Source organism: Coregonus lavaretus, assembly GCF_964263955.1.
Source record: "Coregonus lavaretus genome assembly, chromosome: 6".
Classification (NCBI taxonomy): Eukaryota; Metazoa; Chordata; class Actinopteri; order Salmoniformes; family Salmonidae; genus Coregonus; species Coregonus lavaretus.
Window position 1 is genome coordinate 12475389 of NC_139993.1, and position 144179 is coordinate 12619567.

At 45.2% G+C, this 144179-nt stretch overlaps 3 protein-coding genes across 3 annotated transcripts; 2 read left to right on the forward strand and 1 right to left on the reverse strand.

Moving 5' to 3' along the window:
- Positions 1 to 3394: 3394 nt before the first annotated feature.
- On the reverse strand, positions 3395 to 17478 carry LOC311130913 (acylphosphatase-2-like). The gene is made up of 4 exons (XM_084163725.1): positions 17297 to 17478; positions 16453 to 16469; positions 15976 to 16085; positions 3395 to 3891 (listed from the first exon to the last, which is right to left on the reverse strand). The coding sequence occupies exons 1-4, from the start codon at positions 17427 to 17429 to the stop codon at positions 3777 to 3779; spliced, it is 375 nt and encodes a 124-aa protein (XP_084019851.1). The 5' UTR covers positions 17430 to 17478; the 3' UTR covers positions 3395 to 3776.
- Positions 17479 to 30771: 13293 nt separating this feature from the next.
- Positions 30772 to 83999, forward strand: LOC311131308 (dehydrogenase/reductase SDR family member 6). Its single transcript, XM_084164205.1, has 10 exons — positions 30772 to 31179; positions 53464 to 53566; positions 54572 to 54650; positions 74274 to 74370; positions 75223 to 75331; positions 81958 to 82018; positions 82346 to 82459; positions 82881 to 82939; positions 83209 to 83301; positions 83546 to 83999. Exons 2-10 carry the CDS (start codon positions 53495 to 53497, stop codon positions 83597 to 83599), a joined length of 738 nt encoding a protein of 245 aa, XP_084020331.1. The 5' UTR covers positions 30772 to 31179; positions 53464 to 53494; the 3' UTR covers positions 83600 to 83999.
- Positions 84000 to 107900: 23901 nt separating this feature from the next.
- On the forward strand, positions 107901 to 140190 carry LOC311130367 (cilia- and flagella-associated protein 58-like; the record flags this gene model as incomplete). Its single annotated transcript, XM_084163091.1, has 18 exons — positions 107901 to 107906; positions 108863 to 109144; positions 109402 to 109550; positions 111675 to 111831; positions 112324 to 112518; positions 112727 to 112864; positions 113439 to 113598; positions 118347 to 118429; positions 118820 to 119011; positions 121041 to 121202; positions 121348 to 121494; positions 121883 to 122023; positions 122505 to 122728; positions 124202 to 124313; positions 124528 to 124632; positions 127424 to 127543; positions 127830 to 127963; positions 140070 to 140190. The coding sequence occupies 18 exons, from the start codon at positions 107901 to 107903 to the stop codon at positions 140188 to 140190; spliced, it is 2628 nt and encodes an 875-aa protein (XP_084019217.1).
- Positions 140191 to 144179: the final 3989 nt, after the last annotated feature.

Sequence of the window (144179 nt, forward strand, 5' to 3'; positions counted from 1 at the left end):
AGCTACATTGCCTGGTTGTAAGCAAACCACAATATCCAGAATTCATAGCGATTTCAGGACGCGGAGGACCGCCCCATGGAGGTATGAGAAATATCATAATGTCTGTTTGTAGCCATCTCTTTCAACCAGAAGATTTTGAAACGAAACTGAAGTCTCAACTAATGGGGTTGCCATGTCTACCGCAGAGGCTAACGTGACTGTGTTCTATTTAGAGTCCGATCCCCTCAAAATCTGCAGAGGCATCAGTGTCAAGCTCAGCACTAGGAACTAGTGTTAATTATCTTCTAAAATCTTACTAAAATCAACTCAATCTTTCCATGACTCCATGATGAGCAAAATACTGGAGCTAGGCATAAACATGGTCCGTGTCTTCTTGTCATAGTTGGTGTGTTTACAAGTATGCTACAACTTCTACTGTAACTTTCTCTGTATTCTAGAGGCTGAGTTGATTGTACATGCAAGACTTGAAGTCTAAATTGGAGAAAAGGAGGTATTAGTAAGGAGGGGATGGTGTGGCTGACTGACTGGTGTCTGTTGGTGGTGGGTATTGTGTGTGAAGGTTAGTATGCATGATCTATTGACATGAGGGGGGTGGGTGAATATAGTACATTGTTTGAGTGTGTATTGATGGGGACAAAGTAGTAAAATGTTGGCTAATCACAGACTGTGTGTCCTACAGACTAATCCCGCTGCTGATAACGATGACCTTGACACCAGTTTAAGTAGTACAGAGCCTGTAGATCCATTGGATGAAAGCTTTCAGCCTGGAATAAGCTCAAGCTCAACATGATCTGACTTTGAAACAAGCCGACAGCCAAAGGTATTTATGAAAGCACAATACCCTCTTGAGAAAACAAAATCACCAATACACCAAGTTAACCTGTAAATAAGTACCGCCCCCGTTTTGAAAAGCCTGCCTTCGAGGGTGGGAACAAGGAAATATGGCTCCTGTCAGGCTATAGTCTTTACAAAGCCATGGAAAATGAGACAACCTAGATATCCTGCAATGTCCTGGCAGATAGGAGACAAGTCCAATGAACGTTGAAAGGACAAGGACAACCATATCTACTAACGTGATCGTGCAATCGGCGAAACAAAAAGGCCACAATAATTGCTAAAAAACATGACTGCATTCATTTTTAAATCAGACAGCAGGCTCAATCAACCAATGAAATCATTGGTTGAACTCTCCCGGCGCAAAAATAAAAAAAATACAACTATAATGCATAATTATGTCTGAAAAATCACAAAGCGGTGAAAAAGTTTCCCTTTAATGGATGTTTACAGAGGCCGGCTATCCTTGCCTAGGAAACAGAGTTGTGAGGAGGGCAAAGCACTGCTACGATTGGTTGATTTCTCCCACAGGTGGAGCCCTATGTCTCGCTCAAATAGGCAGGCTTTCAGCTTGTGATGACTGTACAGGCTCACAGCTTGTGATGATTTTACTCTACTGTAACCTACATCCCAAAACAATAACATTAATGTTGTTATTTGGATCATGGACATTGGTGTGGTGAACTTGTATGAAGGGCACTCTATAATGATCAAATTCAATTATACACTCACTGGCCAGTTTATTAGGTAACACCCGTTCATGAAAATGGATCGCTCCATTTTCCGTGGCTTGCTATAGTGCCTTCAGAAAGTATTCATACTCCTTGACTTACTCCACATTTTGTTGTGTTACAGCCTGAATTCAAAATTGATTAAATTGTGAAATCCCTGAGCGGTTGCCTTCCTCTCCGGCAACTGAGTTAGGAAGGACACCTGTATCTTTGTGGTTGAATCTGTGTTTGAAATTCACTGCTTGACTGAGGGAGCTTACAGATAATTGTATGTGTGGGGTACAGAGATAAGGTAGTCATTCAAACTTATTTAGGCTTGCCATAACAAAGGGGTTGAAAAAAATTCCACTTTGACATTATGGGGTATTGTGTGTAGGCCAGTGACCAAAAAATCTCAATTTAATCCATAAAAAATTCAGGCTGTAATACAACAACATTTGGAAAAAGTGAAGGGGTGTTAATAGTTTCTGAAGGCACTGTACAAAAAGCAGGCAGACAGGCATCTAGGCATTCAGTTACTGTTCGATTGAACGTTAGAATTTGCAAAACAGCCTCCCGAGTGGCGCAGCGGTCTAAGGCACTGCATCGCAGTGCTTAAGGCGTCACTACAGACCAGGGTTCGATCCCAGGCTGTGTCGCAGCCGGCCGCGACCGGGAGACCCATGAAGCGGCGCACAATTGGCCCAGCGTCGTCCTGGTTAGGGGGATTTGGCCGGCCGGGATGTCCTTGTCCCATTGCGCTCTAGCGACTCCTTGTGGCGGGCCGGGTGCATGCACGCTGACTTCGGTCGCCAGTTGTACGGTGTTTCCTCCGACACATTGGTGCGGCTGGCTTCCTGGTTAAGCTAGCAGTGTGTCAAGAAGCAGTGGGCTTGGTAGGGTCGTGTTTCGGAGGACGCATGGCTCTCGACCTTCGCCTCTCCCGAGTCCGTACTGGAGTTGCAGCGATGGGACAAGACTGTAACTGCCAATTTGATATCACGAAAAAAGGGTAAAAAGTACAAAATAAAATAAAATAAAATAAAGAATGGGCAAAACAAGTGACCAAAGCGACTTTGAGTGTGGTATAATCGTCAGTGCCAGGCGTGCCGGATCCAATATCTCAGAAACTGCCGCCATCCTGGGCTTTTCACACACGACAGTGTTCACCGAGAATGGTGCGACAAACAACATCCAGTCAGTGACAGTCCTGTGGGCAAAAACTGCTCATTGACGAGAGAGGTCGAAGGATAATGGCAAGAATCGTGCAAGCTAACAGGCGCGACACAAACAGACAAATAACGGTGCAGTACAACAGTGGTGTGCAGAACGGTATCTCGGAACACAGAACTCGTTGATCCTTGTCACGGATGGGCTATTGCTCCGATGACCACACCGGTTTCCACTCCTATCAGCTAAAAACAAGAAGAAGCGGCTCCAATGGGCACGCGATGACCAACACTGGAAAATTGAGGAGTGGAAAACATCGCCTGGAACATGACAGCAAGTTCATACTTGAGAGGCGTGCGCAGTCCCCAGACCTCAACCCAATAGAGCATCTTTGGGATGAGATGGAACGGGCTGTTCGCAGCATGAATGTACTGCCGTCCAATCTGCAGCAACTGATTGATGCCATCGCGTCAGCTTGGACCAACATCCCTGTGGAACGTTTCCGACACCTTGTAGAATGCCCTGAAGAATTCAGGCTGTTCTGGAGGCAAAGGGGTGTCCGACCCAGTACTAGATGTGTGTACCTAATAAACTGTCCGGTGAGTATATGTTGAGAAAAATAACTGCAGAACCTCATCAAAACATCTTAAATATTTAAAACTACTGAACATGTTCACACAGTGGTTTCACTAAATTATTTTATTTCTGTCTTTGTGATGGGATGAACTCAACATTTTAAAGGTTGACTATTATTGACATACATGGCATTTAAGTGCAATTTAAAAGTTGCATTTAGCAAACTACTCATGTTGAACTTCTTCTGTGGGTTACATGATAACATATTATAATACAACTATAACATTTCTGGGTATCATTCAAATGACTATTCTTCAAACAATAAATAAATGGCATAACAGGCTTTAGAATGACATTTTAAACTGTGAAGATGTGAATATTACAGGACAAATCAACCACCTTAGAAGTTGAAATGCTACTAATTCCTTTGGGGCAGGCCTCGGGGTGGATACTTGCTGCTGCTGTGCTTTGTCGCTGCTCTGGCGCTCAGTAGTGAGTGCCAAAGCCATGGATTTCCAGTTTGGGGATGTCCCTCTCGTTAGAGAACTCGGCGTGGTCAATGCGTGAGCTGGGACTCCCCACCTTCCTCAGCCACATCTTCCTACAGAGAGAGAAAAGGCCCACAATTCCAAGTCAAAACAACACCTAACAAACTGTCATGGGCTTGATTAAGCCTCCTCCATGTATAACTCACTAGGTCAGGGTTTTTCAGCCTCCATATACAGTGAGGGAAAAAGGTATTTGATCCCCTGCTGATTTTGTACGTTTGCCCACTGACAAAGACATGATCAGTCTATAATTTTAATGGTAGGTTTATTTGAACAGTGAGAGACAGAATAAAAACAAAAAATTCCAGAAAAATGCATGTCAAAAATGTTATAAATTGATTTGCATTTTAATGAGGGAAATAAGTATTTGACCCCTCTGCAAAACATGACTTAGTACTTGGTGGCAAAACCCTTGTTGGCAATCACAGAGGTCAGACGTTTCTTGTAGTTGGCCACCAGGTTTGCACACATCTCAGGAGGGATTTTGTCCCACTCCTCTTTGCAGATCTTCTCCAAGTCATTAAGGTTTCAAGCCTGACGTTTGGCAACTCAAACCTTCAGCTCCACAGATTGTCTATGGGATTAAGGTCTGGAGACTGCCTAGGCCACTCCAGGACCTTAATGTGCTTCTTCTTGAGCCACTCCTTTGTTGCCTTGGCTGTGTGTTTTGGATCATTGTCATGCTGGAATACCCATCCACAACCCATTTTTCAATGCCCTGGCTGAGGGAAGGAGGTTCTCACCCAAGATTTGACGGTACATGGCCCCGTCCATCGTCCCTTTGATGCGGTGAAGTTGTCCTGTCCCCTTAGCAGAAAAACACCCCCAAAGCATAATGTTTCCCCCTCCATGTTTGACGGTGGGGATGGTGTTCTTGGGGTCATAGGCAGCATTCCTCCTCCTCCAAACACAGCGAGTTGAGTTGATGCCAAAGAGCTTGATTTTGGTCTCATCTGACCACAACACTTTCACCCATTTCTCCTCTGAATCATTCAGATGTTCATTGGCAAACTTCAGACGGGCCTGTATACAGTGGAGAAAAAAAAGTATTTAGTCAGCCACCAATTGTGCAAGTTCTCCCACTTAAAAAGATGAGGCCTGTAATTTTCATCATAGGTACACGTCAACTATGACAGACAAATGGAGATTTTTTTCCCCAGAAAATCACATTGTAGGATTTTTTATGAATTTATTTGCAAATTATGGTGGAAAATAAGTATTTGGTCACCTACAAACAAGCAAGATTTCTGGCTCTCACACCTGTCCACAACCTCAAACAGTCACACTCCAAACTCCACTATGGCCAAGACCAAAGAGCTGTCAATGGACACCAGAAACAAAATTGTAGACCTGCACCAGGCTGGGAAGACTGAATCTGCAATAGGTAAGCAGCTTGGTTTGAAGAAATCAACTGTGGGAGCAATTATTAGGAAATGGAAGACATACATTGATAATCTCCCTCGATCTGGGGCTCCACGCAAGATCTCACCCCGTGGGGTCAAAATGATCACAAGAACGGTGAGCAAAAATCCCAGAACCACACGGGGGGACCTAGTGAATGACCTGCAGAGAGCTGGGACCAAAGTAACAAAGCCTACCATCAGTAACACACTATGCCGGCAGGGACTCAAATCCTGCAGTGCAAGACGTGTCCCCCTGCTTAAGCCAGTACATGTCCAGGCCCGTCTGAAGTTTGCTAGAGTGCATTTGGATGATCCAGAAGAGGATTGGGAGAATGTCATATGGTCAGATGAAACCAAAATATAACTTTTTGGTAAAAACTCAACTCGTCGTGTTTGGAGGACAAAGAATGCTGAGTTGCATCCAAAGAACACCATACCTACTGTGAAGCATGGGGGTGGAAACATCATGCTTTGGGGCTGTTTTTCTGCAAAGGGACCAGGACGACTGATCCGTGTAAAGGAAAGAATGAATGGGGCCATGTATCGTGAGATTTTGAGTGAAAACCTTGTAAGAAGCATTTCAAGGTCCTGGAGTGGCCTAGCCAGTCTCCAGATCTCAACCCCATAGAAAATATTTGGAGGCAGTTGAAAGTCTGTGTTGCCCAGTGACAGCCCCAAAACATCACTGTTCTAGAGGAGATCTGCATGGAGGAATGGGCCAAAATACCAGCAACAGTGTGTGAAAACCTTGTGAAGACTTACAGAAAACGTTTGACCTGTGTCATTGCCAACAAAGGGTATATAACAAAGTATTGAGAAACTTTTGTTATTGACCAAATACTTATTTTCCACCATAATTTGCAAATAAATTCATTAAAAATCCTACAATGTGATTTTCTGGATTTTTTTTCCTCATTTTGTCTGTCATAGTTGACGTGTACCTATGATGAAAATTACAGGCCTCTCTCATCTTTTTAAGTGGGAGAACTTGCACAATTGGTGGCTGACTAAATACTTTTTTCCCCCACTGTATCTGCAATATTAAAGCTGATCTATCCCCCAAAAATAAAATATGAACAATAAAAAAATATATATATAAAAAAAAAAAAAAAAGGGCAGGCAATGTATAAAACAATCTATTTGACCCAAGTCTGGTGTCAATGCATTGACAGACATGGCAATATGTATTGCCATCTACAGACAAGATTTGTCTGTAATAGGCCACATGTTTTGCGTCCCCAGCATAACGCAAACACAATGGGATCAATTAATGTTGGTTGTAATCGTCTCATGGATGCAAGCAATGAGCTAACACCAGAGGCCCTATTTTGCCCTTCCTCTCAGTCTGTACGTTAAATCCCTCATGCTGTATTCTAGTGAATCAAGAGGTCACTAAATGCATTATGGTCCACTGAGGGCCCATCACTCCATTCTTACTGGATGAGTGTGAGCAGGAAGGCGCACCGGCTGGCAGTCGGAAGCTTTTTTCAAGGAGCGTCTGTGTTGAGACTGCCGGGAAAACATATTGCGTTGGAGGCTAGGATGGAGGAAATTGACTAACAACAAAAGAGAGATGTATCTATCGTTGCCATGGAAGAGATGTCTCATTCTCTCTTACAAGGGTGCATTGATATTTCCCTACTGTTTTCCCTTTCAATTAAATACAAGTAATTCTACTGGCGGCAGGTAGCTTAGTGGGTAAGAGCGTTGCGCCAGTAACCGAAAGGTCGCTGGTTCTAATCCCCGAGCCGACTAGGTGAAAAATCTGTCGACGTGCCCTTAAGCAAGGCACTTAACCCTAATTGCTCCTGTAAGTCGCTCTGGATAAGAGCGTCTGCTAAATGACTAATAATGGTACACTAGGCTATGCATTATCAAGTTGAGCACAGAGTGTCTGAGCTTTGGGAATACAGGATAAAAAAGCCTAGAAAATACAGACCACCCACTAATAAATAAAAAATTGCTGTCTAGTTAACTCTGACACTGTTACACCTCAGTGCTGTCGAATATGTTGATTATTGTGCATTGTCCCTGACAAATAAACTATATAAATAACTAAAATGTTATCAATACTGACATTGTAAATATAGGATACACACCAAGGTGTATAAAACAGAAAAAACACTGAAAATTACAAATCTACTAAATAAAGTGTTGGTCCCATGTTTCATGATCTGAAATAAAAGATCCCAGAAATGTTCCATACGCACAAAAATAATATTTCCCTCAGATGTTGTGCACAAATTTGTTAGTGAGTATTTCTCCTTTGCCAAGACAATCCATCCACCTGACAGGTGTGGCATATCAAGAAGCTGATTAAACAGCATGATCAATACACAGGTGCAGCTTGTGCTGGGGACAATAAAAAGGCCACTGTAAAATGTGCAGTTTTGTCACACAACACAATGCCACAGATGTCTCAACTTTTGAGGAAGCGCGCAATTGGCATGCTGACTGCAGGAATGTCCACCAGAGCTGTTGCCAGAGAATTGATTGTTCATTTCTCTACCATAAGCCGACTACAACATCATTTTAGAGACTTTGGCAGTACTTCCAACCGGCCTCACAACCGTAGACCACGTGTAACCACGCACGCCCAGGACCTCCACATCCGGCTTCTTCACCTGCGGGATCATCTGCGACCAGCCACCCGGACAGCTGATGAAACTGAGGAGTATTTCTGTCTGTAATAATGCCCTTTTGTGGGGAAAAATGAATTCTGATTGGCTGGGCCTGGCTCCCCAGCAGGTGGACCTGGCTCCCAAGTGGGTGGGCCTATGCCCTCCCAGCCCACCCATGGCTGCGCCCCTGCCCAGTCTTGTGAAATCCATAGATTAGGGCCTAATGAATGTATTTAAATTGACTGATTTCCTTATATGAACTCTGTAACTCAGTAAAATATTTGAAATTGTTTCATGTTGCGTTACATTTTTGACAAACTACTACAGCACATTTCTGAATCACAGTCCACACAGATACACAAACAGAGCATTTTAAATAGGTACTACATTCGGACACAGGCTATTATAGTATTATAAACAATGTATTAAGTGCATAGATCTACCCAGTTTTCAGGAAACCCAACCCTAACAAAAGAAAACAGGGAAATTGGAAAATTATTGCACTGCTAGCTGCCAAGGGAGGGAGGTATTTAGCCAAATGAATCCTTTAAGAACACCCACCCTTGCTTGTTTACATTTCCCTATCTCACATCTCTGAGTAATTGGCAGAGGATGACCTTTATTGGATGTCTATGACCTCTCTTTCCCCTTTGCGTTTTCTATAGCGGTGAGAGTAAGAGCTTTGAAAACATACTCATTCTCTCTCACTCTACCACATCCACTGGTCAATGACCCCCCCCCCCACCCCCCCCCCCCCCACCCCATGTACAAAGTTGAGCCCATCTATGTGCTCAAGTCTATGCTGCTGCTCATTGTGTTTTCAAGGGAAGAACTGGGAGGCTCCAACCCTCTCACTGGTTTGGTCCTGATACACATTGTGGATGAGTCAGTAAAGTGCCTTCATCGTAAGGTGGTACCATTACTTTATGTACTGCTTGACAAGAGCCCTTTGAGACATAGAGAGATCTTTAACATTCCAACAACACCTTGCATTAGTTCAAATTAAGCTAGCCTTATCTCCACACTAATGAAACGGATAATTCAGGTAAAAGGCCCAGAAAAATAAAGATAAAGTGATGAAAAGGAGATAAGTCAGCAGACTCTAGCAATTCCAACCCTGGATAGTAGGACAGGGGAAAGATATATTGCTAGTGAGAGAGAAAAAAAGAGGGGGGAAGGCAGGCAGACTCCAGCAGATTCCAACCACGCATGCTCTGTCAGTTTCAATATTTAATGACCAAACACATTTCTGTTCTCGCATTTCGTGTTCGCAGGCCGGAATGAAAAGGAACGCTTTTTTGTGCAGCAAAAGCTCAACACTCAAATGGCAATATCAGGCACAGTTGAATGACTACAAACACTGCAGTGTGTACATTAAAAAATACACATACTTCAAGAGGCCCCCTCCCCCCAAATGTTGGAGCTAGATAAATACTCTATAGCCAATGGGTGGAGGAGCTCCCCGGAGAGATTAATGTTAAGGTAGTTTAGGGTAGTTTCTATAATCTACCATTTTTCATCACATACCTCATTTACTATTATGCAAGTCACAATACAATAGAAATGAGAAACAAGCCCAAGGATTTGGACGATCCATTGCAATCAATCACACACACACACACACACGAGGTCAGGCTTTGTGAAAGGCAATACTCCCCTGCTGGCCCCTGGTTGGACCCTCCTCCACCTCTCCAGCACGTCTTGTTCCCATTTCCCAGTTCGTAGAGAACCTGGTGATGTAATCCACAGCTCGACCCAGGCTGACTTAATCTCCCATGTGCCTCGGTTTTAGGAACTCCAGGCTGAGCCACACCCGCCAAGCAGGTCAGGGAAGTAGTAAGATGAAGTTGCCCCTCAACACTGATCTGAAGTCAGTTTAGCATCCTTCAGTTTTGCATCCCTCCCTGCTAATATAGGATTTAAGGAGGGTACGCTGATCCTAGATCTGTGCCTAAGGGAAACTTGTACCCATACCCAGGGCAGGGTGGAGGAAGGGCACGCATACTGGCAGAACATATCAAAAGTGGCATATTGCTTACAACTAGCTTGTTTACCTTGTAAAATAGAGAAGAGACAAGGAGAGAAAGCCATCTTAATCTATTCAGATATACCCTGTAGCTCTGTACACAAAGTGGGAGATTCTATGTTGTGTCTCTCTAGCCTTTCCCCTGAAGTGTGCACTCATCCACTCCCTCTCAAGGTTTTAAAAGCATTGGATTGGTGCAAGCATGGGCAAAGGGGAGTTCCCTGAGATAAACGAATGAGAGGCCAGCCACAGAATATTTCTGCTCCCTAGTGCTTATTTTTGCACCCAAATACACAATAAATTTGGGTGCAGGAATAACGCACTGGGGAGCAGCCATATTCTGTGTGCGGGCATCTCATTCCTTTATCTCAGTAATATTATTTAGTCCAGCACCGGTATTCGCAGGTTTATGATATGCATATCACCCTCCTTTTCTTCAAGAGGGAGTTTCTACCATACACCAGTCCATTCCTTTTAAATCCATGAGGGGGAGTTTGTGAGCACACACTTTGGGGATAGAGAATCAGGCCACAGCCTGTGACTAGGCATGGGGAGCTCTACTCTAGAGTATTCCATGGGCAAGGATCATCAACTAGATTTAGACACGTGCCAACTCCTTCTTGAGCGGATGGTCAGGGGGCCCGATCATAATAAAAAATAATTTTTAGACTGCAAATTGACCGCAAGAAGCACAAACACATAATAATTTCAAACCTTGCACACCTTCAAACTTTGTATACGATCACATATATTTTGGGGTTGGATCTATTATGTGTGGGAATACTTTGGAACAGATTTTCTAAATAAAATCACTTAGAGCTGATTTGCTGTTTTTTTTCCAGTATTTTATATCCAACCCCAAAATATTTTTATGTAAAAATACATTGGCTAAAAAAAAAGCCACCAGTTGGGGAACCCTGCCATTTGGTAATAGTCTGGGTGGATGATATAATGACACCTACTGGCAAAGTAGTATATTGTCTCAATATACAGCGGTATTATCTCTATTAAATACAGAAAATAAGTAAAATTAATGCCCTCTGTTAAGCTCTCCCAAGTGTGATGACATTAAAGTAGCTGCATGGTGTCAACCAAAGTAACTGTTCTGAGGTATGACTACATTTTATTACTATTTTTTTGCACTGACTTGCACAGGCTCCATGTACACTCACTGTACTCTACCCACACACTCACACATACTACACTGACACTCCAAGACACACGGACATACATACATTCACACTGTTCACATACGCTGCTGCTACTCTCTGTTTATTATCTAGTCAATTTACCCCAACCTACATGTACATACAGTGAGGGAAATAATCCCTCTGCTGATTTTGTACGTTTGCCCACTGACAAAGAAATAATCAGTCTATAATTTTAATGGTAGGTTTATTTGAACAATGAGAGACAGAATAACAACAACAAAAATCCAGAAAAAAAATTTTATGAATTGATTTGCATTTTAAGGAGGGAAATAAGTATTTGACCCCTCTGCAAAACATGACTTAGTACTTGGTGGCAAAACCCTTGTTGGCAATCACAGAGGTCAGACGTTTCTTGTAGTTGGCCACCAGGTTTGCACACATCTCAGGAGGGATTTTGTCCCACTCCTCTTTGCAGATCTTCTCCAAGTCATTAAGGTTTAGAGGCTGATGTTCGGCAACTCGAACCTTCAGCTCCCTCCACAGATTTTCTATGGGATTAAGGTCTGGAGACTGGGTAGGCCACTCCAGGACCTTAATGTGCTTCTTCTTGAGCCACTCCTTTGTTGCCTTGGCCATGTGTTTTGGGTCATTGTCATGCTGGAATACCCATCCACGACCCATTTTCAATGCCCTGGCTGAGGGAAGGAGTTTCTCACCCAAGATTTGACGGTGCATGGCCCCGTCCATCGTCCCTTTGATGCGGTGAAGTTGTACTGTCCCCTTAGCAGAAAAACACCCCCAAAGCATAATGTTTCCACCTCCATGTTTGACGGTGGGGATGGTGTTCTTGGGGTCATAGGCAGCATTCCTCCTCCTCCAAACACGGCGAGTTGAGTTGATGCCGAAGAGCTCCATTTTGGTCTCATATGACCACAACACATTCACCCAGTTCTCCTCTGAATCATTCAGATGTTCATTGGCAAACTTCAGACGGGCATGTATATGTGCTTTCTTGAGCAGGGGGACCATGCAGGCGCTGCAGGATTTCAGTCCTTCGCGGCATAGTGTGTTACCAATTGTTTTCTTGGTGACTATGGTCCCAGCTGCCTTGAGATCATTGACAAGATCCTTCTGTGTAGTTCTGGGCTGATTCCTCACCGTTCTCATGATCATTGCAACTCCACGAGGTGAGATCTTGCATGGAGCCCCAGGCCAAGGGAGATTGACAGGTCTTTTGTGTTTCTTCCATTTGCGAATAATCGCACCAACAGTTGTCACCTTCTCACCAAGCTGCTTGGCGATGGTCTTGTAGCCCATTCCAGCCTTAAGTAGGTCTACAATCTTGTCCCTGACATCCTTGGAGAGCTCTTTGGTCTTGGCCATGGTGGAGAGTTTGGAATCTGATTGATTGATTGCTTCTGTGGACAGGTGTCTTTTATACAGGTAACAAACTGAGATTAGGAGCACTCCCTTTAAGAGTGTGCTCCTAATCTCAGCTCGTTACCTGTATAAAAGACACCTCGGAGCCAGAAATCCTTCTGATTGAGAGGGGGTCAAATACTTATTTCCCTCATTAAAATGCAAATCAATTTATAACATTTTTGACATTCGTTTTTCTGGATTTTGTTGTTGTTATTCTACCTCTCACTGTTCAAATAAACCTACCATTAAAATTATAGACTGATCATTTCTTTGTCAGTGGGCAAACGTACAAAATCAGCAGGGGATCAAATACTATTTTCCCTCACTGTATTACCTAAATACCTCAACTAACCCCGTACCCCTGCACAGACTCAGTACCGGTACCCCTTGTGTATAGCCTCGTAATTGTTATTTTATTGTGTTACTATTTTTCCTTTAGTTTATTTAGCTAATGTTTCTTACTTAGTTTTAAAAAACTCTGCATTGTTGGCTAAGGGTTTGTAAGTAAGCATTTAAAATAAAATAAAATACAATTGTATTTGCCGCATGCGCCGAATTCAACAGGTGTAGACCATACTGTGAAATGGTTACTTACAGCTCTTAATCAACAATGCAGTTTTAAGAAAAATAAGTGTTAAGTAAAAAAGTCTGTGTAGCCATGATTAGCTGTTCAGGAGTCTTATTGCTTGGGGGTAGAAGCTGTTAAGAAGCCTTTTGGACCTAGACTTGGCGCTCCGGTACCGCGTGCCATGCGGTAGCAGAGAGAACAGTATGACTACGGTGGCTGGAGTCTTTCAGAATTTTTAGGGCCTTCCTCTGACCGCCTGGTATAGAGGTCCTGGATGGCAGGAAGCTTGGCCCCAGTGATGTATTGGGTCATACGCACTACTGTCTGTAGTACCTTGCGGTCGGAGGCCGAGCAGTTGCCATACCAGGCAGTGATGCAACCAGTCAGGATGCTCTCGATGGTGCAGCTGTAGAACTTTTTCAGGATCTGAGGACCCATGACAAATCTTTTCAGTCTCCTGAAGGGGAATAGGCTTTGTCGTGCCCTCTTCACGACTGTCTTGGTGTGTTTGGACCATGATAGTTTGTTGGTGATGTGGACACCAAGGAACTTGAAGCTCTCAACCTGTTCCACTACAGCCCTGTCGATGAGAATGGGGTGTGCTCAGTCCTCTTTTTTTTTTTTCCTGTAGTCCACAATCATCTCCTTTGTCTTGATCACATTGAGGGAGAGGTTGTTATCCTGGCACCACATGGCCAGGTCTCTGACCTCCTCCCTATAGGCTGTCTCATCGTTGTAGGTCATCAGGCCTACCACTGTTGTGTCGTTGGCAAACTTAATGATGGTGTTGGAGTCGTGCCTGGCCATGCAGTCATGGGTGAACAGGGAGTACAGGAGGGGACTGAGCACGCACCCCTGAGGGGCCCCCGTGTTGAGGATCACCGTGGCAGATGTGTTGTTACCTACCCTTACCACCTGGGGGCGGCCCGTTAGGAAGTCCAGGATCCAGTTGCAGAGGGAGGTGTTTAGTCCCAGGGTCCTTAGCTTAGTGATGAGTTTTGAGGGCACTATGGTGTTGAACGGTGAGCTGTAGTCAATGAATAGCATTCTCACATAGGTGTTCCTCTTGTCCAGGTGGGAAAGGGCAGTGTGGAGTGCAATAGAGATTGCATAATCTGTGGATCTGTTGGGGCGGTATGCAAATTGGAGTGGGTCTAGGGTTTCTGGGATAATGGTGTTGATGTGAGCCATGACCAGCCTTTCAAAGCACTTCATGGCTACAGACGTGAGTGCTACGGGTCGGTAGTCATTTAGGCAGGTTATCTTAGTGTTCTTGGGCACAGGGACTATAGTGGTCTGCTTGAAACCTGTTGGTATTACAGACTTAGTCAGGGACATATTGAAAATGTCACTGAAGACACTTGCAAATTAGTCAGCGCATGCTCAGAGTACGCGTCCTGGTAATCCGTCTTAAAAGTCTTACATCGGCTACGGAGAGCGTGATCACATAGTCATCTGGAACAGCTGATGCTCTCATGCATGCTTCAGTGTTGCTTGCCTCGAAGCGAGCATAGAAGTGATTTAGCTTGTCTGGTAGGCTCGTGTCACTGGGCAGCTCGCGGCTGTGCTTCCCTTTGTAGCCCTGCCACATCCGACAAGCGTCGGAGCCGGTGTAGTACGATTCAATCTTAGTCCTGTACTGACTCTTTGCCTGTTTGATGGTTCTACCCTTTAGCTCAGTGTGGATGTTGCCTGTAATCCATGGCTTCTGGTTGGGGTACGTACGGTCACTGTCGGGACGACTTCATCGATGCACTTATTGATGAAGCCAGTGACTGATGTGGTGTACTCCTCAATGCCATCGGAAGAATCCCGGAACATATTCCAGGCTGTGCTAGCAAAACAGTCCTATAGCATAGCATCTGCATCATCTGACAACTTCCTTATTAACCAAGTCACTGGTGCTTCCTGCTTTAGTTTTTGCTTATAAGCAGGAATCAGGAGGATAAAATTATCGTCAGATTTGCCAAATGGAGAGCGGAGAGCTTTGTATGTGTCTCTGTGTGTGGAGTAAAGGTGGTCTAGAGTTTTTTTTCCTCTGGTTGCACATTTAACATGCTGGTAGAAATTAGGTTGAACGGATTTAAGTTTCCCTGCATTAAAGTCCCCGGCCACTAGGAGCGCTGCCTCTGGATGAGCGTTTTCCTGTTTGCCTATGGCCTTGTACAGCTCATTGAGTGCAGTCTTAGTGCCAGAATCGGTTAGTGGTGGTAAATAGACAGCTACGAAAAATATAGATGAAAACTCTCTTGGTAAATAGTGTGGTCTACAGCTTATCATGAGATACTCTACCTCAGGCGAGCAAAACCTTGAGACTTCCTTAATATTAGATTTCGTGCACCAGCTGTTGTTTACAAATATACACAGACCGCCACCGCTTGTCTTACCGGAGTCAGCCGGTCTTCACCTGTGTAAGGTCTACACCTGTTGTATTCGGAGCTTGTGACAAATACAATTTGATTTGATACATGTAGTATAGGCATCATTAAACACTTTACTTACAAGTATGAAGTGGTATTACTTGTTAAAAGCATGTATGAGCCTTTATGATTAGAATAAGGTTTATAATATGTTATGTCTCTCTGTGGCGCAAAATTTCTTTAAATGGTAATGGAAAATAAAACATATTGGTTGAGTGTTGTGATGCTGATGGCTAAATTCCTTTGAACCAGCATTGCAGTATTTACACAGTATCATGTAAAAACACCCACAACAGATTGGGGTGCTGTAAAAAATAAAATAAAGTAAATAAACAGGTAGACCCGCCCCTCGGGTGTCTGATTCCAGACATTACAATGAGCCCGTCCTCCTATAGCTCCTCCCACTAGCCTCTTCTGGTATGCAGTAGTTTGTAAATAAAGACATTGCCTATACATTGCAATGGAGTGGTTCATTGAATCGTGTCCTGTCTAATGAATTGTATTGTATATCTCAGAGTGGACTTACATTTCATTGACCTTGTCATGGGGCCCCTGTACCTGGCCAACGACTGTTCCTTCTCTTGTATTCTTCACCCAGCCATTAACACCCAGCTTCTTCCCCTGGTCTTCTGTGTACTGGAAAACACAGAACCAAAGGAAAAACAGCACAAGGGGTGTAATATTAGTGCACTAACTGGGGTTATCTTCTTATAAAGATAACACTGTACAATGTATCTTAGAAACTGAACCAATTCTCTACACAGTATGTAGGCTACATGAAAATACTAACACACTTCACTTGATCAATATGTATGGAACACAGAACACAAGAAGAATAAAGGTTGATGAAAGACTGGAAAATACTAACACACATTGCAAATCAAAATGGAATGTGATGGGTTTTAAAATATATATTTTGTTCTACTTTTATTTTCAATTAGTATTATAAAAAAAATGCAATAGCCTTTTGCATGTTGAGGAAAATGTAAGTTAAGTTGCTCACCATTCTGAAGCAAACACCTGTAAGAACAAAATAAACAAAATAAATAAGGGTAAATCATATTGAAATATTCCAGACTAGTTATATCTTGCTTTATTGACTTGATCCACTGGTCTTGTCTGCTTTCAGAGACTAGAAGCTGTCGAGAATCCAAGGGGCCATACCCAGCCCTCTTTGGTTATCATTCAAGCCATTGACCACAGCACGGCCACTGTGTACAACAGTCCTGACGCGTGCAATAGAGTTTTGGAAACATCCGAAATTCTTTCATATCACCCCAAAATAATTTTACAAATACAAAAGATACACTTACTGTGCACTGTTTTAACAGATTCTAATGGAGGTGTTTTGCGTTGCACATGTACCTGAACTATGACACTTCCTGAGCTAATGGAATCTCGGAAGGCAAAAAAAAAAAAAAAACATTGTCTCGAAGCTGTGTTACACACAAAAAGACCAGGAGAAGAAGTGTATTTTTTGTATTTGTAAAGTTATTTTTGGATGAGAATTAAGTTTGCAATGGATCAATTGTCTTTAGATACAGCATTTCATGCCTTGATCAATTCCCCTCAGCAATATTCAATAACTCCAACGCAATGTAATGTAATGCATTGGAGTCAAAAGGTCTAACTTGCACCATGCCATAGAGGAAAACAATTGCATTTGAAAATATGGATAGCAGCATGCTATGTTTCGGTTGCACAGTGAAAATTGTAACAAAACTTGCCTACTCAGTGAATCTACTTCAGGCAGTGTGCATTGTGTGAGTTGACGTTTTTACATACAGGCTCAGATCCCCAAGGCAGCCAGCTGAACATGCGCTGGGTAGCCTAGTATTCCTACCTACCCTGGACATTCCCGAATATCTCGAAATCTACAGACGCAAGCTTTTCACCTCCACAATCAACGTTGGTAGACATGGCAAGTATAAGAACCACTGAGAATAAAATTAAACTACATAGGCTTTCCACACTCCCCATGCAATAAACCCAGGCCCTCTCCCGGCTAACAGACGTAGTTGCTTTCTCAAAGATGAGCTATGCCCTGCACACTGCCACCATTTTTTTTTCTTCTTCTGCTCCTGCCTCTTCTTCTATTTTAAACAACTTTAATGGTGAATTACTACCACCTACTGGACAGACAGAGAAGGCCTAAAACCTGCCTAATCTCGGAAACCCAGATCTGAAATCTTGCGTAATTGCGTCAGATCCTCCATACCATTTATGTTATGTAGTTTGTCCACGAGAGATTAAACCCTGTGATAATCATTATTTGGGGGGTGCTTATATTTGTCCTGTTACACACAAGTGCATCATGGAAATGTGTTGTTTTGCATATCCCAACTCCCCCTGAGACACCCACAGGGAGTTGGGCCACAATCGTACAGGACCCCTGGGGCAATTAGGGCTAAGGGCCTTGCTCAAGGGTACAGCGAAATATCTATATTATTTTTTTACTTTGTCAACTCCAGTATTCAAACCAGCAACCTTTACAGTTACTGGCCCAACGCTCTAACCTCAAGGCTACCTGCCATCCCTTATTCTGATGTTTAGATGTTTAGCAGATGTTTAGCTGATGTTTAGCTGACACTGATTTTGTGCTCAAGTGCTCAAATTTTAATGTAAGTGGTCCCCCAAGGAGGAAGCACCCCAGCTGCCGGTCCATGGTAGAAAAAAGTTTGAGAAACATTGATTGATTTGCCAAAAGTAAAAAGAAAGTATCTGATCAACAATCTATTCCCGCCACCATTCCCGCCACAATTATGACTTCAAGTTATGAGGAACAATCTCAAATATTTAGAGATTTTTCAAAATATTAAAATACGAACAAAACATGTGATGCCTAATATCTCGTAACTTGAAGTCATTAAAAACATTTGTTGACAAGGGAATGGCCTTCCATACAAAACAATCAAATAAGAATAAGACCATTTTCAGTTTAAATGCCCAATGCAGCCGTTTTTATATCGTAAGGTGTTCGATGGTGTTGAGGTCAGGGCTCTGTGCAGGCCAGTCAAGTTCTTCCACACCGATCTCGACAAACCATTTCTGTATGGACCTCGCTTTGTGCAAAGGGGCATTGTCATGCTGAAACAGGAAAGGGCCTTCCCCAAACTGTTGCCACAGAGTTGGAAGCACAGAATCGTCTAGAATGTCATTGAATGCTGTAGCGTTAAGATTTCCCTTCACTGGAATTAAAGGGCCTAGCCCGAACCATGAAAAACAGCCCCAGACCATTATTCCTCCTCCACCAAACTTTACAGTTGGCATTATGCATTCGGGCAGGTAGCGTTTTCCTGGCATCCGCCAAACCCAGATTAGTCCGTCGGACTGCCAGATGGTGAGGCGTGGTTCGTCACTCCAGAGAACGCGTTTCCACTGCTCCAGAGTCCAATGGCGGCGAGCTTTACACCACTCCAGCTGACACTTGGCATTGCGCATGGTGATCTTAGGCTTGTGTGCGGCTGCGCGGCCATTGAAATCCATTTCATGAAGGTCCCGACGAACAGTTCTTACTTGTGCTGACGTTGCTTCCAGAGGCAGTTTGGAACTCGGTAGTGAGTGTTGCAACCGAGGACAGACGATGTTTACGCGCTTCAGCACTCGGAGGTCCCATTCAGTAAGTTTGTGGGTCTACCGCTTATCGGCTGAGCCGTTGTTGCTTCTAGACATTTCCACTTCACAATAACAGCCCTTACAGTTGACCGAGGCAGCTCTAGCAGGGCAGAAATCTGACTAACTGACTTGTTGGAAAGGTGCCATCCTATGACGGTGCCAAGTTGAAAGTCACTGAGCTCTTCAGTAAGGCCACTGTTTGTCCATAGAGATTGCATGGTTATGCGCTCGATTTTATACACCTGTCAGCAACGGGTGTGGCTGAAATAGCCGAATCCACTAATTTGAAGGGGTGTCCACATACCTTTGTATATATAGTGTATGTCAGGAGAAGTGCAGTATTATCATAAGGAGACGAATACTTGAGGAATGGAGGGAAAAAGAGAGGCAGAGGAGGTCGAAGAGAGGGAGGAAGAGGGTGAGCTTGAATCTGTTAAAAAATGCGGGGAAAAGGGAGATGGTTTGTTAAAGACGAATGGTAGAAAGTGTAAGCAGAGTGAGCTGTACACCAGATCGAAGACAGGAGGAGAAATGGAAGTGAGTGAGGGTGAAGTATCAGAGGGGGTAGGTGTGGTGACGTTCTCACAGCCCGAGGCTTGCACCGAGGGTCAGGATATTCTGTGACGGTAGGAGTGACATTTTTTGAAAAAGTGGACCCTTGCCTTTTGGCTGATACATTTGTGGTTTCAGGGTGGGGGAAAACAGAGTTGGGTGCTGTGGAATTGGTGAAGGTAACCAGAAGTGGTCTGGTGATAATTGTTTGTGTTACTGCTGGTCAGAGGGAGCAGGCGCTCCGCGTTAAACGAATGGGGACAAGAAATGTGAATTGTTTTGCTCTCAAGAAAAGGGTGCCATTGAAAGGAGTGATTACTGGGGTTGGTGATGCTCGTCGTTTGGTGCGACACAGACCGAGTGTCGTGAGTGGTGAAAAAGAAGCGTTGTTGTCTGTTCTTTTAAGTTTTGATGTTGAGTCTTAGCCCGGCAAAGTGATGTTAGGATATACATTTACATTTACATAATTTAGCAGATGCTCTTATCCAGAGCGACTTACAAATTGGTGCATCTAATTTGTTAATTTTTAGAGTATATTTTAAATTTTCATGAGTTTTATATATATATATATATATATATATATATATATATATATATATATATATATATTTTAATATTTATTATAATTAGATAGAAGGAAGGATTAGAAGGATTACTATTATACTATCCCAGGTATTCCTTAAAGGGGTAGGGTTTCAAGTGTCTCCGTAAGATGGTCAGTGACTCCGCTGTCCTGGCGTCTTGAGGTCACTGCTTTGATGTTAGCGGAGAACGACAGGGTGTTGTCCAGGGTCACGCCAAGGTTCTTTGCACTCTGTGAGGAGGACACAATGGAGTTGTTGACGAGTTGATGGCGAGATCATGGAGCGGGCAGTCCTTCCCCGGGAGGAAGAGCAGCTCCGTCTTGCCGAGGTTCAGCTTGAGGTGGTGATCGGACATCCACACTGATATGTCTGTCAGACATGCAGAGATGCGATTCGCCACCTGGTTATCAGAAGGGGGAAAGGAGAAGATTAATTGTGTGTCGTCTGTGTAGCAATGATAGGAGAGACCATGTGAGGATATGACAGAGCCAAGTGACTTGGTATATAGAGAGAATAGGAGAGGGCCTAGAACTGAGCCCTGGGGGACACCAGTGGTGAGAGCACGTGGTGCGGGGACAGATTCTCGCCACGCCACCTGGTAGGAGCGACCTGTCAGGTAGGACACAATCCAAGAGTGAGCCGCGCTGGAGATGCCCAACTCGGAGAGGGTGGAGAGGAGGATCTGATGGTTCACAGTATCAAAGGCAGCAGAGAGGTCTAGAAGGATGAGAGCAGAGGAGAGAGAGTTAGCTTTAGCAGTGCGGAGAGCCTCCGTGACACAGAGAAGAGCAGTCTCAGTTGAATGACCAGTCTTGAAACATGACTGGTTTGGATCAAGAAGGTCATTCTGAGAGAGATAGCAGGAGAGTTGGCTATAGACGGCACGCTCAAGAGTTTGAGAGAAAAGAAAGAAGGGATACTGGTCTGTAGTTGTTGACATTGGAGGGATCGAGTGTAGGTTTTTTGAGGAGGGGAGCAACTCTCGCTTTCTTGAAGATGGAAGGGACATAGCCAGCGGACAAGGATGAGTTGATGAGCGAGGTGAGGTAAGGGAGAAGGTCTCCGGAAATGGTCTGGAGAAGAGAGGAGGGGATAGGGTCAAGCGGGCAGGTTGTTGGGTGGCCGGCCGTCACAAGTCGCAAGATTTCATCTGGAGAGAGAGGGGAGAAAGAAGTCAAAGCATAGGGTAGGGCAGTGAGAGCAGGACCAGTGGTGTCATTTGACTTAATAAATGAGGATCGGATGTCGTCAACCTTCTTTTCAAAATGGTTGACAAAGTCATCCACAGAGAGGGAGGGGGAGGAGGAGGAGGATTCAGCAGGGAGGAGAAGGTGGCAAAGAGCTTCCTAGGGTTAGAGGCAGAGGCTTGAAATTTAGAGTGGTAGAAAGTGGCTTTAGCAGCAGAAACGGAGGAAGAGAATGTAGAGAGGAGGGAGTGGAAAGATGACAGGTCCGCAGGGAGTCTAGTTTTCCTCCATTTCCGCTCGGCTGCCCGGAGCCCTGTTCTGTGAGCTCGCATTGAATCGTCAAGCCACGGAGCAGGAGGGGAGGACCGAGCCGGCCGGGAGGATAGGGGACATAGAGAGTCAAAAGATTCAGAGAGAGAGGAGAGGAGGGTTGAGGAGGCAGAATCGGGAGAATGGAGGGAGAAGGATTTAGCAGAGGGAAGAGATGATAGGATGGAAGAGGAGAGAGTAGCGGGAGAGAGAGAGCGAAGGTTGCGACGGCACATTACCATCTGAGTAGGGGCAGAGTGAGTAGTGTTGGAGGAGAGCGAGAGAGAAAAGGATACGAAGTAGTGGTCGGAGACTTGGAGGTCAAGCGTATTGCCTGCCTTGTGAGTAGGGGGGGACGGTGTGAGGGTGAGGTCAAAAGAGGAAAGGAGTGGAAAGGAGGCAGAAAGAAATGAGTCAAAGGCAGATGTAGGGAGGTTAAACTCACCCAGAGCTGTGAGGGGTGAGCCATCCTCAGGAAAGGAACTTATCAAGGCGTCAAGCTCATTGATGAACTCTCCAAGGGAACCTGGAGGGCGATAAATGACAAGGATGTTAAGCTTGAATGTGCTAGTGACTGTGACAGCATGAAATTCAAATGAGGAGATAGACAGATGGGTCAGGGGGGAAAGAGAGAATGTCCACTTGGGAGAGATGTGGATTCCTGTGCCACCGCCGCGCTGACCAGATGCTCTCGGGGTATGCGAGAACACATCAGACGAGGAAAGAGCAGTAGGAGTAGCAGTGTTTTCTGTGGTAATCCATGTTTCCGTCAGCGCCAAGAAGTCGAGAGACTGGAGGGTGGCATAGGCTGAGATTAACTCTGCCTTGTTGGCTGCAGAACGGCAGTTCCAGAGGCTACCGGAGACCTGGAACTCCACATGGGTCGTGCGCGCAGGGACCACCAGATTAGAATGGCAGCAGCCACGCCGTGTGAAGCGTTTGTATGGCCTGTGCGGAGAGGAGAGAACAGGGCTAGACAGACACATAGTTGGCAGGCTACAGAAAAGGCTACAATAATGCAAAGGAGATCGGAATGAAATTAACTAAGCATCTGGGAAAGCGAGAGAGCGGGGCCTCCCTCACGTTTCACTGAAACACTCAAATATAACTCTCCCAACTTCCACTTTAGATTAATAGACTTTAGTTAGTGTCTGGTCTGTTAGCGATGTTACCAAACAGACTAGTTCTGTCTCTTACCTCTAGTTAGTGTCTGGTCTATTAGCGATGTTACCAAACAGACTAGTTCTATCTCTTACCTCTAGTTAATGTCTGGTCTATTAGCGATGTTACCAAACAGACTAGTTCTGTCTCTTACCTCTAGTTAGTGTCTGGTCTATTAGCGATGTTACCAAACAGACTAGTTCTGTCTCTTGCCTCTAGTTAGTGTATGGTCTATTAGCGATGTTACCAAACAGACTAGTTCTGTCTCTTGCCTCTAGTTAGTGTCTGGTCTATTAGCGATGTTACCAAACAGACTAGTTCTGTCTCTTGCCTCTAGTTAGCGTCTGGTCTATTAGCGATGTTACCAAACAGACCTTTACTCAGTACTTTGTTGAAGCACCTTCGGCAGCGATTACAGCCTCGAGTCTTCTTGGGTATGACGCTACAAGCTTGGCACACCTGTATTTGGGGAGTTTCTCCCATTCTTCTCTGCAGATCCTCTCAAGCTCTGTCAGGTTGGATGGGGAGCGTCGCTGCACAGCTAGTTTCAGGTCTCTCCAGAGATGTTCGATCGGGTTCAAGTCCGGGCTCTGGCTGGCCACTCAAGGACATTCAGAGACTTGTCCCGAAACCACTACTGTGTTGTCTTGGCTGTGTGCTTAGGGTTGTTGTCCTGTTGGAAGGTGAACCTTCGCCCCAGTCGGAGGTCCTGAGTGCTCTGAAGCAGGTTTTCATCAAGGATCTCTCTGTACTTTTCTCCATTCATCTTTCCCAGTCCCTGCCGCTGAAAAATATCCCCACAGCATGAGGCTGCCACCACCATGCTTCACTGTAGGGATGGTGCCAGGTTTCCTCCAGACGTGACACTTGGCATTCAGGCTAAAGAGTTCAATCTTGGTTTCATCAGTCCAGAGAATCTTGTTTCTCATGGTCTAAGAGTCCTTTAGGTGCCTTTTGGCAAACTCCAAGCGGGCTGTCAGGTGCCTTTTACTGAGGAGTGGCTTCTGGCTGGCCACTCTACCATAAAGGCCTGATTGGTGGAGTGCTGCAGAGATTGTTGTCCTTCTGGAAGGTTCTCCCATCTCCACAGAGGAACTCTGGAGCTCTGTCAGAGTGACCATCAGATTCTTGGTCACCTCCCTGACCAAGGCCCTTCTCCCCCGATTGCTCAGTGTGGCCTGGCGGCCAGCTCTAGGAAGAGTCTTGGTGGTTCCAAACTTCGTCCATTTAAGAATGATGGAGGCCACTGTGTTCTTGGGGACCTTCAATGCTGCAGAAATGTTTTGGTACCCTTCCCCAGATCTGTGCCTCGACACAATCCTGTCTCGGAGCTCTACAGACAATTCCTTTGACCTCATGTCTTGGTTTTTGCTCTGACATGCACTTCTTCTTCTTCTATGGTATAATGGCGTTAGCAACAATTTGATGTGCATTCCGCCACCTACTGTGCGGGTGAATAATAAGGATCCCAAAAAAGGAAATAATGTGGGTAACAATAAATGAAATATCATACAAACTATCAAAAAAGTAATTAACTAAACCAAATCAACCTGCTTTTCTGTGAAAAAAGAAATTCTAATCATGTCCCTACACTGGCTCAAAAGACACCTGTGAGGGCGGGACATTTCCTATCGACAATAGTCCCTGCCGTGAAGTCTTGGAGCCCCAAAAGCCCCAGATTCTTGGACTTCTTAGACACTTGTGCTGTACAATTAATCAATGTGGCTATAAATGCCACAAAATCCACTTCCTTCACAATTAGTTTATCCAGATCACTCGACTGACTTAAAACACTAGCAACTGGTTGCATTGCATCCACCGCCATATCTTCAACACTGTTGCCTCTTGACTCTTTGACTCTCTTCACCACCTCCACATAGGAAATCTGCTGCACAGACCTGATCCTTGACACCTCGACCTCCTTCACCCTAACAGGGCACTCAAGGAAGTCCGGAGTATGATCCCCACCACAGTTGCAACATTTTTCATTGACATATTCTTCAATACTATACTTCTCCCGTCTGCAAACATTTGACACGTGACCATATCCTTTACAATTCCCACACTGTAATGTTTTGGACACAAATGCTCTCACCGCATACCTCTCATATCCAAGGTTCACATATACAGGTAGAGTCTCCTCAAACAACAATAATATCAATAGGCTTTTCTCCTTCCTTCCATTTACCATACGGGTCAGGCGACATGCACTGACCACTCCTGGGATTTTCTGACTAAGGTACTCGTCATCTATATCCAACGACACTCCAGCTATAACTCCTTTGGCAGGCGCCCTGCTCCGAAGATCAATACATGTTACTTCTGACGTGGACAATTTTGCCAGATCCAGTGCACGCTTCTTCTGTTCTTCATCAACACAATTAACCAAAACAAGGCCGCTAGTCACCTTGATTGAATCCACCTTTCCCACGGCTTTCTTTACAGTCATTGGTATTACATTTACATTTACAGAGCGACTTACAAATTGGTGCATTCAACTTATGATAGCCAGTGGGACAACCACTTTTTTTTTATGGGGGGATAGAAGGATTACTTTTATACTATTCCAGGTATTCCTTAAAGAGGTAGGGTTTCAAGTGTCTCCGGAAGGTGGTCAGTGACCCTGGCGTCGTGGGGGAGCTTGTTCCACCATTGGGGTGCCAGAGCAGCGAATAGCTTTGACTGGGCTGAGCGTGAACTGTGCTTCCGTAGAGGTAGGGGGAATAGCAGGCCAGAGGTGGATGAATGTAGTGCCCTCGTTTGGGTGTATGGTCTGATCAGAGCCTGAAGGTAAGGAGGTGCCGTTCCCCTCACAGCTCCGTAGGCAAGCACCAGGGTCTTGTAGTAGATGCGAGCCTCAACTGGATGCCAGTGGAGTGTGCGGAGGAGCGGGGTGACATGAGAGAATTTGGGAAGGTTGAACACCAGACGGGCTGCAGTGTTCTGGATAAGTTGTAGGGGTTTAATGGCACAGGCAGGGAGCCCAGCCAACAGCAAGTTGCAGTAATCCAGACGGGAAATGACAAGTGCCTGGATTAGGACCTGTGCCGCTTTCTGTGTAAGGTAAGGGCGTACTCTGCGAATGTTGTAGAGCATGAACCTGCAGGATCGGGTCACCGCTTTGATGTTAGCGGAGAATGACAGGGTGTTGTCCAGGGTCACGCCGAGGTTCTTTGCACTCTGGGAGGAGGACACAATGGAGTTGTCAACCGTGATGGCGAGATCATGGAGCGGGCAGTCCTTCTCCGGGAGGAAGAGCATCTCCGTCTTGCCGAGGTTTAGCTTGAGGTGGTGATCCGATATCCACACTGATATGTCTGCCAGACATGCAGAGATGTGATTCGCCACCTGGTTATCAGAAGGGGGGAAAGGAGAAAATGAATTGTGTGTCGTTTGCGTAGCAATGATAGGAGAGACCATGTGAGGATATGACAGAGCCAAGTGACTTGGTGTATAGAGAGAATAGGAGAGGGCCTAGAACTGAGCCCTGGGGGACACCAGTGGTGAGAGCATGTGGTGCGGAGACAGATTCTCGCCACGCCACCTGGTAGGAGCGACCTGTCACGCAAGAGTGAGCAGCGCCGGAGATGCCCAACTCGGAGAGGGTGGAGAGGAGGATCTGATAGTTCACAGCATCAAAGGCAGCAGATAGGTCTAGAAGGATAAGAGCAGAGGAGAGAGAGTTAGCTTTAGCAGTGCGGAGAGCCTCCGTGACACAGAGAAGAGCAGTCTCAGTTGAATGACCAGTCTTGAAACCTGACTGGTTTGGATCAAGAAGGTCATTCTGAGAGAGATATCAGGAGAGTTGGCTATAGACGGCACGCTCAAGAGTTTGAGAGAAAAGAAAGAAGGGATACTGGTCTGTAGTTGTTGACATTGGAGGGATCGAGTGTAGGTTTTTTGAGGAGGGGAGCAACTCTCGCTTTCTTGAAGATGGAAGGGACATAGCCAGCGGACAAGGATGAGTTGATGAGCGAGGTGAGGTAAGGGAGAAGGTCTCCGGAAATGGTCTGGAGAAGAGAGGAGGGGATAGGGTCAAGCGGGCAGGTTGTTGGGCGGCCGGCCGTCACAAGTCGCAAGATTTCATCTGGAGAGAGAGGGGAGAAATAAGTCAAAGCATAGGGTAGGGCAGTGAGAGCAGGACCAACGGTGTCATTTGACTTAAAAAATTAGGATCGGATGTCGTCAACCTTCGTTTCAAAATGGTTGACAAAGTCATCCACAGAGAGGGAGGAGGGAGGGGGAGGAGGAGGAGAATTCAGCAGGGAGGAGAAGGTGGCAAAGAGCTTCCTAGGGTTAGAGGCAGAGGCTTGACATTTAGAGTGGTAGAAAGTGGCTTTAGCAGCAGAAACAGAGGAAGAGAATGTAGAGAGGAGGGAGTGAAAAGATGACAGGTCCGCAGGGAGTCTAGTTTTCCTCCATTTCTGCTCGGCTGCCCGGAGCCCTGTTCTGTGAGCTCGCAATGAGTCGTCAAGCCACGGAGCAGGAGGGGAGGACCGAGCCAGCCGGGAGGATAGGGGACATAGAGAGTCAAAAGATTCAGAAAAGGAGGAGAGGAGGGTTGAGGAGGCAGAATCAGGAGAATGGAGGGAGAAGGATTTAGCAGAGGGAAAAGATGATAGGATGGAAGAGGAGAGAGTAGCGGGAGAGAGAGAGCGAAGGTTGCGACGGCACATTACCATCTGAGTAGGGGCATAGTGAGTAATGTTGGAGGAGAGCGAGAGAGAAAAGGATACAAAGTAGTGGTCGGAGACTTGGAGGGGAGTTGCAGTGAGATTAGTAGAAGAACAGCATCTAGTAAAGATGAGGTCAAGCGTATTGCCTGCCTTGTGAGTAGGGGGGGACGGTGAGAGGGTGAGGTCAAAAGAGGAAAGGAGTGGAAAGAAGGAGGCAGAGAGAAATTAGTCAAAGGCAGACGTAGGGAGGTTAAAGTCACCCAGAACTGTGAGGGGTGATCCATCCTCAGGAAAGGAACTTATCATGGCGTCAAGCTCATTAATGAACTCTCCAAGGGAACCTGGAGGGCGATAAATGATAAGTATGTTAAGCTTGAATGGGCTAGTGACTGTGACAGCATGGAATTCAAATGAGGAGATAGACAGATGGTCAGGGGGGAAAGAGAGAATGTCCACTTGGGAGAGATGAGGATTCCTGTGCTACTGCCGCGCTGACCAGATGCTCTCGGGGTATGCGAGAACACATGATCAGACGAGGAAAGAGCAGTAGGAGTAGCAGTGTTTTCTGTGGTAATCCATGTTTCCGTCAGCTCCAAGAAGTCGAGGGACTGGAGGGTAGCATAGGCTGAGATTAACTCTGCCTTGTTGGCCGCAGAACGGCAGTTCCAGAGGCTGCCGGAGACCTGGAACTCCACGTGGGTCGTGCGAGCAGGGACCACCAGATTAGAGTGGTAGCAGCCACGTGGTGTGAAGCGTTTTTATGGCCTGTGCAGAGAGTAGAGAACAGGGATAGACAGACACATAGTTGACAGGCTACAGAAAAGGCTACAATAATGCAAAGGAGATCAGAATGAAATTAACTAAACATCTGGGAAAGCGAGAGAGCGGGGCCTCCCTCACTTACGTTTCACTGAAACACTCAAATATAACCCTCCCAACTTCCACTTTAGAAATTATAATTGTTGTAAACTACAGCGGTTCAATGTTTTCTAGGAATAGACTCTAACTTAGTTTATTCAGCTAGCTAACTTGGTACAGTATTCTTCCGTGAAAACCGTCCAGGGCACCGTGTTCTATGACGCCATAGCTAACTAGCATGCTAGCTTCCAATAACACGGTTTAGCACCAATACTCGGTTACAACAAACTACCAATAGTGTGTTAACACGCTAAACAGATCATTTGTGTCCATGTCTAACGTTGTGTAAAGTTTTGGGGTTAGTTTTGACAGTTTGAGTGAGTACGTTGTCAACTTATTCAGCCAGTTAGTTAGCTAGCTAGAATAGTTAGCATATTAGCTAGCCATTGCTCTCTGTCAACGAACCAACCCCTCCTCCCATGGTATGAAACACACAGAGAGAGCCAAGCTAACATTAACTAGTCACCCATGTCTTGAATTCCTTTTGAACGACTCTGGTTACCAGTATGTAAATAAATGTAGGTTATAACTTACCCTGAGTAGCTACTGTTAGCTAGTTAAGTGTAAAGCTAGCTACTGAAGCGATTTAGCCAGTTCGCATCTGTCCCAACGGAGAGAAAGCGTCTCCAAACATTACAGCTAGGTCGTTCCAGCTATTGTTTAGTTAGCTATCCAGGTAGCAACAAACTAGCTACATTTCGAGTACAGTAGCTACTAACTACCTAACGTTAACGCTTCAGATAATGAGGTTAGAAAAACAGCTGAATGGTAGGTAGCTAGCTGGCATAATTACAGGTACTCTTAAGCGTGAAATAACATTGGAAACAACTATCCACAGTTGCTAATAGTTACCAGTAGCTACCCGCTAGCTAGCTAGCTTTATTGGTCCAGGTAGTGGGTTAGCTAGCCTTGTGCTTCACCGGGCTCAGCCGAATACAATACTTACCTACAATAACTACCTAGATAAACTACCTACAATACCTACCTACAATACCTACCTACAATCTAAATACATGGTTTAAGCTTTACTCGACACCATATAAAGAAGAAGCCAAGCTTACCTCCCGCTTAGAGAAACACAACCTCACCCCATCACCACCTGTTGCCACTGTATTACAAATGGATTTCCCAAATGAATCTCCTTGTCCAAAAAACTCAGTCCAATAAGAAATGCATTATTGGACCGATCCTTGCCTTCTACTACAAGTTTTGCTCGTTTTGTTCCATTCTTTGATTTCACTATTTTCCATTCATAATCACACACTTCACTTGCCGCACTTTCAGATTCAAGCACAGTCGCAATTTCCTCTCTCGACACGATGTCCAACTCCCTCCTCTGACATACACTGTCAACTGTGGGACCTTATATAGATAGGTGTGTGCCTTTCCAAATCATGTCCAATCAATTGAATTTACCACAGGTGGACTCCAATCAAGTTGTAGAAACATCTCAAGGATGATAAATGGAAACAGGATGCACCTGAGCTCTATTTCGAGTTTCATAGCAAAGGGTCTGAATACTTATGTAAATAAGGTATTTCTGTTTTTTATTTTTAACTCATTTGCAAAAATGTCTAACCTGATTTCACTTTGTCATTATGGGGTATTGTGTGTAGACTGATTAGGATTGCTTTTATTTAATGAATTTTAGAATAAGGCTGTAATGTAAAAACATTTGGAAAAAGTCAAGTGGTCAGAATACTTTCCGAATGCACTGTATAAGTTATCCTGTATGAGCTTTTGTGCCGAATACATTACGTTGTTACAGGTGTCAAGCTTAGGGGCATGTGGCAGCAGTGTGTAGGAGGGTGGTTCCTAGGTGTGAGAAGTGTGCAGAAGGGCATGAGACAAATGAATGTGTAGCATTGGGGAAAGTAGTGGAATGTGTTAATTGTAGGGGTGCCCATGGGGCTGGGGATCAGAAATGTCCGGTACGAGAGAGGCAGGTTGAGGTTTCCAGGGTTAGAGTAGTGCTGAGGCAGTGAAGAAAGTAGAGGAAGATTGGTCAAGGGGAGGGCTCCTGAGAGGATTGGTGGGAGTAGTATATGTATATATATATATATATATATATATATATGTATATATATATATATATATATATATATATATATATATATATATATATATATATATGTAGTAGTATATGTTCCAGTACAAAGGGATAGGCCAACAAGTGATATATGCTTCAGTAAGATTGGATTTTTTGTGTTTTATGGCAATGGTTATTAACAGTACTGCAGGGATGGAATGTAAGTCGCAGAAAATTGAGGGTGTGGTGGCAGCTGCTGAGAGGTATTTTGGGTGTACGAGATTTGACATCAGAAGAGTTACAGGATGTGTTGAGTGGTGGTGTGCCATCCTTTCAGGCTGTTGGCCTGAGGTAGGACTAGATATATTTAAATAGTGGTGGGTTTTTTGTGAGTGTAGGGTGAGATGGTTGGGTATTTGTTGATGTATTTCTTCTTTTCAAGCTAAGTATAAGTATAAATACAGGGTTAAGTAACATAATATAGTGATAGAGAGGTCGTGACCGGCCTCACATTCCAGTTCGTTGTAGTGTATGCACCGTTCAGTTGGTTACGATCCACTAGTACAAATCTAAAGAAGAAGAATCAGCTCGCGAGCTACTTCCTCATACAGAAGCCAATAGGAACTTAGTAAATGGGCACGAGGCAACTCCTGACTGACGTTCAACGTGTGGTTCACTGTCTGTTGTTGCAGAACGCAAGTAAGTTGTTTCAAGTTCTAAATGGTCCTACAAAGTAATTTTTACCCTTTCAAAACAGCATGTATCACGCATGTGAATGTGGATAGTTTGATATTTAATTGCAATTGTAACGTTATGTAATGCATCTCCGTTACACACGTTTGCTGTAGATCAAAATAGTATTTGCTTGTAACAATTTTGCACGCTGAATAGCTCAAACAAAACAGTATGATCCTAGCTATTGGATTAACTTGCAAATGAATAACAAAGTAGAATAGGAAAGTATGTTTTAAACAGCGAGGAAATGTCATTGTAAAAAAGAGATGAGGTTGACATGCCTTCAATTCTTGTCAAACCTAGCACAATATTGGACTAAAGGAGCCTAACGTTACTCCTTAGTCCAAGGACCTTACCTCTGTTTAAAGATGCACTATGCAGATATCGCTCAGCCATTTCCTGGTTGCTAAAATCTAATCGTTCGCCTAATTTCAGTTTATGTAACAAAACAAGCAAGTTCATTGTACCATCTAAACCGCTGTAAAATATCGTTTTCATCACCAAAAATATTGTATTTTCAGCTGTTTGAAGAATGTAAGAACGGGATGCAGAGAAATGGCTCACATAGAACAGATCTACTGCTTCTTAGACTTACTTTCATTGATAATGACAGATCTATAACAAACATTTCTTTGGGAATTTGGTCGGGTCACCCAAAAGGTTACATATTACAGCTGTAATAGTAGAACCGCCATAGCCTTTCGGCCACTGATGTTGTAAATCAAACAAATCTGCCCAACAAAAGCTATGTACGGCTCCTTCCCGCACTTTCCTAAATGTATTTTACGCTGCTCGTTTGTACGAATTTTGAAATCACAAGTATTTAGTCCCTTTTTTACCAGTTTTGTATTTTTTTCACCTGTTCCCAACTTAACCCGCCAATACCATGTGCTTTAGGACGTTGGTACCCAGCCAGGCGCTAACGCGTCTCGCTCTCTTCACCGAATGAATGAAACATTGATGAATGGGCGATAATTGTGCACCTTACTTCACAATTACATTTTAATTAGGCCTAACTGAATGATAAGGAGGGTGAAGAGGTTGATTTAATTTAGAAAGACAATAGTGTAATGATGAGTTTGTGTTATGCCTATTTATCAGCAGCAAATAATTTGATCGCGCTCCTTGGGGGTTGATACCATTCTCTTTTACGTTTTACTTTGTAAAAATAAACTGTTACAGGACTGTTTCATTTACTGTAACTATATTACTAATCAAATGTATTGTAAGGGAAACAAAAACATGCTATGTGTTGCAGTAGGCCTTTAGAATACTGCAAAACATATCCTTGACTCTATCCAAGTTGAAACAAACGATGCCAGTCAGCCTGCACAGCCAGCCCATCGAAACTATACCGAAACTAATTTCACACATAATAAGAGTTAGCCTATAGACAAGATTAAATTGACAATAATCTGATGAGTGACATTATTAGGCTATCAGTTATCAAATTCTACATGAGATGGGCGCATCTTGTTATTAACAGATGCAGGAAAAGGAACATAATTTTATCAAATCCTCCTTCAGTCACATGCAGGTAAAACATTTTGATTTCTCTATAGTATCAGAAAGAGCATATTCTGCAGAGGAGCTCTGCTCCTATTGGTTTACCCCGCTGCCTAGGCAGCGAACAGCCTGAGACAAAATTATGCACACACCTGCAGCCAATAGGAGTACAGGTGTCCCTATAAGAGGGGACGCTTCCCCTCAATCAGCCTCCCGAGATATTTATCTTCAGCTAGACTAGAGAGGGTCGGCAGGGCCTTAAGTCCTATGGGGCTCCGCTCCACTCATAGAACTGGAGTTACACTCCGGTAACTATCGTTCTATATCGTGGAGCTCCGCCCCATAGGGGAGCTCTGCTCCTATTGGTTTAAGGCGGAGCGCAACGCTCCAAAATGTACTCCCTGCCGAGCCCAACACTTCCCATCGAAATGAAAAGGTCAGGCCTAGCAATGGCTGCAACCAAGTCCCGCAGTACTGTAACACACTGTGTCACAATATACTGCGTCATCGGTTCAAATCCGCCCTACCTAGTCCAATGGCATCACCAATGTCTAGTGGGCAGATCAACAGAATACGGGCCATACTAATATGTACTAGCAGATAGATGGTACCTCAATATCCTGTTACAACAATACCGACCACTAATGGAATGACACGTGTCGCTCTACATTGTGTACACCGTAGCCCGCCCCACTAAATCAATGAAACCCCAAAGATTAGTGAGCAGATCCCAGAACATGATTCATACTAATCTGAACAAGCAGATAGATGACGTCACATTCCGTCAAAATTGCCATGACCGGTCTAATAGTACCGTAACCAAGGTTACTACTATTATCCCTCATCATTCCGCCTCAACACAGTTATTCACTGGTGGGCAGATCAATACATGCCTTCTACTGTACTGAACATGTCAGTCAGGAGTCATGCTAGGATATGTCCTTCTATCAGAAGCGGACCTGAAAGAGACCTGTTTCCTCGGTCCTGCATTCCTCTCTCTTAGCTCAAGTCCTCCCCTCAGCCACGCTGAGTACAGACTGAACCAAAGAGTTAGAAGACATATCCAAGAGATAGAAACGGATAAATGGAGACGGTGACGACCATGACGCCGCTGCACAGATATCCTCTACCCCTGTTCCTCTGAAAAGGGCAGTAGAAGCCGCTACTCCACGAGTGGAGTGGGCTCTTATACCCTGAGGTAATTGTCGCCCCGCTGCCTCATAAGCTGTCTCAATGCCTTCGCAAAGCCAATGAGACAAACGCTGTTTCAAAAGTGGTCTACCTAGTGCAGCCGCACCGTGACACACAAACAGCTGAGGCGATGACCTAATCGCTGCTGTGCGCTCAACGTAACACGCCAAAGCGCGCACTGGGCACAGGCGATGGAGCCTTTCCTCTCTCCTCTCCCCATGGGGAGGGGGAGAAAAAGCCCACAGCTCCACGGTCTGTGATCTATATGAGCTCTTAATTACCTTCGGCACAAATGCCGAGTTAGGACGTAACACCGCTCTGCTCAAATCGCCATTAATGGCCAGGCAGTCGGGTCTCGTCGAAAGAGCACACAAATCACTAACACGCTTAGCCGTAGTCAAAGCGAGCAACAGCGCTGTCTTCAAAGACAGCATCTTGAGGGGTATTTGATTCAATGGCTCGAACGGCGACTTACATAGCGCTTCGAGTACCAAAGCCAAATCCCACTGAGGAAGCGTGGCTCTAGGTGTTGGCCTAAGCCGCCGCGTTCCTTGTAAGAAACGTTTCACTAGATGGTGGCTGAAGACAGTGTCTCTGCCAAACCCCTTGTGACAAGCTGAAATCGCCGCTGCAAACACCTTAATGGTGGCGGGCGATCGCTGCTTATCAAACAAACTGCAGGAACGAGAGTACATTCTCAACCTGACAGTTCATGGGGTCTACATTCTCTGTGACACACCACTGTGAAAATACGTTCCATTTACACCCCTGGAAGTGGAACCGGCACGTGAACCCTGTATGGTCCTGATTACTGAATAAGATAACCCACGGCGCTCTAGCCTGTCCCTCTCAGGAGCCTTCAGTGGTTGGCCGATTATGGGCAATCGCCCTATCGAGCCCTCCGCCTGAGACAACGCATCCCGTCGATGTGGAATTGGCCAAGGTGCCGCAATCAACATCTGACTCATCTCCGCAAACCATGGAGCCCCTGGGCGATCGGGGGCCACCAATATTATTGACAGCCCGCCTGATCTCACCCTGGCTAACAGTGGGAGAATGCAGGACAGCGGTGGGAATGCATACAGGAGAACTCTCGGCTACGGTCGGTGCGCAAACGCATCCCTTCCCAGTGGCAGTTCGTCCTGTTCCCTCAGAGAGAACCATAGAGGACAATGCGCGTTCACGCGTGACGCGAATAAGTCCACCTCGGCTCTCCCGAACTGTTCCCAAATTTGGAGAACAATGTCCGGGTGCAGACGTCACTCGTCATCTCGAGGACCCCCTCGAGACATGAGGTCTGCCCCCACATTCAAGTAGTCCGGAATGTGTGCTGCTCTCAACGAGCGAAGGTGCTCGTGAGCCCACAGCCACAATTCCTCCACCGACCGGTGGAGTGCAGGAGACCTGACTCCTCCCTGGCGATTTATGTAGGCTACTGTGGTCCGGTTGTCTGACCAGACCAACACATCGCGACCCCGAAGGGTAGACGCGAAGTGGGTCAGAACCAGTCGAACCGTTTCCAACTCCAAGAGGTTGATGTGGCGACTCGAAAGAGGCCACACCCCTCCTATCGCTTGGGTCTGACATGTCCCTCCCCATCCAGTCAGAGAGGCATCTGTAAACACTGGAATGTAGGAGGACACTTTGCCTATCGGGACTCCGTGTGTGAGAACGCGCGGGTCTCTCCAATAGTTCAGATCTGCACTGAGCGAGAGGGGAACCACCACCAACCGATGACGTTGACGCACTGGGTCTAGTCTTAGTTGGGCGAACCATCGCTGCATCCTGCGCATGCGCAGGAGTCCCAGCTGGACCACGAAATGGGCTGACGACATGTCGACCTCGTCGCAGCGCCATCTCCTATTTTCTCCCCCACGTCCCGTCATGGTCGTCGTCTCTTCTGGCTACCCTTGGGTTGCCAGGTCGACGTTCTGACGACTTCCCTCGACGGCGGTATCACAGGGGGCTCAGGTGCTGCTGGGGGGGGCGGGGCCCTGCTCTCCCTGCTAATGGCAGGTGTCTGGCCTGCTGTTTCCTCTCCTCATCTAGTTTGAAGAAACGCTCCGTTGCTTCCTTAACGGCTACTCCGAAGAGTCCGTCATTAGAGAAGGGGGCATTCAAGAGCGACGCTCTATCGGCTTCCTTCATAGTCGTCAATGACAACCATAGGTGTCGTTCCACAGCCACCGAAGTGGCCGTGGACCTCCCCGCACAGACAGCCAGCGCTTGCGTCAGGTGGAGAATAGCGGCAGAAATCCTGGCCGCCTCTTCCACTTCCTCCCTGCCGAGCTCAGTCTTACCCGTCGTTAGACCGGACAGAGAGGCCGCTAGGAGGGCAATGTTATTGGCTGCTTCTACAGCCTGGGCTCCCAACGTAAAGGACTTCTCTACCAGCCGTGCTGTGAGTCGGTCCTTTTGGGTTGGCAGAGTGGCCTTCTTGGAAGAGGGCCAGGGACTCGAACCCGGCACGAGATACGCCGCTAGGGCGCTCTCCAGCCTGGGGATTCCCTCCGTAAGCCTTGTTGCCTTCCCTCCACTCTGGTAAATGGGAGATACGCCTTGGCCGGCGAACGCGCCGCCATAGGCGCCTCCCATGAGCCCTCCCCGTATTTAGCCAATGAGGGCATTGCTGGAGCCAGAGGCTCTGCCGCCCTTCTTGGTCTGGAATATGGGCCGCCCTCCATCATATCCACTTCCGGTACGGCAGGAATGGGGGGCAGTGCTATTTCTAGCCGTTTAGCAGCCCTCGCAATGAGCCCAGGGAAGTCTGAGCGCAGAGAGGCTGCTGCGAAGGATAGGGCTTCTGATCTCTCAGAGCCTGTGTCTTCATCGCCCAGGGAAGAGTAAGACCTCTCACTCTCCAAAGGAAAGGGGGTCTTGAAATTCTGGGTCCTGAAACTGGACTGTTCCATAGGAACGTCCATCTCCTCCCCATCATCCCTGTCATCCCCAGAGTCAGCGTCTCCAGATGACACCTCAGAAGCTGAGGCCAAAACTGAGAGCACGTCCTCTAGGGGAATATCCACCCTAAAAAATGCGCGCCGCTGCTTCCTCTCCTTCAAAGCAAGGAGGGCGCAGCTGGCGCATTTAGGGGGAACGCTGACGCCATCCTTGGCGTGCTGTGCACCCAAACACACGAAACATAAGTCGTGGGGGTCCGCAGCCGTCAAGGAGGCACAGCGGCATTGAGCTCTGAAAAGAGCTTATGGGGGTGGAAAATCTCCTGGTGTGCTCATTTAGGACGACGTCGATGAACTGGAAAATCGATGGCGTTTTCTTCGTCCTGAGTCTTCTCTTCGTCTCTTCTTGGCTTCTTCAGTCTAGTCCAGTCGCTGAAGATAAAGGGAGGCTGATTGAGGGGAGGCATCCCCTCTTATAGGGACACCTGTACTCCTATTGGCTGCAGGTGTGTGCATAATTTTGTCTCAGGCTGTTCGCTGCCTAGGCAGCGGGGTAAACCAATAGGAGCAGAGCTCCCCTATGGGGCGGAGCTCCACGATATAGAATATAAACGTACATTTAAAATATGCTACAATGGATGAATGGGCGATAGAAACTAGATATAAACTGATAATGGTGCATGTGACTTCAATGAACTGAATGATGAGGAGGGTGATTGAATTTGATTGATCTGAATGATGAGGGTGAAGAGGATGATTGAATTTAGAACAATAGTGTAATGATGATGATGAATTGTGGGCGGTCTAATTATTTTATTATGAAAGGCTGGAAATTGTGTATAATTTCCCCACGGAAAGTCAAAGCAGACACTGAGTACAACATACAATGTGTGTACAATGGCAAGCCGAACCAAACAAATGGATGCACTGACAGATTTGCAAATGCTGCAGAATTTAGATGAGTCGGATGGAGGATCAGATATTGAGCTTGAAATCATTGCTGATGAAGAGTCTTCCTCTGATTCTGATGTTGACTTCGAGCCTCAGCCTCCGATGCCTGACCCTCGCAGCAAAACCAGAACAGAGCCAACTGAGATGGTGATCCCAACTGCCACGGTGAGACAGGAGTCTGGGAGGGATGGCACAGTTTGGGTAGAAAAGAGTGACGTGTTTAAGTGACATGCAGATGTTGCAGCACATCAGAGATTGTACTGTTGCTCATGCGCACAGAAAAGGAAACAGTACGTGGGACATGTCTATGGATGAACTCTAAGCATTTATTGCACTCTTGTATGTGCTTGGGGCATACGGCGGAAAGAGCATGGATGTGGAGTCATTTTGGTCTGTTAGGTATGGGGTGGACTTTTTCCGGGAGACCATGCCACACAACCGCTTCAGAGAGATTATGCGACACCTGCGGCAGGTACACACGAAACATGGCCCATGAAAACTGTGTGCAGTGCAACCAATTTTATTTGTGGGGCTTGCTCACACAAAGCCCCGAAGCTGTGTTTTGACTGTAGACCCGAAGCGTAAAGAGAACACTAGATTGATTAATGCATAAAGGCACGCAAGGGCACAATAGTGTCCAATACAATCAACAAATGACTTTTTTTTATATCTTGACATGAATATATTTCCACTAATATTTATTTATACAATTCATCCTTTACAATTGTTCATGCACTAGTGCTTTTATTTAGGAATACAGCAAATAATTTAACCTGTGCACCTGGCTGGTTATATTATTATTATTATTATTATTATTATTATTATTATACAGTACCAGTCAAAAGTTTGGACACCTACTCATTCAAGGGTTTTTCTTTATTTTTACTATTTTCTACATTGTAGAATAATAGTGAAGACATCAAAACTATGAAATAACACATATGGAATCATGTAGTAACCAGCTTTGCACACTCTTGGCATTCTCTCAACCAGCATCATGAGGTATGCTTTCCAACAGTCTTGAAAGAGTTCCCACATGCTGAGCACTTGTTGGCTGCTTTTCCTTCACTCTGCGGTCCAACTCATCCCAAACCATCTCAATTGGGTTGAGGTCGGGTGATTGTGGAGGCCAGGTCATCTGATGCAGCACTCCATCACTCTCCTTCTTGGTCAAATAGCCCTTACACAGCCTGGAGGTGTGTTTTGGGTCATTGCCCTGTTGAAAATCAAATGATAGTCCCACTAAGCGCAAACCAGATGGGATGGCGTATCGCTGCAGAATGCTGCGGGAACCATGCTGGTTAAGTGTGCCTTGAATTCTAAATGAATTACTGACCGTGTCACCAGCAAAGCACTATCACACCTCCTCCTCCATGGTTCACGGTGGCAACCACACATGCGTTGCAAGCGCCATGCTCTACCAACTGAGCTACACGGGCCCATATGTGTTATTTCATAGTTTTGATGTCTTCACTATTATTCTACAATGTAGAAAATAGTAAAAATAAAGAAAAACCCTTGAATGAGTAGGTGTGTTCAAACCTTTGACTGGTACTGAGATGTTGCTTCAATACATCCACATAATTTTCCTTCCTCATAATGCCATCTATTTTGTGAAGTGCACCAGTCCCTCCTGCAGCAAAGCACCCCCACAGCATGATGCTGCCACCCCCGTGCTTCACGGTTGTGATGGTGTTCTTCGGCTTGCAAGCCTTCCCATTTTTCCTCCAAACATAACGATTGTCATGGCCAAACGGTTCTATTTTTGTTTCATCAGACCAGAGGACATTTCTCCAAAAAGTACGATTTTTGTCCCCATGTGCAGTTGCAAACCGTAGTCTGGCTTTTTTATGGCAGTTTTGGAGCAGTGGCTTCTTCCTTGCTGAGCGGCCTTTCAGGTTATGGCGATATAGGACTTGTTTTACTGTAGATATAGATACTTTTGTACCTGTTTCCTCCAGCATCTTCACAAGGTCCTTTGCTGTTGTTCTGGGATTGATTTGCACTTTTTCGCACCAAAGTACGTTCATCTCTAGGAGACAGAACGCGTCTCCTTCCTGAGCGGTATGACGGCTGCGTGGTCCCATGGTGTTTGTACTTGCGTACTATTGTTTGTACAGATGTACGTGGTACCTTCAGGCGTTTGGAAATTGCTCCCAAGGATGAACCAGACTTGTGGAGGTCTACAATTTTCTTTCTGAGGTCTTGGCTGATTTCTTTTGATTTTCCCATGATGTCAAGCAAAGAGGCACTGAGTTTGAAGGTAGGCCTTGAAATACATCCACAGGTACACCTCCAATTAACTCAAATTATGTCAATTAGCCTATCAGAAGCTTCTAAAGCCATGACATCATTTTCTGGAATTTTCCAAGCTGTTTAAAGGCACAGTCAACTTAGTGTATGTAAACTTCTGACCCACTGGAATTGTGATACAGTGAATTATAAGTGAAATAATCTGTCTGTAAACAATTGTTGGAAAAATTACTTGTGTCATTCACAAAGTAGATGTCCTAACAGACTTGCCAAAACTATAGGTTGTTAACAAGAAATTTGTGGAGTGGTTAAAAAATGAGTTTTAATGACTCCAACCTAAGTGTATGTAAACTTCCGACTTCAACTGTAGGTGTACCTTTTCTCCAGGTGTGAAAGGGCAGTGTGGAGTGCGATTGATATTGCGTCATCTGTGGATCTGTTGGGGCGGTATGCGAATTGGAGTGGGTCTAGGGTTTCCGGGAAGATGGTGTTGATATGAGCCATGACCAACCTTTCAAAGCAATTAACGGCTACCGGCGTGTGTGCTACGGGGTGGTAGTCATTTAAGCAGGTTACCTTCGCTTTCTTGGGGACAGGGACTATGGTGGTCTGCTTGAAACCTGTTGGTATTACAAACTCAGTCAGTAGCAGGTTGAAAATGTCAGTGAAGACACTTGCCAGTTGGTCAGCGCATGCTCGGAGTACACGTCCTGGTAATCCTTCTGGCCCTGTTGCCTTGTGAATATTGACCTGTTTAAAGGTCTTACTCACTTCGGCTATGGAGAGCGTGATCACACAGTTGTCCAGAACAGCTGGTGCTCTCATGCATGCTTCAGTGTTGCTTGCCTCGAAGCGAGCATAAAAGGCATTTAGCTCGTCTGGTAGGCTTGCGTCACTGGGCAGTTCGCGGCTGGGTTTCCCTTTGTTGTCCGTAATATTTTTCAAGCCCTGCCACATCCGACGAGCGTCAGAGCCGGTGTAGTAGGATTCAATCTTAGTCCTGTATTGATGCTTTGCCTGTTTGATGGTTCGTCTGAGGGCATAGCGGGATTTCTTATAAGCGTACGGATTAGTGTCCCGCTCCTTGAAAGCGGCAGCTCTAGCCTTTAGCTCGGTGCGGATGTTGCCTGTAATCCATGGCTTCTGGTTGGGAAATGTACGTACGGTTACTGTGGGGACGACGTTGTCAATGCACTTATTAATGAAGCCGGTGACTGAGGTGGTATACTCCTCAATGCCATTGGATGAATCCCGGAACATATTCCAGTCTTCCTGCTTTAGTTTTTGCTTGTAAGCAGGAATCAGAAGGATATAATTATGGTCAGATTTGCCAAATGGAGGGCGAGGGAGAGCTCTGTGTGTGGAGTAAAGGTGGTATAGAGTTTTTAAAAAAACATTCTGGTTGCAAATGCAACATACTGGTAGAAATTAGGTCAAACGGATTAAGTTTCCCTGCATTAAAGTCCCTGGCCACTAGGAGCGCCGCTTCTGGATGAGCATTTTCTTGTTTGCTTATGGCCTTATACAGCTCGTTGAGTGCGGTCTTAGTGCCATTATCGGTTTGTGGTGATAAATAGATGTCTACGAATAATATAGATGAGAACTCTCTTGGTAGATAGTGTGGTCTGCTGCTTATCATGAGGTATTCTACCTTAGGCGAGCAATACCTCGAGACTTCTTTAATATTAGACATCGTGCATCAGCAGTTATTGACAAATAGACACACACCCCCGCCCCTCGTCTTACCAGACGTAGCTGCTCTGTCCTGCCGATACACGGAGAAGCCAGCCAGCTCTATATTATCTGTGTCGTCGTTCAACCACGTCTCTGTGAAACAGAGTTGTGGTTTACCTACTTGTCGGCCAAATTCTTACAAGGCACCCTGCCCTCCTCCCCATTTTCCTCCGTCTTTTCTTCACGCTGATGACGGGGATTTGGGCCTTGTCATGACAGAGCAGTTTATCCTTCACGTCGGTCTCATTAAATAAAACATATTTTTTTGTCCAGTTCGAGGTGAGTAATTGCTGTTCTGATGTCCAGAATCTCTTTTTGGTCATAAGAAACGGTAGCAGCAACATTATGTACAAAATTAATTACAAACAATGCGAAAAAACTAACAAAATAGCACCGTTGGTTTGGAGCCCGTAAAACGGCAGCCATCCCCTCCGGCGCCATTTGTATGTCCTCAACAAATATAGAACCCAACATCCGATTTGGACCAAACTTCTTCTTACCATTGAGTAAGACATGAGGAATCCAATAAAATTGTCAAAAGCCACCCACAGGCCCCCCACACCAATCCCACCCCAACAACCAGTAAACAGTATCAGTTCAATTTGCCGTTGAAGCCGCCTCCATTCTTTACCATATATTAGTGTGAAAGTACCATGTTCTGCCCACTAGATGTCGCTGTTCCTGCTACTGCCACCACACTCGTTTATCCATTTTCTTGGTCTCTTGTGTTTATTAAATTGATCACAACATTTTCTTTGCAACTTCGGATAGAAAACCAATAGCTTTTGTTCATGATGAAAACAAGTTGAATTGGTCAATCCAGTCCTCCATGAATGCAATTCAGTTTGACCTCCTCTTAGCTAGTGCTTCAACCCAACTCTCCTTGAATAGTCCAAGAAAATGGCAGCTCTCTGATAAGGCTATCTGCATGGTCAAAACTGATCTATTATATTGACAAGATAGTCGAGTGAGGGCTCTAACAATGGAAATGCATGTCCTCAAAGGCAGGCAGGCGAGAGGAGTCGAGATCAGGTGGAACCATTTTAGCCAATGAGAGGGCAGATGTGCGTGTGAACAACAGGCACAACTCCGCTAACTTTTTTTAAGTTGCCGAAATGCCATGTGCATTCATAACCTAACCATTACAAAACTTCCTGTCGATCAAAAGCCTTTCGTAGCAAATTAGCAATAAAAAATGTTGTTGACCAAATTCGACACACTCATTGACCTCAATACAAAAATTCATTACTTCGTGATTTTATTTTGTTGGACAGATTGTGGCTGGAGTAAAACCCTCTCGCTCAGCCTCTTCCTCTGGTATGGCCCAAAAATTTTATGGAGAAATGGGCTAGTGACTAATATGTTGACAACACTAATAGAATGATAAACCATTGCATGGCAGTCATAATGATATTCAATACAATTATTAGAAAACATCTCTATATAGTGCGATTAGTGAGATTTACCATTAAACCCAACCCAATACCATTCCAAAACACTATACAGTGTGTTTGGATCTTTTCTACCATTGAAGACCATTAGAGACCATAATATTGAAACCATTAACTGCTGTAACCTAATGGTTTGCTTGTTCGCCAGGAATGGTCTAACTCAGCGGTCTCCAACAGGTCGATCGCGAGCTACCAGTAGCTCGCAGCCCACCTATGAGTATCTTGCCAAACAATTCTGAAAGTACATGCAATGTTCACATGTTCCACCAGAAAACTTTCATAAACAAATCTCACAAGTATCAGACAACGCAAGTTCCCAGCCACTATCTAATCAACGCAACAATAACATTATCCTACCCCTGGTTAGCCACTATTGGATTAAAAAGCCAAACCTAACACTATCTGCTAATTAATTTTCAGCAATATTTGCACTGTCTGCCTGTGTGGTGCGCGTGTTTGTCCCATCACTCCATGTGTAGCCAGTTGATGTGATAAGTCTTGTGGGTTGACCGATACTTTCCCCAAAACCTTCTCAATTAAATGTTAACTGCAGAGTAGTCTTACCTGGCAGAAGTATATCATGAGTAAGTATATCATTTGTATCTATTTGTTATTTGCAAACTTTGCCATGAAATGAGCAGCAGCAGTACAGAACCATTGCTAGACCGGCACATTCCTCACTCGCTATATGAGCAATTAAAGGGTCAGATGCCCAGTTAAAGGGGAATTACATTACATTTGTTTGTTTTCTTCCAGACCTAAAATAAATTGTATTCTGATGTGATGTAAGCATTGACATGGACTCAGAACATCCCATTTCGTTTTTTCTCTATGAACAATTGTAATTTTGAGAGTGAAAAACAAAAAAAATCTAAAAAAACAAAAAATTAAACTGAACATTAATTTGGAAAAATATCAAACAGAATTTTATAGGCCCCCTCTTAGTTGTTTATTAACTATTATTTTACCAGGAATATTGACAGACAACATAGTGCACTACTTTCTCTTGTACACTAATGACCCGGGAAGAGTTGCAGGGGAGAGGAGAAGAGAAGAATGTACCTATTTGAAAGCTAGAAAAAATGAGTAGCTCGTGACATTTTTCATTTTTTTAAAGTAGCTCTCATGCTAGAAAAGGTTGTAGACCCCTGGTCTAACTAATCAAGGCATTTTTTTGAAGGGAATAAACCACACACAGAGGGGGCTGTTTCCTGGACACACATTAAGCCTAAGAGAAGGACAAACTGCTTTCATAGAGGACTGGTTTGAATTGGGAGGATGACCAAACGCTATTGGTTTTCTACTCAAAGTTGGAAAGAAAATGTTGTGATCCATTTAATAAACACGAGACCAGCAAAATAGATAAAATGGTGTTGTGGCAGTAGCAGGAACAGCAGCATCTAGAGGGCAAAACATGGTACACTCATTTATGGTCAATAATGCAAGCTAATTTCTCTAAACGGGAAAAGAAACATCATCAGATTCACAGGGAATACTTTACAAAGATGAAGAAGCAGCTCCATACTACTTGTCAGACATAGAGAACTGATACTGTATACTGAGCCTCCTGAGTGGCGCAGTGGTCTAAGGCACTGCATCGCAGTGCTAACTGTGCCACTAGAGATCCTGGTTCGAATCCAGGCTCTGTCGCAGCCGGCCGCGACCGGGAGACTCATGGGCGGCGCACAATTGGCCCAGCGTCGTCCAGGGTAGGGGAGGGAATGGCCGGCAGGGATGTAGCTCGGTTGATAGAGCATGGCGTTTGCAACGCCAGGGTTGTGGGTTCGATTCCCAGGGGGGGGGCCAGTATAAAAAAAAAAAAAAAAAAAAAAAATCTATTCACTAACTGTAAGTCGCTCTGGATAAGAGCGTCTGCTAAATGACTAAAATGTAAATGTAAAATGTAGTTGTTGTGGTGTGGGGGGTCCATGGGTGGCTTTTGATCATTTTAATGGATTAGTCGTCTTACTCATTGTTAGGAAGAATGATGTTCCAAATTGAATGTTGGGTAATATATTTATTGAAAATTATATGAATCCTATAAATTCAAATGGCCAATTTGGGTGCAACCAATTTAGCTTAATTTCTCAGATCAAATTGTATTTCAACAAAATAAGGTCTCAGGAATGCTAATCTTATCTAACTACAGAAACTATTTCTGAACAATCTGAGATGGTCGTGTCAATCCTGTTTTTATAATAATAATGTTAAAAAATTGGTGGAATTTCAATGTAAATGCACATTTCGGCGATGTTACCGGGTAATAGCCCATCGGGAGTTTTGCTTTGACAAAGGCTACTGCCAACATTCTCTTTTGCATGCTGTTCAAAAGATATACAGTTGAAGTCGGAAGTTTACGTACACTTAGGTTGGAGTCATTAAAACTCGTTTTTCAACCACTCCACAAATTTCTTGTTAACAAACTATAGTTTTGGCAAATCGGTTAGGACATCTACTTTGTGCATGACACAAGTAATTTTTCCAACAATTGTTTACAGACAGATTATTTCACTTATAATTCACTGTATCACAATTCCAGTGGGTCAGAAGTTTACATACACTAAGTTGACTGTGCCTTTAAACAGCTCTGACAATTCCAGAAAATTATGTCATGGCTTTAGAAGCTTCTGATAGGCTAATTGACATCATTTGAGTAAATTTGAGGTGTACCTGTGGATGTATTTCAAGGCCTACCTTCAAACTCAGTGCCTCTTTGCATGGGAAAATCAAAATAAATCAGCCAAGACCTCAGAAAAAAAAGTGTAGACCTCCACAAGTCTGGTTCATCATTGGGAGCAATTTCCAAACACCTGAAGGTACCACATTCATCTGTGCAAACAATAGTACGCAAGTATAAACACCATGGGACCACGCAACCGTCATACCGCTCAGGAAGGAGACGCGTTCTGTCTCCTAGAGATGAATGTACTTTGGTGCAAATCAATCCCAGAACAACAGCAAAGGACCTTGTGAAGATGCTGGAGGAAATGGGTACAAAAGTATCTATATTCACAGTAAAATGAGTCCTATATCGACATAACCTGAAAGGCCGCTCAGCAAGGAAGAAGCCACTGCTCCAAAACCACCATAAAAAAGCCAGACTACGGTTTGCAACTGCACATGGGGACAAAAAATCCTACTTCTTGGAGAAATTACCTCTGGTCTGATGAAGCAAAAATAGAACTGTTTGGCCATAATGACCATCGTTATGTTTGGAGGAAAAAGGGGGTACTTGCAAGCCGAAGAACACCATCCCAACCGTGAAGCACGGGGTTGGCAGCATCATGCTGTGGGGGTGCTTTGCTGCAGGAGGGACTGGTGCACTTCACAAAATATATGGCATCATGAGGAAGAAAAATTGTGTGGATATATTAAAGCAACATCTCAAGACATCAGTCAGGAAATTAAAGCTTGGTGGCAAATGGTTCTTCCAAATGGACAATGACCCCAAGCATACTTCCAAAGTTGTAGCAAAATGGCTTAAGGACAACAAAATCAAGGTATTGGAGTGGCCATCACAAAGCCCTGACCTCAATCCTATAGAACATTTGTGGGCAGAACTGAAAAAGCGTGTGCGAGCAAGGAGGCCTACAAACCTGACTCAATTACACCAGCTCTGTCAGGAGAATGGGCCAAAATTCACCCAACTTATTGTGGGAAGCTTGTGGAAGGCTACCTGAAACGTTTGACCCAAGTTAAACAATTTAAAGGCAATGCTACCGAATACTAATTGAGTGTATATAAACTTCTGACCCACTGGGAATATTTTTCTGACATTTCACATTCTGCACTGGTGGTGCCCCGATCCCGCAGCTGAATCAACTTTAGGAGACGGTCCTGGCGCTTGCTGGACTTTCTTGGGTGCCCTGAAGCCTTCTTCACAACAATTGAAACTCTCTCCTTGAAGTTCTTGATGAACCAATAAATGGTTGATTTAGGTGCAATCTTACTAGCAGCAATATCCTTGCCTGTGAAGCCCTTTTTGTGCAAAGCAATGATGACGGCACGTGTTTCCTTGCAGGTAACCATGGTTAACAGAGGAAGAACAATGAATTCAAGCACCACCCTCCTTTTAAAGCTTCCAGTCTGTTATTCTAACTCAATCAGCATGACAGAGTGATCTCCAGCCTTGTCCTCGTCAACACTCTCACCTGTGTTAACGAGAGAATAATTGACATGATGTCAGCTGGTCCTTTTGTGGCAGGGCTGAAATGCAGTGGAAATGTGTTTTTGGGATTAAGTTCATTTTCATGGCAAAGAGGGACTTTGCAATTAATTACAATTCATCTGATCACTCTTCATAACATTCAGGAGTATATGCAAATTGCCATCATAAAAACTGAGGCAGCAGACTTTGTGAAAATGTATATTTGTGTCATTCTCAAAACTTTTGACCACGACTGTAGGTGGGGGCGGGCGGTACATCCTGTATAAACACAAGCTCACTTCCTTGACAACAGCTCTGCACTGCTCCGCGAAGCGCAAGAAGTATGAATTCCCTGACTTCTGCTGAGGCCATATCACCTTAAATGCTGCATGGCCAATGCAGACATCGGATTGACCATGTACCCAGATGCACAATGCACTTCTCTCTCCAGAGAGTCATTGTCTGAGTGGACACATTGTTTGCAGAGTGCACAACCTATGCTACACTTGTGAGAAACAAGTTTTGGTATATTTCATTCCATTTACGAGTTTTGTCAATTTAGTCATTGTCTTTTGTTTGGAGCACTCCTGTCAATGTTGACTCCTCCTTGTCTCTCCCGAGTGGCGCAGTGGTCTAAGGCACTGCATCGCAGTGCTAGCTGTGCCACTAGAGATCCTGGTTCGAATCCAGGCTCTGTCGTAGCCGGCCGCGACCGGGAGACCCATGGGGCGACGCACAATTGGCCCAGCGTCGTCCAGGGTAGGGGAGGGAATGGCCGGCAGGGGATGTAGCTCAGTTGGTAGAGCATGGCGTTTGCAACGCCAGGGTTGTGGGTTCGATCAAATAATGTATGCGCTAACTGTAAGTCGCTCTGGATAAGAGTGTCTGCTAAATGACTTAAATGTAAATGTAATGTTGAGTAAGGACGCGCACGCATAGAAGTAGGCCTATAGGCTACCTGGCCTGCGCGCAAATGTAGGAATATATATATGCCCATTTGGGGATCTGATAGTATTTCTGATTTGGTTTAACGCACCACCACTAATGACCTGTGGAGCTTCTCAAAGTAATGTTTTCTTCACCTCAAACAGTAAGCAAACAAAGTCTGTGTTTACTTCCATTGAGAATTACAATAGTTCCTCAATGTACATTGGGGAAAAAAAGTATTTAGTCAGCCACCAATTGTGCAAGTTCTCCCACTTAAAAAGATGAGAGAGGCCTGTAATTTTCATCATAGGTACACGTCAACTATGACAGACAAAATGAGAAAAATAAATCCAGAAAATCACATTGTAGGATTTTTTTATGAATTTATTTGCAAATTATGGTGGAAAATAAGTATTTGGTCAATAACAAAAGTTTCTCAATACTTTGTTATATACCCTTTGTTGGCAATGACACAGGTCAAACGTTTTCTGTAAGTCTTCACAAGGTTTTCACACACTGTTGCTGGTATTTTGGCCCATTCCTCCATGCAGATCTCCTCTAGAGCAGTGATGTTTTGGGGCTGTCGCTGGGCAACACGGACTTTCAACTCCCTCCAAAGATTTTCTATGGGGTTGAGATCTGGAGACTGGCTAGGCCACTCCAGGACCTTGAAATGCTTCTTACGAAGCCACTCCTTCGTTGCCCGGGCGGTGTGTTTGGGATCATTGTCATGCTGAAAGACCCAGCCACGTTTCATCTTCAATGCCCTTGCTGATGGAAGGAGGTTTTCACTCAAAATCTCACGATACATGGCCCCATTCATTCTTTCCTTTACACGGATCAGTCGTCCTGGTCCCTTTGCAGAAAAACAGCCCCAAAGCATGATGTTCCACCCCCATGCTTCACAGTAGGTATGGTGTTATTTGGATGCAATTCAGCATTCTTTGTCCTCCAAACACGACGAGTTGAGTTTTTACCAAAAAGTTCTATTTTGGTTTCATCTGACCATATGACATTCTCCCAATCCTCTTCTGGATCATCCAAATGCACTCTAGCAAACTTCAGACGGGCCTGGACATGTACTGGCTTAAGCAGGGGGAAACGTCTGGCACTGCAGGATTTGAGTCCCTGGCGGCGTAGTGTGTTACTGATGGTAGGCTTTGTTACTTTGGTCCCAGCTCTCTGCAGGTCATTCACTAGGTCCCCCCGTGTGGTTCTGGGATTTTTGCTCACCGTTCTTGTGATCATTTTGACCCCACGGGGTGAGATCTTGCATGGAGCCCCAGATCGAGGGAGATTATCAGTGGTCTTGTATGACTTCCATTTCCTAATAATTACTCCCACAGTTGATTTCTTCAAACCAAGCTGCTTACCTATTGCAGATTCAGTCTTCCCAGCCTGGTGCAGGTCTACCATTTTGTTTCTGGTGTCCTTTGACAGCTCTTTGGTCTTGGCCATAGTGGAGCTTGGAGTGTGACTGTTTGAGGTTGTGGACAGGTGTCTTTTATACTGATAACAAGTTCAAACAGGTGCCATTAATACAGGTAACGAGTGGAGGACAGAGGAGCCTCTTAAAGAATAAGTTACAGGTCTGTGAGAGCCAGTAATCTTGCTTGTTTGTAGGTGACCAAATACTTATTTTCCACCATAATTTGCAAATAAATTCATTAAAAATCCTACAATGTGATTTACTGGATTTTTTTTCTCAATTTGTCTGTCATAGTTGACGTGTACCTATGATGAAAATTACAGGCCTCTCTCATCTTTTTAAGTGGGAGAACTTGCACAATTGGTGGCTGACTAAATACTTTTTTCCCCCACTGTATTTAAAAAATCTTGCCAGCTCTCTCGGTTTCGATAACCACTCAGCGTGAAAGGGAAAAACGTCATGCTCTGATCCAGTGGAAACGTCATAAAATAGGCCTATCTGATTACTTCTTATCAGTGCTTGACTTGGACTGAAATAGGTTCCGGTACTCATTTTGGGTGCTGGTACTGTTTTATATTTAGGTGCAGGAGCTCCACAATAGTTTTGAGCTAATATTCTATAAGAGGAACAGGAGCTCAAGCAGTAGAACATTTAAGTTGCTGGTATTCAGCTCCTGTGAGCTCCTGCCCAAATCAAGCAATGCTTCTTATCCCTTGCGCAAATAGCCTACAGCTGTGTCTGTCCCGAGCTCACTGGCGCAGAAAGTCTGAGGACCCAGAATATTTTATACAATGTTGCAAGTTTGCTAGCTCAAGCTTCAGGCCAGACCCAAGTTAATAGTTGATACAATGTTTCAAGTTTGTCGCAATGTGTAGCCAATGTGATTTATAAGATATGTATTTTTATCAGGATATTTTCTACCTGCAGGCTACAATGTTTTTATTTGTCTTTATGTAGGCAATTTTTACATACAGTGGGGAAAACAAGTATTTGATACACTGCCGATTTTGCAGGTTTTCCTACTTACAAAGCATGTAGAGGTCTGTAATTTTTATCATAGGTACACTTCAACTGTGAGAGACAGAATCTAAAACAAAAATCCAGAAAATCACATTGTATGATTTTTAAGTAATTAATTTGCATTTTATTGCATTACATAAGTATTTGATCACCTACCAACCAGTAAGAATTCCGTCTCTCACAGACCTGTTAGTTTTTCTTTAAGAAGCCCTCCTGTTCTCCACTCATTACCTGTATTAACTGCACCTGTTTGAACTCATTACCTGTATAAAAGACAACTGTCCACACACTCAATCAAACAGACTCCAACCTATCCACAATGGCCAAGACCAGAGAACTGTGTAAGGACATCAGGGATAGAATTGTAGACCTGCACAAGGCTGGGATGGGCTACAGGACAATAGGCAAGCAGCTTGGTGAGAAGGCAACAACTGTTGGCGCAATTATTAGAAAATGGAAGAAGTTCAAGATGACGGTCAATCACCCTCAGTCTGGGGCTCCATGCAAGATCTCACCTCGTGGGGCATCAATGATCATGAGGAAGGTAAGGGATCAGCCCAGAACCACACGGCAGGACCTGGTCAATGACCTGAAGAGAGCTGGGACCACAGTCTCAAGAAAAACCATTAGTAACACACTACGCCGTCATGGATTAAAATCCTGCAGCGCACGCAAGGTCCCCCTGCTCAAGCCAGCGCATGTCCAGGCCCGTCTGAAGTTTGCCAATGACCATCTGGATGATCCAGAGGAGGAATGGGAGAAGGTCATGTGGTCTGATGAGACAAAAATAGAGCTTTTTGGTCTAAACTCCACTCGCCGTGTTTGGAGGAAGAAGAAGGATGAGTACAACCCCAAGAACACCATCCCAACCGTGAAGCATGGAGGTGGAAACATCATTCTTTGGGGATGCTTTTCTGCAAAGGGGACAGGACGACTGCACCGTATTGAAGGGAGGATGGATGGGGCCATGTATCGCGAGATCTTGGCCAACAACCTCCTTCCCTCAGTAAGAGCATTGAAGATGGGTCGTGGTTGGGTCTTCCAGCATGACAACGACCCGAAACACACAGGAAGGGCAACTAAGGAGTGGCTCCGTAAGAAGCATCTCATGGTCCTGGAGTGACCTAGCCAGTCTCCAGACCTTAACCCAATAGAACATCTTTGGAGGGAGCTGTAAGTCCGTATTGCCCAGCAACAGCCCCGAAACCTGAAGGATCTGGAGAAGGTATGGAGTAGTGGGCCAAAATCCCTGCTGCAGTGTGTGCAAACCTGGTCAAGACCTACAGGAAACATATGATCTCTGTAATTGCAAACAAAGGTTTCTGTACCAAATATTAAGTTCTGCTTTTCTGATGTATCAAATACTTATGTCATACAATAAAATGCAAATTAATTACTTAAAAATCATACAATGTGATTTTCTGGATTTTTGTTTTAGATTCCATCTCTCACAGTTAAAGTGTACCTATGATAACAATTACAGACCTCTACATGCTTTGTAAGTAGGAAAACCTGCAAAATCGGCAGTGTATCAAATACTTGTTCTCCCCACTGTAGTTGGCAATGGCAATAGAAGTTACTTTTTAGGTTTGTATCATTTCATTTAGATTTGGATAGCATTTTCATTAACCACATGAAAATGATTTTGAGATATGAAGACATTATTATAAATTAATTGAAACTGTTTCACGAAAATGTGCATACAAAAACCATAACTGGCACGCATATCGGTAGAAATGGTAAGATAAATTGGCATTCAACATGAGAAAGGTTGTCGACTCCTCGTGTAGCCTATTACCGGCAACTTCAGGAGAGTAATGGCAGAATCTGCGAAAGCCAGCAGGAGCGGCAGGAGAATAGTTGGGTCAGGTATATATATTTTTCTTCTGTTATCTAGATCTCTGGCTCCCTCTTGAGGCAGTTCTTATTTCATCAAAACGTAAGCTTAAAGCATCAGACAAGCTCAATGCATATAGTTTATTTTATTAAAACACAAAGGGTGTGTCTATATATGGAAAAATACACGTTTAAGAATTTCGACCAATCGATTTATTTGGGTGAGGGACAGTCCTAATGCACAAGCTCCTTTTTCTATACTCCTATCGAATAAATAATTGTATTAAGTCATACACAGGTTTTACTGTGCATGAAGTTTCAAATGCATTCTGTCATTACTAAATGTGTAATGTGATAGGTATTTTAACATTACTATTTTTTTAACACACACACACACACACAAAAATCAGTCTTCCCCAAATGAAGGGAATGATGATACAATCTTTATTGAAAGTGAATTTTATTTCATTTGTCTTCAACTCGTGGCTCAGACACTTAATTCACGATAAATGGAGTTAGCCCTGAGTTAGCCTGAGCCGGAGCAGGTTAGTTCTGAAGGATTCGTTGACATAGAAATTGACCTGGCTAAAAGGTGAGCCACTTTCGTGTTACTGGTTATCCCGAGTTTAACTCAGATTTGACCAAAGTTACCTCGCTAACTCAAACCAAGTACGTAGCATAGGGCTCTGGGGTGTGAAAATTCCTGCTGCAGCTGATGATGCAATTTTACCCAACCAATAAAAAAACATTTCACAATAATAAACCTTTATGTTCCCTAAATCTGTATTTTTAAGAACATGCCACCACTGTTTTTGGATAATAAATCCACCACGGCAACTTCAACTCTACTATCTTGACTGTGATCTTAACAACAATAATGATATTGTTTTTGTTCATCTGCAGAATTGCCAGTAGAATTAAACACTGCATCATCATGGGCCGCCTGGACGGGAAAGTCATTGTGTTGTCAGCAGGAGCCCAGGGCATTGGAAGAGCTGCAGCCATTGTAATTTTTACTTAATTTACCTTTCACCACACCGCTAGGCTACATTTGCTAAACAAATATACACTGAGTGTACAATACATTAGGAACACCTTAATGAGTTGCACCCCCTTTTGCCCTCAGAACAGCCTCAATTCGTCGGGGCATGGACTTTACAAGGTGTTGAAAGCGTTCCACAGGGATGCTGGCCCATGTTGACTCCAATGCTTCCCACAGTTGTGTCAAGTTGGCTAGATGTCCTTTGGGAGAGGACCATTCTTGATACACACAGAAAACTGTTGAGCATGAAAAACCCTGCAGTGTTGCAGTTCTTGACACACTCAAACCGGTGTGCCTGGCACCCACTACCATACCCCGTTCAAAGGCACTTAAATATTTTGTCTTGCCCATTCACCCTCTGAATAGCACACATACACAATCCATGACTCGAGGCTTAAAATTACTTCTTTAACTTGTCTCCTCCCCTTCATCTACACACTGATTTGAAGTGGATGTAACAAGTGACATCAATAAGGGACCATACCTTTCACCTAGATTCATCTGGTCAGTCTGTCATGGAAAGAGCAGGTGTTTCTAATATTTTGTATACTCAGTGTAGATATGGTGAATTTGATTGTTAAGGCTCTCAGAAACACCCTCTATGACGGGGGTCGGCAACAGGCAGCCCACGTGCCAAATTCGGCCCATGAGCGTTTTTATTAGGTCCCCCAAAGACTGTAACCAAGAATTCAGGATTTAAAAAATCCATTCCAAAGTATTCCCACAAATAGAGACCTATGTGATCATGTCTCAATCAAGGTATGACATTCTTGTATCTATTTGGGTTTACTTGCAGTCAATTTACAGTGTACAAATTATTATAATTATGTTCTGGCCCGCTAAACCTAGTTGCCTACTCCTGCTCTAAGAGTTGTATAATGATGTAAAGTATTCATTTGAACATTTTACTGATATTTTGTGTGAACTGTGAATAACCATGAAAGTAATATTCTGTCATTTTAACTGTAGGCCTTTGCCAAAGAAGGAGCTCAAGTCACCGCAACAGATATCAATGGAGAAAAGCTGAAGGAACTGGATGGCCACCCTGGTACAGTTTATTTGTGTTTACTACCGTCATTTACTGGGCATCCTGAGAATTAAGGAGTGCCCTTCATTCATTTCAAATCTTAAAATACATCAAGACATCAATTTGTATGCAATACCCCTAGTACACCCCAATGAACGTTTCTATTCTAGTTGGTGTAGATTTAACATTTATGTTTTACTTAAGTTGATAAAAAGTTGCTTGAATATTTCCTAAATGTGTTACAGAGCTAGTGTAGTATTTGCTCAGCTACTCACTTTTTCTATTTTTCCTGGTGTTTAAAGGTGCAATCTGTGTTCATACAATAACAGAGTAGGATCCCTGCCACTGTTTTGGTAAACTGCTGAAGGATGGGGCTGGAGAAATGTAACCACTCTCAGATTCATAGGAGCTATGTAAGGACTGACCATCCATGATATCAAAAGTATAGTTTTAAAGTTTTAACCATGTTTGTTTACAATTACATTCTTTACAAACAATAGAGTAAAACAAGCTTATGTTTTGGGTTCTGATGGGGTATCTATATTATACCGTAAGCCACAAAATTGCAGCGGGATCTCCTACAATTTTGCTTTGACTTGCTTCATTTTAGGCTCAAAAGAAGCATGTTGTCCGGGGAAATGCCACTGGCCACTTTTTTGGGATTTGAATTGCACTCACACATTTTCTAACTTTTATTTTAAATAAAAAAGGGGGTAAAGATGGGTAAAAGCTGGAAGGGTTGACTCTGGCTTGAACCCCGGTCTCTGGCGGGTTGCATATGTGATGAGCACAGGGAGAGTTACCACTCAGCCACAGCTCTGCAAACCCAGCTAAATTTTAAACCAAATAATTGTTCAATATTGCAAACATAGGGTGACATTTTGCGTGAGCAAAATAACCATAATGTTTTAAATAAACGAGAAGTTGCAAATAGCTTATTAGCAGCCTGAACGTGTGCTTTGGAGTGGGGGCTATTGAGTGAACGGTTCTGTGATGGTTCCAGTCCACAAATATGAAATTGCATTGAATCAGATTAATCAGATCCATTGATTTACCATCCGTAGGGCAGGGTGCCACGAAGTTATATTCTTAAAGAATCAATGGATAGGATATGTAAATTAATTTAAAAGTGCAAAATTGATGTACCATTTGCAGATTGCCCCTGTAAGTTATTAACGCTTACCTTTTAGGATAGCAGAACACTGGTATTGTCAAAGGCTGCATTAAAACAATATTCATGGTTTTATCTCAAACCATGCTCTTTAAGTGTAAGGGGTAGTTGTATATTTTCAGGGGTTACTAACTGCTCTTATTACAATACATTCCAATGCTTAAATGCATTTATATGACATGTGCAGTGATCACAGTACCTTATACCCAACCATGCCTATGGTTGAGGCATGGTTGTTTGGTTATGGTAGATATTCCTCTCATAGTGAGTGACTTAAAAGGGACAGTGTACCGCTTCCTTCCGTGCATGTTAAACCTCCCACACCTACTAATCTATTAAAGAGATGCAGCGGGATCCTCCAAACGATGTCAGTATTTTTCAAACCTCACAATTTGGACTCCAGATGCATTATATACCATCTGGAGTCATGTCCTAGTGGATAAAGCTACTCAATCCTTACATCGCAAGCCTTACATTCAAACCTTACATCTCAACATTTCATGCCTGTGCCCTACACGTTCGTTCCTTCCATTTTGTGGCCGCGCTCTGAAGGTACACTGGGTTGCCCACATGCTTAGATATTTTTGATAACAGCGAGAATAAATGGATCAAAGGAATGCAACAGAAGTTAGAATGCATTAGATATTAAAGTTACATCTATAGTATACCACCCCGTGGGCCTGAAAGTAAAAAAAGGCTAAATAAATATATAATTGGTTTGTATGTGTGGGGCTTTAGCTGAGATTGTTCTTTAGAGCCAAGTATATTATGTCAAGGCCTCAATTGTTCCTTGATTAGCACCATTCATTCTCACTGTCGATAATTCTGTTATAACTTCTAATAGTAACTGTATCCACTGGTTTAAATGGGAGAGGGTGAGGTGATTGACATCTTAGAGCCCAACATTTATTTTTTCATCACAGCTGCCTGCCAGCAGTAATCTTCTTTGATTGAGAGATTTAAGGAGCTATCATCGTTAAGTAACATAATATATGCAAAGCATTGAATATTTAAATTCATGCACTTCGAAATGAATTTTAACTTTGCCCCAGAAGGATTTAACTGCAGGGCACTCCCACATCATATTAAGGAATGTGCCTACCTGATTTAGGGGACACAGTGGACAGTTGGGAGTTGGGGCCAATTTCATCGTAAAAGTTTAAATTAATGGTTCGGATTACGGGATGCCAAGGTCATATTTTTCCATATTCTGTTCCAGTTAAAGGGTTGTTCTGATTCAATTAGATTTACATTTTAGTCATTTAGCAGACACTCTTATCCAGAGTGACTTACAGGAGCAATTAGGGTTAAGTGCCTTGCTCAAGGGCACATTGACAGATTTTTCACCTAGTCGGCTCGGGGATTAGAACCAGCGACCTTTCGGTTACTGGCACAACGCTCTTAACCACTAAGCTACCTGCTGCCCCAGTATGTTGAACATACTTTTTTTTATGGCTAGCTCATAATGAGCTTTCCAAAAGTTTATCTATTATAGCGATCAGTTCTTTTGGGAGCCTAGAGTTTATTTATAAATCCCATAATTGGATGGTTTGGTAGTTTGGTTTCCCAAGGGTCTCCATAGGCCAGCATAGCTGACCTAAGTTGTAAATATAGAAAAAAAGCAATTGCCTGGTAATGTGTATGTATCTTTCAAATTTTGGAAGGTTCTCAAACCATTGCTGTCCATGATATCGGCAAGTGTACAGATTCCATGTCTCCTGAGTGGCGCAGTGGTCTAAGGCACTGCATCGCAGTGCTAACTGTGCCACTAGATCCTGGTTCGAATGCAGGCTCTGTCGCAGCCGGCCGTGACCGGGAGACTCATGGGCGGCGCACAATTGGCCCAGCGTCATCCAGGGTAGGGGAGGGTATGGCCGGCAGGGATGTAGCTCAGTTGATAGAGCATGGCGTTTGCAACGGGGGGCCAGTATAAAAAAATAAATGTATTCACTAACTGTAAGTCGCTCTGGATAAGAGCGTCTGCTAAATGACTAAAAATGTAAATGTAATTCCACATTTGGACCATTGAGGGGATGCAAAAGGCCGCCCTCTAGATCGCAAGGCATTATTGTGAAATATTGGGAGTATGTATGGGCATGCCGTTTTGATTCCAAGTTACAGTGTTTTTCAATTGTGTGCCAATTAGAAATTGTGTAAGCAATAATGGGACAAAAGCGTAGTTTACATTGTTTAAGGGAAATATCAGTGAAGACCACCTCTTCCTTGGCAATAGGAGACACCATATTTATCTCTATACTCAGCCAGGGGGCAGAAGAATCATGTCTAAACCAATTTAGGATGGGGCGAAATGCTAGTGCCTGGAAATACGTCTTTCCCTCTGTAAATGTGTTAATTTTATTCGGGATCGTTTACCTTGCCATATACAGTGGATTCGGAAAGTGTTCAGAAGCCTTGACTCTTTCCACATTTTGTTACGTTACAGCCTTAATCTAAAATTGATTAAATCATTTTTTCCCCTCGTCAATCTACAGACAATACCCCATAATGACAAAGCAATGACAGGTTTTTTGAAATTTTAGCAAATGTATACAAATAAAACCCCCGGAAATATCACATTTACATAAGTATTCAGTCCATTTACTCAGTGTTGAAGCACCTTTGGCAGCGATTACAGCCTTGAATCTTCTTGGGTATGATGCTACAAGTTTGGCACACCTGTATTTGGGGAGTTTCTCCCATTCTTCTCTACAGATCCTCTCAAGCTCTGTCAGGTTGGATGCGGAGCGTCGCTGCACAGCTATTTTCAGGTCTCTCTAGAGATGTTCGATCAGGTTCAAGTCCGGGTTCTGGCTGGCCACTCAAGGACATTCAGAGACTTGTCCCGAAGCCACTCCTGCGTTGTCTTGGCTGTGTGCTGTGGCAATATATTCATTTGACAATAGATAATATGCTGGTTAAAGCAACTGGGATATTATTCCATCTACTGAGGTTGATTTTGAATATTCTGTTAAAGTTTCTGGCAATGGTTTTATCGAAGGAAGGGAATATATGGGTCTTTCTATAAATAATGGGGCCGATGTGTGACATTGGGATCAACATTTCTAAATGGTTTGAAACTAAAATAACAATTATTTTCAAGCAGTTCCACGTGTGTACTTGCAAATTGGCCCATAACTCCACCTATATACAGCCTAGAACTATACATCCTTTAAGCAGGGTTCATACAGACATTGACAAGTCAAATTCAAGGACTTTCAGAGACCTTTTCAAGCACTTAATTGTAATTCAAGGACCTCAATGTTAACATTTACATTTACATCATTTAGCAGACGCTCTTATCCAGAGCGACTTACAAATTGGTGCATTCAACTTATGATAGCCAGTGGGACAACCACTTAATTTATTTTTATTGGGGGGAGGGGGGAGGGAGGGGTAGAAGGATTACTTTTATACTATTCCAGGTATTCCTTAAAGAGGTAGGGTTTCAAGTGTCTCCGGAAGGTGGTCAGTGACTCCGCTGTCCTGGCGTAGTGGGGGAGCTTGTTCCACCATTGGGGTGCCAGAGCAGCGAATAGCTTTGACTGGGCTGAGCGGGAACTGTGCTTCCGTAGAGGTAGGGGGGCTAGCAGGCCAGAGGTGGATGAACGTAGTGCCCTCGTTTGGGTGTAGGGTCTGATCAGTGCCTGAAGGTAAGGAGGTGCCGTTCCCTTCACAGCTCCGTAGGCAAGCACCATGGTCTTGTAGTAGATGCAAGCCTCAACTGGATCCCGTGGAGTGTGCGGAGGCGCGGGGTGACATGAGAGAACTTGGGAAGGTTGAACACCAGGCGGGCTGCATCGTTCTGGATAAGTTGTAGGGGTTTAATGGCACAGGCAGGGAACCCAGCCAACAGCGAGTTGCAGTAATCCAGACGGGAGATGACAAGTGCCTGGATTAGGACCTGTGCCGCTTTCTGTGTGAGGTAGGGTCGTACTCTGCGAATGTTGTAGAGCATGAACCTGCAGGATCAGGTCACCGCTTTGATGTTAGCGGAGAACAACAGGGTGTTGTCCAGGGTCACGCCAAGGTTCTTTGCACTCTGGGAGGAGGACACAATGGAGTTGTCAACCGTGATGGCGAGATCATGGAGCGGGCAGTCCTTCCCCGGGAGGAAGAGCAGCTCCGTCTTGCCGAGGTTCAGCTTGAGGTGGTGATCCGTCATCCACACTGATAAGTCTGCCAGACATGCAGAGAAGCGATTTGCCACCTGGTTATCAGAAGGGGGAAAGGAGAAAATTAATTGTGTGTCGTCTGCGTAGCAATGATAGGAGAGACCATGTGAGGATATGACAGAGCCAAGTGACTTGGTGTATAGGGAGAATAGGAGAGGGCCTAGAACTGAACCCTGGCGGACACCAGTGGTGAGAGCACGTGGTGCGGAGACAGATTCTCGCCACGCCACCTGGTAAGAGCGACCTGTCAGGTAGGACGCAATCCAAGAGTGAGCAGCGCCGGAGATGCCCAACTCGGAGAGGGTGAAGAGGAGGATCTGATGGTTCACAGTATCAAAGGCAGCAGATACAGTGGGGAGAACAAGTATTTGATACACTGCCAATTTTGCAGGTTTTCCTACTTACAAAGCATGTAGAGGTCTGTAATTTTTATCATAGGTACACTTCAACTGTGAGAGACGGAATCTAAAACAAATTGCATGACATAAGTATTTGATACATCAGAAAAGCAGAACTTATTTATATTTGGTACAGAAACCTTTGTTTGCAATTACAGAGATCATATGTTTCCTGTAGGTCTTGACCAGGTTTGCACACACTGCAGCAGGGATTTTGGCCCACTCCTCCATACAGACCTTCTACAGATCCTTCAGGTTTCGGGGCTGTCGCTGGGCAATACGGACTTTCAGCTCCCTCCAAATATTTTCTATTGGGTTCAGGTCTGGAGACTGGCTAGGCCACTCCAGGACCTTGAGATGCTTCTTACGGAGCCACTCCTTAGTTGCCCTGGCTGTGTGTTTTCGGGTCGTTGTCATGCTGGAAGACCCAGACACGACCCATCTTCAATGCTCTTACTGAGGGAAGGAGGTTGTTGGCCAAGATCTCGCGATACATGGCCCCATCCATCCTCCCCTCAATACGGTGCAGTCGTCCTGTCCCCTTTGCAGAAAAGCATCCCCAAAGAATGATGTTTCCACCTCCATGCTTCACGGTTGGGATGGTGTTCTTGGGGTTGCACTCATCCTTCTTCTTCCTCCAAACACGGCGAGTGGAGTTTAGACCAAAAAGCTCTATTTTTGTCTCATCAGACCACATGACCTTCTCCCATTCCTCCTCTGGATAATCCAGATGGTCATTGGCAAACTTCAGACGGGCCTGGACATGCGCTGGCTTGAGCAGGGGGACCTTGCGTGCGCTGCAGGATTTTAATCCATGACGGCGTAGTGTGTTACTAATGGTTTTCTTTGAGACTGTGGTCCCAGCTCTCTTCAGGTCATTGACCAGGTCCTGCCGTGTAGTTCTGGGCTGATCCCTCACCTTCCTCATGATCATTGATGCCCCACGAGGTGAGATCTTGCATGGAGCCCCAGACCGAGGGTGAACTTCTTCCATTTTCTAATAATTGCGCCAACAGTTGTTGCCTTCTCACCAGCTGCTTGCCTATTGTCCTGTAGCCCATCCCAGCCTTGTGCAGGTCTACAATTTTATCCCTGATGTCCTTACACAGCTCTCTGGTCTTGGCCATTGTGGAGAGGTTGGAGTCTGTTTGATTGAGTGTGTGGACAGGTGTCTTTTTATACAGGTAACGAGTTCAAACAGGTGCAGTTAATACAGGTAATAAGTGGAGAACAGGAGGGCTTCTTAAAGAAAAACTAACAGGTCTGTGAGAGCCGGAATTCTTACTGGTTGGTAGGTGATCAAATACTTATGTCATGCAATAAAATGCAAATTAATTACTTAAAAATCATACAATGTGATTTTCTGGATTTTTGTTTTAGATTCCGGCTCTCACAGTTGAAGTGTACCTATGATAACAATTACAGACCTCTACATGCTTTGTAAGTAGGAAAACCTGCAAAATCGGCAGTGTATCAAATACTTGTTCTCCCCACTGTAGGTCTAGAAGGATAAGAGCAGAGGAGAGAGAGTTAGCTTTAGCAGTGCGGAGAGCCTCCGTGACACAGAGAAGAGCAGTCTCAGTTGAATGACCAGTCTTGAAACCTGACTGGTTTGGATCAAGAAGGTCATTCTGAGAGAGATAGCAGGAGAGTTGGCTAGAGATGGCACGCTCAAGAGTTTTGGAGAGAAAAGAAAGAAGGGATACTGGTCTGTAGTTGTTGACATCGGAGGGATCGAGTTTATGTTTTTTGAGGAGGGGTGCAACTCTCGCTCTCTTGAAGGGTGAGGTAAGGGAGAAGGTCTCTGGAAATGGTCTGGAGAAGAGAGGAGGGGATAGGGTCAAGCGGGCAGGTTGTTGGGCGGCCGGCCGTCACAAGTCGCAAGATTTCATCTGGAGAGAGAGGGGAGAAAGAAGTCAAAGCATAGGGTAGGGCAGTGTGAGCAGGACCAGCGGTGTCATTTGACTTAATAAATGAGGATCGGATGTCATCAACCTTCTTTTCAAAATGGTTGACAAAGTCATCCACAGAGAGGGAGGAGGGAGGGGGAGGAGGAGGAGGATTCAGCAGGGAGGAGAAGGTGGCAAAGAGCTTCCTAGGGTTAGAGGCAGAGGCTTGAAATTTAGAGTGGTAGAAAGTGGCTTTAGCAGCGGAAACAGAGGAAGAGAATGTAGAGAGGAGGGAGTGAAAAGATGACAGGTCCGCTGGGACTCTAGTTTCCATTTCCGCTTGGCTTCCCGGAGCCCTGTTCTGTGAGCTCGCAATGAGTCGTCAAGCCACGGAGCAGGAGGGGAGGACCGAGCCGGCCGGGAGTATAGGGGACATAGAGAGTCAAAAGATGCAGAAAGGGAGGAGAGGAGGGTTGAGGAGGAAGAATCAGGAGATCGGAGGGAGAAGGATTTAGCAGAGGGAAGAGATGATAGGATGGAAGAGGAGAGTAGCGGGAGAGAGAGCGAAGGTTGCGACGGCACATTACCATCTGAGTAGGGGCAGATTGAGTAGTGTTGGAGGAGAGCGAGAGAGAAAAGGATACAAAGTAGTGGTCGGAGACTTGGAGGGGAGTTGCAGTGAGATTAGTAGAAGAACAGCATTTAGTAAAGATGAGGTCAAGCGTATTGCCTGCCTTGTGAGTAGGGGGGGACGGTGAGAGGGTGAGCTCAAAAGAGGAAAGAAGGAGGCAGAGAGAAATGAGTCAAAGGCAGACGTAGGGAGGTTAAAGTCATCCAGAACTGTGAGTGGTGAGCCATCCTCAGGAAAGGAACTTATCAAGGCGTCAAGCTCATTGATGAACTCTCCAAGGGAACCTGGAGGGCGATACATGAAAAGGATTTTAAGCTTGAATGGGCTAGTGACTGTGACAGCATGGAATTCAAATGAGGAGATAGACAGATGGGTCAGGGGAAAAAGAGAGAATGTCCACTTGGGAGAGATGAGGATTCCTGTGCCACCGCCACGCTGACCAGATGCCCTCGGGGTATGCGAGAACACATGATCAGACGAGGAAAGAGCAGTAGGAGTAGCAGTGTTTTCTGTGGTAATCCATGTTTCCATCAGCGCCAAGAAGTCGAGGGACTGGAGGGTAGCATAGGCTGAGATGAACTCTGCCATGTTGGCCGCAGAACGGCAGTTCCAGAGTCTGCCGGAGACCTGGAACTCCACGTGGGTCGTGCGCCCAGGGATTTTTGGGGTTAGTTTTGACAGTTTGAGAGAGTACGTCGTCAACTTATTCAGCCAGTTCTTTAGCTAGCTAGAATAGTTAGCATATTAGCTAGCCATTGCTCTCTGTCAACGAACCAACCCCTCCTCCCGCGGTATGAAACACACAGAGAGAGCCAAGCTAACGTTAACTAGTCACCCATGTCTTGAATTCCTTTTGAACGACTCTGGTTACCAGTATGTAAAAATAAATTTAAAATAAATGTAGGTTATAACTTACCCTTAGTAGCTACTGTTAGCTAGTTACGTGTAAAGCTAGCTACTGAATCGATTTAGCCAGTTCGCGTCTGTTATACATTTGTATAATTTATATAATTGTACATATAGGACCTAATACATCCCCCCCCCCACCCCCAACCAACCACACACAGACACACACTTTAATCATATTTTTTTATGCCTTGCCAATGTATTGATATTTAGTGGCGGTCGGTGCCATTTAAGTTGGCTTTATTTCTATTACAGCATATTGGATGACAGTCATTCATATTCCATTCAATGTAACATCGATAGGTTTAGGCTACTACATGATACTCTAATTTTCTCTGTACCCGTCATGAGGTTGCTACAACCTAGCCTATGAATGAATGTTTACAATGTGTGTGTATATATAAGTTTACACACGTCGAGAATGTTGAGTAATCAAGGTGACAGACAGTGACACATTCAATACTGCCTTGCACGCTCTTGCCTGCATCTAGCTGATCTAGTGTGTAATCATTAGTCCAACAGTTGCAAATCAGAGTTTCTATTGGACAAATTCAGGTATGTTTATCTCCGTTTCGTTCTGTTTAAGAAACGTTTTTCAACAGTCGGTGGAATGAATACACCCCTGATCACATGCAAACACAGTTCACTTTCATAGCAGCCACATAAAACAGCATGATCACTTTGGTCGTTGTATATATAATTTTTTCTCGCAACTATCTACACACTGTCCTCCTCACCTTTTCCCTTCACTTGTGGACTTCCGTGCACAACACATCAGCTGTCTGTGACCAGGCGAAAAAACCTTTCCAAGCCAAACCTTCATACACTATATATACAAAAGTATGTGGACACCCCTTCAAATTAGTGGATTTGGCTATTTCAGCCACACCCGTTGCTGAAAAGTGTATAAAATCGAGCACACAGCCATGCAATCTCCATAGACAAACATTGGCAGTAGTATGGCCTTACGGAAGAGCTCAGTGACATTCAACGTGGCACCTTTCCAACAAGTCAGTTTGTCAAATTTCTGCCCTGCTAGAGCTGCCCCAGTCAACTACAAGTGCTGTTATTGTGAAGTGGAAACATATAGGATCAACAACAGCTCAGCCGCAACGTGGTAGGCCACACAAGCTAACAGAACAGGACTGCTGAAGCGCGTAGCGCGTAAAAATTGTCTGTCACCGGTTGCAACACTCACTACCAAGTTACAAACTGCCTCTGGAAGCAACGTCAGCACAATAACTGTTCGTCGGCAGCATCATGAAATGGGTTTCCATGGCCGAGCAGCCCCACACACGCCTAAAATCACAATGCGCTGGAGTGGTGTAAAGCTTGCCGCCATTGGACTCTGGAGCAGTGGAAACGCGTTCTGTGGAGTGATGAATCACGCTTCACCATCTGGCAGTCCGACGGACTGGGTTTGGCGGATGCCAGGAGAACGATACCTGCCCGAATGCATTGTGCCAACTGTAAAGTTAGGTGGAGGAGGAATAATGGTCTGGGACTGTTTTTCATAGTTTGGGCTAGGCCCCTTAGTTCCAGTGAAGGGAAATCTTAATGCTACAGCATACAATGACATTCTAACGATTCTGTGCTTCCAACTTTGTGGCAACAGTTTGGGGAAGGCCCTTTCCCGTTTCAGCATCACAGTGCCCCCGTGCACAACGCGAGGTCCATACAGAAATGGTTTGTCAAGATCGGTGTGGAACAACTTGAATGGCCTGCACAGAGCCCTGACCTCAACCCCATCGAACACCTTTGGTATGAATTGGAACGCCGACTGCGAGCCAGGCCTAATCGCCCAACATCAGTGCCCAACCCTACTAATGCTCTTGTTGCTGAATGGAAGCAAGTCCCTACAGCAATGTTCCAACATCTAGTGGAAAGCCTTCCCGGAAGAGTGGTTGCTGTTATAGCAGCAAAGGGGGGGACCAACACCATATAAATGCCCATGCTTTTGGAATGAGATGTTCGACGAGCAGGTGTCCACATACTTTTGGTAATGTAGTGTATCATGACCGCTAACTGCTACACACAGCCTACATCATTGTCATGTCATAGTCAACATAGCTACTAAAACTAACGCGTTAGTAAACCTGCCACAATCATGCAGTACAGTCAGAAAGCAGTTTAGCAGTTACACCGGCGGGTCCCAGTGACAATAAATTAATAAAACCAAAAGCTTACCTTGGCATACAGTGTTGGATAGCCATAGCCAGCTAGCTAACATGGCATCCCTATCTGTTTGAGTAAACTAAACTAGCTAGCTGCATTAGCTAGCAAAGTGAAAGTAAAAAAAATATAAATAAATATATATATATATATAAATATATATATATATATTGTGACGTCACGAGAGGCTACACAGCTTTCAGCGGGATTGCTCAAGTAGTGCAAGGAGACAAGGTTCAAACAAAACAAGGATTTTATTAAAGGTCTTGGGAAATTAACGAAAATATAACAAAATTCTGTTCTCTTGTGGCTCTTTAAGGGTTAACAGTTCAGGGATGTCTCTTCCACATCCAAAATCATAATTCTCACTCGCTCAGATAACTTTTCCCCAGCCTTACTGTAGTCCACGTTGCAGCTAGTGGCCAACCCAGCAAAAAGTCCTTCCAAATGTCTCTCACGTATTTCCACAGGCGAATATATCCAAAGGTGAGTATTTCCCAAAGGTAAGTATCTCCAAATCCTTATATTCCTCATGGAAGTGGACGTGCAGCACTCTTGTCCTCCAGAGAGCCCAGGTTGGAGACTGTGTTTCTTCACCACCTGCACACCCACCCTCAGTGTGTCTCTTCCCTTCAAAAACCTTCAGCTCATCAGCTCCTGATTTGTTTCAGCTGCGTGGGAAGATTGGCCATAGAGGGGTGGAGTTCCCGACCATACCAGCAGATGGAGCCATAGCTGTCTGGGTTTGCAGCCATCTCAGGGGGATGTAACGTCCCTCCAGGACACAGCCTCTCGTGACATCACACATCCCCCTCCTCGGGACCGACGTCCTCGTCGGGGTAAAGGCAGCGAAGAAGGCATCACGCCGGGAGAGGGCGTCCGCATTGCCGTGGTGCTTGCCAGCCCATACTGGCCTGTGAGAGGGGGAAGCTCTTGGGTGCCTGGGACGTCTTCTTCCCTGGAGAACGGAGCACTTTCCTGGGCTGCGTTCTCTTCTCCCGTATCCGGACCAGTCTCTGTGTCGGTCTGGGCACCTGCCATCCCTATCAGAGCCTCTCCGTTTCCGAGGTACTCGGGTTATCCTCTCCTGAGACTCTCTCCAGAGTGGGTAAAAGGCTGGGCAGTCTCGTCCAATTAGGACAGGGACGGGGAGGGAATCAACCACCCCCGCCGTCGTGTGTATGGTTCCCCGTGTGCTGGTCATTGTAAGTTCAGTAATGGGGTATTCTCTGGTGTCTCCATGGACACAGGAAACTGGGAGGACTTTCCCCGGGGTCAGACACGTTGGGCCCACCAAATCCTTACGCACCAGGGTGGCCCGGCTACCAGAATCTAGTAAGGCCTCCACATCATGGTGATTCACAGTTACCGGGCAGGTGGGGGGTCGATCTGGGCCGCCATCTACGACTCCCAAGAGCGAGGCAAAACGGTGTGTGGGTGCTGAGCTGGAGGACTCCGCAGTGGGCATAGGTTCATCGGCTGGTTTCCCACACTGCCAGGAGATATGTCCCATCTCCCCACACCGGTAACACTGTCGAGTTTCCCCCTCCTGGTGTACTCTTCTTGGACCCGCCTGGTTTCTGGCTCCCCCTGGAGCCGGGATAAGTCCTGACGTGGCTGGGTTCGAGACCTTGGGGTCCTTTGGACGGGTTCTTCCCATTTGTGGTGGGGGCGCACTCCTGGGGTCTTTTCGGGAAGCATTCAGCATCTCCGCTGTGGCCTGGTACTTTTCCACAGCTTCCACGGTCAGATCAGCCGTGGTCAAGGCCTGTTGACTGATGAACCGTTTTGCCTCATAAGGCAGGGCGCGTAGGTAACGATCCACCACAACGGCCTCCACCACCGCCGCTGCTGTATTCCTCTGCGGATCCAGCCATTTCCTTGCGATTCGGACAAGTTCATGCATCTGCGCCCGAGGAGGTTGGTCTGGTTGGAAGGTCCAGCTGTGAAAGCGCTGGGCCATACCAAACTTTGTGAGTCCATATCTGCTGAGGATCTCAGACTTCAGGGCATCATAGTCAGTAACCTGGTCAGGGCCCAGGTCCCGGACAGCATTCAGCGATTCCCCGGTTAGGACGGGGCTAACAGACCAACCCACTGTTGCTTGGGCCAGGCTTCCCTAGTGGCCGTGGCCTCAAATGCATGCAGGTATGCCTCAATGTCATCGGTAGCTCCCATCTTAGATATAAAGTCACTTGCCTTTATTGGGCGGGTATTTTGGACAACCATCTGTCTCTGCAACTGCAATTCCTCTGCCTTCAGAAGGTTGGCTTTCTTTTGCTCCTCCAAGAGAGCCACGTTTGCTTGCATCTGGGCTTGCTGGCCAGCAACAAGGGCTTCCAATATGTCCTCCATTTCAGTCGGCGGGGAGCCTACGGCCAACTTGGAAAACTGGGTGATCAAACCTTCGGTATCCTCCTCTGACATGCACTATTAACGCTTGAGCTTGCCCGTATTCTCCACCATCTGTGACGTCACGAGAGGCTACACAGCTTTCAGCGGGATTGCTCAAGTAGTGCAAGGAGACAAGGTTCAAACAAAACAAGGATTTTATTAAAGGTCTTGGGAAATTAACGAAAATATAACAAAATTCTGTTCTCTTGTGGCTCTTTAAGGGTTAACAGTTCAGGGATGTCTCTTCCACATCCAAAATCATAATTCTCACTCGCTCAGATAACTTTTCCCCAGCCTTACTGTAGTCCACGTTGCAGCTAGTGGCCAACCCAGCAAAAAGTCCTTCCAAATGTCTCTCACGTATTTCCACAGGCGAATATATCCAAAGGTGAGTATTTCCCAAAGGTAAGTATCTCCAAATCCTTATATTCCTCATGGAAGTGGACGTGCAGCACTCTTGTCCTCCAGAGAGCCCAGGTTGGAGACTGTGTTTCTTCACCACCTGCACACCCACCCTCAGTGTGTCTCTTCCCTTCAAAAACCTTCAGCTCATCAGCTCCTGATTTGTTTCAGCTGCGTGGGAAGATTGGCCATAGAGGGGTGGAGTTCCCGACCATACCAGCAGATGGAGCCATAGCTGTCTGGGTTTGCAGCCATCTCAGGGGGATGTAACGTCCCTCCAGGACACAGCCTCTCGTGACATCACAATATATATATATATATATATATATATATATATATATATATATATATATATAGCTCTCTCGTGCTTCTCATTAATTTTGGAAGACATTAATTTGTTAAAAACGTTTAAAATATTATCTCTCTCTTTGAGTCAACTACTCACCGCGTTCTATGCACTGCAATGCTAGCTAGCTGTAGCTTATGCTTTCGGTACTAGATTTATTCTCTGATCCTTTGATTGGGTGGACAACATGTCAGTTCATGCTGCAAGAGCTCTGATAGGTTGGAGGATGTCCTCCGGAAGTTGTCATAATTACTGTGTAAGTCTATGGAAGCGGGTGAGAACCATGAGCCTCCTAGGTTGTGTTGAAGTCAATGTACCCAGAGGAGAACAGAAGCAATCTGTCATGGTGCTACTCTACAGAGTGCTGCTGAGGCTACTGTAGACCTTCATTGCAAAACGTTGTGTTTTAGTCAATTATTAGGTGACATTAATATATTTTAGTATCGTTTTTGTACCCTGTAGCTCAGTTGGTAGAGCATGGCGCTTGCAACGGCAGGGTTGTGGGTTCGTTTCCCACGGGGGGCCAGTATGAAAATGTATGCACTCACTAAGTCGCTCTGGATAAGAGCGTCTGCTAAATGACTAAAATGTAAATGTTTTATCTAAAAAGGATACTTATTTTGTTTCACAATTTTTATTTGTATGAAATTCACTGAGGAGGATGGTCCTCCCCTTCCTCCTCTGAGGAGCCTCCACTGTATTAAAATTATTACATTCTAAAATATGTGAGAATAATGTGGACATTGCCTGACTAAATAGATTGGATGCATGCATGCCGATTTTTCTGTAGCCGACGCAGGTACACATAATAAAGCCATGAATAGCGGTAGCATTCATCTCACCATAACTGTTTTTATGAGAAAGTGACCAAAAACCAGGTTCCTTTTTTAATGGAATGATTTTTATGGAAAGCCAAGTTGAAGCCAACATTAGATGTTGTCGTCCTCATAATAACCGCTTGTGGTTTTAACGCAACAGAGTAGCGCAACACCTGTCAATTGAAGCGGTGTAAAAACAAACTAAAGTGGCCACATATCTCACAGAAACTGATAAAAAATGAAATCACAGATAATTACAGAGGAGCAGGAGGACTTAGAAATTGGCTACAATAATTACAAGGACTTTTCAAGCACCAAATTGAGGAAATGTCGGATTTTCCAGGTGTAACATGATCTGGTAATGAAAACATGTAATTTCATTACCAGATCATATTGTGAATAAGCCCACTAGGCTATGTAATTTGTCATTATATCCTGAATAACTAATAGGAATAGAATTGGGTATTGCGCAATCTATCCTACACAACTGCGCACAGTAGACTGTCCAATCCGAGGCACGAAAACATGAGAGCATGAACTCAGTACTCCTGCTATAAATCAAGCAGACCTTCATACTGTAGACCTTCATTGCAAAACGTTGTGTTTTAGTCAATTATTAGGTGACATTAATATATTTTAGTATCGTTTTTGTACCCTGTAGCTCAGCTGGTAGAGCACGGCGCTTGTAACGCCAAGGTAGTGGGTTTGATCCCCGGGACCACCCATACACAAAAATGTATGCACGCATGACTGTAAGTCGCTTTGGATAAAAGCGTCTGCTAAATGGCATATTATATTATATTATTATTGCCCAGTGTAGGAAATCCTAACTGGTACCCTAGTGTATAGAAGACCCCAAATATTTAAAATGGGAAACCATTGCGATTCCATAAGTAGAGATCGAGTCCTCCATCGGGGTCTTGAGAGGCAGGAGGGTTGATTTGGTTAGATTAATTTTATAACTGTGTTTGGTAGTGATTGAGATACATGATCTACATATAGTAAAATATCGTCTGAGTATAATGAGATGAAGTGATCAGTAGATTTTAGGGAAATTGGTGTTATTTCCTTTGATTGACGAATTGCCTGGTCCAGGGGTTCCATGGATAATAAAATTGGATTGCCATGTCTGCTGCTTCTAGTGATTCTGAACGGAGCAGAGCAGATATTGCCTTTTATAACTATGGCATATACAATGCCTTCAGAAAGTATTAATACCATTTGACTTATTCCACATTTTGTTGTGACAGCCTGAATTCAAAATGTATTAAATCAAGTTTTTTCCCCATGAGAGTTTTTTGTATTTTTGTATTTGTCGTCGTCTTGGGTATGTCTGCATCAGCTTTGCACATCTGGATTTGGGGATTTTCTCCCATTCTTCCTTGCAGATTTTCTCAAGCTCTGTTAAATTAGAGGGGGAGTGGCGGTCAACAGCAATCTTCAAGTCTTTCCACAGATTTTCAATGGGATTCAAGTCTGAGCTTTGGCTGGGCCATTCAAGGACTTTCAAGTTCTTATTCTGAAGCCATTCCAGCATTGCTTTGGCTGTATGCTTGGGTTCATTATCCTGTTGGAACGTAAATCTTTGCACCAGTCCAAGGTCGTTTGCACTCTGAAGCAGGTTCTCATCAAGGATTAGCCTGTTTAGGTTCCATTCATTGTTCCCTCTATCCTTACCAGTCTCCCAGTCCCTGATGCTGAAAAGCATCCCCATAGCATGATGCTGCCCACCACCATGCTTCACAGTAGGGATGGTTTTAGACGGGTGATGAGCTGTGCCTTGTTTTCTCCAGACATGGCACTTTTCATTCAATCCAAAGAGTTACATTTTTGTCTCATCAGACCACAGCATCTGTTGCATTATGATCTCTGTCTTTCACGTGCCTTTTTAAAAACTCCAGGCGGCCCATCATGTGCCTTTTTCTCAGGAGTGGCTTCCGTCTGGCCACTCTACCATAAGGTGCTGTAGAGACTGTTGTCCTTCTGGCAGGTTCTCCCATCTCCGCCAAGGAACTCTGTAATTCTGTCCGAGTGGTCATTGGGTTCTTTGTCACCTCCCTGACCAAGGTCATTCTTGCCTTGTTGCGCAGTTTGGTCGGATGACCAGCTCTACGCAGAGTTTGCGTAGTTCCAGATTTTTCAATTTACCAATGATGGAGACCACTGAGCTCTTGGAAACTTTCAACACTTTCAATTGTTTTATACCCTTCCCCAGATATATTCCTCATCACAATTCTATCTCGGAGATCTACGGACAGTTCCTTGGACTTCATGGTGTAGTTTCTGCTCTGACATACACTGTCAACTGTGGGACCTTACATAGACAGGTGTTTCTTTCTAAATCATGTACAAACAATTTGAATTGGCCACAGGTGGACTCAATCAAGTTGTAGTGACATCTCAAGGATGATCAAAGGAAATTGGATGCACCTGAGCTCAATTTAGTGTCATAGCAAATTGGTGTGAATACTTACAGTATGTAAATATCTGTATTTCGTCTTTAATACATTTGCAAAAATGTCTAAACATGTTTACTTTGTCAATTATAGGGTATTGTGTGTAGATGGGTTAAAAAATAAAATCTATTAAATTCATTTTGAATTCGGGCTATAACACAACAAAATGTGGAATAAGTCAAGGGGTATGACTTCTTTCTGAAGGCACTGTAGTATTTTAATCATATTAATGAAATTGGAGCCAGTTCCCATATGTTCCAAGACAGACCAGAAATATGACCATTCTAGCCTTATCAAAAGCGTTTTCTTCATTGAGCGAAAATACAGTCCAAGGAGCTGTTGTTTCTGATGAAGCATCTGTAGAGGTTATCTGAGGATAAACACTTTCTATCAAACCCGCTTTGGTCAGTGTGGACAAATTTAGGTAAGTAAATCTCGAGACGGGACAACAACATTTTGGTAAACAGTTTAATATCTGTGTTTATCAAAGATAAGGGGCAATAGTAAGAACACTGGGTGGCATCCTTACTTTTTTTTCGAAAAGTGAACTTACTGTTGTATTCACATCTCTCCCAAAATAACCTGTGTGAACAACTGTATTAATCATTTCAAGCAATAGTGGACCTAATTGATTCCAGGAGGAATACTGTCCCATCCAGGTGATTTGCCTTTATTCATGCTATCCAATGCCCTTTTGAGATCATTGAGAGACGTGGCTTCCTCTGTTGAGAGAAGAGTTGTTAATTATTTTAGAAAATACTTAGTCTGGCTTGGTATGGCTTTACAGTTATTTATAGAAGCGGGAGAATCTTTGATTCATTTGGGTTCTGATAGTAATTACCCTGTTTCAATAGTTGCTATATCAGCTAATTGATCAAATAAAAGAAAAGTTTATTTGTCACATACACGTGTTTAGCAGATGTTATTGCGGGTGTAATGAAATGCTTGTGCTTCTAGCTCCGACAGTGCAGTAATATTCCCAGTCACCTTGCCATGGTTAAATGCGGTGGTTCGCACTTTCAGTTTTGCACGAATGCTGCCATCTATCCACGGTTTCTGGTTAGGGTAGGTTTTAATAGTCACAGTGGGCACAACATCTCCTATACACTTCTCCTATACACTTCCTGATAAACTCAGTCACTGTTTCAGTGTATTCGTTGAAATTATTTTCGCAAGCTACGGAACAAATCCCAGTCCGCGTGATCAAAACAATCTTGAAGCGTGGATTCCGATTGGTCAGACCAGCGTTGAATAGTCCTTAGCACGGTACTTCTGTTTGAGTTTCTGCCTATATAGGAAGGGAGGAACAAAATGGAGTCGTGGTCAGATTTGCCGAAAGGAGGGCAGGGAAGGGCCTTGTAAGCATCCGGGAAGTTTGAATAGCAATGGTCGAGGGTTATTTTATTATTATTTATTTTTTGCCGCGCGAGGAGAATAGTTGATATGTTGATAGAACTTCGGCAGCCTAGTCCTCAAATTTGCTTTGTTAAAATCCCCAGCTACAATAAATTCAGCCTCAGGATATGTGGTTTCCAGTTTGCATAAAGTCCAGTGAAGTTCTTTGAGGGCCGTCGTGGCTTGTTGGCCAGTAAACGACTGGGACGATTACCATGGAAGTAATGGTTGAGTCTTACTCAATGGATGGCAAATTCTGCTCTCTGTCTTATCAATAAATTAAGTGCTGTCTTGACTTTGGAAAGAGTAATAGGTACCTGGTCTGAAAAGTGTTTGTTGAGAATGCTCCAACACAGTTAAAAACATTTCCACATCTATGTAGAACTTTTTAAATCTAGACACATCACTTCACATGACCCAGCCCGCATCCACCTATGACTCATCTGGTTTTACTAGTTAGGGTTTTTGTGGCTAATCTTACGTTTATCTCCTAGGTATCAAGACTAAGGTGGTGGATGTGACCAAGAAGGACCAAGTGGAAGCTCTGGCCAAGGAGTTTGACCATGTAGATGTGCTGTTCAATGTTGCCGGGTATTTTTTTTGCTTTTTCCTGTTCCTTTTTCACTTGTACTTGTATCTTATTTATATATTATTTGAGGGATTGATTCAATTATATCGATGACACACAAAATTAAAAGTAAGATGTGTTGCACCATCACACAACATTTTCCAAAATTTCCAAAAAAAGTAGCTGGGGCACTGTCTACATACATTTTGAATTTTGAGTAAACCATTCAAATTATGTCTTCACATTTTCCCTCTCCACATACAGTATCTGCACAATTTCAACAGGTCACATTTCACACTTTTTAAGACCACTGCAAATACAATTTAAAGGGTTACTTCGGGATTTTGGCAATGAAGCCCTTTATTGGGCTCCCGAGTGGCACAGTGTTCTAAGGCACTGCATCTCAGTGCTTGAGGCATCACTACAGACCCCCTGGTTCAATTCCAGGCTGTATCACAACCGGCCGTGATTGGGAGTCCCATAGGGCGCCGCACAATTGGCCCAGCGTAGTCCGGGTTTGGCCGGTGTAGGCCGTCATTGTAAATAATAATTGGTTCTTAACTGACTTGCCTAGTTAAATAAAGGTAAAATTTAAATAAAAATAAAAATCTACTTACATAGTCAGATTAACTCATGGATACCATTTTAATGTATCTGCATTCAGTATGAAGGAAATTGGAGGTAGCTTTGTGAGCCAATGACTGGAAGTCTACAGTATCCACTAGCATGCTAGCAGTTACCATAGACTTCCAGGCATTAGGCTAATGCTCGTTATCAATTACGCTAATGCTTGTTAGCAACTTCCGTCAAGCTGATTGGGAACACCGCCATTTTGGATCATCCATGATTGACCACTACCCATCACCCCCTCCCAGGTTTGTCCATCACGGCTCCATCCTGGACTGCGAGGAGGCGGACTGGGACTTCACCATGAACGTCAACGTCCGCAGCATGTACCTCATGAGCAGGGCTTTCCTGCCCAAGGTGACCAACCACCCCGCCCGCCCCTTCACTCCACCCGACCTCTGACCCCAGGATTAAGAAACACACAGTCCTCACCAGATGTACACTACATGTCAAAAGTTTTAGAACACCTACTCATTAAAGGGTTTTTCTTTATTTTCTACATTGTAGAATAATATCAAAACTATGAAATAACCAAAAAAGTGTTAAACAAATCAAAATATATTTTATATTTGAGATTCTTCAAATATCCACCCTTTGCCTTGATGACAGCTTTACACACTCTTGGCATTCTCTCAACCAGCTTCACCTGGAATGCTTTTCCAACAGTCTTGAAGGAGTTGCCACATATGCTGAGCACTTGCTACTTTTCCTTCACTCTGTGGTCCAACTCATCCCAAACCATCTCAATTGGGTTGAGGTCTGGGGATAGTGGAGGCCAGGTCATCTGATGCAGCACTCTCCTTCATGGTCAAATAGCCCTTACACAGCCTGTGTTGGGTCATTGTCCTGTTGAAAAACAAATGATAGTCCCACTAAGCCCAAACCAGATGGGATGGCGAATCGCTGCAGAATGCTGTGGTAGCCATGCTGGTTAAGTATGCCTTGAATTCTAAATAAATCACAGACAGTGTCACCAGCAAAGCACCCCCACACCATAACACTGCATCCTCCATGCTTTACGGTGGGAAATAAACATGCAGAGATCATCCGTTCACCCACACCTCATCTCACAAAGACATGGCGGTTGGAACCAAAGGTCTCCAATTTGGACTCCAGACCAAAGGACAAATTTCCACCGGTCTAATGTCCATTGCTTGTGTTTCTTGGCCCAAGCAAGTCTCTTCTTCTTATTCGTGTCCTTTAGTAGTGGTTTATTTGCAGCAATTCGACCATGAAGGCCTGATTTACACAGTCTCCTCTGAACAGTTGATGTTGAGATGTGTCTGTTACTTGAACTCTGTGAAAGATTTATTTGGGCTGCAATTTCTGAGGCTGGTAACTCTAATGAACTTATCCTCTGCAGCAGTGGTAACTCTGGGTCTTCCATTCCTGTGGCGGTCCTCATGAGAGCCAGTTTCATCATAGTGCTTGATGGATTTTGCGACTGCACTTGAAGAAACTTTCAAAGTTCTTGACATTTTTCATATTGACTGACCTTCATGTCTTAAAGTAATGATGGACTGTCGTTTCTCTTTGCTTATTTGAGCTGGTCTTGCCATAGTATGGACTTGGTCTTTTACCGAATAGGGCTATCTTCTGTATACCTTGTCACAACACAACTGATTGGCTCAAACGCATTAAGAAGGAAAGAAATTCCACAAATTAACTTTTAACAAGGCACACCTGTTAATTGAAATGCATTCCAGGTGACTACCTCATGAAGCTGTTTGAGAGAATGCCAAGAGTGTTCAAAGCTGTCATGAAAGCAAAGGGTGGCTATTTGAAGAATCTCAAATATAAAATATATTTTGATTTGTTTAACACTTTTTTGGTTACTACATGATTCCATATGTGTTATTTCATAGTTTTGATGTCTTCACTATTATTCTACAATGTATAAAATAGTGAAAATAAAGAAAAACCCTTGAATGAGTAGGTGTTCTAAAACCTTTGACCGGTAGTGTATTTTGACAGTGAAGCTGCAGTGCCTTCAGAAAGTATACATACCCCTTGACTTATTCCACATTTTGTTACAGCCTGAATTCAGAATGGATTAAATATATTTTCTCACCTGTCTACACACATTAGGGTGACAAAGTGAAAACATGTTTTCATTGAAAATGAAATTCAGAAATATCTAATGTACTTAAGTATTCACACCCACACAGTGATTACAGCTGTGAGTCATTTTGGGTAAGTCTCTAAGAGCTTTGCACACCTGGATTGTACAATATTTGCTCATTATTATTTTTAAAGATGCACTATACAGAAATCGCTCCGCTATTTCCTGGTTGCTAAAATTCTATCAGGTTGCCTAATTTAAGTTTGTGACAAAACAAGCAAGTATGTTGTAGAGAATCACTGTACCATCTAAACCGCTGTGAAAGTTACGTATTGCAGCTTTAAAATACTTTAAGCTCTGTCAAGTTGATTGTTGATAATTGCTAGATTGCCGTTTTCAAGTAGATTTAAGTCAACTAACTATGCCACTTGGGAACATTCAATGCCGTCTTGGTATCCAACTCCAGTGTAGATTTGGCCTTGTTTTTTAGGTTATTGTCCTGCTGAAAGGTGAATTTGTATCCCAGTGTCTGTTGGAAAGCAGACTGAACCAGGTTTTACTCAAGGATTTTGCCTGTGCTTATAGCTGTATTCCGTTTCTTTTCATCCTGGAAAAACTCCCTAGTTCTTGCCGATGACAAACATACCCATAACATGATGCAGCCACCACCATGCTTGAAAATATGAAGAGTGGTACATTGTGTTGTATTTGCCCCAAACATAACGCTTTGTATTCAAGATTTGTATTTGCCACTTTTTTTTGCAGTGTTAAGTGCAAACAGGAAGTATGTTTTTGAATGTTTTTTTATTCTGTACAGGCTTCCTTCTTTTCACACTGTCATTTAGGTTAGCATTGTGGAGTAACTACAAGTTGTTGATCCATCCTCAGTTTCTCATATCACAACCATTAAACTCTGTAACTGTTTTCTTTAAATCACCATTGGCCTCATGGTGAAATCCCTGAGCAGTTTCCTTCCTCTCCGGCAACTGAGTTAGGAAGGACGCCTGTATCTTTTTAGTGACTGGGTGTATTGTTACACCATCCAAAGAGTAGTTAATAATAACTTCACTATACTCAGTGATATTCAGCATCTGCTTTTTTTATTTTTACACATCTACCAATCAGTGCCCTTCTTTGCAAGGCATTGGAAAAACTGCCCTGGTCTTTGTGGTTGAGTCTGTGCTTGAAATGTACTACTCTACTGAGGGACCTTACAGATAATTGTATGTGTGGGGTACAGAGATGGTAGTCATTAAAAAATCACGTGAACCACTATTATTGAACACGGAATGAGTCCATGCAACTTATTATGCGATTTGTTAAGCCCATTTTTACTCCTGAACTTTATGCTTGCCATAACAAACAGGTTGAATACTTGACTCATTTCAGCTATTCATTTTTATATTGATTTTTTTTTTAAATCTACAAACAATTCCACTTTGACATTATGGGGTATTGTGTGTAGATCAGTTACACAATCTCAATTGAATCCATTTTAAATTCAGACTGTAACACAACAAAAATGTGGAAAAAGTAAAGCGGTGTGAATACTTTCTGAAGGCACTGTAAAACATTTATTTTACGCCAACATTTTGCATTTGAAATTAAATGATGAGTATGAGGCGAAAGTACAGAATGTCACCTTTTTTAAAGGTTTTGTCATTTCTATCGGTTTTAACATTTAGAAATAAAGGCAATATGTATGAAGTGTCGTCGTCGTCCCCCCCCCCCCCTTATAGTATGTAAAGCAATCTAAAGTATAGTATTTGATCACATATCCCTTGCACACTGACTGCATCAAAGTTGTGACACTATGGGCTCTATTTTCATCTGGTGTAAAGACAGCACAATTATCAAACGCATGCTCGTTGGCAATTTCGACCTGCGCTCAGCTATTTTCAAACACTTGTGCCAGGATTGGTACTGTAATTTACCTGTCTTTTAATGAGCTCGCTTGTGATGTTGACTGTTAACACTCCAAACATATTAAGCAAACACTGGATGTGGGGTTTTGGGGGGGTGTATTACTCATTACTGTAGCCTATGCTATTTAATTAACTGTATCAGTCCACAATGGACTAGGATGAGAATATTCTGTGCCCCCAGCTGAATTGGAGTTGATGACATCACAAAAATGCAGCATGAAACACGTTGCTTGGCCAGTGAGGGGCCAAGCCCTCGTCACACCTTCAAATAATTACTTCATCAAAACCCAGCCCTTTCACGCAACCACCAGTTATTGCGCCCATAATTCTGGTTGTGTTGACAGTCAACATTGTTGTAATGGCTTCAACGATGCCTTTACGCATCGCACTTGTCCTCAGATAAAAAATACTAAGCTCCCATAAATTGTATTGTATGTGTGAAGCACGTTCTTAATAAGCAAGATATAGCCGAGGCCTACCGTTGATATGGTGTTATAGAACAGAAAATGTTGAGTAGCCTATGTTTGGAGGAGCATGTCTTTGTTAACCGGACAAGAGGCGCTCTTTGGATAGGGGGATGGATACAAGCCAAATGGAACACAAATAGTCTAACCATAAATTATTTCTCAATGGTCTACTCGTGACTCTTTTGCTGACATGCTTTTGTATTAAGCCTACTGTATGTGAATTTTGACAAGCATGTCGGCAAAAGCGCCACAAGTAGACCATTGAAAAAACAATTTATGGATAGGCTATTTGTGCATGGCCAGGATAAGAATGACACCAGACACATTGCTGCTGAACCAGCTTTCGTTATAGTAGGATAAGGGTTTTTCAATGAAAGGAAACAGAAAACAAGATTGTTACAGGAAAATAACTTAAATGTTTCTAAATACGAATCACCGGATTATCTCATCTCTCGTTCCATGATGGGCATATAGCCTACATGGAGGGATTTTGATGTACATCCAAAATAATTTAACATTTTAGTAATTTAGCAGACTTTCTTACAGTGCCTTGCAAAAGTTTTCATCCCCCTTGGCGTTTTTCCTATTTTGTTGCATTACAACCTGTAATTTAAATGGATTTATATTTGGATTTCATGTAATGGACATACACAAAATAGTCCAAATTGTTGAAGTGAAAGGAAAAAAATATCTGAAACTTTGAACATCCCACGGAGCACCATTTAAATCCATTATTAAAAAATTGAAAGAATATGGCACCACAACAAACCTGCAAAGAGAGGGCCGCCCACCAAAACTCACAGACCAGGCAAGGAGGGCATTAATCAGATAGGCAACAAAGTGACCAAAGATAACCCTGAAGGAGCTGCAAAGCTCCACAGCGAAGATTGGAGTAACTGTCCATAGGACCACTTTAAGCTGTACACTCCACAGAGCTGGGCTTTACGGAAGAGTGGCCAGAAAAAAGCCATTGCTTAAAGAAAAAAATAAGCGAACACGTTTGGTGTTCGCCAAAAGGCATGTGGGAGACTCTCCAAACATATGGAAGAAGGTACTCTGATCAGATGAGACTAAAATTGAGCTTTTTGGCCATCAAGGAAAACGCTATGTCTGGCGCAAACCCAACACCTCTCATCACCCCGAGAACACCATCCCCACAATGAAGCATGGTGGTGGCAGCATCATGAAGGAATGATGGATGGCGCTAAATACAGGGAAATTCTTGAGGGAAACCTGTTTCAGTCTTCCAGAGATTTGAGACTGGGATGGAGGTTCACCTTCCAGCAGGACAATGACCCTAAGCATACTGCTAAAGCAACACTCAAGTGGTTTAAGGGGAAACATTTAAATGTCTTGGAATGGCCTAGTCAAAGCCCAGACCTCAATCCAATTGAGAATCTGTGGTATGACTTAAAGATTGCTGTACACCAGCGGAACCCATCCAACTTGAAGGAGCTGGAGCAGTTTTGCCTTGAAGAATGGGCAAAAATCCCAGTGGCTAGATGTGCCAAGCTTATAGAGACATACCTCAAGAGACTTGCAGCTGTAATTGCTGCAAAAGGTGGCTCTACAAAGTATTGACTTTGGGGGGGTGAATAGTTATGCATGCTCAAGTTTTCAGTTTTTTTGTCTTATTTCTTGTTTGTTTCACAATAAAACATATTTTGCATCTTCAAAGTAGTAGGCATGTTGTGTAAATCAAATGATACAAACCCCCCCCAAAATATATTTTAATTCCAGGTTGTAAGGCAACAAAATAGGAAAAATGCCAAGGGGGGTGAATACTTTCGCAAGCCACTGTATCCAGACCAACTTACAGGAGCGATTAGGGTTAAGTGCCTTGCTCAAGGGCACAGACAGATTTTTCAGCTAGTGGCCTGGTTAATGGCCCAATGCTCTTAACCGCTAGGCTACCTGCCAGGTTCTGGATAAAATTATGTCATAGCCTACATTGATAAAAAGGGGATGTCTGCTCACTGTCTTGCTGCTGCCAAACTTAATCTTTCAAACTTAATCTTTCAATAAAGCTTTTGTGATTATTATTTATTTCAAAGCGGTCTCACGAGCCACGCCCTTTATCGATAGTTTTGACTTCTTGGTCCTCTGTAGCTCAATTGGTAGAGCATGGCGCTTATAACGCCAGGGTAGTGGGTTTGATCCCCGGGACCACCAATACGTAAAAATGTATGCACACATGACTGTACGTCGCTTTGGATAAAAGCGTCTGCTAAATGCCATATTATTATTATTATTATTATTATTATTATTATTATTACTTCTTGGCGAATGTATTTGGCATGACCAAGGCGTTCGTGTAGGGGCGTTCCTTGTAGTTACTGCAGCAGATATTGTTGCGGAAACCTGCCCAAGATGTGTATACTGTAGCATAGTGTCTTATTAGTAAGTTATCTACTATGTAGACTTAATAATTAAACATTTTGAAATATATAGATAAATTGTCTTTTAAATTAGATAACTTACTTTTAGATAACACTCTCCTGTTGATCAACTATTTCTTTCTCAACTCAGATGTTGGCCAAGAAGTCTGGGAATATCATTAACATGGCTTCTGTGGCCTCCAGTATAAAAGGTAAGGATGTGATTATTTTTTATACTGAACAAAAATATAAACGCAACATGCAACAAATTTGTGCACAACATTTGAGAGAAGATTTTTGTGCGTATGGAAAATGTCTGTGATCTTTTATTTCAGCTCATTAAACATGGGACTAACGCTTTACATCTTGCGTTTATATTTTCGTTCAGTGTGTGTATATATACTGTATATAATATGGTATGGTAATTCATCATGAACATCCAATGAAATCTGGTCACAGTCCATGTCCACACTATCGAATCCTCTGACTATGTATTTAGTCAAGCAAAACTTTTGTGGGTGCGTGTGTTCCCTCCATAGGTGTGGTGAATCGATGCGTGTACAGCACCTCCAAGGCTGCTGTCATTGGGCTCACCAAATCTATAGCAGCCGATTTTCTCGAGCAAGGAATTCGCTGTAACTGTGTATGTCCTGGTAAGCACTGCACCCTACATTCCTAAAATCGGATTAACGTGCCTTTCCTTTTTAATCATGACTCAAGGACAGCATGATCTGTGTTAGATTATAACACAAACACTGCTTACAGGCCCTGCTTACAGGCATGCTACACTGGACAGGTAACTTTTGCCATGCATGATACGCTCCCATTTATTTCAATGAAACCCGGTCATAAGCAGTGTGGCTCCGCGAGTGGCTCGCACTGCTCAGTTTAAAATTACGCTCTGGTTCTATTTTCAAGAATTTTACATGCCGCTCACGCCCGAGACAAGTTCGCAGTACAGAGATGTCTCCCTGTGAAAAGTGTATTGCTTTTGTTTAATCATTGTGATGTACCATACACTGTATAAAGAATAGTGATTATGTACAAAATGTATGTGTCCTTTCTGCTAAACAGGGACCGTGGACACCCCGTCTCTGAGGGGGAGAATCCAGGCTCAGCCTAATCCAGAACAGGTACTCTCTACCTTCCACAACTACTGTCATATATTGTTTTAGTGTATAACAGGACAGCCTAAAATAAGCTCCCAGTGCACCATATGTCTGTGCGTAAATGAATAATCATTAACTGATTTCTGTCAATGTTGCATGTACCAACACTGCCTATATTCGATGGCTATTTTACGTGCCCCTTTTAACCCACAGTGGCAAAAGCTCCATTAGAAAGAGAATTATGCCAATAGTAATTCTATTTCTATGATCTATGTCCTGCTTAATCTCTGCAGGCCCTAAAAGACTTCATGGCGAGACAGAAGACAGGACGAATGTGCACTGCCGAGGAGGTGGCACACCTCTGTGTCTACCTGGCCTCAGACGAGGTGAGTGCATTCCATGGTCTGCAGCGCCCACAGCAAAAAAAGTATCAATGTTGGGTTAATGTTTTATTTGTGTTACCGTGCTAACCACTGGGTGCTAAGTGACAACTAATGTAGCCGGGGTTTAGTTATATTCTTTTCTTCAACAATTTATTTGAAACATCTTTTAAGCTAAGTTGTTATGATATTTTCGCCCTTATGACATAGCATCCAAGTAAGTGTAACTGTTTATTCCACCTCCCTCTAGTCTGCCTATGTCACCGGAACTGAGCAGATCATTGATGGAGGATGGAGGCTCTGAAGAACCTACAGTACAGAGCACAAGGAAGCACTAGAAAACTGCCACGAGTTACTGTTAGTTACAGTAATAGAACTTTCAGTAGCCTATGCCTTATATGGTATGCCAAAATCTTGAGTTATTTTGAAATCATACAGAAGCTGCTGATATTTTTTCAGATTTTTAATGTTTTTCATGTAGTGTTTGATTATGTGGTGTACATTTAACACAGTCCTTTCAAAAATTATGTTGAAGAATAATGACTTCTGGTTTCCTGGTTTTGTAGCACCAATAATACCTCTTAAGTGTACAATTAACATACTGTAATCAACTAGTTTTAAACACCCATCTCATTGTACATGTGATTTTGAGCGTATTGACATAATGATTCCATATAGCTAATAAACAAAAATGCAATACTTGACTATGCAATTTTTATAACTCATTTACATAAAAGAGTGTGTTGTAACTGCTAGTTTGTGAAGCATAATAACATTTACATTTACGTCATTTAGCAGACGCTCTTATCCAGAGCAACTTACAGTTAGTGAGTGCATACATAATTTTTTTATTTTTCATACTGGCCCCCCGTGGGAATCGAACCCACAACCCTGGCGTTGCAAACGCCATGCTCTACCAACTGAGCTACATCCCTGCCGGCCATTCCCTCCCCTACCCTGGACGACGCTGGGCCAATTGTGCGCCGCCCCATGGGTGACCCAAATACTATTGTTTATAGTGTTTGGGTCTTTGCAAGCAGTTGATTGGCAGCGTGAAAACCAATCATGTAACAACCGCTATCCTTCTGTACCTTCACACTGTATAGCTTTATAGTTTTTTCTCTGATCCTCTGTGTGTGAAAGTTACTCCAGTTTAGCATCTCAACTCAGCAACCTCCTACTCCAGTTGCTCCAGGACTCCATTAGCCAAACTCACTTCAGTCTTCTCCTGGGCTCTGATCAGTTCCTCCACCTCAGAGCACCTTCTCGCAATGGTGCTGATCAGCTCAGTAAGATCCTCACTGTTATCAAATCACATTTTATTTGTCACATACACGTGTTTAGCAGATGTTATTGCGGGTGTAGCGAAATGCTTGTGCTTCTAGCTCCGACAGTGCAGTAATATCTAACAAGTAATATCTAACAATTTCACAACATACACCCAATACACACAAATCTAGGTAAGGAATGGAATTAAGAATAAATACATATATGGATGAGCAATGACTGTCACGATCGTTGAGACGGGTCAGACCAAGGTGCAGCGTGGTATGCGTACATGTTTATTAAGACGAATAAACACTTGACAAAATAACGAAACGTGAAGCTCAAACAGTGGCTACACACAACAAGCCAAACACGAGTCAAGATCCCACAACTAAGGTAGGCAACCAGGCTACCTAAGTATGATCCTCAATCAGAGACAACGAGCGACAGCTGCCTCTGATTGGGAATCACACCCAGCCAAACATAGAAATATCAAACTACATCTACAACCTAGAAATACAATAACAAAGATCTCAACAGAAACTCACACCATGACCCAACCAACAAGAGTTCTCTAGATCAGGGCGTGACAATGACAGTGGCATGGACTAAGATACAGTAGAATAGTATAGAAGAGATGGCTGCTGCCTCTCTAACCTGGTGGTCCCTGCACGCACCACACACCTGGAGTTCCAGGTCTCAGGCAGCCTCTGGAACTGCCGTTCTGCTGCCAACAAGGCAGAGTTCATCCCAGCCTATGCTACCTACCCTCCAGTCCCTCGATTTCTTGGCGCTGACGGAAACATGGATTACCACTGCTCTCTCCTCGTCTGACCATGTGTTCTCGCATACCCCGAGAGCATCTGGTCAGCGGGGTGGTGGCACAGGAATCCTCATCTCTCCCAAGTGGACATTCTCAATTTTTTCCCCTAACCCATCTGTCTATCTCCTCATTTGAATTCCACGCTGTCACAGTCACTAGCCCATTTAAGCTTAATATCCTTGTCATCTATCGCCCTCCAGGTTCCCTTGGAGAGTTCATCAATGAGCTTGACGCCTTGATAAGTTCCTTTCCTGAGGATGGCTCACCCCTCACAGTTTTGGGGGATTTCAACCTCCCTACGTCTACATTTGACTCATTTCTCTCTGCCTCCTTCTTTCCACTCCTCTCCTCTTTTGACCTCACCCTCTCACCGTCCCCCCCTACTCACAAGGCAGGCAATACGCTTGACCTCATCTTTACTAGATGCTGTTCTTCTACTAATCTCACTGCAACTCCCCTCCATGTCTCCGACCACTACTTTGTATCCTTTTCTCTCTCGCTCTCCTCCAACACTACTCACTCTGCCCCTACACAGATGGTAATGCGCCGCCGCAACCTTCGCTCGCTCTCTCCCGCTACTCTCTCCTCTTCCATCCTATCATCTCTTCCCTCTGCTCAATCCTTCTCCCTCCAATCTTCTGATTCTGCCTCCTCGGCCGGCTCGGTCCTCCCCTCCAGCTCCGTGGCTTGATGACTCATTGCGAGCTCACAGAACAGAGCTCCGGGCAGCTGAGCGGAAATGGAAGAAAACTAGACTCCCTGCGGACCTGGCATCTTTTCACTCCCTCCTCTCTACATTTTCTTCATCTGTTTCTGCTGCTAAGGCCACTTTCTACCACTCTATATTCCAAGCATCTGCCTCTAACCCTAGGAAGCTCTTTGCCACATTCTCCTCCCTGCTGAATCCTCCCCCCCCCCCCCCCCCCCCTCCTCCCTCTCTGTGGACCTGTCTGCTGCCTTTGATACTGTGAACCATCAGATCCTCCTCTCCACCCTCTCCGAGCTGGGCATCTCCGGCGCGGCTCACTCTTGGATTGCGTCCTACCTGACCGGTCGCTCCTACCAAGTGGCGTGGCGAGAAGCTGTCTCTGCACCACATGCTCTCACCACTGGTGTCCCCCAGGGCTCAGTTCTAGGCCCTCTCATATTCCCACTATACACCAAGTCACTTGGCTCTGTCATATCCTCACATGGCCTCTCCTATCATTGCTACGCTGACGATACACAACTAATCTTCTCCTTTCCCCCTTCTGATAACCAGGTGGCGAATCGCATCTCTGCATGTCTGGCAGACATATCAGTATGGATGACGGATCACCACCTCAAGCTGAACCTTGGCAAGACGGAGCTGCTCTTCCTCCCGGGAAGGACTGCCCGTTCCATGATCTCGCCATCACGGTTGACAACTCCGTTGTGTCCTCCTCCCAGAGTGCGAAGAGCCTTGGCGTGACCCTGGACAACACCCTGTCGTTCTCCGCTAACATCAAGGTGGTGACCCGATCCTGTAGGTTCATGCTCTACAACATTCGGAGAGTATGACCCTGCCTTACACAGGAAGCGGCACAGGTCCTAATCCAGGCACTTGTCATCTCCCGTCTGGATTACTGCAACTCGCTGTTGGCTGGGCTCCCTGCCTGTGCCATTAAACCCCTACAACTCATCCAGAATGCCGCAGCCCGTCTGGTGTTCAACCTTCCCAAGTTCTCTCACGTCACCCCGCTCCTCCGCACACTCCACTGGCTTCCAGTTGAAGCTCGCATCTGTTACAAGACCATGGTGCTTGCCTTTGGAGCTGTGAGGGGAACGGCACCTCCGTACCTTCAGGCTCTGATCAGTCCCTACACCCAAACGAGGGCATTGCGTTCATCCACCTCTGGCCTGCTGGCTCCCCTTCCTCTGCGGAAGCATAGTTCCCGCTCAGCCCAGTCAAAACTGTTCGCTGCTCTGGCACCCCAATGGTGGAACAAGCTCCCTCACGACGCCAGGACAGCGGAGTCACTCACCACCTTCTGGAGACATTTGAAACCCCACCTCTTTAAGGAATACCTGGGATAGGATAAAGTAATCCTTCTACCCCCCCCCCCTCAAAAAAAAATGTGTAAAGTGGTTATCCCACTGGCTATAGGGTGAATGCACCAATGTGTAAGTCGCTCTGGATAAGAGCGTCTGCTAAATGACGTAAATGTAAATGTAATATGTCGTGACGTGACTTGCATTAATGTGATGACTTATTTATCAAATCAATTAACTATGTTTAATTGTCACTCAATTAAATTAATCATGTAACAATTAACTCATTGGGAATTTGGGGCACCACGGAAGAAGTTGTTTAACGAGTAAAATCATTACCTCATCAGTCTCATTCTGAACGCCGCATAATCCTTGAACCTGCAAGAACCCTAACCTTATTGATGAATCAGCAATACACAAATTGTCTTAATTATTTATTTACTAACTAAATAATAACACAGAATACAAACACACACACGGTATAGGTTACTGTTTACTAACGTAATACAATGAAAACAGGTCCCTAGTGGACTGGACTAACAATAGCATTACTTCTTGTTTAGGGGAAGGAGGGGTCAATAGAAAGAGAGTGAAAGGGAGAGACAGAGATTCAACTTATCATTGTTACATTTGGAAACCACCACTCATTTGGATAAGAAATGCAATGCATATTTATGCGTAGCTGTACTTGATCGTCATCTCTCTGTTGAACCACTTTCTCAAAAAGGGTTTGAGTGTCCTATCCCACTTCGGTGAGACTCGGCTTGTCTTCGAATGGAGTGTTCGTTAGAATAGATACTTCAGATGTATCAACGGTTGTCAGAGAAGGATTGTCCTTCCCAACTCGTGTCTTTAGTGAAAGTTCTAGACACTTTGCATGTACAGCTGCAGACTGATATAAGGTCTAGTGCGTGGTCTTCTTCTCGTGTAGAGATTGATATCTTCTCCATTTCAAACGTATGGACTACCGTCTCACGTGTTCTGGTCTGTAGCGTATCAACCATTTTAAGGCGTGTAGCCACAGCTCCACACTTCCTGGTCTAAAGGTTGATTTGTTTTTCAAGGCTTTTTATGCCCTCTGGGTAAAAGGGGTGTTCCATCGTGATGACACGATCGCTGATGTCACTCGGGGCGTGGCTAGTCACTGTGCGTAGTTTATATGAAAAACTATTATCTCATTAGAAGATTAAAATCACATTCCTATCTTCACCAAAATACTCTCACACTTAATCATATATTTATACAACATTTAGATGTAAACTTGATAGATAGAATATGTACACTTTCCGAGTTACAGTTATTTATTGATACCATCCTTAATGACATCACAAAATAATAAACAATATGACATGATTATTCTTTAGATCCCCACCAACCGTTCCAAACATTTGGACGTCAGAAATAATGTTCCAATGTCCAAACTTCTGGAGAAAAATATTTTGGTGGCAAAAGTTTCTCTATAACAAAGAGATTTCAGTCTTACCATACTAGAGAGCCAGAGGGAGAGTTTCTGCAAACTATTTATGACCGGCTGTTAAGTCATAAAACCGGCCCAACTCCACCCCTCTCCTCTCCTGTATGAGAGATTGGGGGGGGGGGGGGTCTGGCTATCTGGCACCTTTGATCCTCACCAAGGCGAGAGAGTAATGCAAGCTATGTGAACATTATTAAAGTGACTAGTGTTCTATTTCTTAAAGTGGCCAGTGATTTATAGTCTATGTCTATAGGCAGCAGCCTCTAATGTGCTAGTGATGGCTATTTAACAGTCTGATGGCCTTGAGATAGAAGCTGTTTTTCAGTCTCTCGGTCCCAGCTTTGATGCACCTGTACTGACTTCGCCTTCTGGATGATAGCGGGGTGAACATGCAGTGGCTTGGGTGGTTGATGTCCTTGATTATCTTTTTGGCCTTCCTGTGACATCGGGTGCTGTAGGTGTCCTGGAGGGCGGGTAGTTTGCCCACGGTAATGCGTTGGGCAGACCGCACCACCCTCTGGAGAGCCCTGCGGATGCGGGCGGTGCAGTTGCCGTACCAGGCGGTGATACAGCCCGACAGGATGCTCTCAATTGTGCATCTGTAAAAGTTTGTGAGGGTTTTAGGTGCCAAGCCAAATTTCTTCAGCCTCCTGAGGTTGAAGAGGCTCTGTTGCGCCTTCTTCACCACACTGTCTGTGTGGGTGGACCATTTCAGTTTGTCAGTGATGTGTACGCCAAGGAACTTGAAGCTTTCCACCTTCTCCACTGCGGTCCCGTCGATGTGGATAGGGGAGTGCACCCTCCGCTGTTTCCTGAAGTCCCCGATCATTATCCACTGCTGCCTGTGCAGAGGCTTTCAAGCGACTAGCACACAGCTCAGATACCCATGCATGCCCAACAAGACATGACATCAGGGGTTTCTTTACAGTCCAAGTCCAGAACAGACTCTGGGAAACGCACAATACTACATAGAGCCATGACTACATGGAACTATATTCCAAACAGTAAAATCAGGTTTAAAATGTTTGATTTAAAACTACACCTTATGGAACAACGCGGACTGTGAAGAGACACATACAGGCACACACACAAGCATACACACACACGCTAAACTGTGAAGAGACACATACAGGCACACACACAAGCATACACACACACGCTAACACGCACGCGTACATTGTTATGTTGTATTATACAATTTGTATTGTAGATATGTAGAGGTAGAGTAGTGCTGTAATAATGTGTTGTATGTATGTACGGTTTCATTTAGATGTTTTTGTGACGTAAATACCTTAATCTTGTTTGGACCCAAGGAAGAGGCAGCAGAAAATTGAAAGTTACATTATTTGAAAGCTACAGCCCTTGTCTTTTGGATATTCATACTGCTGGCAATGTCATAAGAATCCCCCTCCCCAATTCAAACATTTAGTATGCATTGAAAGGGTACACCCTGATGGTCATTGTAAAGCAATGCATTTACTTCTCCATCCACATGACCTTGTATGCATCCTCCACATGCACCGTTTATTTGATTTATTAGGATCCCCATTAGCCGATGCCAATGGCGACAGCTACTCTAACTGGGGTCCGACAAATAACGAAAAAGACATTACAGACCAAAAAAATATTTACAATACAGTGCATTCGGAAAGTATTCAGACCCCTTGACTTTTTCCACATTTTGTTACGTTACAGCCTTATTCTAAAATTGATTCATGTTTTTTTCCCCTAATCGATCACCACACAATACCCCATAATGACAAAGCAAAACCAGGTTTTTAGAAATTGTTAGAAATGTATTAAAAATAAATAACTGATATCATATTTACTTAAGTATTCAGACCCTTTACTCAGTACTTTATTGAAGAACCTTTGGCAGAGATTACAGCCTCAAGTCGTCTTGGGTATGATGCTACAAGCTTGGCACACCTGTACTTGGGGAGTTTCTCCCATTCTCCTCTGCAGACCATCTTAGGCTCTGTCATGTTGGATGGGGAGCGTCGCTGCACAGCTATTTTCAGGTCTCTCCAGAGATGTTAGATCGGGTTCAAGTCCGGGCTCTGGCTGGGCCCCTCAAGGACATTCAGAGACTTGTCCCGAAGCCACTCCTGTGTTGTCTTGCCTGTGTGCTTAGGGTTATTGTCCTGTTACAAGGTGAACCTTCGCCCAAGTCTGAGGTCCTGAGCACTCTGGAGCAGGTTTTCATCAAGGATCTCTCTGTACTTTGCTTCGTTCATCTTTCCCTTGATCCTGACTAGTCTCCCAGCCCCTGCCGCTGAAAAACATCCCCACAGCATGACGCTGCCACCACCATGCTTCACAGTAGGGATGGTGCCAGGTTTCCTCCAGATGTGACGCTTGGCATTCAGGCCAAACAGTTCGATCTTGGTTTCATCAGAGCAGAGAATCTTGTTTCTCATGGTCTGAGAGTCCTTTAAGTGCCGTTTGACAAACACCAAGCGGGCTGTCATGTGCCTTTTACTGAGGAGTGGCTCCGTCTGGCCACATAAAGGCCTGATTGGTACTGCAGAGATGGTTGTCCTTCTGGAAGGTTCTCCCATCTCCACAGAGGAAAACTGGAGCTCTGTCAGAGTGATCATCCGGTTCTTCGTCACCTCCCTGACCAAGGCCCTTATCCCCCGATTGCTCAGTTTAGCCGGGCGGCCATTGAAGACATCAAAACTACGAAATAACACATACAGTGAGGGAAAAAAGTATTTGATCCCCTGCTGATTTTGTACGTTTGCCCACTGACAAATAAATGATCAGTCTATAATTTTAATGGTAGGTTTATTTGAACAGTGAGAGACAGAATAACAACAACAAAATCCAGAAAAACGCATGTCAAAAATGTTATAAATTGATTTGCATTTTAATGAGGGAAATAAGTATTTGACCTCCTCTCAATCAGAAAGACTTCTGGCTCCCAGGTGTCTTTTATACTGGTAACGAGCTGAGATTAGGAGCACACTCTTAAAGGGAGTGCTCCTAATCTCAGCTTGTTACCTGTATAAAAGACACCTGTCTACAGAAGCAATCAATCAATCAGATTCCAAACTCTCCACCATGGCCAAGACCAAAGAACTCTCCAAGGATGTCAGGGACAAGATTGTAGACCTACACGAGGCTGGAATGGGCTACAAGACCATCGCCAAGCAGCTTGGTGAGAAGGTGACAGCAGTTGGTGCGATTATTCGCAAATCGAAGAAACACAAAATAACTGTCAATCTCCCTCGGCCTGGGGCTCCATGCAAGATCTCACCTCGTGGAGTTGCAATGATCATGATAACGGTGAGGAATCAGCCCAGAACTACACGGGAGGATCTTGCCAATGATCTCAAGGCAGCTGGGACCATAGTCACCAAGAAAACAATTGGTAACACACTACGCCGTGAAGGACTGAAGTTCTGCAGCGCCCGCAAGGTCCCCCTGCTCAAGAAAGCACATATACAGGGCCGTCTGAAGTTTGCCAATGAACATCTGAATGATTCAGAGGAGAACTGGGTGAAAGTGTTGTGGTCAAAAAGAGACCAAAATCGAGCTCTTTGGCAACAACTCAACTCGCCATGTTTGGAGGAGGAGGAATGCTGCCTATGACCCCAAGAACACCATCCCCACCGTCAAACATGGAGGTGGAAACATTATGCTTTGGGGGTGTTTTTCTGCTAAGGGGACAGGACAACTTCACCGCATCAAAGGGACGATGGACGGGGCCATGTACCGTCAAATCTTGGATGAGAACCTCCTTCCCTCAGCCAGGGCATTGAAAATGGGTCGTGGATGGGTATTCCAGCATGACAATGACCCAAAACACACGGCCAAGGCAACAAAGGAGTGGCTCAAGAAGAAGCACATTAAGGTCCTGGAGTGGCCTAGCCAGTCTCCAGACCTTAATCCCATAGAAACTATGTGGAGGGAGCTGAAGGTTCGAGTTGCCAAACGTCAGCCTCGAAACCTTAATGACTTGGAGGAGATTTGCAAAGAGGAGTGGGACAAAATCCCTCCTGAGATGTGTGCAAACCTGGTGGCCAACTACAAGAAACGTCTGACCTCTGTGATTGCCAACAAGGGTTTTGCCACCAAGTACTAAGTCATGTTTTGCAGAGGGGTCAAATACCTATTTCCCTCATTAAAATGCAAATCAATTTATAACATTTTTGACATGCGTTTTTCTGGATTTGTTTGTTGTTATTCTGTCTCTCACTGTTCAAATAAACCTACCATTTAAAATTATAGACTGATCATGTCTTTGTCAGTGGGCAAATGTACAAAATCAGCAGGGGATCAAATACTTTTTTTCCCTCACTGTATGGAATCATGTAGTAACCAAAAAAAGTGTTAAACAAATCAAAATATATTATATATTTGAGATTCTTCAAAGTAGCCACCCTTAGCCTTGATGACAGCTTTGCACACACTTGGCATTCTCTCATCCAGCTTCATGAGGAATGCTTTTCCAATGGTCTTAAAGGAGTTCCCACATATGCAGAGCACTTGTTGGCTGCTTTTCCTTCACTCTGCGGTCCAAATCATCCCAAACCATCTCAATTGGATTGAGGTCGGGTGATTGTGGAGGCCAGGTCATCTGATGCAGAACTCCATCACTCTCCTTCTTGGTCAAATAGTCCTTACACAACCTGGAGGTGTGTTGGGTCATTGTCCTGTTGAAAAACAAATGACAGTCCCACTAAGCAAAAACCAGATGGGATGGCGTATCACTGCTGAATGCTGTGGTAGCCATGCTGCCTTGAATTCTAAATAAATCACAGATAGTGTCACCAGCAAAGCACCCCCACATCATCACACCTCCTCCTCTATGCTTCACGGTGGGAACCATACATGAGGAGATCATCCGTTCACCTACTCTGCGTCTCACAAAGACACAGCGGTTGGAACCAAAAATCGCAAATTTGGACTCATCAGACCAAAGGACAGATTTCCACCGGTCTAATGTCCATTGCTCGGGTTTCTTGGCCCAAGCAAGTCTCTTCTTCTTATTGGTGTCCTTTAGTAGTGGTTTCTTTGCAGCATTTCGACCATGAAGGCCTGATTCACGTAGTCTCCTCTGAACAGTTGATGTTGAGATGTGTCTGTTACTTGAACTCTGTGAGGCATTTATTTGGGCTGCAATCTGAGGTGCAGTTAACTCTAATGAACTTATCCTCTGCAGCAGAGGTAACTCTGGGTCTTACTTTCCTGTGGCGGTCCTCATGAGAGCCAGTTTCATCATAGCGCTTGATGGTTTTTGCGACTGCACTTGAAGAAACTTTCAAAGTTGACATTTTGCGGATTGACTGACCTTCATGTCTTAAAGTAATGATGGACTGTCGTTTTTCTTTGCTTATTTGAGCTGATCTTGCCATAATATGGACTTGGTCTTTTACCAAATAGGACTATCTTTGTATACATCCCCTACCTTATCACAGCACAACTGATTGGCTCAACCGCATTAAGAAGGAAACAAATTCCACAAATTAACTTTTAAGAAGGCACACCTGTTAATTTAAATGCATTCCAGGTAACTACCTCATGAAGCTGGTTGAGAGAATGCCAAGAGTGTGCAAAGCTGTCTTCAAGGCAAAGGGTGGCTACTTTGAAGAATCTCAAATATAAAATATATATTTCTTTAACACCTTTTTGGTTACTACATGATTCCACATGTGTTATTTCATAGTTGATGTCTTCACTATTATTCTACAATGTAATAAATAGTAAAAATATAGAAAGACCTTTACATTTACATTTACGTCATTTAGCAGACGCTCTTATCCAGAGCGACTTACATGAGCAATCAGGGTTAAGTGCCTTGCTCAAGGGGCACATCGGCAGATTTTTCACCTAGTCGGCTCGGGGATTAGAACCAGCGACCTTTCGATTACTGGCACAACGCTCTTAGCCACTAAGCTACCTGCCGCCCTTTTGACTGGTATTTGACTGGTATTGTATATATATAAAACATCCACTAAGACATTATGGGGTATTGTGCGTAGATCAGTGACACCACAACATCTCCATTTAATTCATTTTAAATTCAGGCTGTAACAAAACAAAATGTGGAAAAAGTAAAGAGGTGTGAATACTTTCTGAAGGCACTGTATGTTATCTCAAAATGCTGACATCATTTTATGGGGAAACCAAAGGGTGTCCAATGTGTTCCCTACCATGTGAACAGTCCAAAGTTGGTTTTCGGTGTGTAGGTCTCATGGTCAAGGTGCTATTGAATTTTAAAGTCAAAAATGTAAATGTGTCTCTGTAAGGAATAATGGACCGTTTAAATTAGGGTTCTAAATCACCTGGTGAAAGAGTTATTGGAATTTGTATAAAATTGTGTAATGGCTTTATGGGAAAACCAAATGGTATGCAAACTTATCCTGTGAACCCACGAGGTTGTGGGTTCGATTCCCACGGGTGGCCAGTATGAAAAAAATTAAAATAAAATTAAAATAAGAAAACATATACAATGGGGAAAAAAGTATTTAGTCAGCCACCAATTGTGCAAGTTCTCCCACTTAAAAAGATGAGAGAGGCCTGTAATTTTCATCATAGGTACACGTCAACTAGGACAGACAAAATGAGGAAAAAAAAATCCAGAAAATCACATTGTAGGATTTTTTATGATTTTATTTGCAAATTATGGTGGAAAATAAGTATTTGGTCACCTACAAACAAGCAAGATTTCTGGCTCTCACAGACCTGTAACTTCTTCTTTAAGAGGCTCCTCTGTCCTCCACTCATTACCTGTATTAATGGCACCTGTTTGAACTTGTTATCAGTATAAAAGACACCTGTCCACAACCTCAAACAGTCACACTCCAAACTCCACTATGGCCAAGACCAAAGAGCTGTCAAAGGACACCAGAAACAAAATTGTAGACCTGCACCAGGCTGGGAAGACTGAATCTGCAATAGGTAAGCAGCTTGGTTTGAAGAAATCAACTGTGGGAGCAATTATTAGGAAATGGAAGACATACAAGACCACTGATAATCTCCCTCGATCTGGGGCTCCATGCAAGATCTCACCCCGTGGGGTCAAAATGATCCCAAGAACGGTGAGCAAAAATCCCAGAACCACACGGGGGGACCTAGTGAATGACCTGCAGAGAGCTGGGACCAAAGTAACAAAGCCTACCATCAGTAACACACTACGCCGCCAGGGACTCAAATCCTGCAGTGCCAGATGTGTCCCCCTGCTTAAGCCAGTACATGTCCAGGCCCGTCTGAAATTTGCTAGAGTGCATTTGGATGATCCAGAAGAGGATTGGAAGAATGTCATATGGTCAGATGAAACCAAAATAGAACTTTTTGGTAAAAACTCAACTCGTCGTGTTTGGAGGACAAAGAATGCTGAGTTGCATCCAAAGAACACCATACCTACTGTGAAGCATGGGGGTGGAAACATAATGCTTTGGGGCTGTTTTTCTACAAAGGGACCAGGACGACTGATCCGTGTAAAGGAAAGAATGAATGGGGCCATGTATCGTGAGATTTTGAGTGAAAATCTCCTTCCATCAGCAAGGGCATTGAAGATGAAACGTGGCTGGGTCTTTCAGCATGACAATGATCCCAAACACACCGCCCGGGCAACGAAGGAGTGGCTTCGTAAGAAACATTTCAAGGTCCTGGAGTGGCCTAGCCAGTCTCCAGATCTCAACCCCATGGAGGGAGTTGAAAGTCTGTGTTGCCCAGCGACAGCCCCAAAACATCCTTGCTCTAGAGGAGATCTGCATGGAGGAATGGGCCAAAATACCAGCAACAGTGTGTGAAAACCTTGTGAAGACTTTCAGAAAACATTTGACCTGTGTCATTGCCAACAAAGGGTATATAACAAAGTATTGAGAATCTTTTGTTATTGACCAAATACTTATTTTCCACCATAATTTGCAAATAAATTAATTAAAAATCCTACAATGTGATTTTCTGGAATTTTTTCCCTCATTTTGTCTGTCATAGTTGACGTGTACCTATGATTAAAATTACAGGCCTCTCTCATATTTTTAAGTGGGAGAACTTGCACAATTGGTGGCTGACTAAATACTTTTTTCGCACACTGTATTTAGCAGATGTTATTGCGGGTGTAGCGAAATGCTTGTGTTCTTAACTCCAACAGTGCAGTAGTATCTAACAATTCACAACAATACACACAAATCTAAAAGTAAAAGAATGGAATTAAGAAATATATAAATATTAGATTGAGCAATGTCAGAGTGGCATTGACTAAAATACAGTAGAATAGAATACAGTATATACATATGAGATGAGTAAAGCAGTATGTAAACATTATTAAAGTGGCCAGTGATTCCAAGTCTATGTACAGTGAGGAGAACGATTGGTTACCGGAGTGTAACTCCAGTTCTATGAGTGTAGCGGAGCCCCATAGGGGAGCTATGCTCCTAGTGGTTTACCCTCTGCCCTAAGGCAGCAGCAGCCTGAGACAAAATTATGCACACACCTACAGCCAATAGGAGTACAGGTGTCCCTATAAGAGGGGATGCCTCCCCTCAATCAGCCTCCCGAGATATTTTTCTTCAGCGAGACTAGAGAGGGTCGGCAGGGCCTTAAGTCCTATGGGGCTCCGCTCCACTCATAGAACTGGAGTTACACTCCGGTAACCAGCGTAGCGCTCCAAAATGTACTCCCTGCCGAGCCTAACACTTCCCATCGAAACGAGAAAGTCAGGCCTAGCAATGGCTGCAACCGAGTCCCGCAGTACTGCAACTAAAAACCCCTACGGGCGTCACAATATACCGCGTCATCGGTTAAAGGACCCGCCCCACCTAGTCCAATGGCAATGCCAATGACTAGTGGGCAGATCACCAGAATAGAAGCCATACTAATCTGTACTAGCAGATAGATGTGCCTCAATATCCTGTGAAAACACTACCGACCACTAATGGAATGACACCAAGTGTCACTCTACATTGTAAACGCGGTAGACCGCCTCACTCACTCAATGGAATCCCAGAGATTAGTGGACAGGAACAAAAACATGAGTCATACTAACTGAACAAGCAGATAGATGACCTCACATTCTGTTAATCAACACATGCCTCTACTGTACTGACCCTGTCAGTCAGGATTCATGCCACAAAATATGTTTTCTTATCCAAAGCGGACCTGATGGAAACCCTGTCCATAGTCCTGCTTTTCCCTCTCTTCCTAGCTCAAGATCTCCCTTCAGCTATGCTGAGTACAGACCGAGCCAAAGAGTTAGAAAACACATCTGTCAAAAACACGTCTTCCTAACCAAAGCGGACCTGATGGAAACCTGTGTCCACAGTCCTGCTTCTCCTCTCTTTCTTGCTCAAGATCTCCCTTCAGCCACGCTGAGTACAGATTGAGCCAGAGAATTAGAAGACATATCTAAGAGATAGAAACGGATAAATGGAGACGGCGTCGACCAGGATGCTGCTCTACAGATATCCTCTACTCCTGTTCCTATGAAAAGGGCAGTAGAAGCCGCTACTCCACGAGTGGAGTGAGCTCTGATACCCTGAGGCAATTGCCGCCCTGCTGCCTCATAAGCTGTCTCAATGCCTTCACAAAGCCAGTGAGACAACCTCTGTTTTGAAAGTGGTCTACCTAGTGCAGCCGCACCGTGACACACAAACAGCTGAGGCGATGACCTAATCGCTGCTGTGCGCTCGACGTAACACGCCAAAGCGCGTACCGGGCACAGGCGATGGAGCTTTTCCTCACTCCTCTCTCTATGAGGAGGAGGAGAAAAAGCCCACAGCTCCACGGTCTGTGACCTATATGAACTCTTAATAACCTTCGGCACAAATGCCGGGTTAGGACGTAACACTGCTCTGCTCAGGTCACCATTGATGGCCAAGCAGTCAGGTCTCGTCGAAAGAGCACACAAATCACTGACCCGCTTAGCTGTAGTCAAAGCGAGCAACAGTGCTGTCTTTATAGACAGCATCTTGAGGGGTATTTGATTCAATGGCTCGAACGGCGACTTACATAGCGCTTCGAGTACCAAAGCCAAATCCCACTGAGGAAGCGTGACTCTAGGTGTTGGCCTAAGTCGCCGCGTTCCTAATAGGAAGCGTTTCACTAGAGGGTGGCTAAAGACATTGTCTCTGCCAAAACCCTCATGACAAGCTGAAATCGCTGCTGCAAACACTCTAATCGTGGCAGGCGATTTTTGCTTATCAAACATGAGCTGTAGAAAAGAGAGAATACTCTCCACCTGACAGCTCATGGGGTCTACACCTTGTGTGACACACCATCGTGAAAACACGTTCCATCTACTGGCATACATCTTAGAAGTGGAACTGGCACGTGAACCCTGTATGGTCCTGATCACTGCATCAGATAACCCACGGCGCTCTAGCCTGTCCCTCTCAGCAGCCAGGCCTTCAGTGGTTGGCCGATTATGGGCAATTTCCCTATCGTGCCAGCCGCCTGAGACAACGCGTCCCGTCGATGTGGAATTGGCCAAGGTGGCGCAATCAACATCTGACTCATCTCCGCAAACCAAGGAGCCCCCGGGCGATCGGGCGCTATCAGTATCACTGACAGCCCCCCTGACCTCACCCTGGCTAGCAGTGGGAGAATGCAGGACAGCGGAGGGAATGCATACAGGAGAACTCTCGGCCACGGTTGGTGCGCAAAGGCGTCCCTTCCCAGTGGCAGTTCGTCCTGTTCCCTCAGAGAGAACCACAGAGGACATTGCGCGTTCATGCGTGACGCGAATAGGTCCACCTCGGCTCTCCCGAATTGTTCCCAAATCTGGAGAACAATGTCTGGATGCAGACACCACTCGTCGTCTCGAGGACCCCCTCTTGACATGAGGTCTGCTCCTACGTTCAAGTAGCCCGGAATGTGTGCTGCTCTCAATGAGCGAAGGTGCTCGTGAGCCCACAGCCACAATTCCTCTGCCGCCCGATGGAGAGCAGGAGACCTGACTCCTCCCTGGCGATTTATGTGGGCTACTGTGGTCCGGTTGTCTGACCAGACCAGCACATCGCGACCCCGAGGGGTAGACGCGAAGTGGGTCAGAACCAGTCGAACCGTTTCCAACTCCAGGAGGTTGATGTGACGACCTGATTGAGGCCACACACCTCCTATCGCTTGTGTCTGACATGTCCCTCCCCATCCCGTCAGGGACGCATCCGTGAATACTGGGATGTGAGAGGACACCTTTCCTATTGGGACTCCGTGCGTGAGAACGCGCAAGTTTCTCCAATAGTTTAGGTCTGCAATGAGCGAGAGGGGAACCACCACCAACCGATGACGTTGACGCAATGGGTCTAGTCTTAGTTGGGCGAACCATCGCTGCATCCTGCGCATATGCAGGAGTCCCAGCGGAACCACAGAGTGGGCTGACGACATGAGACCCAAAAGTGACATGATCGACAGCGCCGTCACCGTGTGATTCGGACGACACTTCCTTAGGGCTAGCAACAAGGCTACCCTTCGGGGGTCCGAAATTCGAGCCCTCATCCTCACTGTGTCTAGCTGTATCCCCAGGTAGACAATCTGATGAGTGGGCCAGGGCGCGCTCTTTTTCCAATTCACAGCAAACCCCAGACTTGTGAGATGCATCACTGTCTGTGTTGTGTGAGTGATCGCCAGCTCTGCTGACGGGGCGAGAACCAGTAGGTCGTCCATGTAGGCTAGTAGCCGTATTCCCTGACGACGCAACGGTTCCAATGCCGCCTCCACACACTTGGAAAATGTGCGAGGTGCCAGGGCGTACCCAAATGGCATCCTCATGTATTCGTACGCCACCCCTTGAAAGGCGAACCGCAGAAACTTCCTGTGACGCGGCTGAACCGGCACATGAAAGTACGCATCCTTTAGGTCTATGCTCGTACAAAAGTCCCCTCTCTGGACACATTCCAGCAGACGTTTTGTCGTTAGCATTTGGAAGGGCCGTTTGGTTATGCTCTCGTTGAGAATGCATAAATCCAAAATCGGCCTCACTCCCCCCGTCTTTTTGGGCACTAGGAAATAAGGCGAATATAGCCCTTTGTTCCTTTGCTCCCGGGGAACTACTGTCACCGCCTCCTTCGCCAAAAGTTCCGTAATCTCTGTCATCAGAGCGGCCACTTTGTCTGGCGTTTTCATCACCGTCTCCACCATTCCCCTGAACGGGGGTGGGGTCCGGTGGAATTGGAGAGCATAACCCTTCTGCAACGTCTGTTCTAGCCAGCGTGAGAGGGTGCAGCTTCTTCGCCACTGCCAGCAATGCAGAGAAAGTGGCTGGGCGCGAAGCTGTGGTGCATCCAGTAGGAAGGACCTGTATTCCTCTATGGCCCTTACCGCCACTGTTCCCCAACATTGAAGTGGTGGAACAGCCCAAGGTGGGCCTCCCGTGAAAGGGAGAGGAACTATCAATGCGTTCTGAGAAAGAAAGAGGAGTAGGGACGTCGGTTAAACCCGTAACCGTCGTATTCCTGCCCTCCTTGAACGCATCGCGGGTCTGAATTGCGCTGACCGAGGCCACAGCCTGCGGCAGGGCACCATCCCCAGCAAGCGATTGCGTCATCTTAGGTGACTGCAATTCGCTATCAGAGCCCTTCACTACAGTACTCCTAGAAGTCTGTAGTATGAGGTCTCTATGAGGTAAAACAAGGCGGCGCCTTGATACCTTCTTAACTTTCACCTTCTGTGTGTGTTCAACTCTGCACCCCTGGTGGGTTGATTCACGCTCAGTGTGGTGAGTACTGGCTCGTTCTGTCAGGGGAGCTGATACTTTGGTTATACCCATAACGCTAGTAATCCTGCCCTCCGTGAACGTAGCATGGGTCTGAATCGCATTAACCGAGACCTTGGTCTGCGATAATGCGCCGTCCCCAGATAGCTGCTGTGTTACAATGCCTGGGGGCGCCGATACTCTGGGCACCTTGGTGACCGCGGTAATCGGGCCCTCCGTGAATGCAGCATGGGTCTGGCTCGTACTAGTGGAGACCTTAGTCTGTGCTAGTGCGCCATCCCCAAATAGCGGCTGCGTCCTCATGTCAGAATCTGACCGGGACTGCTGCCTTCTATGTAAAGCACTTCTTATACGTGAAGTGTGATGTGACGACCTGATTGAGGTCTTCTGGATACCTACTCTTAGTGCCTGTTCAGCAACGCACCCTCGGTGGGCTGAACGGCTCTTAGAGTGGTAAGGAAGAGAGGGGTGAGATTTGAACGCTCTCGGACGTATTATGGAAAAGAGGCTCTTTTTTGACAAAGTCAGGTGGAGCCAACTCTTTATTAAACACATCAACAAAGGCATTTACATCAACACCCATACCTTCAACCGAAGGGTGGGGGGGAACAGTGGGCACGTTCGACACCATCGATGCGTCCTCCATCCTCTCCCCTGCGTCCCGTCACGTACGCCTCCTCTTGCCTCCCTTGGAGGGCCAGGTCGGTGTCCTCGTCACCTCCCTCGCCGGCTGTAGTGGGGCTACCGTATCTGCTGGGAGGGCCGGGCCCGTTCCCTTGCTGCTCGTGGCCGCCGGATGATGCCGATTACGCCGCCTCGTCGTAGACCCCGGTCTACTTAGAGGGGCGGAGGTAGATGGCCTTTGGGGAGGAGGGGGGCCGAGTCGTCCTGCCAACGGCAGGTGCTTGGCCAACTGCTTCTTCTCCTCCTCTAACTTAGAAAAACGCTCCGTCACCTCTTTGACTGCGACCCCAAAGAGGCCGTCGTCAGAGAGGGGGGCGTTCAAGAGAGACGTCCTGTCTGCCTCTTTCATGGATGTCAATGACAACCAGAGGTGTCGTTCCCCGACCACCGAAGTGGCCATGGACCTCCCCGCGCAGACTGCGGACGCCTGTGTCAGGTGGAGTATGGCGCCAGAAATTCTGGACGCCTCCTCCACCTCCTCCGGTGCCAGCTCTGTCTTACCCGTGGTTAAACGGGACAGAGAGGCCGCCAAGAGGGCAATGTTGTTAGCTGCTGCTACAGCTTGGGCTCCCAACCCAAAGGACTTCTCTAACAGCGACGCTGTGAGTCGGTCCTTCTGGGATGGCAACGTGGCCTTCTTGGAAGAGGGCCAAGGGCTCGAACCTGGTACGAGATACGCCGCCATGGCGCTCTCTAACCTGGGGATTCCCTGACCCTGAAACCTTCCTTCCACTCTCGTGAATGGGAGATACGCTTTTACAGGCGAACGCGCCGCTAAAGGTGCCTCCCACGAGCCCTCAACGTACCTAGCCAAAGAAGGCATGGCAGGAGCCACTGGCTCTGCCGCCTTCCTTGGCCTGGAATAAGGACCGCCCTCCATCATATCAACCTCCGGTGCGGAGGGAAGAGGGGGCAGCCTTATTACCAGCCGTTGAGCAGCTCTCTCAATGAGACCCGGAAAATCCGATCTCAGAGAGGCTGCAGCGAAAGAGAGAGCTTCTGATCTCTCAGAGCTCGTATCCCCTTCGCTATAGGGACTACAAGCCCTCTCGCTCTCCAAAGGAAAGGGGGGCTTGAAAGTATGAGGGATGGGGTCCGACTGTTCCATTGGAATGCCAGACCCCTCCTCAAAGTCCCTATCTTCCCCCGAGTCTGCGCCGTCGGACGACGCCTCTGAAGCAGAGGCTAGTATCGACAGCACATCCTCAAGGGGGATGTCCTCCCTGAAAAACGCCCAACGCTGCTTCCTCTCCTTTAAAGAAAGGAGGGCGCAGGAGGCGCAATTCGGGGGACTGCAGACGCCTTCCTTGGCATGCTGGGATCCCAAACACACGAAACATAGGTCGTGGTGGTCACCGGCCGCCATGGAAGTGCATCTGCACTGAGCTCTGAAAAGAGCTTTTGGGGGTGGAAAATCTCCCGGTGTGCTCATTTAGACGACGTTGATGACTGGAATATCAACGGCGTTTTTTCGTCCTGAGTCTTCGTGCTTCGTCTCTTCTTGGCTCTTCAGTCTAGTCATCCAGTCGCTGAAGAAAAAGGGAGGCTGATTGAGGGGAGGCATCCCCTCTTATAGGGACACCTGTACTGCAATTGGCTGTAGGTGTGTGCATAATTTTGTCTCAGGCTGCTGCTGCCTTAGGGCAGAGGGTAAACCACTAGAAGCAGAGCTCCCCTATGGGGCGGAGCTCCACGATATAGAACAAGTATTTGATACACTGCCGATTTTGCAGGTTTTCCTACTTACAAAGCATGTAGAGGTCTGTAATTTTTATCATAGGTACACTTCAACTGTGAGAGACGGAATCTAAAACAAAAATCCAGAAAATCACATTGTATGATTTTTAAGTAATTCATTTGCATTTTATTGCATGACATAAGTATTTGATCACCTACCAACCAGTAAGAATTCCGGCTCTCACAGACCTGTTAGTTTTTCTTTAAGAAGCCCTCCTGTTCTGCACTCATTTCCTGTATTAACTGCACCTGTTTGAACTCGTTATCTGTATAAAAGACACCTGTCCACACACTCAATCAAACAGACTCCAACCTCTCCACAATGGCCAAGACCAGAGAGCTGTGTAAGGACATCAGGGATAAAATTGTAGACCTGCACAAGGCTGGGATGGGCTACAGGACAATAGGCAAGCAGCTTGGTGAGAAGGCAACAACTGTTGGTGCAATTATTAGAAAATGGAAGAAGTTCAAGATGACGGTCAATCACCCTCGGTCTGGGGCTCCATGCAAGATCTCACCTCGTGGGGCATCAATGATCATGAGGAAGGTGAGGAATCAGCCCAGAACTACACGGCAGGACCTGGTCAATGACCTGAAGAGAGCTGGGACCACAGTCTCAAAGAAAACCATTAGTAACACACTACGCCGTCATGGATTAAAATCCTGCAGCGCACGCAAGGTCCCCCTGCTCAAGCCAGCGCATGTCCAGGCCCGTCTGATGTTTGCCAATGACCATCTGGATGATCCAGAGGAGGAATGGGAGAAGGTCAACCCCAAGAACACCATCCCAACCGTGAAGCATGGAGGTGGAAACATCATTCTTTGGGGATGCTTTTCTGCAATGGGGACAGGACGACTGCACCGTATTGAGGGGAGGATGGATGGGGCCATGTATCGTGAGATCTTGGCCAACAACCTCCTTCCCTCAGTAAGAGCATTGAAGATGGGTCGTGGCTGGGTCTTCCAGCATGACGACCCGAAAACACACAGCCAGGGCAACTAAGGAATGGCTCCGTAAGAAGCATCTCAAGGTCAAGGAGTGGCCTAGCCAGTCTCCAGACCTGAACCCAATAGAAAATCTTTGGAGGGAGCTGAAAGTCCGTATTGCCCAGCGACAGCCCCAAAACCTGAAGGATCTGGAGAAGGTCTGTATGGAGGAGTGGGACAAAATCCCTGCTGCAGTGTGTGCAAACCTGGTCAAGACCTACAGGAAACGTATGCTCTCTGTAATTGCAAACAAAGGTTTCTGTACCAAATATTAAGTTCTGCTTTTCTGATGTATCAAATACTTATATCATGCAATAAAATGCAAATGAATTACTTAAAAATCATACAATGTGATTTTCTGGATATTTGTTTTAGATTCCGTCTCTCACAGTTGAAGTGTACCTATGATAAAGATTACAGACCTCTACATGCTTTGTAAGTAGGAAAACCTGCAAAATCGGCAGTGTATCAAATACTTGTTCTCCCCACTGTATATAGGGCAGCAGCCTCTAAGGTTTAGGGTTGCGTAACCGGGTGGAAGGCGGCTAGTGATGGCTATTTAACAGTCTGGAGAGCCCTGCGGTTGCGGGCGGTGCAGTTGCCGTACCAGGCGGTGATACAGCACGACAGGATGCTCTCAATTGTGCATCTGTAAAAGTTTGTGAGGGTTTTAGGGGCCAAGCCAAATTTATTCAGCCTCCACACACTGTGTGGGTGGACCATTTCAGATCGTTAGTGATGTGTACACCGAGGAACTTTAAGCTTTCCACCTTCTCCACTGCAGTCCTGTCGATGTGGATAGGGGCATGCTTCCTCTGCTGTTTCCTGAAGTCCACGATCAGCTCCTTTGTTTTGTTGACGTTGAGTGAGAGGTAATTTTCCTGGCACCACTCTCCCAGGGCCCTCACCTCCTCCCTGTAGGCTGTCTCGTCATTGTTGGTAATCAGGCCTACTACTGTTGTGTCGTCTGCAAACTTAATGATTGAGTTGGAGGCGTGCGTGGCCACGCAGTCATGTGTTGTGACGTGACTTACTTTAATGTATGACTGTTATTTATCGAATCACCTAACTATGTTGAATTGTCAGTTGATTAAATTAATCATGTAACAATTAACTCATTAGGGGCACCACAGAATAAGTTGTTTAACAAGTTACCATCTCCTGAATTAAACTCTTAGAATATATATATATATATATATCAATAAGTCACTTATCAAAGAATCACCTCTTATCAGTCTCATTCTGAATGTTGCATAATCCTTGAACATGCAAGAACCCTTACCTTATTGATGAATCAGCAATAAACAAATTGGCTTAATTATTTATTTACTAACCAACTAAATAATAACACAATAAAAACACACGTAGGTTATTGATTACTAGCGTAATACAATGAAAACAGGTCCCTAGTGGACTGGACTAACATTAGCATGAATGCTTGGGTAGTGGAGGGGTCAGAATGGAAGGGAGAGAGAGATTCAAATTATCGTAGTTACTTTGGAAACTACGCTCACAGTAATCATAATACTTATGCACCCTAATAATCGCTCATTCGGAATAGAAATGCAACATGTATTTACGTGTTGCTGTCCTCGATAGTTGAGTTGATGATGTAGGACTCTGGTTATCCCACCAGAGATCTCAATGTCCTTCGTAGAGTTTCTGGTCGTAGTTGTGGTTAGAATGGATACTTCAGATGTACCAGCGGTTGTCTGAGAGGGATTGTCCTCTCCTCTCTCTTGTCTTTAGTGAAAGTTCTCTAGACCACTATACATGCCAGCAGCAGCCTGAAATGATAAGGTCTAGTGCATTGTCTTCTTCTTCACCTCATGTAGAGGTTGAGAGTTTCAGAGTTTCTCCATTTGCAACGTTTAGCTCACGCTTCAGGTCTGCAGGTCTTTTAGAGTGTCAACCATTTTAAGCCGTGGGGCTTACTGGTCTGGTAGAAATTTAACCATTTGCAACGTTATACTCATGCTTCACGTCTGCTGGTCTGAGGTGAATTTCGTCACAAGGCTTTTTATGCACTCGGGGTAAAAGGGGCATTCCATCATGTTTGTGCTCATCTGGGTGTGGCCACTGACTGAGAACAAATCATTGATTGCGAGGGTTAACACGCTTAAACGTCTTACTCACATCGGCCACTGCGACAATCAACATCCTGATCAACTCTATGCAAAGGAGATGTGTTAAGCTGCATGAGGCAAATGGTGGTCACACCAGAAACTTACTTTGTTTTATGATCCACGCCCCTACCTTTTTCTTATAAGGTGTCTGTGACCAACAGATGCATATCTGTATTCCCAGTCATGTGAAATCCATAGATTAGGGCCTCATGAATTTATTTCAATTGACTGATTTCCTTAAATGAACTGTAACTCAGTGAAATTGTTGCATGTTGTGTTAATATTTTTGTTCAGTATAGTTGCATCGACCGTGCTGTAGGCTGCCTACACCGTAGCCATGTGATAAGAAGCTCGGTTCAGAATCGAAAACAAGACCTGAGCAATGTTGTACACTTTTTTTCCTTCATAAAGAGCCTAACCTGAGGTCTATAACTTTGAACGTCCGAATGTCCGGCGAATATTGAATATCAAATCAACTTTTTACCACGGTAAAAAAACGATCTTTCTAAGCTACAATGAGTGCATATTGATAATGTTGCAAAAATGTTGACAATACAAGGTGAAGTTAGTTGAAACGTATTAAAGTAATTTTGTCCCAGGGCAGGCTCAAGTCATCATAGTCATGCCCCACCCGCGCGAACCCAGAGAACTGGCAGTCGTTGCCTGGTAACGGGACGCGTTTCCATGGAGTGTATGAATGAACAACATGAAGAGGGCTAGCTAGCTACTGGAGCTAGCCAGCTGTTAGCTGGCTAACAAATTAGGTGCAGACATTTTGGAAATTACAATCTTGTGTATTATAACTAAGCGCTTTTGACTAACAGGACAGGAAACATGGAGGTAAGTTGTGCTGGTTTGTATAGCTAGCTAGATAGCTAATGTTACGTTATGTTTTGCCAAAAGCAACAGGTGCTACCTCTGGGTAGTATTCATTAGTGGACACCGCAGCAAAACATTTAGCAAAGGATAACAAACACAAGCCTTTCTTGTTGGAAAACTTCAGTCCGTTTTCGCTCGTCTGGTTGGTGCCTAGTGAATAGTCAGTCACCTACTGTATTGTGACTGACGGTCCGTGGCGTTGGAGGAGATAGGGCTCTTCAGCACTGTACAGAAAGCTCCCAATCCGATTCAAACTCCATTCACCAGCGGCAGCTCTGCAAGCGTTCGGCCAATGTCAAAATACGTTCGTTGATCGCCAAATATAGAGCAACTATATTAATTTAAGGCCGGTATGTACTTCCAAAAAAAAGTTATAAATAAAACTTGGCAAACAATGACTATTCGGCACCTCCAATGACAGTACATACCGGCCGTAACGGGAGTAAATGAAGATAGATGCTCAGCGAAACTCCATATTTGGCGATCAACGACGAACGTCTTTTGACATTAAAACGCTTTCAGAGCTGGTGAATGAGCTTTCTGGGCGAGAGGTCTCTAACGCACAGATAGATACTGATCGGGGATTGCAGTATGTTAACGTTAACGTTCCAGAACTGTCAAAGTAATTTTTCTTCATGTCACTGCATTTCTATAGTAGGCCTATAGTAACTTGTGACAGTTATCAATCAATATATCTTTATTGTCACAATCGGGAAATGTGTAGTACAGTCAGGGCAAGAAACAAGATCAACTGCAACAGATACACATACGATGAATAGAAAACAGATCAGTTACAGTAGTTATTGCAGGAGTGAAACCATACAGAGCACATAAAGTGTCCCTTTCAGTACCTTGCAATTAGCTTACTCTCTCAGATTTGACAAGTGCTTGATTACAGTTTATGTGTCCTTTCCCAGGATAAAGGTCAGAAGCCAGAAGCAGATGAGAACAGTTTTGAATCACTGGAGAAGGAGTTCCAGGAGGTTCTCAATGAGCTGGTGGGAGACAAGAGCCTGGACAAATTCCGGGTTGAATATGAGAAACTGACCAATGCCCTGAAGAAGTCCCATGAGAGTGAGAAGAGGCTGATGACAAAATGCAGGGAGCTGAATGCAGAGATAGTGTCCAATTCAGTAAAAGTTGCTACTGCACTGAAGTTGTCCCAGGAAGATCAAACGACTATAACTTCTCTGAAGAAGGTAGGCCCTTCATGGTGAAAACATGAGTAGCTGCATAGATGTTTAATAAGCCTACAGCCTAAGGTTAGGGTGAAGGTTGTCATTAGTGTTGGCAATAAGCGCATGTAGGGTATTATGCAGTACACATATTCACACTCTTCATTTTGAGCAGAATAGAGCATTGTTTTAGAATTGTGCCTTATTTCAACATGTCCCAGATTTGTCATAGTAATATGGCCATACAAAAGTGTATTGAACACTTTTTTTTCTTCTTTTAGGAAATAGAAAAGGCTTGGAAAATGGTTGATGCAGCCCACGATAAAGAGCTCAGAGCAAAAGAGACAATTCAAACATTGAAACATGAAATTTCAAATCTAACAAAACTTGTTGAACAAGGAGCTGGTTTGTCTGTGGGTCAAGAACATGGGTGAGTTGAGTTGTGCACACTCGCACTGTACATTGTCCACTTCCTTTGAATTGACCAATTCACTAGAGATTATTGTCATACCTGAAGACCTACATACAGTGCTTAATTTGAACAGGATCCGGCACCTCTCAGTTTTGGACTGCTGCGTTCTGGCACATATTTTCCTGGATCCGGTACCTCGTGGCATGACATATAATTTCCTCTGTTTGCATAAAAAATATATATATATCCTAGTTAGGCTATATCAAGTTGCCTCCTCGTTAATTCTCCTGCCCCCTAAAAAACGTTATGTAAAAATGTAGATTTTCAGCCTGCACTTGATATTCTGAGAATTGATTCGGGTTGGGCTGGGTCCGGGTTTAAGTTTGCGCCACATTGTAGCCTATATTTTGAGACCAACCCTTGGCCATTGCTGTGGTGAGAGAGAGAAGCATGCGCCTGTAGCCTATCTCTCACAGAACCACAATGAGATTATACTTCTCTCTCAATCTCTCTCTGCTCTGATAGACATGAGCCTGCAACTCTCTCTCCATCTCTCCAGCATTGCACTTCATCATCAAAATATAAAATAGGCAGTAATGTAACTATTCCAATTCAAATACAAATTCACTATAATGAATCTGTAGGCGAACTACACTGTTTTACAAAGTATCTTAAGAGATAATGGCACGAGCGCATCGGCCATTACTGGTGAGTGCACATTCACTAGCCTATCTTCGTTTTTATTGATCTCAGTTTGTCAATGTCAGAGTACCCTGTCATAAGTCGCTCTGGATAAGAGTGTCTGCTAAATGACTAAAATGTAAATGTAAATATCGGTAATTTGTGTGGTATAAAAAAAAAAGATGTAGAATTGCATGAAATGCGTTTATAAAAGGACATTTTTGTGTGCAAGTCCTAGAAACGCTTCTGCTCTAGGCTACTCTATGCCACTATGCAAATGCTTGATTTATTAAAAAGGTGAACCCCCCCCATTCATTTCAGTACTTCTGAGCCCCCCAGATCACCCCCTCTCATGCTCACTTTGAGTTTCGGCACGTCCCGATTTATAGGCTACAGATCCGACTTTTACTGGACCTTTCTTCCCAATGACTAAAGATCCCGAAGCTCCTACGCATGTGCAGGAATGTCACGCCCTGGCTCTAGGGACTCTTTTATGTTGAGCCAGGGTGTGTAGAGTCTATGTTTTGTGTTCATTGTTTCAGTATCTAGTTCATGTGTTTCTGTGTTGGCCGGGGTGGAGAATCAGCTGTTGCTTGTTGTCTCTGATTGGGAACCATACTTAGGCAGCCGTTTGGCAGTTGTGTTTTGTGGGATCTTGTTCCGTGTTGGTTTGTGTTTGTTACCAAGGACTTCACGTATCGTTTTGTTGTTTTTGTTCGTGTGGTGAATATAAATAAAGTATGTTCGCATTCCACGCTGCGCCTTGGTCCGCTCCTTTCATCGATCGTGACAAGGAATCTCTATTTACACACAGTCTCTTCTCTACTCGTAGAGAACAGGCTACTCAGGCGAATGGTGCTCGTTTGATAAAGTTAGATCAAAACTGAATCAATATCTACAAGATCACATAATGATAGTATTCTACATAACATAACCAAATATAATAGCATAGTATAAAGTTACTGTAAGTGATTTTAGGATGATTGTGCGAATGGTCGCATTTCTCTCTTATACGGCCACAGCTCAACTGCGCGCGCCACTAGGCAAAACATGTGCTTTGATTGAAACAAAACACAGGTTCTCTCACTGTACAAAATTCGAAACAACCCTGTACATAACTAAGAAGATCTAAATGCATATTCCCATGAAACTGATCGACATCAAATGGTTGGCATGTAGATGCTGCATGGACGTTTCACCGGTAAAACTTGAAGAATTATCATTAATGATTGGCAATGAGAAATGTGAAGGGAGGGTGACCACAAAAATGTGTTCGTAAAGTAGAGGTAAAGAAACACATGCGCAGAACATGATATGGATCTTTCCAGCGGGATCCAGGGTGACGGGAAGGGGCGGATACCTACGGATCAGCAGCCTCAGCCTACAAATTAAGCACTGCCTACATCTCTAAATAAAGATAACATTAGAGAAGTTTTAACTGAAAGCTCATTTGTTTTTCAGTGTGAACGATCTGCTGAAAATCAAAGAGGAACTAACCAAGGAAAGAGATGAACTGCTTACGGAAGTGGTGACTCTGCGAAATAATCTAACAAAGGCCACCGCCAGTCAACAAGAGATGGAGGTTAAAAAAGAAAAGGCAATGGAAACCATATCTCAGGTAATGGAGACACTCAACATCACCATTTGCATTTATAGGTGTTTATTGTTAATCAACTTAATGACAACAAATTGAACAAGTATAAACCAAAAAAAACGTGTTCTTGGTTGAACAGAGAACTCAATAGGATTTTTTTTTAATGTAGCATTACATCTTAAACATCACATTTAAAAAAAAATATTGCGCATTTGCTTTAACGTCACTTAACTGGCAGGTAGGGCATTAGTTATTAGGTAGGTATTATGGCCATACACTTGGTAGTGATCTGGAACCTGACTCTGTAATTGTTGATCATTTCAGTCCTCATTCCCATTCAGTTGCAAATACACCAGTACGCTTTATTTGCTGGACAGTGTGTCCACAAGTCTTGGCACATCCAGTTATAAATTGACTGGGGCCTTAGCATATAGTAAGTACACTCCAGTGCCCACTACCTCCTGGAATACTTGCTACTAACGACATCGTTTTGATCCTGTATCCTGTCCACCACAGCTCCAGCAAGACATCCAAGTCCGTCAGAACGAGTGCTCGCGGGAGACACGGCGGAAGGAGAAGCTGGAGAAGGAAGTGAAGCAGCTACACACGGACCTGGACGCCAAGCAGTCGGACATCAAAGTGCTGAACCTGCAGAGCCAGCGCAGCAAAGAGGAGCAGCAGAGGCTGGAGCAGCAGCTGCGGGAGCAGAAGGTGAGGCCGTGACCAGGGGGGATGACGTTACACCCTCCCTGTCCACCGGTCCTCTCCCTTCCCGTTCATCCTCCAATCTTTTCACAGATGAGCACCAACTTGAGAGACGGTGCCAGTCGTACACACATGGAATACAACTTTTACATGTATGCTGTAGGGGGTTTAGATTTAAAGTGGGATTTGATTTGTGCCGTTTGTCCCAACGCAGATTCTCAATGAGCGGGCCACAAAGGAGCTGGAGCAACTGCAAGTGAGAAACACCAAACTCCAGCAGGAGAATGAACAGAATGCCCTGAGTATGGAGCAGCTCTCCCTCGACACTCAACAAAGGGCATCTGACCTAAAGGTATGCGTGTGCATGTGTGCGTGTGCGTGTGCGCGCGCGTGTGTGTGAGAAGCTCCACAGGTGACAGACATCCATAGAGAGCCCTCACAAAGTGCTGCCTACTGTTGATCGAAACATCATGCCAGTAAAACCTTATTTTAATCATGGGACCACATGGTTGTTTTTTGGCTGTTTTTCGCAAACCATTGCATGTCAGCGCATATGGGCCCATATTCACAAAGTGTGGCAAAGTAGGAGTGCTTATCTAGAATCAGTGTTGCCTTTTCAATCGTAATCAAATCAAATCAAATTTCTTGGACAGGGAGAGAGAGAAGGGAGGGAAAAATGAAGAAACAATCTTATCCCAAACCACTGCAAACTTGTCTTTCCTCAAACAAATCCTGTTGAGAATGGAGTGGCCTCTTCCTGAACTGTTATCAGAGAGACAACGAAAATTGGACAGGAGCCCTAATGCCAGCAACACAATAAATACCTATTCTCTCTCGCTCTCCCTCCCTCTCTGACACCCCACCCCACTTTCTCTCGCTCTCCTTCCTCTTTCTCTTACTCCCTCCTTTTGTTCCCCCCTCCTCAGATGAAGGAGGAGGAGGTGAATCAGATGCGTCAGGAGATTGCCAAACTAACAAAGATGAGAGAGGCCACTCAGCGGAAGTTCCGACAGACGGAGGATCAGAAGTTGGAAGTGGAGCAGCAGAGGGACATGCTGAAAAACCAGATCGCTGGCCTGGAGAGAGGCAAGGATACACACACCCGCACATGCACACCCTATCTTGCACTGACTCTATGCACACTCACAAGACTATATACAGTGGGGAGAATAAGTATTTGATACACTGCCGATTTTGCAGGTTTTCCTACTTACAAAGCATGTAGAGGTCTGTAATTTCTATCATAGGTACACTTCAACTGTGAGAGACGGAATCTAAAACAAAAATCCAGAAAATCACATTGTATGATTTTTAAGTAAATCATTTGCATTTTATTGCATGACATAAGTATTTGATACATCAGAAAAGCAGAACTAAATATTTGGTACAGAAACCTTTGTTTGCAATTACAGAGATCATACGTTTCCTGTAGGTCTTGACCAGGTTTGCACACACTGCAGCAGGGATTTTGGCCCACTCCTCCATACAGATCTTCTTCAGATCCTTCAGGTTTCGGGGCTGTCGCTGGGCAATACGGACTTTCAGCTCCCTCCAAAGATTTTCTATTGGGTTCAGGTCTGGAGACTGGCTAGGCCACTCCAGGACCTTGAGATGCTTCTTACGGAGCCACTCCTTAGTTGCCCTGGCTGTGTGTTTCGGGTCGTTGTCATGCTGGAAGACCCAGCCACGACCCATCTTCAATGCTCTTACTGAGGGAAGGAGGTTGTTGGCCAAGATCTCGCGATACATGGCCCCATCCATCCTCCCCTCAATACGGTGCAGTCGTCCTGTCCCCTTTGCAGAAAAGCATCCCCAAAGAATGATGTTTCCACATCCATGCTTCACGGTTGGGATGGTGTTCTTAGGGTTGTACTCATCCTTCTTCTTCCTCCAAACACGGCGAGTGGAGTTTAGACCAAAAAGCTCTATTTTTGTCTCATCAGACCACATGACCTTCTCCCATTCCTCCTCTGGATCATCCAGATGGTCATTGGCAAACTTCAGACGGGCCTGGACATGCGCTGGCTTGAGCAGGGGGACCTTGCGTGCGCTGCAGGATTTTAATCCATGACGGCGTAGTGTGTTACTAATGGTTTCCTTTGAGACTGTGGTCCCAGCTCTCTTCAGGTCATTGACCAGGTCCTGCCGTGTAGTTCTGGGCTGATCCCTCACCTTCCTCATGATCATTGATGCCCCACGAGGTGAGATCTTGCATGGAGCCCCAGACCGAGGGTGATTGACCGTCATCTTGAACTTCTTCCATTTTCTAATAATTGCGCCAACAGTTGTTGCCTTCTCACCAAGCTGCTTGCCTATTGTCCTGTAGCCCATCCCAGCCTTGTGCAGGTCTACAATTGTATCCCTGATGTCCTTACACAGCTCTCTGGTCTTGGCCATTGTGGAGAGGTTGGAGTTTGTTTGATTGAGTGTGTGGACAGGTGTCTTTTATACAGGTAATGAGTTCAAACAGGTGCAGTTAATACAGGTAATGAGTGGAGAACAGGAGGGCTTCTTAAAGAAAAACTAACAGGTCTGTGAGAGCCGGAATTCTTACTGGTTGGTAGGTGATCAAATACTTATGTCATGCAATAAAATGCAAATTAATTACTTAAAAATCATACAATGTGATTTTCTGGATTTTTATATTCCGTCTCTCACAGTTGAAATGTACCTATGATAAAAATGACAGACCTCTACATGCTTTGTAGGTAGGAAAACCTGCAAAATCGGCAGTGTATCAAATACTTGTTCTCCCCACTGTACACACACTCACTCACACACACACTAACTACACTGACACTCTCACACTAAACCCACACACATTCACATGCACTACATGTGCACACACACACATAACACAGGCACACGCACATACATATACACACACGTACACACACTTTTACACTCATCATATGCTGCTGCTACTCTGTTCTTTGTTTTATTATTATATATCCTGATGCCTAGTCACTTTACCCTGCCTTCATGTACATATCTACCTCAAATACCTCGTACCCCTGCACATTGATCTGATGCTGGTACTTCCTGTATATAGCTCCATTCTTGTGTATTTTATTCCTCTTGTGTTACTATTTATTTTATTTTTTACTCTGCATCTTTGGGAAGGGCTCGTAAGCAAGCATTTCACGGTAAAGTCTACACCTGTTGTATTTGGCACGTGACAAATAAAATTTGATTTGATTTCAACATGCACACACACGCATAACTAAACAGACACGAATACACATGCCCGCACAAATGTACACTACCGTTCAAAAGTTTGGGGTCACTTAGAAATGTCCTTGTTTTTGAAAGAAAAGCTATTTTTTTGTCCATTAAAAGAACATCAAATTGATCAGAAATACAGTGTAGACATTGTTAATGTTGTAAATGGCTATTGTAGCTGGAAACGGCTGATTTTTTATGGAATATCTACATAGGCGTACAGAGGCCCATTATCAGAAACCATCAGCCCTGTGTTCCAATGGCACGTTGTGTTTGCTAATCCAAGTTTATCATTTTAAAAGGCTAACTGATCATTAGAAAACCCTTTTGCAATTATGTTAGCACAGCTGAAAACTGTTGTGCTGATTAAAGAAGCAAATACCTAGGTGTCTGGTTAGACTGTAAACTATCCTTCCAGACTCACATTAAGCATCTCCAATCCAAAGTTAAATCTAGAATCGGCTTCCTATTTCGCAACAAAGCCTCCTTCACTAATGCTGCCAAACATGCCCTCGTTAAACTGACTATCCTACCGATCCTTGACTTCGGCGATGTAATTTACAAAATAGCCTCCAACACTCTACTCAGCAAATTGGATGTAGTCTATCACAGTGCCATCCGTTTTGTCACCAAAGCCCCATATACTACCCACCACTGTGACCTGTACACTCTTGTTGGCTGGTCCTCACTACATATTCGTCGCCAAACCCACTGGCTCCAGGTCATCTATAAATCACTGCTAGGCAAATCCCCGCCTTATCTTAGCTCATTGGTCACCATAGCAACACCCACCCGTAGTATGCACTCCAGCAGGTATATCTCAATGGTCATCCCCAAAGCCAACACTTCCTTTGGCCGCCATTCCTTCCAGTTCTCTGCTGCCAATGACTGGAACGAACTGCAAAAATCTCTGAAGCTGGAGACTCTTATCTCCCTCACTAACTTTAAGCATCAGTTGTCAGAGCACCTTACCGATCACTGCACCTGTACACGGCCCATCTGAAATTAGCCCACCCAACTACCTCATCCCCATATTGTTATTTATTTTGCTCATTTGCACCCCAGTATCTCTATTTGCACATCATCTCTTGCACATCTATCATTCCAGTGTTAATACTAAATTGTAATTATTTTGCACTATGGCCTATTTATTGCCTTACCTCCATAACTTGCTACATTTGCACACAATGTATATACATTTTCTGTTGTGTTTTTGACTTTATGTTTTGTTTACCCCATATGTAACTCTGTGTTGTTGTTTTTTATCGCACTGCTTTGCTTTATCTTTGCCAGGTTGCAGTTGTAAATGAGAACTTGTTCTCAACTGGTTTACCTGGTTAAATAAAGGTGAAATAAAAAAAATGGCCTTCTTGAGACTAGTTGAGTATCTGGAGCATCAGTAATTGTGGGTTCAATTACAGAATCAAAATGGCCAGAAACAAATAACTTTCTTCTGAAACTCGTCAGTCTATTCTTGTTCTGAGAAATGAAGGCTATTCCATGCGAGAAATTGCCAAGAAACTGAAGTTGCAAAGAAAAAGTCTAGTGTCTGTGTTCTTTTTCCCATCTTAATATTTTCTTTGCCACTCTGCCTAGGTCAGCATCCCGGAGTCGCCTCTTCACTGTTGACGTTGAGACTGGTGTTTTGCGGGTACTATTTAATGAAGCTGCCAGTTGAGGACCTGTGAGGCGTCTGTTTCTCAAACTAGACCCTCTAATGTATTTGTCCTCTTGCTCAGTTGTGCACCAGGGCATCCCACTCCTCTTTCTATGCTGGTTAGAGCCAGTTTGCGCTGTTCTGTGAAGGGAGTAGTACACAGCGTTGTACGAGATCTTCAGTTTGTTGGCAAGTTTTCGCATGGAATAGCCTTCATTTCTCAGAACAAGAATAGACTGACGAGTTTCAGAAGAAAGGGCTTTGTTTCTGGCCATTTTGATCCTGTAATCAAACCCACAATTGCTGATGCTCCAGATACTCAACTAGTCTCAAGAAGGCCAGTTTTATTGCTTCTTTAACCAGCACAAAAGTTTTCAGCTGTGCTAACATAATTGCAAAAGGGTTTTCTAATGATCAGTTAGCCTTTTAAAATGATAAACTTGGATTAGCAAATACAACGTGCCATTGGAACACAGGACTGATGGTTGCTGATAATGGGCCTCTGTATGCCTATGTAGATCTTCCATAAAAAATCAGCCGTTTCCAGCTACAATAGCCATTTACAACATTAACAATGTCTACACTGTATTTCTGATCAATTTGATGTTATTTTAATAGACAACAAAAATGCTTTTCTTTCAAAAACAAGGACATTTCTAAGTGACCCCAAACTTTTGAATGGTAGTGTATGCCGGGAGACACACAGAAATATCTTGGTTGACACTTAAACACTCCTCTGCTCTGTTCCACTCTTCACTGTCAAAAGCACTCTTTTTGACAGGAAGATGCCATTTTTCCTTATCTTTTAGTAACTCAGAAAATATTAAATGTAGTGGTTACATTGTGGTGGGGTTTGTGTGCAAGGTACATCAATTGTGTATACAGAATGTCTATCATTCTCTCTCACTCAAAAACAACATGAACATGAACCCCACCACATGAATGTTGTGAACAGAAATGGAGTCCTCCAAAAAGCAGATGGAGATTGACAAGAAAGGCATTGACGAACTGGTGCGGGAAAGAGACATCCTGAACAAGGTATGTATGTAGAGAATAATATAATTTAGCAGACACTTTTATCTAAAGCAACTTGCAGAACTGTCAACATTGACAGTGACACACATCCAGTATGTATCCCATGCAGAAATCAAACCGACAACCCCGGCATTGCCAGCACCTAATGCTACATGACATTATGTGTATAGCCTATGTTGTTTCGTTATTTGCGGGTCTTGTTTTGTATGATTTGTTTCATTAGACACCTCCTAATGTGACTAATGTGCACCAAACACACTCTCATCTGCTCACAACCACAATTGTGAAAGTGTGTGTTTGTGCATGTACATTTGTGTCTGTGTGTGTGTGTGTGTCTGTTTATTGGTTTGTTTTGTGTGTGTTTGCATGCACATTTGTGTGTGTACATTGTAGAACATGATCAAGGCAGCCAATGCCACGGAGAAGCAGCTGAATGTAGTGAAGCTCCATGAGCAGTCCAAGAAGAACCTGGACCAGGAGATCATGAACTACCGCGACGAGGCCCAGAAGCAGCGCAAGATCATCTACCAGCTAGAGAAGGAGCGTGACCGCTATATCAACGAGGCCAGCGACCTCACACACAAGGCAGGTCAAGGTGCACTAAGATAACTCAGGGATGGGGGGAGAGACCAGGGTCCTCATTTATAAATGCTGCGTATGTACAAAATATAACATTTCCCCTGCAAAACAAAACATGCACCAGTTTTCACTGCATTTATAAAAACTGAACTTGCCTGGAGAATGTGCTTACCTCCACGCAAAGTTCAGACCATGCAAACGCACTACTTCTTGTTACTTCTAGTAATTATTGCATTGCAAGCAGGCAAGTAAGTACTTTATGCAAATGAGGAATGGTTAGGATGACACGCTATTCATAAAACAGCAACAACAGGAAAACATAATGACAAAACAAATGCAGCTATTTGTCGTTAGGAAGAAGAGCGAACATCTATTTATTTTATCCTTGCAATCTAAAATTATAAATAGGAATTATTTAACCTTTATTTAGGCAGGGGAGACAAAACCAAGCAATTACCGGTAAAAGCAGTTTTTCTTAAATCTGTGGTGACAAAAGGAGTTTCAAGATTTAGCCTTCCCTGTGAACGGGTATGGTATCTCGTACTTCTATAGGTTAGTAACGACAAAGACAGTACAGTATGAAGATAGGCAGAAACTGTTTCTCCAATAGAAATCCCAGATCACACTTGTAGGCGATGTCATGGCGACGTTGGCTAGTTAAGCTCATGCGTATAAACACGTTATCGGGTCGAACTGCGCATGTGCAGTCCATCAAATCAAAGGTACTCCTTCAATATAAACTTGTTTTTGACGAAAATGAAAATGTGTCAGTTTGTCACGTTCACGAGGTTGAAGTAGTAACATGTTCGTACTACTCTACGTCTGAATCATAAAATATAATCTCATTCTAGTTCTGTGGTTTGAATACTGTAATAAAAAAATTCTCGAGTAGACACTGTTTCAGAATTAAGGACAGTGCAGCATATTTAGGTTGCGGGAAAAAGTCCATGCAAAACATTGTTGAATTAAAATGTTCTGCTAACAGGTCCACAACAATTTGTCATGGTTTATTTATTTCAGAAACTGTCACAGTCCTTTGCCCAATACAGCAAATGTCACAGCAGAAGATTAAAACATTGTGGCAACATCTCCAAAACATTTGATAAAATGTGCCATTGCTTTTGTTTGGTGAAACTGTAATGGCTTAATTTCAATATACTTATTATGTGGTCCTCTGTAGCTCAGCTGGTAGAGCACGGCGCTTGTAACGCCAAGGTAGTGGGTTCGATCCCCGGGACCACCCATACACAAAAAAAATGTATGCATGCATGACTGTAAGTCGCTTTGGATAAAAGCGTCTGCTAAATGGCATATTATTATTATTATACAGCAAATAGGGTTGTTATTTATCACCATAAAAGGTGAATGAAGGGCGTTTTCCAGGCGAATAAATAATGCTCATTCACATGCGCATAGTTTCAGGACGGGGCTGATTTATAGTGAGAAACATGTATGTGTGGCATATGGCAAGTTTATAAATCTCAATATTTTTATAAGTACACATTCTTTTCAGAAATGGGTTAAGCAGATATTTAGTGTGAAATTTACACAACGCTTATCAATGAGGCCCCCAGAGTGCTGGCAGGTCTCCCCTGTCCATGTAATCTTATTCATTGTGATCTAAAGGGCATAGCTGATCTTAAATCCACGTTGGATACATTCAGCCCCAGGGATTTAGGCTCAGTTACATACTGTACCAGTAATGTAGCACTAGCATTAATGTTGATGAAGCAGAGAAAATGGGAGGGAACTCCATTTGAACATTGCAGATGAGATAATGTGATATGCGACATGTGTTGCAACAGACAAAGCATCTTTACATATGTTGATGAGGTGGAGAAAATGGTAAGGAACTTAATTTGAACATTGCAGTATATCATTTAGGACTACAACATGCCGGTATTGTGTCTAGGTTGTGTTATATAAACAGCTAGCTATCAGCTTCTGGTTACGCAAGCCCAAGTCTTCTATTAAGTCCCAAACTAAACCCCCTCTTGGGATGATCCTCTGTTCCCTTGTTCCTTTTCTTCCACAGGTGCTCCAACACATGGAGGACATTAAAATGAGGGAGATGCAGATCTTTGAGTACAAGAAGAAGATTGCAGAGGCAGAGACCAAGCTCAAACAGCAGCAGAACCTCTACGAGGCTGTCCGATCTGATCGGAACCTCTACAGCAAGAACCTTATCGAAGCTCAGGTTGGATTTACATATGATCAGTCAGTCAGTTGTGTAGGCAGGCGGGTGATTGTCCGGTCTGTCGATCGGTCAGTCTACTCGCTCGCTTGCTCACCCATTCAGTCATTCACTCACTCACTCACTCACTCTCCACCCTCTCTTTCAGGATGAGATCACAGAGATGAAGAGGAAACTGAAGATCATGAACCATCAGATTGACCAGCTAAGGGAGGAGATCAACGGCAAAGAGTCTGCCCTGGTCAAGGAGCACCTGGAGTTCCAGCGAGTGGAGAAAGAGAAGGAGGCTCTGAAGGTAATTTACTATGCCGTGCTCACTGTGAGTGGCTAAAGTGGCTACTGTGCAAATGTACTTTTTAGTCTGGGAACCCATTGGTGTAACTAGTCATGAGAGAAAGGATGGTTGTAATTCAGCATTTCGTTTTACTCAAATATTAACACCAACCTGCTTTAGCTTTTTCAATCACATCAGTGTGACACACTCCCCACCAGCATGACACCCATCCTGCCAAATGGCACCTTATTATAGTGCACTACTTTTGACCAAGGCCCAAAGTCTGTTTTCTTTTTTTTTACCTGGCTGCCCTCAAAGGCTAGCCTCCCCTCATTTACCTAATTTTCAAATGGCACAATTAAAACCAGTTTGATTTTAAGTGTAGGCCGTCTTTCCATTCCTCCTATAGGCCGAACTCCAGAAGATGAAGCAGCAGGCTCAGGAGACAAAGCAGTTTATCGACAATCAGGAGGCCGAGGAGAGAAAGCTGCTCAAGATCATAGCCGACGCAGATGCTGAGCGGCTCAGACAGAAGAAAGAATTGGATCAGGTAAGGGACAGAGAGAGGGGTGGAAAGGTGGCTCCCTGCTTTCACTGAAAACTCACTGCCCATTCAAAGAGACACATAGTACTGTCATAGTGATAAAATAGTGCTTAATAAAGGGGCAGGTCGTTCCCGTAGAGGCCTGGGATGGACAGAGATGTTGTCATCAGCCAGCAGATCTGTCATGCCGTTGCGGTCTCACATCACATGGGTCAAAAACATTGTGTTGATGAGGCTGCAGAATGCGACAGAGGTGCAGCTTTTCATTTATTTCTAATGAGGTTTGTATTTGAATGGATGAGACCAAGTAGAAATGTAGAGCATGCTATGGTATGTTGTCACCACCATGAATCTTTTTTCAAGACTTTCTAGGAAATAGCAGTTCATTTAGCAGGTCATCTACCAGTATCACAAGGGGCCAATATCACATTTGTATTTTATTTATTGTATTTTTGTTGTTTGCTCTTTTGCCATCACCGTCGTGTAGGTGATCAGCGAGCGAGACATCCTTGGCACTCAGCTGGTGCGACGAAACGACGAGCTGGCCCTCCTCTACGAGAAGATCAAGATCCAGCAGTCCATGCTGAACAAGGGAGAGATCCAGTACAACCAGAGGGTGGAGGACATCCGCCTCCTCAAGATGGAGATCAAGAAACTCAGACGAGAGAAGGGCATCCTGGCCAAGACTGTGGCTAACGTGGAAGACTTAAGGTGAGATTGAGAGAGGAAGAGAGAGAGGGAGTAAGAGGGTGAGAAAGTGAGCCGGCGAGACAGAGAGGGAGGGAGACGCTGATGTAGACAGAGAGAAGGGGGGACATAGGGAAACAGAGAAAGATCGAGACCCTGCCCTGAACGTCTAGCACCCAAAGTCATACTGAATTAATGTATAACCAATTTATCCCGTACTTTGGTTTTGCAGCTGGTGGCTACCAGTATGATTAAAGGAAAATTCCACCCAAAAACTATATTTTAGTATTTGTTTCATTAGTCCATTGTTGACATAATCCCAAAATGTTTTGCTTATCAGCAATCAAGTTTTCAAGATATCTAACTTTCAAAATACAGAAATCATCCACGTATGATGCATTTTGATGCAAAATGCAGCATATGATGAAACAAATTCCAAAATATAGTTTTTGGTTGGAGTTTTCCTTTAACCGCTGTTAGGTTCTAAGATTCTGGTAGAAATTCCAGTTGGACTCTGAAGAAAGCTAGATTTATTAAACCACACTGGGTCATACAGCTGCAAAGACAAGATATGACGATACAAGCACATATATTTATAACCTCCTACTAGGCGGGGTCAACTCCTTACACATCTTGACAGCCAATACATCTATGTTGCTAGGCAGGAACTTAATTGGTTCCTCTCAACTGGTGTAGTCATGGCCCTGCTTGATGCTAGAACCTTCGTAGGCATGGAAGTGTATGTTTGTGAGATAGGACTGTAGTAGGAGGGTCGTTGGGGTGGGCCCCTCTGGCTCCCCTCCCAGAGGTTTCTTCTCACTTCTTCTGTTGACTTGACCTCGAGCGGAATTCCTCGCTCCTCCCTAGTTCTGTAGCTGGCCTGCCTTATCAAAGACTAACTGTTGCCCTTCTCCTCCCTCAGTAACTTTCCATACACATTCCTTATTCACACTTCATTGACACAGAACATAAACAGTTATCATACATGTAACATAATCAATAAGTTCTTATATAGTGACAGGAATAAGTATATTTTAAGTTAGTACCGAACACCGTTCAAAGAGAGCAGCGCACTGAAATCATAATCAATTTCTGTAAATTATGCACTATTCTTAATAACCTTTCATTTTACATTATTTCATTATTTAAATTGTTTTTGTGGTACAAAAGTGCACAGATCTGTGCAGCAGGACTATTTCTGCATTGCTCAGTTTACATTGCTGTCTCATCCACTATTGGCATTAATTTGCTTTATTGTGAACCTGTTGATATCTGCAACCCACAAAAGGTTACCATAGTGGCATTTGCTGGACATCTGCCATGAACAAAACATTGAATTGATACAGGCTTGCCAATGTTTTTACATCCTTAATGATTAACGAAAATAGTGAAATTGAAGTCTGTTTTCAATCTATGCCCCACTTGTATTTGTTGTCATTAAATATGTGAGGAGGAAATACCATGACATTTGATGGCATTTTGTGGGTTTTGTGACAGACGTGAGGTTTACCACATGCAGAGGGAGCTGCTCAAAGAGAGGACAAGGTGCAGAGCCTTGGAGGAGGAGCTGGAGAATCCTATGAATGTACATCGTTGGAGAAGGCTGGAGGTGTGTGTGTTACTGTGTGTGACTGTGTGTGTGTATATTTTGTGAGTGCATGGGCTCAAAAACATTTAGACCTGTTTCAGTACATTTACTTTTACTGTATACCTACTCTCTTAGGGACATGAACTTCTTAATGCTTCAGCCTAGCTCCTGTGAGACATAGCCAGAGAACTTGTTTAGGGTTATGCATTAATGCCTCTTATTTGACTTTCCTCAGGCCAGCGATCCAAGCACCTACGAGTTGATCCAGAAGATTCACTCTTTACAGAGGCGTCTGATAACCAAGAGCGAGGAGGTGGTGGAGAAAGAGCTTTTATTACAGGTAAACCCCAGATAAATCTGTCTCATCCTATTGGCTACCCAAACACCAGGTGCTCCCACAAGGAATGGGTTGGGTCACAGCAGAAATCAATGGCAGCCTGGGAGAATTTGTTCACTACTTCATAACTTTCAGAAATTAGCGTGGACTGCATACACTGAGTATACCAAACATTAGGAACACCTTCCTAATATTGAGTTGCAACCCCCCGTTTTGCCCTCAGAACAGCCTCAATTCGTCGGGGCATGGACTCTACAAGGTGTCGAAAGCGTTCCACAGAGATGCTGGGCAATGTTGACTCCAATGCTTCCCACAGTTGTGTCAAGTTGGCTGGATGTCCTTTGGGTGGTGGACCATTCTTGATACACATGGGAAACTGTTGAGCGTGAAAAACCCAGCAACGTTGCAGTTCTTGACACAAACCTGTGCGCCTGACACCCACTACCATACCCCGTTCAAAGGCATTTAAATATTTTGTCTTGCCCATTCACCCTCTGAATGGCACACATACACAATCCATGTCTCAATTGTCTCAAGGCTTAACATCCTTTAAAACCTTTTCCAGCAGTCAAATGACCTAGTGCCCTCATGGGTGGAATGTTATTAATATTTTTCATAATTTCATAATTAATAAACATTCCGGTGTTTCTATGTCAAACTATTTCGCTATATTTCAGTCTTCTGTGACGTATATAAAGTGTAATATTGGGATGCAAACTCAAAATGTTATACATTTCAACTCTATATCTGACATTTTTTTTGTAAGGCCATAACCATGTGTGTGAGGTGTATACTTTTGTTTCAAAGTATATTTGTTTAAGACTACCAAGAAACACTCAGATTTAGCCCACTGCAGTAAAATATTAACCTGTCTCCTCTCCTTCATCTACACTGATTGAAGTGGATTTAACAAGTGACATCAATAAGGGATCATAGCTTTCAGCTGGATTCACCTGGTCAGTCTATGTCATGGAAAGAGCAGGTGTTCTTCATTTTTTATATACTCAGTGTTGATACAGTATGCAAAAATGTACAGTCGGAAGTTTACATACACTTAGGTTGGAGTCATTAAAACTAGTTTTTCAACAACTCCACAAATTCCTTGTTAACAAAGTATAGTTTTGGCAAGTCGGTTAGGACATCTACTTTGTGCATGACACAAGTAATTTTACCAACAATTGTTTACAGACAGATTATTTCACTTATAATTCACTATATCACAATTCCAGTGGGTCAGAAGTTTACATACACTTAGTTGACTGTGCCTTTCAACAGCTTGGAAAATTCCAGAAAATGATGTCATGGCTTTAGAAGCTTCTGATAGGCTAATTGACATAATTTGAGTCAATTGGAGGTGTACCTGTGGATGTATTTCAAGGCCTACCTTCAAACTCAGTGCCTCTTTGCTTGACATCATGGGAAAATCTAAAGATATCAGCCAAGACCTCAGAAAAAAAATGTAGACCTCCACAAGTCTGGTTCATCCTTGGGAGCAATTTCCAAATGCCTGAAGGTACCACGTTCATCTGTACACACAATAGTACGCAAGTATAAACACCATGGGACCACGCAGCCGTCATACCGCTCAGGAAGGAGACGTGTTCTGTCTCCTAGAGATAAACGTACTTTGGTGCAAAAAGTGCAAATCAATCCCAGAACAACAGCAAAGGACCTTGTGAGGATGCTGGAGGAAACAGGTACAAAAGTATCTATATCCACAGTAAAACGAGTCCTATATCGACATAACCTGAAAGGCCGCTCAGCAAGGAAGAAGCCACTGCTCCAAAACCGCCATTAAAAAGCCAGACTACGGTTTGCAACTGCACATGGGGACAAAGATCGTACTTTTTGGAGAAATGTCCTCTGGTTTGATGAAACAAAAATTGAACTAATTGGCCATAATGACCATCGTTATGTTTGGAGGAAAAAGGGGGATGCTTGCAAGCCGAAGAACACCATCCCAACCGTGAAGCACGGGGGTGGCAGCATCATGCTGTGGGGGTGCTTTGCTGCAGGAGGGACTGGTGCACTTCACAAAATAGATGGCGTCATGAGGAAGGAAAATTATGTGGATATATTGAAGCAACATCTCAAGACATCAGTCAGGAAGATAAAGCTTGGTCACAAATTAGTCTTCCAAATGGACAATGACCCCAAGCATGCTTCCAAAGTTGTGGCAAAATGGCTTAAGGACAACAAAGTCAGGGTATTGGAGTGGCCATCACAAAGCCCTGACCTCAAACCTATAGAAAATGTGTGGGCAAAACTGAAAAAGCATGTGTGAGCAAGGAGGCCTACAAACCTGACTCAGTTACACCAGCTCTGTCAGGAGGAATGGTCCAAAATTCACCCAACTTATTTTGGGAAGCTTGTGGAAGGCTACCCGAAACGTTTGACCCAAGTTAAACAATTTAAAGGCAATGCTACCAAATACTAATTGAGTGTATGTAAACTTTTGACCCACTGGGAATGTGATGAAAGAAATAAAAGCTAAAATAAATCATTCTCGCTACTATTATTCTGACATTTCACATTCTTAAAATAAAGTGGTGATCCTAACTGACCTAAGACTTTGAATTTTTACTAGGATTAAATGTCAGGAATTGTGAAAACCTGAGTTTAAATGTATTTGGCTAAGGTGTATGTAAACCTCCGACTTCAACTGTAGATAATGGGTGGGTCGAGAGCTGGTAAGGAAGCGCCCAGTGGGATGTGTGCACGTTTTTAAAGAGCCCATCCCTGACTGAATGTTTGGCTGCGTGGCGTCACCTGTCTCTTCCGCTTAAATGCTCAGGAGAAGGAGAAACTGTACGTGGAGCTGAAGCATATTCTGGCCCGTCAGCCTGGACCGGAGGCAGCCGAGCAGCTTCAGATCTACCAGCAGACACTGAGGCAGAAGACAAAACAGCTCAAGGTCCTCTGTGCCTTTCATCTTATTTTTGTACATCCCTCTCTCTCTCCCGATCTTTCTCATTCTTTCTCTCTCTCCCTCCCTCTCTCCCTCATTTCCACTTCCAAGCAGCTCTGACCACTGGCAGAGAAATGGCCACTTCAGATACAGCAGGACCATGCACAGGCTTGCGAGCCAGGCTCACTGGCCCAGAGTAGCTTTTTCCCTGGCCATGACATTTTCAGCTTAGTCATATGCTGCTGCTTGAAGTTGATTTATATTAGATGTCCTTTTAATCTTCCACATCCAGGCTTTGTCATCAGAGCTGAACATGTACGAGTCCCAGGAACAGGAGTACAAGTACGAGATTGAGAGACTGGCCCATGAGCTGCAGAACATCAAGAAGAAGTACCTCACTCAGAAACGCAAAGAACAGCAGTGCAGGTAAAGATTACCCTGGTATAGTACTTACCAACCACCGTAATCACCCCTGAGCTCATTCTGGGGTTTCTGATCCAAACTGATTTAACTCTACAAGTAGTGGCGATTTATCAAATTAATTTAAATGTATGTTTTTACGCGATATTCCAAATGCCTGTATCGCAAGAATCAAGGTTTTGTTCTTTTCCGTTTTTTTATGAGTGTTTATAGTGCCTTCGGAATGTATTCAGACCCCTTGACTTTTTCCACATTCTGTTACGTTACAACCTTATTCTAAAATGGATTAAATAGATTTTTTTGCTCATCAATCTACAAACAATACCCCATAATGACAAAGCAAAAACCGTTTTTTAGAATTGTTTGCTAATTTATTAAAAAATATATATTTATATCACGTTTACATAAGTATTCAGACCCTTTACTCAGTACTTTGTTGAAGAACCTTTGGCAGCGATTACAGCATCAAGTCTTCTTTGGTATGACGCTACAAGCTTGGCACACCTGTATTTGGGGAGTTTCTCCCATTCTTCTCTGCATATCCTTTCTGCAGATGGTTGTCCTTCTGCAAGATTCTCCCATCTCCACAGAGGAGTTTTTGGTCACCTCCCTGACCAAGGCCCTTCTCCCCCGATTGCTCAGTTTGGCAGGGCGGCCAGCTTTAGGAAGAATCTTGGTGGTTCCAAAGTTCTTCCATTTAAGAATGATGGAGGCCACTGTGTTCTTGTGGACCTTCAATGCTGCAGACATGTTTTGGTACCCTTCCCCAGATCGGTGCCTCGACACAAATCTGTCTTGGAGCTCTACGGACAATTACTTAGACCTCACGCCTTGGTTTTTGCTCTGACATACACTGTCAACTGTGGGACCTTATATAGACTGGTGTGTGCCTTTCCAAATCATGTCCAATCAATTCAATTGACCATAGGTGGACTCTAATCAAGTTGTAGAAACATCTCAAGGATGATCAATGAAAACAGGATGCACCTGAGCTCAATTTCGAGTCAAATAGCAAAGGGTCTTAATACTTATGTAAATAAGGTTGTTTTTAATTTTTTAATACATTTGCAAACATTTCTAAAAACCTGTTTTCACTTTGTCATTATGGGGTATTGTGTGTAGATGGCAAAAAAATTATAATATTTAATCAATTTTAGAATAAAGCTGTAACGTAACAAAATGTGGAAAAAGTCAAGGGGTCTGAATACTTTCCGAAGGCACTGTATGTCCACTTGTTTTCATGTTGTATTTTTGGTCTCATCTCCTTCGCTCCTCTGTGCTGTGTGCACCTTCCAATTTACACCAGAGATCTGTATATAATGACAAGATGCACATCTCCGCCTTAACAATGGGAGTCGTTGTCCCAAAGGCGGGAAGGCAGGCAACAAGCTTAGGTCAGAAATAAGCCCATAGAAACGCATTGGCCTTATTTTGGACAGATTTTAGCGCTTCGCCTCTTCCTCTATGGTTTACACACACACCAAGCCCCTCTCCCCCTGCCTCTCACGCCAACAAAGTTCAGAGATCACATCTTCTCTGACAAGTGGTTTTAACTCGCTATTTGCATTTGAGGTTTGGTCCAACAGAATCGGTCATATGGACACCAAAACATTATTATAGAGGAGAAGTTAACTTTTCTAACAATACCCTTTTTATGTCTCAACTACTTAAATTGCACGCAGAGCAGACACTAGTAAAACGAGAGTATCAATGAACATTGATTCTGGAAAATGAATGCTCAGTTTGTCGCACGGGCATTGGGGTACCGCTAGCAGCATTTTAGCCCAAGACTGTTATGCTAGCTAGTCTGTGTTTTATAAATGTGCAATAAGCATAAAACACAATTATATAAGGAACTGGCAAGGAGACAGGCAGAAGGGTGTGTTCATAACAATTCAACTGTTCAACCTTGTTAGCTAGCAAATAGATCCAAGTTGGCGAAACATGAAATATAAAGATTAGCTGGCTAATCACTAGCACGTGGGCTTGAGAGATTGTTGATGAGACCTATGTTAACTTTCTATAGACTAATCCCTGCTACAAGAAGTTTGTAATTATTAGTGAATGTGCATTATGCATGGTTCTAGTAAACATTTTAACAAAAAAGGGCATTTTCAGAGACAGACTTGAAAACCAGATCAGTGATTATTGCAAAGAAAAGTAGGTTCAACTATTTTGATAAAATAATTAAATTATGGTTGTGGAAGGCTTATATTTAGCCTAGTTATAACTTCACAAGCCCTGAATTCAATAGATTATTGTTGATTGTTTGAAATGCAGTGTATTTTACCTTTAATTGTACAACAACGCTTATTTAGAGAAAACATTTTTAAAATCGTCGATATATATTGTGAATCGCCCATAAGTTTGAAAAAATCGAGATATGATTTTTAGGCCGTATGGCCCAGCCCTATGTACAAGGGTTGCGAAAATGCAGTGAGTGTGTGCGAATGCGTGATCCTAACTGAAGATGACCTTCAATGTGAAGTGGGTGATCAGTGATGGCTTCAGACATACCATAAATTATACCACAAATCCAGTCGCCGTCAGTGTATGAAAAATGTATGCACTCACTAACTGTAAGTCGCTCTGGATAAGAGCGTCTGCTAAATGACTAAAATGTAAAAAATGTAAAATGAGAACCGATCTACGACCACCATGACTGTGGTGAAGCCGTCAGAATGTGGAAGGTCGGTGACAAAGTCTTTGGACAGGTGTGACCAAGGTCGCTGAGGCACTGGGAGAGGAACTAGTTTGCCTGCTGGGGCGTGTCACGGTTTCGGCCGAGGCTGCCTCTCTTCCTTGCTCGGGCAGGCTTCGGCGGTCGTCGTCTCCGGAGTACTAGCTGCCACCGTTGAATGTTTCTATGTTCGTTTGGTTTTGTCTTGATTATGTACACCTGTTTTCGTTTAGCGCTAATTAGTGTCCTTTAAGTTCTCTTTGTGTTTGTCAGGTGTTGTGTGTGATTGTTTCGCTGTCGTGTTTGTGCGCTACTGTCTACCGTTTGCTCTTTGTAGCTTTCCTCCTCTGTTTAGGAGGGTATGATCGCACATGTTTAGTGCGCCCTTTTGTTTACGCCTGTGTGCGGTTTTTCTCGCCTCCGGGCTTTTGGCTCGTGTATTTGAGTGTGCTTTCACTAAAGTCTTTTGGACTTATTTTCTGCGTCCTGCACCTGATTCCTGCACCACACCCACCTGCAGCACCCTCTGACAGAATCACACACCTGAAGGATGGAATCAGCAGGAGCCGCAGCAGCACATGAGACTCTGGAGGATCGGGTCCGTGAGCAGAATGACCAGATCCTTCATATCGGGACCGCCCTGCAGGACGTTATTAACACCCTTCAACGCTGGGAGACCAGAGGGACACCCCCAACTCCACCTCCCCTGCCATCACCATCGGCCAGTCAGCCCATTCAAGCTCCGGAACCCAGGGGAATTCGACTCTCGCTCCCGAGGGCCTATGATGGGACCAGGTGTCAGGGCTTCCTTCTACAGGTGGAGCTTTACCTGGCCACCGTGCACCCGGCACTCTGGACACGAGAGCGTGTCTGCCCTCATCTCCTGTCTTACCGGCAAGGCGTTGGAATGGGCCAACGCCGAGTGGAGGAGAATAGACGCCACCACCATCACATACTCTGAGTTCTCCCGCCGCTTCAGGGCGGTGTTTGACCATCCACCTGAGGGGAAAGCGGCGGGGGAGCGTCTGTTCTACCTCCGGCAGGGGAGGAGGAGCGCCCAGGAGTTCGCTTTAGAATTCCGTACTCTAGCGGCGGATGCAGGGTGGAATGAGCGGGCCCTCATCGATCACTACCGCTGTAGTCTACGAGAGGACGTCCGTCGGGAGCTGGCCTGCAGGGATACCAGTCTCTCTTTCGATCAGTTAGTGGACATGTCCATCAGGCTGGACACCCTGCTGGCTACCCGCGGACGTTCCGAGGGGGGTCCGTCCATTTCACCCTCCAGCGCCTCCGAGCCGAGCCCTATGGAGCTTGGGGGCGCTGGCGCTAGAGAGAGGAGGGGTCGGAGTACGAGGGGGCCCGTCTCCTGCACCAACTGTGGCCGTGGAGGACACACCACGGCTAGGTGCTGGGGATGGTCTCCTAGGGGAGAAGACGACAGGCTCCGCACTGGGGAGTCCTTCCAGGTGAGTAGGCGCCCCACTTACCCAGAGCTCTCTGTTGCGCACTTCTGTATACCTGTGCGTTTTCTACAGGTAGCACCTCATTCCCAGCATAAGGCGCTGGTAGATTCAGGGAATTTTGTTGATAGAAAATTTTGTTTAGAATTAGGGATTCCCCTTCTTCCTGTTGACGTCCCATTCCCCGTTCATGCCCTAGATAGCCGTCCATTGGGATCGGGCTTGATCAGGGAGGTCACGGCGCCACTTAGGATGTGTGCGCAGGGGGGTCATGAGGAGATTATCCAGCTATTTCTAATCGACTCGCCTGCGTATCCGGTGGTGCTGGGCATGCCCTGGTTGAGTATCCATAACCCGTCTATTTCGTGGCAGGAGAGGGCTCTGATGGAGTGGTCTGCCCAGTGTGTGGGTCGATGTTTAGGCGTTTCCGTGGGGGCTACCTCGGTGGAGAGTCCAAACCAGGTGCCCGCATTGCACATTCCCCCTGAGTATGAGGATTTGGCTATTGTGTTCAGTAAGTCGAGGGCGACGCAGTTGCCTCCCCATAGGCAGGGAGATTGTGCGATAGACCTCCAGGCAGGAGCTGCGCTCCCACGGAGCCATGTGTATCCTCTGTCTCAGGAGGAGAAGAGAGCTATGGAGACTTACATAGACGAATCTCTGAGACAAGGATACATACGGTCATCCACTTCCCCTGCGTCCTCGAGTTTCTTTTTTGTGAAGAAAAGGGATGGAGGGTTACGCCCCGTGCATTGATTACCGTAGTCTCAATCAGATCACGGTGAAGTACAGTTATCCACTTCCTCTGATTGCGACCATGACGGAGTCATTGCACGGGGCGCGTTTTTTCACTAAATTAGATCTCAGGAGCGCGTACAACTTGGTGCGCATTAGGGAGGGCGATGAATGGAAGACAGCATTTAGTACCACCTCGGGGCATTACGAGTATCTTGTCATGCCATACGGGTTGATGAATGCTCCTTCAGTTTTCCAATCATTTGTGGATGAGATATTCAGGGACATGCAGGGGCAGGGGGTGGTCGTGTACATAGATGACATTCTCGTGTTCTCGTCTACCCGAGTCGAGCATGTGGCTCTGGTGCGCCGAGTGTTGCGGAGGCTGTTGGAGCACGACCTGTATGTCAAGGCAGAGAAGTGTCTGTTTTTCCAGGAGTCGATCTCCTTTTTGGGTTATCAGTTGTCTGCGTCAGGGGTGAAGATGGAGGTTGACCGGGTGTCAGCCGTGCGTAATTGGCAAACGCCAACCACTGTTAAAGAGGTGCAGCAGTTTTTGGGGTTTGCGAATTACTACCGGAGGTTTATCCGGGGTTTTGGACAGGTGGCAGCTTCCATAACGTCTCTTTTGAAGGGGGGTCCGGTGCGTTTGCAGTGGTCAGCCGAGGCGGACAGGGCTTTTGGGAGGCTGAAGGACCTGTTTACTTCGGCTCCGGTGCTGGCGCATCCGGATCCCTCTTTACCATTTCAGGTAGAGGTGGACGCGTCAGAGGCCGGTATAGGAGCCGTGCTTTCGCAACAGTCCGGCACGCCACCTAAACTCCGCCCCTGTGCCTTTTATTCCAAAAAGCTCAGTCCGGCGGAGCGAAATTATGACGTAGGGGACAGGGAGCTGTTAGCCGTGGTACAGGCCCTAAAGGTGTGGAGGCACTGGCTTGAGGGGGCTCAACACCCTTTCCTCATTTTGACTGACCACCGTAACCTGGAGTACATCCGGGCGGCTAGGAGACTGAACCCTCGCCAGGCGCGGTGGAACATGTTTTTGACCCGGTTCGTATTTAAGATCACGTACATCCCTGGGTCACAGAACGGTAAGGCAGACGCACTGTCTCGGCGGTATGACACGGAGGAGAGGTCCGTGGAGCCCACTCCCATACTGCCGGAGTCTTGTCTGGTGGCACCGGTAGTGTGGGAGGTCGATGCTGAAATCGAGCGGACGTTGCGCACCGACCCTAGTCCTCCTCAATGCCCGGAGGGTCGGAAGTACGTTCCGCTCGAGGTTCGGGATCGATTGATCTATTGGGCTCACACGTCACCCTCCTCTGGACATCCTGGTATAGGCCGGACAGTGCACTGCCTTAGTGCTAAGTACTGGTGGCCCACGTTGGCGAGGGATGTGAGGGTTTATGTCTCCTCCTGCTCGGTGTGCGCCCAGTGTAAGGCGCCTAGACATCTGCCTAGGGGTAAGTTACAACCCCTGCCCGTTCCACAACGACCATGGTCTCACCTCTCGGTGGACTTCATCACTGACCTTCCCTCCTCACAGGGGAATACTACTATACTGGTCGTTGTGGACCGGTTATCTAAGGCCTGTCGTTTGCTCCCTATGCTGGGCCTTCCTACTGCCCTACAGACCGCCAAAGCTCTATTCACCCATGTTTTCCGGCACTACGGAGTACCCGAGGATATTGTGTCTGATCGAGGTCCCCAATTCACCTCCAGAGTCTGGAGAGCCTTTATGGAGCGTTTGGGGGTCTCGGTGAGCCTCACCTCGGGTTACCATCCTGAGAGTAATGGGCAGGTGGAACGTGTGAACCAGGATGTGGGTAGGTTTCTTAGATCATACTGCCAGGACCGGCCGGAGGAGTGGGCACGGTACGTTCCCTGGGCAGAAATGGCCCAGAATTCCCTACGCCATTCCTCAACTAACCTAACCCCTTTCCAATGTGTGTTAGGTTACCAGCCGGTTCTGGCACCTTGGCAGCAGAGCCAGATCGAGGCTCCTGCGGTGGATGAGTGGGTACGGCGCTCGGAGGAGACGTGGAACGCTGCACACGTCAACCTGCAGCGGGCCCTCCGTCGTCAAAAGGCGAGCGCCGATCTCCACCGCAGTGAGGGGCCGGTGTACGCACCTGGTGATCGAGTCTGGCTCTCTACCAGAAACCTGCCCCTCCGCCTGCCCTGTCGGAAACTGGGTCGGCGGTTTGTGGGGCCGTTTAAAGTCCTGAGAAGATTGAACGAGGTGTGTTACAGATTACAACTGCCTATTGAGTATAAAAATATTAACCCCTCGTTCCATGTGTCTCTTCTCAGGCCGGTGGTAGCTGGCCCACTCCAGGAAAATGAGATCAGGGAGACTCCTCCGCCCCCATTGGACATCGAGGGGGCACCGGCGTACTCCGTGCGGTCCATCTTGGATTTGAGACGTCGGATGGGGGGTCTCCAATATCTGGTGGAGTGGGAGGGGTACGGCCCGGAGGAACGGTGCTGGGTGCCGAGGAGAGACATTTTGGACCCGTCTCTCCTGACAGAATTCCACCGTAGTCACCCGACGCACCCTGCTCCGCGTCCTCCTGGTCGTCCCCGAGGCCGGAGTCGGCGCACGTCTGGAGCCGGGCGTCAAGGGGGGGGTACTGTCACGGTTTCGGCCGAGGCTGCCTCTCTTCCTTGCTCGGGCAGGCTTCGGCGGTCGTCGTCTCCGGAGTACTAGCTGCCACCGTTGAATGTTTCTATGTTCGTTTGTTTTTGTCTTGATTATGTACACCTGTTTTCGTTTAGCGCTAATTAGTGTCCTTTAAGTTCTCTTTGTGTTTGTCAGGTGTTGTGTGTGATTGTTTCGCTGTCCTGTTTGTGCGCTACTGTCTACCGTTTGCTCTTTGTAGCTTTCCTCCTCTGTTTAGGAGAGTATGATCGCACATGTTTAGTGCGCCCTTTTGTTTACGCCTGTGTGCGGTTTTTCTCGCTTCCGGGCTTTTGGCTCGTGTATTTGAGTGTGCTTTCACTAAAGTCTTTTGGACTTATTTTCTGCGTCCTGCGCCTGATTCCTGCACCACACCCACCTGCAGCACCCTCTGACAGGGCGTTACGAGGTGTCTTCTTTGGGCACATACGGAACAGGAGCTGACATAGCGGGAGACATCAGAAGCCAAGGTGGGCCACCAGTATTTTTGGGCTAGAGAATGCAGGGTGCGCGTAATACCAGAGTGCCCTGCCGTAAGGGTGGTATGCACCCAGATCAGCAGGCGGTCACGGACACTGGGTCCTCCTGAGCCGCCAGGCAGATGTCTTCGTCCACATCCCAAACGACAGGTGCAACGATGAGAGACGAGGGCAGGATAGGACCCCCAGATCCTTCCTTTCTCCGGTATGGTGCATCCTGGAGAGTGCGTCGGCCTTCACATTCTGGGATCCTGGGCGGTAGGACAGAATGAATTGGAAGCGAGTGAGAAATTGGGCCCACCTGGCTTGACGAGAGTTCATCCGTTTCGCTGCCCGTATGTGCTCCAAATTCCGGTGGTCAGTAAGAATCCGGAATGGATGGACTGCGCCCTCCAGCCAGTGTCTCCATTCCTCCAGAGCGAGGACCACCGCAAACAGCTCCCTGTCTCCAACTCCATAGTTCCTCTCTGCGGGGGTAAGCTTTTTAGAGAAAAAGGCACAGGGATACATTTTCTCTAGGTTACCGTGCCGCTGGGAGAGGACCGCACCCACGCCCTCCTCCGATGCGTCCACCTCCAGGATGAAAGGACGAGATGGATCTGGGTGTTTTAGGATGGGCGCTGTGGTGAACCTCTCCTTCAGCCTATTGAAGGCAGCATCAGCCTCAGGGTTCCAGGCCAGCTTCTGAGGCCCACCCTTAAGGAGAGAGGTGAGCGGGCGGCTATGGAGCTGAGGACCTGATGAAACGCCGGTAGAAATTAGCGAAGCCCAGGAAGCTCTGAAGGCCCTTGATGGTGGTGGGAACTGGCCATGACCTGACGCCGTCTGTCTTCACTCCTTCCATGAACACCCCCTGAGGACTGATCCGGTATCCCAGGAAGGAGATGGCCTATTGGTGGAATTCGCATTTCTTCCCCTTCACCAACAGGCTGTGTTCCCGGAGGCAGAGTAGGACAGCTCGGACGTCCCTGAAGTGCTCCTCGAACATAGCCGAGTAGATCAGGATATCGTCGATGTACACCACCACCTGTCTACTCAGCATGTCCCGAAACACGTAATTGACGAAGGACTGGAACACAGAAGGTGCGTTGGCGAGGCCGTAGGGCATGACGCAGTATTCATAGTGGCCTGAGGTAGTGCTGAATGCCGTCTTCCACTCGTCTCCTTCCCAGATTCGGATCAGGTTGTAGGCACTCCTCAGGTCCAACTTGCTAAAGTACCGGGCCCCTCGTAGCTGCTCGATGGCCGACGGAACCAGAGGGAGTGGGTACCGGTACTTGGTGGTGACTGCGTTCAGCCCCCTGTAGTCAATGCATGGTCTCAGTCCTCTGTATTTTTTGGCCACGAAGAAGAAGCTGGTGGAGGCAGGAGAGGTAGAGCGTCTGATGAACCCCTGTTTCAGGGTCTCTGCCACATACTTCTCCATGGCCTCAGTCTCCGCCATGGAAAGGGGGTAAATGTGACTCTTCGGGGGGTGTTGTCCCTCCAGCAGGTCAATGGTGCAGTCCTAGGGCCTGTGAGGAGGGAGACACGTAGCCTTTAATGAAGAGAAGACATCAGAGAGATCTGCATACTCACGTGGAATGTTGGGCTGGAGGGCAGACTCCGGACTCTCCACTGACGTGGAACAACAACCCACCGGCAGGCAGGTCTTCCGGCATGAGGTGGACCAGGCTGTGATCCTCTTGGTGCTCCAATTGATGGTGGGGTTGTGTAGTCTGAGCCAGGGCAATCCCAAAATGATCCGGTGAAGGGGTGACGTGACAGTGTGGAATGACAGCTCCTCGTGGTGCTCCGGTAGTGTGGGAATGGTGATGGGGAGAGTGATGTGCGTAATGGTGCCTGAGAAGGAATAACCAGTCACCGTTATGGGAACTAAAAACAATGGTTTTGTGATAGGAGCTGACATAACACTCACGGAGCGGCGACGGGAGTCATACCGCCTAGATAGGGATCCGCCAGGAGATCTGTGGTCCGTGGTGGTGTAGGGGGTGCTGCCCACCTCCATGGGTGAGGACTCGGAAGCAGGGCGGCTTCCATAGCTCAGATGGGGTGAGCGTCGAGGCTCCGGGAGGTGTTGGGAACGCCGTCTCTCTCTCAACATGTCGTCAAGACGGATGGACGTGGTGATGAGGGTATCAAGGTCCATCTCGTCGTCCCGACATGCGAGTTCCGTCTTGATGTCCTCCCGTAAGCCTCTTGTGAAGGCCGTGCGCAGAGCACGCTCATTTCAGCCAGAAGACGCCGCCACCGTGCGAAAGCTCAGAGTACTCGGACGCGGGCCCATCTCTCTGTTGTAGATGTCCTTTCCCTCCATGGGATGATCAAACACCGCCCTGAACTGAGCGAGGAAGGTGGGGTAGGGAAGCGCCACTGCCTCCTCTCCTTCCCAGACTGCCGTGGCCCAATCCAGCGCCTTTCCTTTAGGTAGCGAAATCACCAGCGCTATCCTGGCTTGGTCAGATGGATATGCCCCAGGTTGACGCGCCAGATAAAGTGAAACCTGCAGCAGGAAGCCGCTACATTTAGTAGTTTTACCGTCATAGCGCTCCGGTAGGGTGAGGGTTCCCGCAGAAGTGGGTGATAGGACGGGAACAGGTGGATTGGGGGCACTCGCCGCTCCCTGAGGTGGAACCGGAGTGCTGGGCAGATTATGAAGAGTTTGGAGCACTTCCTGCATGGCGGCGTTCAACTGGGCAATCTGCTGCTGGTGCTGGTCGAGGCACTGGGAAACTCCTGCTGCATCCATTTTCGTTTGGTGTGTGATTCTGTGACGAGTACTGAGTATACGAAGAGGCAGGACGCAGACGCAGGAATTAACAAGGTCGGTGCAGGTGCGCTGGAGGTGATTAGGGTTTCCATTCCGGTGTTGCCGAGGTGGTGCGCTCAGACCGGTGGCTCAGTAGACTGGCGAATCAGAGCGCCGGAGGGGAGCAACGGGAGGAGACGTGACAATATCAGCTGTATGTGACCAGGCGAAAAAACCTTTCCAAGCCAAACCATATCATTACCGCTACACACAGCCTACATTGTTGTCACCATATTAGCTAAAGTAACATCCTAGTCAACATAACTAATAAAACTAATGCGTTAGTAAGCCCTCTACAATCATGCAGTAATGTTACAGTAAGCAGTTTAGCAGTTACACCGGCAAGCCCCAGTGGTAGTAAATTAATAAAACCAAACGCTTACCTTGACTTGGAAGAGTTCCAGTGTTGTTTTGGATAGTCATAGCCAGCTAGCTAACATAGCATCCCTCTGTTTGAGCAGGGTGTTTGAGTAGGCTAAACTAGCTAGCTGCATTTGCTAGCTAAGTAAGTGAAACTGAAAGTGAAAAAAAGACAATCTCTCTCTCTTGCTTCTCCTTAATTTTTGAAGAAATTAATTTGTTCAAAACTTTTCAAGTATTGTCTTTCTCTCTCTTTGAGTCAACTACTTACCACATGTTATGCACTGCAGTGCTAGCTAGCTGTAGCTAATGCTTTCAGTACTAGATTCATTCTCTGATCCTTTGATTGGGTGGACAACATGTCAGTTCATGCTGTAAGAGCTCTGATAGGTTGGAGGACGTCCTCTGGAAGTTGTCATAATTACTGTGTAAGTCTATTGAAGGGGGTGAGAACCAAGAGCCTCCTAGGTTTTGTATTGAAGTCAATGTACCAAGAGGAGGACGGAAGCTAACTGTCCTCCGGCTACAGCATGGTGCTACCCTACAGAGTGCTGTTGAGGCTACTGTAGACCTTCATTGCAAAACAGTGTGTTTTAATCAATTATTTGGTGACGTTAATATATTTAGTATAGTTTTATCTAAAAAGGATAACTTTTTTAATGTTTTACCATTTTTATTTGTATGAATTTCACTGAGGAGGATGGTCCTCCCCTTCCTCTTCTGAGGAGCCTCCACTGCTCAAATCAAAAAAGCTGGGAAGACGACCAGAGAATCAATTAGCCAGCGAATTGGGCGACCTTACCGTGTGTGTGCGTGCGAGTGTGGATGGAGCAACTCTGAAATGCGTCTGCATGTGTCTGTGTGACAAATGTCCTTCTCATTTCCTGGAACTCTCTTGTGTGTCCGCAGGGAGAAAGAGAGGAGCCTGGCCCAGGTGGGACAGTCGGTGATCCTGCCCCAGCGCAGCGACGGTCCACGCTTCACCGGTGGAGGCTTCAGTCTTGAGCAGGCTGGCAAAATCACTACCTAGAGGGGGAGACAAGAAGCTCCCTCCAGCCTTACGTCTTATCACACTCCCTCTTATTACCTCCTCACCCCTCATAAGACACTCACCATTGTTGATACTGTTTTTAAGAGCTCTTCTAAAGGAATAATTAATGGGCTGTGATGTTATTCAATAAAGAGAGCTCACTTCACGTATCAGTCTGACCTTTCTCCAATATTTATGCTTGAAGTTAGAAAATGGTCAGTCCAATCAGCGTTCTCTCTGAAAAAATGGGTGGGTTTAGGATAACCTCGGAAACCCAGAACTAAAATCTTGCGTAAATGCGTCAGATGCTCGATTAGGTTCTGGAGGGAGGTGAATGAGAAAATTCTACTAACGAGACTAGAGAAATCTCCACCCTCCTAAACGGAAACTCTCAGCCAGAGCCCTCCCCCCTAACTAAAAATGTAAGTTTGAAATCCCCGTCCCCACTTTAAGTACCACCATCACCCAATCCTAAAACATCCAAATAACCAGTGATGTAAAACCAAAGCACCAGAAATACTGTGCACTTTAGTCGTCACATCAGTCTTTTGACAGACGTTACTGTCACGAGGGTCTATGTCGTCTAAGTAAGACCAAGGCGCAGCGTGTCCAAGAAACATGACTTTATTAAATCAAAGTCTGGAACAAAACAACGAAACAAGACCGATACGTGAAGTCCTCTGCAACACTGACAGAACTAAGAACAAAAACCCACAAATCCCACAGGAAAACATACAGATTAAATATGGCTCCCAATCAGAGATAACGAGCCGATCGGCTGACACTCGTTACCTCCGATTGGGAGTCAATGACCAAAACTAGAAATGAACCCAACAGAAAGGCAAACCTAGAAATACACACAACTGCCCAACATAACCAAACCAAAACCCAACAACACAAAATACACCCTGGCTCAAATACAAACGTCCCGGAGCCAGAGTGTCACAGTACCCCCCCCTAAAGGTGCGACCTCCGGGCGCACCAGCATACAGTCTAGGGGAGGGTCTGGGTGGGCGTCTGTCCACGGTGGCGGTTCTGGCCCTGGTCGTGGTCCCCACCCCACCTTAGTCACTATCCGCTTCCGTAGCCTCCTCCACATGACCACCCCCCAACTAAACCCCACTGGATTAAGGGGCGGCACCGGACTAAAGGGCAGCACCGGACTAAGGGGCAGCACCGGACTAAGGGGCAGTACCGGACTAAGGGGCAGCACCAGGATAAGGGGCAGCACCGGGCTAAGGGACAGCACCGGACTCAATGGCAGATCCTGGCTGGCTGGCTCTGGCGGGTCCTGGCTGGACGGCTCTGGCGGATCCTGGCTGGACGGCTCTGGCGGATCCTGGCTGGACGGCTCATGGCTGGCTGAAGGATCTGGCTGCTCATGGCTGGCTGACGGATCTGGCTGCTCATGGCTGGCTGACGGATCTGGCTGCTCATGGCTGGCCGACGGATCTGGCTGCTCATGGCTGGCTGACGGATCTGGCTGCTCATGGCTGGCTGACGGATCTGGCTGCTCATGGCTGGCTGACGGATCTGGCTGCTCATGGCCGGCTGACGGATCTGGCTGCTCATGGCTGGCGGAAGGCTCTGACCGATCCTGTCTGGAGGAAGGCTCTGGCTGATCCTGTCTGGCGGAAGGCTCTGGCTGATCCTGTCTGGAGGAAGGCTCTAGCGGCTCCGGTCTGGCGGACGGCTCTGAAGGCTCATGGCAGACGGGCGGCTTTGCAGGCTCAGTCCAGACGGCCAGTTCAAACGCCTTAGGGCAGACGGGCAGTTCAGGCCCCGTTGGGCAGACGGCAGACTCTGGCCGTCTGAGGCGCACCGTAGGCCTGGTGCGTGGTGCCGGAACTGGAGGTACCGGGCTGAGGACACGCATCTCAGGGCTAGTGCGGGGAGAAGCAACAGGGTATGCTGGACCCTGGGAACGCACATAAAGCCTAGTGCGGAGAGCCGGAACAGGGCATGCTGGACCCTGGGGACTCACATAAGGCCTAGTGCGGAGAGAAGGAACAGGGCATGCTGGACCCTGGGGACACACATAAGGCCTAGTGCGGAGAGCCGGAACAGGGCATGCTGGACCCTGGGGACTCACATAAGGCCTAGTGCGGAGAGCCGGAACAGGGCATGCTGGACCCTGGGGACTCACATAAGGCCTAGTGCGGAGAGAAGGAACAGGGCATGCTGGACCCTGGGGACGCACATAAGGCCTAGTGCGGAGAGCCGGAACAGGGCATGCTGGACCCTGGGGACTCACATAAGGCCTAGTGCGGAGAGCCGGAACAGGGCATGCTGGACCCTGGGGACTCACATAACGCCTAGTGCGGAGAGCCGGAACAGGGCATGCTGGACCCTGGGGACTCACATAACGCCTAGTGCGGAAAGCAGCAACAGGACGCACAGGACTCGGGGAACACACTGGAGGCTTGGTGCGTGGTGTAGGCACTGGTGGTACTGGGCTGGAGCGGGGAGGTGGCGCCGGAAATACCGGACCGTGCAGGCTTACTGGCCCCCTTGAGCACTGAGCCTGCCCAACCTTACCCGGGTTGATGCTCCCCGTCGCCCGACCAGTACGGGGAGGTGGAATAACCCGCACCGGCCTATGAGGGCGAACCGGGAACACCATGCGTAAGGCTGGTGCCATGTACGCCGGCCCGAGAAGACGCACTGGTGGCCTGATGCGTTGGGCCGGCTTCATGACATCCGGCTCAATGCTCAATCTAGCCCGGCCGATACGTGGAGCTGGAATGTGTCGAACCGGGCTATGCCTGCGTACAGGAGACACCATGCGCTCTACTGCGTAACACGGTGTCTGCCCGTACTCTCGCTCTCCACGGTAAGTCCAGGGAGTAGGCGCAGGTCTCCTACCTGACTTCGCCACACTCCCTTTTAGCCCCCCCCCAAGAAATTTTTGGGTAGTACCCACGGGCTTCCAGCCTTGACTCCGTGCTGCCTCCTCATACCGCCTCCTCTCGGCTTTAGCTGCCTCCAGCTCTTCACGAGGGCGGCGATACTCTCCCGGTTGTGCCCAAGGACCCTTTCCATCCAGAATCTCCTCCCAAGTCCATGAATCCTTGATAGGCGTCCATAAATCCTGTTGCCGCTTGACACGCTGCTTGGTCCTTTTATGGTGGGTTTTTCTGTCACGAGGGTCTATGTCGTCTAAGTAAGACCAAGGCGCAGCGTGTCCAAGAAACATGACTTTATTAAATCAAAGTCTGGAACAAAACAACGAAACAAGACCGATACGTGAAGTCCTCTGCAACACTGACAGAACTAAGAACAAAAACCCACAAATCCCACAGGAAAACATACAGATTAAATATGGCTCCCAATCAGAGATAACGAGCCGATCGGCTGACACTCGTTACCTCCGATTGGGAGTCAATGACCAAAACTAGAAATGAACCCAACAGAAAGGCAAACCTAGAAATACACACAACTGCCCAACATAACCAAACCAAAACCCAACAACACAAAATACACCCTGGCTCAAATACAAACGTCCCGGAGCCAGAGTGTCACAGTTACGATACCATTTATGTTACGTAGTCTGTCCACGAGAGATTAGGTTTAGGACAAAAACCCACACGGCCAAATACTGCGCTTTGAAATATTGGTTGAAGCTGACAAATTAGTTTTGAATAATGCCCCTCATTACAGTCGTGGGCTCGTAGGCTGATACTGTATGTGAAGTGAACAGATAGGTCAGTAGCTAAACTCATTTATCACAAATTCAAATTCATAGTTTTCCTGAATTATGAAAAGCAATTTGGAAGTGTTTACACCCTCTATAGCAATTATGGTTCAGATCCTGCTGATTAAGGCTCCATCCTGTTCTGGTTATCAGTCTGCCAAGCATGCACACCATGTACTGAAAAACAATCTGGCCTTAATGGCCACATGTACTCTTTATCTCTACCCTGTACAACCAGAAGAGGACTAGCCACCACTTAGAGACTGCTTCTTCTTTGGTTCCTTCTTTCTAGGGT

Coding starts and splice junctions, on each gene's coding strand:
- LOC311131308 (XM_084164205.1), top strand. CDS start 53,495: ATGGGCCGCCTGGACGGGAAAGTCATTGTGTTGTCAGCAGGAGCCCAG. Junction 53,567..54,571: donor TTGGAAGAGCTGCAGCCATT/GTAATTTTTACT, acceptor TTTTAACTGTAG/GCCTTTGCCAAAGAAGGAGC. Junction 83,302..83,545: donor TCTACCTGGCCTCAGACGAG/GTGAGTGCATTC, acceptor ACCTCCCTCTAG/TCTGCCTATGTCACCGGAAC.
- LOC311130913 (XM_084163725.1), bottom strand. CDS start 17,429: ATGGGGAGTGTGGAAAGCCTATGTAGTTTAATTTTATTCTCAGTGGTT. Junction 3,892..15,975: donor CATGACAAGGTCAATGAAAT/GTAAGTCCACTC, acceptor CTCTCTCTGTAG/GAAGATGTGGCTGAGGAAGG.